Here is a 144,179-nt window from a genome sequence, read left to right on the forward strand (position 1 = left end):
GGTGAATGAAAATTCATGGTAATGGAAATGAAATGATGAAACGACTATGGTACTAAAAAGAGAAAAAGAGACAAACGTATTTACATCTATAGGATTTAATCTATGAGAAAATGAGATAGAAGACAGTATGCATTTGTTTCTTATTTCAATTGACGAGTCTACGATAAATTTGATCAATGCTAGAGTCTATGAAAAATTCAGTCAATGTACTAATGTGAAAAAAATTTGTTTTTCAATTTATGAAAATCAATGAGCTACGAAGAAATTCGTCAATGCACGAGTCTACGAAAAGTTCAGTCAATGTTCATTGGTCATTGACGAATTTCTTCGTAGCTCATTGATCATTGACGAATTTTTTCGTAGACTCATTGAAATTTTTTGGAAAAATGCACGAGTCCACCGATCATTGACGAATTTTTTCGTAGACTCATTGAAATTTTTTGTAAAAATGTACGAGTCCTCGATCATTGACTAATTTCTTCGTAGACTCATTACAATAAAATATATATAAAATAAATATAAATAATATATACAATAATAATAATAATAATAATAATAATAAAACAAATAAAAATTATTCTAGGATTCCTAAAAACCGGATCGAAAGGAAGCGCTCAAGGAAATTACGGATTAATGGATTTAGTAGCTGGACTTCATTGGTTGCGTGAAAACATCGAAGCTTTCGGTGGTGATTCAGAAAGGCTTGCATTACTTGGTCATGGTACTGGTGCAGCTCTTGCAAATTTTTTAGCCGTCTCACCGATGGCCAAAGGTAATACATATTTTTCTATTTTCAATCAAAATTACAATAAAACTAATAAAACAACAATTTTTCATTTGTAATTTTTTAATTAGAAAACATTCAAATTTATTAAGTAGTATAAAATATTTTAATTACAATATCCTTTAAAGTTATTGATTCAAAAAATAGTTACGTTATTATATTATGAATTAATGAATTATTATTACAATTAATATATTATTTATAATAATATCATATATATATAAATAAATATTTTATATAATATTTTATTTAATATTAATATAATATTATCTATTTAAAATAATATATAAATATTATTATATTATATATTATATTAATTATATTATACATTATTATTTTGATATTATATATATATAAATATTTTATATATATTTAATAATATAATATTAATATAATATTATTTATTTAATAAATATTTTATATATATTTATTAGTATAATATTAATATATATATATAATATTATTTATTTAATAAATAATTTTATATAATATTTTATTTAATAACAATATAATATTATTTATATATATATATTTAATATTATATATAAATAATATTATATTATATATTATTTTAATTAATTATATTATTTATAATATTAATTTATTAATTTATAAATAATATATAATATTATTTATTTAATAAATAATTTTATATAATATTTTATACAATATTACATATTATATATTATATTAATTAATTATATTATTTATAATATTTAATTAATATAATAATTAATATATATTATTATTTTAATTATGATTTTATAAATTTAATTATAAACAAAAAGTGATTCTTTATCACAATTCAAATGAACAAAAAATTGTATTTCATTTGAATCATTATAATTCATATATTCACCAATGAATTTAATTATTTCATTCAAATGTATTTTATTATTAACAATACAATACTTTCTAATTAATAATAATAATAATAATGATAATAATAATTTACTTTCCGTACAATTGAATAATTGATAGAACTGACGATGGCAAAGATTAATACCTAACAAAACGTTAATAATCATTTATATTGTTTTTTTATTTCCTTTTGTTTATTACGAATAATCATTTCGTTAATTTAAACGAAACATATATAAATAAATGATAATATCTTTCATTGGTGCGTAATGAATCAAAATCGATGACTTAACGAGCTCGAATTAATCCGTATTATCCCTACCCTTAAAATCAACCCCTTTTAATTCAACTCCTAACCACCCCCTAACAACCCTCTAACCGCCCCCTCCTCCCATTTTCCTTTCTCTATAAATGGGGAATTAACATTTTATTCAAATCGATTGAAATCAAATCCTCACCTGAATACAAATAACAATGTTTTTTCATGTGTACATGTGTATGTATTTTATTATAAAAATATGATGGGGTGGAAGGATAAATGAAAGAAAAGAGAGAGAGAGAGAGAGAGAAAGAAAGGAAAGAAGAGAGAAAACAAAAACAAACAAAAAAACAACAAAAATAAAAAGAAAAAACCAAGTTTGTTCCGAAAAGTACAAGAATAAGAAACGTATCAATGAAACGGAAACTAATTAGGTGAATTCGAAGTTTTAACGAAGCATTTAATTGCTTTTTACGGTCACGTTGAAAATATCTGTGTCGTGAGAAATATTAAGAAAAAAAAAAAAAAAAAAAAAGAAATAAAATCAAATAAAATAAAATAGAAAAAAGAAAGAAAAAAAACCAGTAAGAAAGAAAGAGGGGAAAGACGATGAAATAAAATCAGAGGAAATAAAAGAGAGAGAGAGAGAGAGAGAGAGAGAGAGAGAAAAATAGAAAAGAAAAAGAAAAAGAAAAAGTTTAATTAACCCCCTTTTGCATGGGTAGAAATACTGACGCCATTATATGGCCAGTGACGAAAAAGAATATTTCTTTTTAAAATATTAGATGTGAAAGTTCGTTACGTTCGAAAAAGGAAATGCTATTTTCTTTTCTTCCTTTCCTTTTAATATATATATATATATATATATATATATATATATATATATATAGAATTATATACAAGGTGTTTCAAATATAAATGTATAAACAATTACTTAAATATGTTTATGTGGGTTTAGAAAATTAATATTTTGATAAAAATAATCACATAAAAGAATAAATTAAAATAATTAAGGAGATATTAAATTTATTAAACAATTTATAATTTGTTAGAATTAAATTGAAATATTTTCAAATTACTAACATAAGTAAAATAGGACGAATTTTTATAATTATTTATTTATTAATGAATCATATTTTAAATTTATTTTAATTCCCATTAAGAAATCGTAACTTTTCATTTAACAAGGTGTTTCAAATTTAAACGTATAAATAATTATTGAAAAAATATGTCTATGTAATTTTGAAAAATAATATTTTGATAAAAATAATCACATAAAAGAATAAATTATAATAATTAATGAACTATTAAATTTATTAAACAATTTATAATTCGTTAGAATTAAATTAAAATATTTTCAAATTACTAACATAAGTAAAATAGGACGAATTTTTATAATTATTTATTTATTAATGAATCATATTTTAAATTTATTTTAATTCCCATAACATTAACTCATAACTTTTAATTCAACAAGGTGTTTCATATGTAAACGTATAAACAATTTTTCAAAAATTATGTCTATGTAAAATAATATTTTGATAAAATAATTGAGAAAGTAGAACCAATTAAAATAATCCGTGAATTATTAAATCTGTTAAACAATATATAATTTGTTAGAATTAAATTGAGATTTTGTAAAATTACTAATCGTAAATTTAAGTTTCAGATTTATTTAAATTCTCATTAAGAAATCTCAACTTTCCATTCAAAAATTCATTTTATTTCATCTTCTATCTCTGAAGTATTTCAAACGAATTTTTTTTTTTTTTTTTCAACAACAGGAGGGTAGTAGTTTTGTGGGGATAGGAGTCTTTAAATTTGGGACACTCTTTATAAAAAAAAAATAAAAAAAAACGATACCACTGTATGTAGTAGCAGTTTTCTTTATCGCGCTTCACACGTCGTAGATTTTCGCTCAATCTGCCAAAGGTTACAGAAAAAGTTGGAAGATGTTCCAGAAAAAAGAGAAAAAAGAAAGAGAGAGAGAGAAAAAAAAAGAGAGAGAAAGAGAAAGAGAAAGAGAAAGAGAAAGAGAGAGAGGTCGCAGTATAATCCGAAGAAAATCCCACGATACGTAGGCAAGTATATGTGTGTGTGTGTGTGTGTGTGTGTGTGTTGAAAAATCAATACATTCCAAGTCTACTTTCTCTCTCTCTTTCTCTCGTTTTCTCTCTCCCACTTTCTATTCTGTTTCATCAGCGATTTTTTTTTCCGTATCGATGATTTTTGTCACGTTAACCGCATTTCAAACAAAGAAACGCGATTAGTAAAATGATACACTCTTTTAAATGATACGAAAAAAAAAAAAAGAAAAAAAATACGATTAGATTTTTCAAATAAGAATTAGGTTAACACATATCCACCCACCCGGTATATGAAATTCGCGTTTGTTTAAAATGAACATTTTTAATAATATCTTATTATTTTGTAATTTATTCATTGTAATAGAAGGAATCTTATTATTTGTGTTTTTAAATTTACATACATAATTACACACACACACACACACACACACATATATTTACATAATGACTATTACCTAACTAATGATCGTGATAAAAAAAAAAAGAAAATTGTTGTCACTAAATAAAAACAATCATTTAATTATATTTAATTTAATCGAAATTTTTTTTTCGTAAATTTAAAATTAAATTATTTCTATTACAAACGAGGAATTTCAACCAACGAAAAAAAAAAAAAAAACAAAGGTGATAAATAACTAAAAAAAAAATTGTATACACTTAACGATAAAAGAATTTTTTCCCGATTTCAAATAATGTGTCGACAAAAAGGGGTCGCAATGAAAGTAGAAGAAGAAGAAGAAGAAGAAGTAGAAGAAGAAGAAGGAAAGTAAAAAAAAAAAAAAAAAAAATACTAATTTTAAGAAGAACAAAAATATTTCTCTTCCTGATACTTTATAGCTGTTGTTGTTGTCATCATCATTGTCATAGAGATACGATGTGCGTGTTTCTGAGCTTAAAGTAAAAAAAAAAACCCCAAAGAAAAAAAAAGGAGACAAGAAAAGAGAGAGGGAGAAAGAGAGAGAGGGGGTTAGTTTAAAGGGGTGTATACTATAAAGAAGGTATATTATATACCCCAACCCTATAGATATAGTTAGAAAGAAGAGGAGAGTGTAGTAGGAAAAAACGAGTGGTTGTCGAGATAGTAAAAGAGAAGTGTACGATAGTGGTGTGTCTTCGTTGTCGTCGTTGTCGTCGTCGTCGTCGTCGTCGTTGTCGTCGTCGTCGTCATCTTCTTCGTCTTGGTCGTTTTCCTTGTCGTCTGGGTACTAGAAACCCTTAACAAGCTTCCTAAAGTGTAGTCTTCCGTGACTCTGCGACTCTGAAAGAGCCAAAAAGACTAGAAAGAGAACTTAGGTAGGAATTGTAAGAAAGAAAAAGAGGGTTTTTTTTTTTTTTAGATAGAACAGAGGATGATAGGGGGTGTAGGATGGGTGGTTGGGATAGATGGATGTGGGATAGGGGTGGATTTGGTATAGTTGGTACAGACTACGACGAAAAGGGGGCTTGGTAAAAAGAAGAGAGTCGTGTATGTCCGTTTTCCCCTTTTATTTTATCCGTACTGTGTGTCTCTTCTTGTCTTCCTAGATTGCAGCCCAATTCCACTAACGAACCAACCCCTCCTGTACCTTTTTCTCTAATATCCTCCACCTCCTCTTCCTCCTCTTTTCGTTCCTTCGTTCTACAGCAATGTCGAGTCACCCTTTAAAAGTCTCGGGCAAAGGGTGCCTAAATGAACGAGCTATGTTGTCAAGGCATGCTTTATTACTTACAAATATATATTTTCTTTATATATTTCTTTATATATGTATTTAACTATATATATATAAATATAACTAGTTATTATACTAGTACTATTATAGTAATTAGTTATATAATAGTACTAAGTATATATAATTAGTACTAGTACATATAACTAATAATATATTACTAATACTATTAATAGTATAAAAAAAGTATACTATACCATAAATAAAATAATATTATAAATAAAATAAAGTAATACTAATATTATATTTATATTATATTGTATAATAATACAACTATAGTATTAGTTACTATATTAATACTAGTAATAATATATTATATAATAATATAACTATAGTATTAGTACTATATTATTAGTACTAATATTAATACTATAGTTATTAATTACGTATTAGTGCTATATTATTATATAATATAACTATAGTTATATATATATATATAAAGATAATTATAATAAAATAACAAATAACAGTGCTATTATAGGGTTCTGTTTTAATTGGTATAATTTACATACACACAAAAAAAAACAAAGTCTAATACAACATTACTATTAACACTAGATTGCCCGAGATTTCTTGTATAGCTATATTGCCCAAAAACAGTCAAAATGACTGCATTGTGAAAAAATAACTAATGTGTAAACAAATTTGTTTAAAATTAATTTTTAATATTTCTTATATTATTTACAGTTATACAACAAGTTATTAGTAAATATTAACAATATTAATTAATTAATTATTATTAATTCTAAGAAATTGTGTCATTATATACATAATTGTTTTTCTAATTGAAAATAAAAAACAGTCAAAATGACTGCCTTGGGCAATCTAGTGTTAAATGAAATTGCAGTTCTAATTAAATTTTAAAGTATATCAAGAAATCAGCATACTTAACTGAAATTCTTATAACGTTGGTACCACTCTTAGATAATTTAATAAAGAAAAAAGTAAAACAATATTTTAGATAGCTTTCAAAGATCCCCCAGTCATTTGCATTAACTTTGTATAAAGATAACCCAAAGTCTAAATGGGTATTCCTACGATATAAGAAGTTTCTTTTTAGTTAATAGCTTTGCAAATACTAAAATATAAAAACAGAATACACAATGCAATTGAGTTTACTCAGTTGTAATAGAAAAAGAAATAAAAGGGTAACACAAACAGTTAAGTAGATTTAAGGATTTTTCGTAATTTACTTTAATCATATTTATAGATAAATTGTATCTAATATAAGATTCTTATCTTTTGTAATATATTATCAGAATTTAATTTTAATACAGTATCAAAATTTGAAAACATTTTAATGATTATATTTTTATACTAAACAGAATTGATGAAAAAATTGTTTGAAACCATAAACAAGTTATTTGATTAATTTGAACAATTTCATTTGAATACAGTCGGAAAATTTAATTATATTTCAAAGATTATACTAAACAGAATTGATTAAAAAATTGTTTGAAACCATAAACAAGTTATTTGATTAATTTGAACAATTTCATTTGAATACAGTCTGAAAATTTAATTATATTTCAAAGATTATACTAAACAGAATTGATTAAAAAATTGTTTGAAACCATAAACAAGTTATTTGATTAATTTGAACAATTTAATTTGAATACAGTCTGAAAATTTGATCATATTTCAAAGATTATACTAAACAGAATTGATTAAAAAATTGTTTGAAACCATAAACAAGTTATTTGATCAATTAATGAAATGTGTGTTTTAAATCTTCTAAAACTTTTCTACATTATTTCTAACAAAATTGAAATCATTTTAAAAAAAATGCAAAGATTGAATTTCATTATAATGATTAATATTTAAAGATAATATTGAAGATTACGATTATGAAGATGAAAAAGAATAAAGAAATTTGTAGAATTGGTGGAGAGAGTAATATTACTCGGTGGTTCGGCCCTTTCACCATGGGCAATACAACGGGACCCATTGATGGTGAAACGTCATGTTGCTGAACAAACCAGATGTTCATTCGTCGACGAAGCAGACGATATTGCACCGTGTCTACGTTTGCGAAGTCTCGATTCTCTTTTAGAAGTTAAACTCGATCCCCCAAGATTCACTTTTGGTTTTGCACCGTTCGTCGACGGAGCCGTCCTCCCGCATCCGATAAATCAGGTTTGTATTAAACATGTTACTTCAATTTCTGATCATTAATCTTCTCATATAACAAATATTGATTTACGTTTAATTACCAAATTCAAATTATAGAATGTAAAGAAAGTATTATATATTTGAATGAGTATTCATTTGATATATTAGTCAATGTTAAATTCAGTATTATTTTTAAGTATGAAATTTGTCGAAAAATTCAGTTGATAATGTGACACATTACAAATTTCATAGCTGTCAATTTAATACAAAATAAATAATCTCTTGTATTTTATTAAATAATTAACTTATGAATTAGTTTATATTAAAGATTGAATTGAAAGTAATTGTATCTAATTGTTCAAGAATATTAAACATAATTTCATAATAAAAATATTTCAAAAATTGTTTATTTAGTTTCTTCTTTTTCTTAAAAAAAAAAAAAAGAAAAAAAGAAAGAAGAATTTAAACCATAGTTGATTTAAGATTTGAAACTTGTGGTTTATAAATATTGAACAAGTATTTCATTTACTTTATACATTATTTTTACCTTATTAATAATCTTTTGAACAATCCAATATCCATTCCCTTGACTATTGTAAATGAAAATGTAAAAGAAGAAAATTTATAATATAAATTTATTAATACCGCAAAATAGAAATTGGGGGGTGTGGGAAAAAATTTGTTAGAACTTTCAGCCCACTGCCTCTTCCGCGGGATTGATGCCCCTAGTTCCAGGACCCGGTGCGGAATTTGCCAATTTCGGTGATCGGGATCTTTTACTCGGTTTAACGTCCGACGAAGCTTGGTTGAATTTAACCGATCAGGATTTACAGGTAAATATCTATTATCTTATATTTTAATCTCAAGTTTCCTTTCACGCCCCTTCCCAACCACAGATTTAACATCAGGGGTATAATACTGTTATTACAATAGTATCATTACTTCAGTTAAATGTATACAATTCTTTTATTGATTTTTATTATTAATATAATAATAAAAATAATAATAATATATAGATTCACTTTGAAAATAAATATAATTTTAATATTAATAATTTTATTAATATAAGTTTGTGCAAATAGTATAATTTTATTAATATAAATTACACTAAACACTATAATTTTATATTAATAATTTTATTATTATAAACTACACCAAACACTACAATTTTATATTAATAATTTTATTAATATAACCTACACCAAATACTATAATTTTAATATTAATAATTTTATTAATATAAACTACATCAAACACTATAATTTTAATATTAATAATTTTATTAATATAAACTACACCAAATACTATAATTATAATATTAATAATTTTATTAATATAAACTACACCAAAAACTATAAATTAATATTAAAATAAATTAGATATTTTAATAGATTAAATAAAATTAATATTTATCACCTAACTAAAATATTTAATTCCTAAATAAAATGTTCTCTCCACATGTATTTATATTAAATAAAAATATTATAAATTATTATAGAATATAATAATTCTACATAAAACAAATTATTAAACATTAAAGATATTTGAATGCTTTAGAACGGGTTAAACGAGACCAGAAGAGATAGGATCCTTCGTACCTATGTGAGAAACACTTATCGTTATCACCTGCATGAAATTTATTCGACATTACGTAACGAATACACCGATTGGGAAAGAGGTGAACAAAATGCATCAGCCATTTGTGAAGGTCTTCTATCATTACTCGGTGATGGTCAAGTAGCTGCACCACTCTTAAGATTGGCCCTATTACATTCAACTTCTGGTGGACGGGGTTACTTCTTACATTTTCAACCGGGTGACAAACCAAGTCAAAAGGGGGACGAATTACCATATCTCATGGGTATACCATTACTTCGTGGTGATTTTAATTTGTATTCATCGTCAAATTATAGTCTTGCCGATGAAAACCTATCGAGATTACTCGTACATTATTTGGCCAACTTTGTTAGACGAGGGTAAGTAATTAATTAATTAATTAATTAATTAAAATATATATTCTGTACTTGTGTATAAATTATTATTTATTATTTATTATTTTTAAGTTATGTTTTATAACATTGAACGTGTGTTGGATCAAAAAGAATTTTAAAAAACAATTAGTTTTACTTTGATTAAATTTTATATGAAAATTTAGTAAACCTTTTGTACTTCACTAGTGTCAATTAGATTCTTTTCTCAATTTAAATTGAGATGTATATCTATCCTGTTCACGTATATAAGATAAATACAACATTGTTATAGTTAATTGACCCTAGGTTACCTAATCGTGATCTCGTTTGTGTTAAAACGTCTCAAGAGATGCATAAACAGTTAATGATATTCTGATATTATCGTGCACGAATATTTCGAATCCATAGGGTCGATTTATCTCTAGTGGGGGTTTAAAATGTACAGCTATATATATATATACATGTGTTGAATCGTGTATGCTGATAAAAGGAAACGATATGAGTCCTTGTTATTATCTACTTGTTCATTTTCAAAATATAATAATATTATATAGCAAAATTGTAGATCTAATCTTAGATATAACCATTTCTAATAATAGTAGAATAATAAATTTCTAAAAATACAAATTTATTTAACAAATCTGTGTTACCTAATTCTAAGTTTCTTCTTTAAACAATTCCAATATTTAAATCAATTCAAATTTCAACGTGTACTTTTTTCATCGTCAACATTAATCAATGTAAATCTTCTATGTTCGATTAAATCAATATCGATTCCTATCTACTTAAGCTTAGGTTGGTACACAACAGTTAGAACAGGATTTCTCTGTCAGTGTATGTGTATACATATGTATATGTATGCATGTGTTTTGAGGTTATAAAGGAGCTGGTGTTCTTCAGTTAAGTCGAGTAGTAGGAGTATTTGCAATTAACGTCCGTTTGCAGAATGATCAAAGGAAATTAGTTCGGTATCGTACGTACCCCTCTAATTTGCCATCTCAATTAGTTAGCAATCGCGGTAGTTGTACATAAACCAGCTACCAACCTATCAACCTACCAACCTAACTAGTTAGACATGTATTAGGATTCAATATGAAATCAACAACTTTGCATACCTTACTTATGATTCGCTTTAACCTAAGACGTTAGTTGCTTTTGAATAGTCCCCTTCCCTTTCCTCACCACCTCACCCATCATTAGCCCAATACACCTATCTACCCTCACCTTTACTAGAAACTTGATTCTATCCATCAGGTGTTCTCCAACCTATAATATTTTAACAATTGGAATACCACATGAAAATTGCTTACTAACCATAGTCATTGATAATGGTCAATAGGGAATGGTACAGTTCTTCTTAGGTGTGAAAATAGGGTTGTTTGAAAATTGAAGGAAGTGGGAAGGACCAAGAAGACCAGAGGAGTTTCTGAGAAATGGTAGTAGTCTCTGAGATAAAGTTACTTCAAGTATTGTGGTACCTTCTCTGTTCCCTTTAAGAGAAACGATGCTGTGAAGCAGCTGTTATACGGGACCTTCCAATTCCAAAGTTGCGATCTTACCCTTTCTGCCCACACCTTCACAGACTACTCTCCGTGGTTTCACACGGTAATTGGCGAGCAACCTTCAGGCTTCCCACGAAATTAGATCTCGTCTTCGAATGTTGAATTTGTCGATAGAACTGTTAAAGGAAAGTGAGAGAGATAGACAGACAGATAGATAGATAGATAGATAGATAGAGGGATCGTTAGATTTAATTCCTTTCTTTCATTTTGATTCGTTGTAAGAAGTGGACACAAGTCTTATGATCTTTAAACATTTTTTAGGGATTTTTTTCAATTTATTATTTTGGTACTTTAGTAATTAACCCCATTTGCATCGTTCGGTTATACATCAGTTTTATTTTAATTTAGGGTTAAGGGATAGTTTGTACTTTTCGATAAGTAGCTTAAGGTGTTAAGTTATTAACAATTGGATTTAATTTCTAACGTTTATTGATAATAGTTTATAGGTTATATAAATTATATATAATTTTATTAATAAATATATAAATTATTAAATTTAATAATTTATATTAACTATTATTGGTAAAATTTATTTTTTATACAGCATATAAATGATTAATGTTAATTAGATCTTGTAACATTTTTTAAAGACATTAAAATGCGTTAAAAAAAAAAAAATTAGAATAAAATATAACAAAGTAGTTTAAGAAAAAGAAGAAGGCGGACAAAATGAATTTGATTTCAGAGATCCTAACCGAGCAAGTTCTTTGACATCCGATACGGACAACGATCTGACGAGTCCACCCTTTTGGGAATCGTACGATTCAATAAATCAGCTTTATCTGGAGGCAGGTCACGTGACGAAGCTACGTTCCCACTACAGGGGTCACAAGATGTCGCTTTGGTTGAATCTGTTACCACAGTTGCACAGGCCTGGTTACGAATTGAACATGCGTCATCATCATCTGGCGGATAGTCCAAATTTGTACGAGGGTGCGGTACGTCCGCAAAGTCTGGCCCTACCGTTACCTGCACCACCATTGCCAATGCCCTCACCTACCGAGCCATCATCGGTTTCACATACGACACCTACTACAGAGTGTACACCTAATGCAACATCTACCACCATAGCTAGTACTTCGAAAACATTGCAACAATCTAACAATTTAGGCCCGGGACCTAACAATCTATTAAGAAAATTAACTTCCAGTTATTATCAGAGTTATACAACCGCCTTAACAGTTACCATTGCCGTTGGTATATTCCTATTGCTATTAAACATCATCATATTCGCGGGTATTTATCATCAACGGGACAGGAACGCGTCCGGGACCTCCGGATTATCGAGTTTCGGTGATAAGAAGAAAGAGGAATTATTGGAAGCTGGTTGTTCAGGTATTGAGATAAGTGGTAGTGGTGGTGGTGGTGGTCCTGCTGGTAAACAAAGATTGTCTTCGATGAATCTGATCGATTCGCCAGGTTCGAGTCCCCAAGGACACAAAGCTAAACTCGTACAAGAGTTGGAACTTCAACTTCAAGAATTTCAATGTTCACCTCCACCTGGTGGTGGTAAAAGGGTCCTCGAACCACCGTCTTACAGTAGAAATCCTTGCGTTCAAAGAACACGAACACCATCGCCCTGTATTGATGCTACCATTGCTAGGATGCAGGATGACGATCATATGATCGACACTGGTGTACTTGACAGTGACGATGACGATGACGATGACGATGAAAACGAGGATCTACCGGAACCACCCCCACCACCTAAAGCACCAGCACCCAATATCGGCCTCGCTTGTCCTGGTATTTTACGTCAACCTGGGACACCTGGTAGTGCTAAGAAACGCGTTCAAATTCAAGAGATCTCGGTTTGAGATCGATCGATGATACTCAACGATACAAGAACAAAAAAATAATAAATAAATCAAATAACATAGAGATTAAAGTTAACAGAAATGAAAAAATACAAAATAACAAAAAAAAAAAAAATAAAAATAAAAATAAAAAGAGAATACAATCTAGAAAAGTTCGATTTAATGTACTCGAGACGGGATGGGGTCGGTAGGGGGGGAGGAAGGTTTTTCTTTTAACAAAACCAAAGAAAGGAAGAAAACAAAAAAAAAACAATAAAAAACAAAACGAAACAAAACCAAAAAAAAAAAATACGAAAGTGTGTTCAGTAGTTAAATTACTTTTCGAGAGGGAGAAAGAAAGAAGAGAGCTTAACGGTAACAATCTAAGTAAGTATTTACCACAAAAAAAAACAAAACAATAAAAATAACAAAAGCAGTAAAAATTACTAAACAAAAAAGCACGGACGAACGAACGAACGAACGAATGAACGACGAAAAAGACATTTTTTTTTGTCTGGTCGTACTTGAAGGGTGGGGGGGGTTGGTTTGTGGGGGAAGCTGGGACAAAGAATTCTATCGTCTCGGTAAAAAAAAAAAAAAAAAAAAAAACAATAAAAAATGAAACAATAAAAAAATGATGATGATAACGGTTCCCGAGAGAGATTAAGTAGAACGTCGATCGTTTTGAAAGGAATTTTCGTGATAGTTTCCTTTTTTTTTTTTTTTTCTTTTCGAACCAATAACGCGTAAAAAACTTTCGTTTCCTGATAAATATAAGTTTTTTTTTTTCTTTCTTTTTCTTCTTCTTCTGCTACTTCTTTCTCTCTTATTTACCTCTCTCTCTCTCTCTCTCTCTCTTTCTCTATTTTTCTCTCGAGGGGTCGCGTTATTATCGTGGCAGCCAATTGCTGCAACGCGTTAGGGATTGATACGGTCTCAGGAAGACAGAGAGACTACTATGCGAACTATACTAGTTTCCTTAAATGTTCGCTCATCCGGATTTGTCATAGCACTAAGTGGAATTATTCGAGGAATTGGATACTACGAGCCTCGACTTTAGGTTTGTACGATGATATAATATACTATATATATATATATATATATATATAAAAATATTATATACTAGGTTAGGTTATGTTCATTTACCATTTTGAAACTCTTTCAACTTTATTTTATTCTTAATATCAATTTAAATAATTATATTATATATATATATATATATATATATATATATATATATATATATATATATATATATGTATATGTGTTTATTTCAAATCAATGAAGTTATTAGTTGTGCATATAAATCCATTTGAAATGTCTTCCATTTTGAATGACTTACACCGCCATTTTGATCTTACACACATTGAGAAAATGGACGCCAATTAAAGGATACATACTTTTCATTTCTATCGGATATAAATTTTGTAAAAAGAAAACGTGTTTAATGTTTAATTCGTTGCAAAAATATTGTTTCAGTGAATGTTAATCAATACAAGTGATGAAATTATAATAAATGCAATAAAATGTTCAAAATGGTATATGAATTAAAATCGGGCCTCGTATATACGCGCGTTATATATAAGTTAAACATACATGTATCGAAGAAAAATAAAATGGAGAATCATACAGCAGGATCGTTTTTATCTGGGCGTGATTAGAAATTTGTAAGAATCATTGATACCAGCAAATAACAATCCTTCTCCAAATTCTCTAATTCTCGACGTATGTATATCGTGTCAGCGAATTGTGATGACGATGACGATGATAATGTAGAGTAGTGTAAACGAATTTGTGTGTGTGTGTGTGTGTGTATGCGTATGACTTTTGTGAAATAGAAAGAGAGGGAGAGAGAGAGAGAGAGAGAGAATAAATATAAACAAATAAAAGTTAGAAAGAAGAAGAAATAAAAAAAGAAAAACGATGGAAAGTAAAATGATGTGTGTGAACGTAAACAATTAAATTAAATTAAATTTAAATTAAATTTAAATTAAAAGAAAAGAAAAGAAAAGAACAGAAAAGAAAAGAAGAAAGAAAAGGTAAAAAAAGAAAGGAAGAATGAATAATAAATATTAATAATAATAATAATTATTATAATATTGATAATATTAATAATAATAATAATAATAAAAATAATAATAATAATAATAATAATAATAATATTAATATTAATAATAAATAATACTACTACTACTACTAATAATAATAATAATAATAATCATGTAAGGACGAGAAAGCTAAAAATGAAATAAAATTGTATAAATGATATGCACATCATTGGAAATAACAATGACGAATGGACGATATGCTTGGAAATAAAAATTCAATGTGAGTGTCCGGGTCCATCTTGAGTATATATACCTTTGTTTTAATTATATTTATTTAAAATAATTCAATAAATCATTTCTTCCTTAATAATTTAAAACATTCAATTGCTTTGTTATTTTTCTACTTTTGTTTTGGGTTTTTTATATTCAGAGGCTGCTTATTCAGAATTTCTATTACCACACGTCTTATGATTTTTCTTCTACTTTATCTTATTTTTTTTTTTTTAAATTCAATTTATATTTCAACTTGATGAAATAATTTTTACAGTAATTGAACAATTATTTGTTAAATGAATAATAATATTTACAAACGAATTAGAAAAAAACAACGTTGCAGCACGATTGTTTCAAACAAAACTAGAAATAAATAAATAAATAAATTAATTAATTAATTTATTAATTAATCGATCTTTAATAACATTTCTTAGACGAGTGGACTAGACGAAATAATAACTACTATGATGAACAAAAAGATATTTGAGACAACGCGAGAACACGCACAATGCACCAATGAAGTACCAAAGAAAATAAAATGAAATAAATAAACAAACAAACAAAAGAAAAAAAAAAAAGAAAATAAAACAAATAAAACAAACACATCGTAACGAGAATAATAATTTTAATCTCGTTTAATCGAGTGTGACTGCCGTTTAAAATGACATATAAGCCTATTATTATAATTATAGTTAATTAAAAGAGTCAAAGAAAAACTGAAAAAAAAAATGAATAAAAAAAGAAAATAAAAAAATAAAAGAAAGACAGAGAGAGAGAGAGAGAGAGACAGAGAGACAGAGAAATAATTAAAAAAAAAAAAACAGAAAACAATTGCAAGATGGTAATTATAAGCAACCCTTTTTCTTCTTAAAAACAACAATTAAATAATAGAACAAATATTTCATCAGAGGTGTTGGATATAAACAAAAAAGAAGAAAAGAAAGGGAAAAAAACCCTGTGCATGGGGGGAGAGGGGGTGGGGAGCTCCAGCCATTCGATAAAAATTGACGAGTAAGCTAATCGATTAATTATAATTAATTTTAGCTTATAGCCGACACACAAAGAGGGGTGAAAAGGAAAGAGGGTGCGCACTCGGTCGTCGTAAAATAAGATTTAAAATGAAATAAAATGAAAAAAAAAAAAAAATAATAAAAACGAAGAAGAAGAAGAAGAAGAATAAAAAGAAGAAAATCAAGAAAACTTATAATAAATAAATAAATAAATAAATAAATAAATAAATAAATAAATAAATAAATGAATTAATTTATAATGATATAAAAACAAAAAAATAAATAAAAGGAACATAATTCATCTAATTACACGTGGTCCTGATCGCATTAAAAACGGGCAAAAGAAAACTTTCGAGAATAAAAAAAAAAAAAGAAAAAAAAAGAAAAGAAATAAACTAAAATCAGCCTAAAAAAACAAGCGAACAAATGAAATTAAATAAATAAATAAAATCTAACAATGTAAAAAGTGATAATATTGGAAAAGTAAATGCGTAATTCCAATTAATTCGTAAGTTTTAAATGAAATTTGTTTGCAAAGAAAAAGAAGAGACGAATAAACAAAGATAGGAAGAAAGAAATAAAGAAACAAATAAATCAAATAAAATAAAAAACTTAATTTAAATATATATACATATAATTAAACAATCGACGAATAATAAATAATACGGCACACTCGTTCGTTCGTTTAAAAAAAATTTCTTTGTTTTTTATTCTTTTTGTTTTTGGTATTTTTGTTTTGTTTTTTTTTTCTCTTCTTTTTTGAAAGAGAATGGATGAAATAATAATTTTTTTTTTCTTCTTCTCTCATTTCGTTTACTTCGCGTAAAAAGGGGTGGTAGGGTTGGCGTAGGGTGGGGTGTGTATGGGCAGATGATATTTGTAATAGTAAATAATTTCAAATTAAATTTTCGTGTCGGCGGACACGTACGTGTTTTCGATTTGATCGAAAAGACAAAAAGAAACCAAAAAAAGAAAAAAGAAACAAAAAAAAAGGAAAAAGAAAAAAATAATAACAAATAAACAAATAAAATAATAATTATCGAAGAATGGACGTGTGCGATGAGGGGTCCGACTTTGTACGCGTATACAGGATTATAAACAAATAAAAAGAAAGAGGAAGATTAAATAAAAAAAAATAAAAACAAAAAGGACACGCGCATAGAATACATACATACACACGTACGTAAACACACAAGGCGCGTGTGTGTTTACAAACAAACACACATACAATACATATATAAACACTCATATACATCTATCAATGTTTCGAATGTTGGGATTTGTTTAAATAAATACACTTAAAGCATTTAAAGAGTCAATCGATTTTACAATTTTATCCATTTCCCCAATTCATTGTCCCTTTCCCCCCCCTCATCCCACTTCAACCCCCTTTTTTACCTAATTTATTTAAACAATGATGGGCGTGTGAATCGAGTACTGTGAATCGATTTATCGTTTTTTTGTTTTATTTTTTTTTTTTTTGGGAAATTTGTTTGTAATTAATAATCTTTACGCACTGATTCATTTTCGTATTTCATGGGACAAGAACACTGTGAAAGAAAAAAAAGGAAAAAAAAAAAGAATACGAAGGAAGATTAAAAGGGCGAATTATTTTTTACAATACCTTTTTTCTTTTTCTATTTATTTTTAAAAGGACAAAAAAGGGACTCCTTTTATTCCCTTCTATATTTTTGTTCTTTCACATTCAAGTTCGTGGAAGAGGCACATTTATGCATATGTTATAAATAATACATATGTATCTACTTGTACGTAAGTATTTTATATAATATACACATATCTATATATATATATTTATATATTTACATATATACATGTGTTAAAAAAATAAACACGCGTACGAGATACCAATGTACGAATTTTATCGCACGAAAAAAGAATCTGAATTAAGAACACAAAAGTAAAAAAAAGAAATGTTACATACACATATGTAAAAAACATTTATGCATATATATAGATATATTTTCTTTAGTGAAAAAGTAACCCACACAAAAATTCTAAACCATAAAAAAAGTGGTGTAGTAATAAAAAATAAGCGACGTGTAACCTATGTAAACGCATAAAAAAAAAAAAGACTAATACACATACATAGAAACGTTAAAACTCGCAGAAGAAGAACCTTTTTGTAATGGAAGTTATCGCGACATTTTTTGTATAAAGGGTGGTCATTATATAAAAGAGAAACCTTGCATAGTAACGTGCATATATTAAATATAAACACACATACATACATACATACATAAATACATACCACACACATGCACACACACAAATATATCAATCCACTTATATACAGACTTTGCTTTCTTACTTTTTCAATGAATACAACTAACTCGGCGAAAAATATTCTGGTAAAAGTAATACCAGAAAAAAAAAAGAGAGAGAGAAAGAAGGGTTGGGGTAGGAAGGATGGAGGGAAGGGAGAAGGGATAAAGTTACATTTATTGGGCCATGGAAAAAAGCTCCTTCGTATTTTAATGCAAAACTGAAACAAGTTTTCTTTTTTATTCATTTTATTCTCTTTTTTTTCTTTTTCTTTTTCTTTTTTACCTTTATATTTTCGTATACTTCGTAAAGAGAGAACATTTTTCGAATAGTTTAAAACCACCCTTCATTATTTTTTTTCTTGTTCTTTTTTAAATTTTTATCTACATTAGCACTATTAATTCCTATATATATATATATATATATATATATATATATATATTTTTTTTTAACTGTTAATATCGGTCTTCTCTTTTTCCTTTTTTATTTTGTTTTTATTCAAATTATTCCAACATTTTTGTTTCAAGCAAAATGTCGAGCTGATGCTCGATCTTTGACGTTTACAGAAAATGTTCTATTTGAAAATTGTACAAGATATTCGCGTCAATTTTATAAACAAGCGTATCAATATTGATACATTGGAATATTATGAGAGAGGGCAGGGTCTTACATAATTAAATATTTAATTAAAATTAATTAATTGAATAATAAATATTGAATAACAAAAATGAACATAACGTTTTGTATGTCTACTTCAATACCCCTCTAATCGATGTAAAAAAGCAAAAAGCAAATAAAAAAATGTAAAAACGAAAACACACAAAAAAAAAAAAAGAAATGAAACACAGATGACACGTAAAGAAAAAAAAAAAAACAAAGATAAAAAAAACTAAACATAAATATTACATTAAAATTAATTAATTAAATAATAAAAATAAAATAACATAATAACAATAAAGTTTCCAACGTCTACTTTACTACCCCTTCAATCGATGTAGACGTAGAAAAGAAAAAAAAAAAAAGAAGAAACATTTGTAAAATAATGTCAAGAAATTCGGCTGAAACACGGATAAGTGGTGTTTTACTTTCACCGTTCCTTTAATCTTAAATTCTCCTTTGAATCGAATTCTGTTGTACTGAAAACCTACTAGCAGAAGAAGCATAAAAATAAGAAATGGTAGGTAGGAGGGGTGGATTTTCGTTGGGGGTGAGTTTTCGTCGTAGAAAACGTCTCCATTCCGAGTTTCCTCGGCCTGCTTTTCTTTCTCCAAGGTCTTCTCAAGCAAGTAGTAGTAGTAGTAGTAGTAGTAGTAGTAGTAGTAGTAGTATAAAAAGAATAAGAGGGTAGGAGGTAGTTTGGAGGGATGAACGAGATTCGAGAGAAGGACTGGTGGGTTAGGGGTGTTGCTGGCCCTTAGGGGAGACTACCAACGACAGGCTCAATGTTTTAGGGTAATGGAAAGTTTTCTCTCATTCGTTGCTGGCTTGTGCTGACGAGATATACAAGTAGAAGTAGAAGAAAAAATAAGGGGGATGAAAAGGGTGGAGGAAATGGGAAGAAGAGATGGTTGAAGAAAAAAGAAGAAGAAGAAGAAGAAGAAGAAGGGTGAGTGAGAAGAGCAATCTCAAGAATCGTTTCTAACCGAGGTATACCCCTAAAGTGGCACGTGCAACCCCTACAGACACACATACACACATATTAGACATGAAAATAAAAAAAGAAATGAAAAGAAAAAAGAAAAACGAAAATAGTAAAAAGAAAGTAAGATGAACTCAAAGACAAAGATAAATAGATAAGTGGTTGTAGGAACGAGAATAACGGCTGAAAGATCAAAAGGTTTTGTCGTGTAAAAAGACATGAGAGAAAGAAAAAAAAAAGGTAAAAGGTAAAGGGTAACGGGAAATGGTATGTCAAAAGTTGTGTAAAAAGAAAAGTATCACTCGTGAGTATATAACTTTCTATGCTTAGTTTTCTTTTTTTATTCGTTACGTTACTTTTAGTCCTATTAAATAACCTTTATTCCTTTATTTTAATTATTATTATTATTATTATTATTATTAATATTATTATTATTATTATGGATAAATCAATTAATGATTCGAATGTTTGGTTTTTAAAAAGAAATAAAATTAAAATAAAGAAAAAAAATACAACAACGAAAACACAAAGTAAGGGTAATAACCAATCCCCTTTCTTTCTGATTTTTTTTTTTTATTGCTGTTAGTTTTATATTTGACAAACACCGGTTTAATTAATTTTTCGTTTCTAGAGATAAAGATATTTTTTTAAAAATGCAATATACAAATTTTCATAATAATTATAATAATTATATTATTCAATAAATATAATAATATTATTCTAAAAAAAAACGAACAGAGAACTTTCCCACATAAATCTAAAATATTTGCCATGAAATAATTTTAACGTTTTCTATATCTAGGAATATTCAAATGTTCTTAGATATTTATATCTAAGGGTAGTGGTTGTGGGAGTTAGAATCAGATCGACGTGTTTCGTCGTGAAGATGCCAAGCTACAACAGGGATGGGCAAAGACACGTTGGGCAAAAGCTCGGTGCTTTAATGGGGTGCTTTCCGCCTCTTGAGGGTTCGAGCCAACGAGATCTGCCGCGGGCTGAAGTATAATTAGTCATGCCGTACAGGTTCGTGGCATAGACCGAGTACCCCAACCGCTATATAACGTCTAGCTAGCTTTCCTACAAGGCTAGTCTTCCGAGGACCTAAGCTTCACCTCCCTTCATTCCCTTCATCCCTTCCTCTATTCCATTTCTATTCCCTTTTCCCACTTCCTTCCTTCAACCCCTCACTTTCCTCATTCTTCTTTGTATGAGCACACGTAACACACGTGCATGCGTGTTTTTACAAATACTTGCATAAGTATACATATATATATATTTTCAACAGATGAATATAACACATATACTACTTCATTCTATCACATGAACATGGACACACACGTATACTACTTTATTTTACATCACATGTGAATATAACACGTATACTATTTTATTTTACACTCACATCAATATCACACGTATATTATTTTATTCTACATTACAAGAACATGAACACAACACGTATACTATTTAATTTTACACTACATAGACATGAACACCACACATATATTAGTTTATCCTATATCACATTCACTTGCATATAAATGAAGTGTCTCTTTTCTTTGAACGTGTTGGTAAGAAACGAACTCAACAACCATTAGTTTGATTCTCTATATTTCTCTAACTGTGTGTATGTTTATGTATGTGTTGAGGATGTTAAAGAGGATTTCTGATGGTTTCTAGAAATGTATGTATTATACATATGGCAAGAAGAAGAAAATGAGGAGGAGAAGGAGGAAGAAGAAGAAGAAGAAGAAGAAGAAGAAGAAGAAAAAGATGAAGGAGAGAACATCCCCTTTGGGTGTGTAAAAAAAGTAGCTCATTTCCTTTTGAATTATAACCCTCTGGTCAGCTACGTGTATAATACTCTTTCTCACATTCTCTCTCTTGACATTTTCTTGATTATTTTTCATTTTTTTTTATTTCTAAAATGACACGAACAATTATTCTTAAACATATGTATAATACTATATTATATATTATATATTTATGCATATACTTTGAAAATGAAGTATTTGTATATTGGATTATCTTCACATTTGAATTTTTTTGATATAAAAACAATATTATATATTATTATAGATATAATATAAACATTTAAAAGATAATAATATTAATTAGAATTTAATATAAATATTAGTAAACGAAATATTATCTCCTAATTTATGATCAGTCAAATTTTAGTCTCTGATTAAAATAAAAAAAAAAAAAAAATAAAAAATGCAATTCAATTTAACCAATTTTTGTGGATGTTTAAATAAACGAAAAAAAAATATAAATTGTTAAATGAATAATTATATAAATTACAGTGTCACATTAATAAAAAAAATAATAATTAAACATTACAATTTATTTTGGTATTATTTTGTTGCTATTTAAAAAAAGAAATATATCAAGAAAAATAATTAGAAAAGATAACAAATAAAAAATAATAAATTCCAATCAAGACTAAACGTCAAATGAATGAACGAACGTACGAACGAACGAACGAACGAACGAACGAACGAATTAATGAATGAATCAAGAAATGAATGAATGAATCAAGGAATGAATGGATGAATCAAGGAATGAATGAATGAATCGTAACGATAATAAAATAACAGTGATTCGTTTTGATGATAGAACAAAAAAAAATAAATAAAAAATAAAACAAATTAGAAGAAGAAGAAGAAGACACGAGTTTAAGGTTTACTTGAAACGTCAACGAGGTTGATTTCGTTGCTTTTACATTTGTGGAACCCGATAAAAGGTGCGCATATAAACCGCTGGAGCACATCGCCGTTAAATCTAACAAAGTGGATTAGCGAATACCCGTTGCGTAAAAGGGGTTGAAGAGGAATACAAGAAGGTAGGGGAAGGTGGTAGTAATTTTAGTAGTAGTAGTAGTAGTAGTAGTTTTAAAAAGGAGAGGGGGTTAAATTAACTTCAATGAAACCTGGAACGAATCCTTTCTATCTTCCTTTCTCTTTTTCTTTTTCTTTTCCTTTCTTTCTTTCTTTTTTTTTTTTTTTTAGTCACGTGTCTTATTTACTTGCTTTATTATCATCCCTTTAAAAATATACGAGAATAAGGATGATGAGTTTGCTTTACCTTTTACTTTTGTTAAATTCCAATTTACTATCTGTTTTTTTTTTTTAATTAAATTAAATTAGTTTAAAAGTTTAATTTGATTTCAACTTGTCTGGAGTGTTAACTACATCATTTTTTATTAAAAAAAAAAAGGAAAAAAAACAACTTTTAAAAAATACATCTCAGTTGAATATAATAAATAATATATAATAAATATGTATATATAATTAAAATAAAATTTATTATATGTAACTAAAAATATATATATATTAAAACAAAATTATTTATTAATTTAAATAAATATATACAATATAAACAAAAAATTTTAAATTAAATATAAAAAAATCAACATATAATAAAAAAAAAGCAATGAAAGAAAAACAAAAACAAAAAAAATATCATGTGGGCAAATGTTAGAAGTGAAACCTTCGAAAAACTAAATTTCGAGAGAAAGAGACGACTGCAGAATATCAGGTGTAGGATAATTATAGGGTTGTTACTTTATAAAAATATTATTATTATATTGTTAACACTTTCAAAAATTAATTTACGTCTTATTAACATATTATACAAAACATATTACACAGTAGGCAAGTTCTCAATTCGAAAAAATGAGACAAGCTGCTTCTGGTAACTAAAAAATGTATGGTAACTAAACACCTCTCAGCATGCAAGAAATGCAAAAACGCCTTCCGTCGAACTCTTTGAAATGTCCCAAGTATTTTCTTTCTGCAGATTTTACAAAACTGGCGATAATATTCGGTCAAGAGACACTCAAATACCAAAAAATAACATCCAATTGCAAATCATTCCCTCGCAGTCTAAATCCTATGTTTGTCTCTTTTTCTCTCATTATTTAGTATGGCAACCGTTTCATAGCTTCGTTACATAGCTCCGTTTCCGTTTATTTACTTTTCAGATCACTCCCATTCTAAAGAAGTTTTCACTTCAAAAAAATTATTAGAAACTACATTTAATTATAATTTCAATATAAAATATATTATAATAATTATTAAATATATAATCATTAATGATCTTCTACACTTATATCTCTGTATTTATAATGATATTTCTTTTTTGACCTATCTATTACGAGTATATCGAAAAACGATCGATACAAAATTTCTCAGACCTATCGTTTCGTTTCATCTACGTCTCTTGGATTACACCCCCTATCCTCTCAACCACCCACCCACTCCTTATCTTTATCCTCTCTGTTTTTTTTTTATTGCTCTCTTTTTTTTCCCTACTACTACTACTACTACTACTTCTTCTTCTTTTCAACGTTTTGTACTTTATTCGTTGAAAGAATAACTATACGATTCTAGAAAATTGCACGTTCGATTGCATACTTCTATCTATCTCACTCACTCACTCTCATTTACTCTCTCTTTCTTTCTCTCTCTCCCCCCTCTCTCCCTTTTACACTTTTCTGGCTTGTGTATTTAGTTTGAACGTTTTAATCAGGCCACCGATTGATTGTACGTCTGCAACCTACAAGAACAAATATTATCGTAAAATCAACAAAAAAAAAAAAAAAAAGAAAAATAAATAAAAAGAATTTTCATTCGATCTATCTTATCGATCGATAAAAAGATCGATAAGATTCAACGATAATAATCGTCCTTATTTGCACGTTCTATTAATCTGGTATTTTGTTTAATTATCACAGGTAAATATATATGATTATTTTAAGTAAGAATATTATTACTTTTTCTAATGTTATCTTCAAAAATGACAAAAAATAGGCCATCGGTATTTGTAATATATATGTTTGTGTGTGTAAAATATATTTTTGAACAATTTATCTATCATAATGCAATGAGTTAAAAGAGAGAGAGAGAGAGAGAGAGAGAGAGGGAGAACAATTTTAATAGTTTCGTTAAACAAATCATAAACAATAATATTAATTATATTATATATAATAATTAATAAATAATATATAATAAATATATCATATTATATAATAATAATTAATTAATATTACATATAGTATTATATATTTATAATTTCAATATTATATACATTTGAATATTATATTTAATAGATTATATTATATATATATTCAATATTATTATATAGTATTATATTATTATATATTCAATATTATATATTTATAATTTAAATATTATATATAATATTATATATTATATATATTATATAAAATTTATATTATTTATATTATTTATATTATATTATTTTTATTATTTATATTATATATTTTATATTATATAAAATTTATTTGTTAATCTTTAATTGTAATAATTATTGAAATATTTTAAAACAAAAAAAGATATATGGACTATAGATCATTATTTTTTTTTTCGTTTTCATAATTATGGGTAACATTAGATTAGTTATTGTTGTAAAGAAAGGTTCAAAGGTGTCGAAAGGTTATACAAAAATTTCCAATGTAAATTATACTGTAAGATAAAAAAATGTTACACACTTTATACGATAGAATAAATTTTTTAAACATAGAGACATACCTACATTGGTGTTGTTGGACATATAGTAGACGATGATCAACGTTTGTCGTCGTATACTTTAAGACTTTGTCAAGTTTACTAAATCGATACTACCGGGTTATAAGCATACACACAAAGTTCTAAGTTTAGTCTTGCTTTAAGCGATTCAATCGTTCGTACACGTTTGAGTTTACTTCGAGCTTTCAAACGGTAGTAGTAGTTCCAATGGGGAAACTTCGTTAAAGGGGATTTTGCATAGGACAATAAAAAACGAAAAAAAAAAAATATAATAAAAATTCGCCAGTAAATTTCCGACGAATCATCGAATTTCGCATATTCGTAAATTGTAGTTTTTAATATTGTTTGTAAAAAATAAATGATTAAGGTTTTATTTTACGGTTTCATTTAAATGATTATGTTGAGTTATGTTATGTTAATGTGGAAATGATTTAATTTGTTATGATCATCACAGTTTGGTCTGAAAAGTAAGTACAATTTTTATAATATTATTTTATTTATTTATTTTTTTTGTTTATATTTATTTATATATAAAATGTGTATATATATATAAAACTCGAGTTTACTTGGGGAAGGGTTTTTAATTATTTCGAGGTTTTTCAGATAATCTATTTAACATAAATTTAATATAAAAATTTATAATAATAATTTAATTTTTATATTTTTTATTATTATAGTTTTTAAGATAATCTATTTAACATAAATTTAATATAAAAATTTATAATAATAATTTAATATATAATATTATATGATAAATTTATGTTATAATATAAATTTAATATAATAATTTAATATTTGATATAAATTTATATAACAAAAAATTAATTAATTAAATTATTTTTTTATGTTATTATCTTACGATATTTTTTTTTGTTTTATCAAATAAAAATTCTAAAGTTCATATATATATATATTTTAAATAAAATAAGGGTTATAGTATACGTAATATCATAAACTTATTATTATTTTCTTGTTATTTTCGGTATTGAAGTGTATGAATAAAATGTTAGGGGACAAAAAAGTATGAATATTTTCCAAGTGGATTATATATTCACGATCATATTTTGTTCTCTTTTTTTTTCTTTCTATTCTTTTTTTTTCTTTCTTTTTATTTTCTATCCTAGTACAATAATGCATATGCATGTGACAGGGATGTGCTTGGATACAGATGCGTAAATCGTTGAGGTTATTTCTCTTTTTTTTTGGTTTTTTCCCCCCCCCCTCTTCTCAGAGTAACTCGCTAGCCAATTATTTTACGACACTGTAAAACTTCATACTTTTTTTTTCTTCTTCTGTTTGTTTATTCAATACGATGCTATATTTTTAGTATTAGAATATCTATTTATTTATTCGTTTATTTAAATTACACTTTTTAAATTACACGTTTTTATTTTTTATTTTTATTTTTTTATTTTTTTAATATCATTATCATTTAAATATACTTATAATAGGATTTTTATTTTAATTCCATTTTTTAATTTTTTACATATCATATTTTGATACAATCATTTTATTGATATTATTATTATTATTATTCTTAAATATTATTTTGTCGAAGATTTTCATTTTTAATTATATTCCTTCTTCGTTATATATATATATTTTTACATTTCAATTTAATAATTAAACTATATTTAATAATATTTTCTAAATAATTATTATTTAAGATATTTTAATATTATTTTTTTTTTCTTTTTTAGATACACTTTCATCATCATCTTCTTCTTCTTTTTTTTTCCTATTCTGTTAGTTTATTTTATTTTTTTTATTACTATTGAATACCATTTTCCACTTTAACCCCTAATTCCATTCAGAATGTACAATATAATAATCATATTTTAGGATATGATTTTTTTTTCTCGAAAAGTAGTTGAACGAATTATGTTTTAACAATAAAAAAAAAAAAAATAATAAAATAAAATAAAATAAAAATCGTACAATTGGTTTTTTTTCAAAAATGTATCTTCTCTAGCAGTTACTTAAGTATTCAATTCACGCATCCTTTGCGATCCTTGGAGAATAGTATTCCGAGCATGAACGTACGAATTTCGGTAGAGCAAATACGGCAACCGTTAAGGGTGTGTTCCATCGTCCAAAGTAGTTTCATTTTCGAGTTGGTACTGTTCTACCCTACCACCCAAACCCAACTCAACCCAACCCCTTTTACTCTTTAACCCTTATCACCATTGAACGGAGTCAAATGATAAGAAAAATACGCGAGCGGATTAATGAAGCTTTATTAAATCCAAGCTTAGCACAACCATCAGATTACGAAATATCTCGTATATACCAGTATTAAATATAATAGTGATTTATATTATCAATTTAACATTTTTTCTTTCTAATACTTTTCTCTTGCAATTGATCAATCTTACAATTTTATTACCGATCAATTATTTATTAACGTATACCTAAATATAATATAACCAGATTATCTCAATATTTTTGTTTATAGGATAATCAAGTAAATATAATCAAAGATAATAAATAATATTTAATATAAAAGGGTAATATTTTTCTTAATGAACGATCATAGATAATAAATATATATGAGTGTGTATATGTGTGTGTTATTTTGATTGATAGAAATTATTATAGGTAGAAATTATTTTTTTTACAAAGTATTTCTCTAATATCAATGAATGTATTTTCGTTTGAAATATTATATATTTATATATAATATATTATTATATTATTATATTTATTATATTTTTTTATTATTATATTATATTTATATATAATAATATTTTAATAGAATAATATTTCAATATAATAAATATTATATATATATATATATATATATATATATATATATATATATATATATATATATATATTTACTTATTTATTTCACATACGTGTTGTTACCTTGTTCATTTTCAATTTAAAATAAATACACATAAATATATAACAGATATGAGATATATAAATAAATAACAGAAGTATATTTTAGCAATGTTCCTTTCATATGATTTTTCTATTAATGAATTATAAAATAAAAGAAGAAAAAAAGAAATCTATGTGAAAAAGCATCGTAAGTTCGAAATGTATTAACTTGACCCAGTTTTCTATCTTTCTTTCTTTCTTTCTTTCTTTCTTTCTCGTTTTCTTTTTTCTTTTTTTTTTTCTCTTTTTATCATATTGTTTTTCTTAGAAACCATTCATCTATGCGTTCGTAGACGCAACCTGGTGTCGAGGAGAGTATTAGGATGACAAATGGCAAACTACCCTCATGGCTAAAACCCCACCATCCACGTCTCGTTTCTTTTCTTCAACGTTTCCAAATTTAACACGACTCAAATTCACACTTTTTATTTCTTTTTCCCATTTCTTTTTCTCGCCACGCCATTCTCGCAAGATTTCCACAACCCACTTTATTTTACTCGAAGAACGTTCAATGAATTTCTCTTATCAATTTTTTTCCCCCCTTTTTTAATATAATTTCTCAAAATATACGAACAAAAGATAAAAGTGAAAATTTATCTCACGTAGTAATAAAATTCCCAGATAAAGATGAAAAAGAAGAAAAAAAAAAAAAGGAAAAGAGATTCTCTCTGTAGAAATGAATAAAAAAAAAAAAAAAAAATGTTACAATATTATTATCCAATTGGAATTTATTAATTATTATAAATATTAGTATCACGTTTTTCAAATTACATCTCAAAAGTACGCAATATTTGACTATTTATTTTTCCTTCATATTTGATATCATTAAACAGCCTTTTTTATTTATATTAACAGTATAAAGTAGTTTAAAATATTTCAAATAATAATTTAAAAAGATTTCACAAAACATCCCTTATAGGCAGCATTCACGAATTATTTCGTGGGTTTTACCTTCACCAACTAAATGCAAAAAAAAGAAAAGATAAACCAAAATTTGTTTCAATTACTTTTACTATTTTTTTAAATACTATTTAATAACGTGATACACATACTCATACATGTACAAACTCATTCGTATTTTGTCTACCTCTCATTTTTATTGGAAATATTATTTTTTCAAATATCTTCTCTTCGATGAATTCAAATAAAAAAAAAAAAAAAAAATATATTCTACACATATACATTTATAAAAAATTGAACGTAAAAGTAACGAAGTAAAAGGGATGATGAATTGAGTATGATAAGGGTTGGTAGCTAACGAAGGGATGCAATTTTCGTATCAAAGATGATACGCTTGATTACCGATTGAAGTAAGCTAATCATGAGTAAGCTATCTACCCTGTGTCCTTATCTAACGTCACGTATTCAACAGAAATTGGTATAACTCAAAAGGGATGGATGGGGTTTGGTAGATAGGTAGGGTAGGTAGATTGGGGTTGGTTGGTTGGTTGGTTGGTTGCTTGCTTGCTTGCTTTCTCGATAAATTATTTCGAATGACACACGCTATAGTTTCACGAAAATACAGAGAACGAACGTACGATACACGGGTTTTCGTGTTTCTACTCTTCGTTGGAAAGCTTGTTTCCTCCTTCTCCTCCTCCTCACCCTCCTCCTCCTCCTCCTCAAAATCCATTCCTTTGAACCTTGTACTACCTCACTTACCCCATTCCTCTTTACTCCACTTTCATATTCTCGTGACACCATATCTTTCTCTCTCTCTCTCTCTCTCTTTCTATGTTTCATGTTCGTCATCTTGTGCGATAATGAGAACTAATTGGCATCAACGAAGCTTCTATACACCTTTCCCTTTCTTTTACCCCTTTCTCACCCTTTATACCATAGCTCGTTTCACTTATAATTAGTAATCTTTCATCCCCGTTTTTTTTTTTTTTTACTATTCAAACGTTTTTTCTATGTTATTCGACACAGGTATGGTTTGGTATCCAATTTCTTTTTGACAAATTTTATTAGACACATTCCAAAGAAGTAAAAAAATAACAAACTAGATTTAAGACTATATATATATATATATATATTTGACTTTGGTCGTGTTAACTGTAAAATCAAAGTTTTCCATAGACGATACTGAAACAAGCATGATCTACAAGTTATATATCTATGTATGTTTCCCAAGGCGACCTACTTTCTGTAATACAAACTTCTGAAAACTCAAATATAACTACCACCGTTTGTCGTGTCCACTCTGTATTACCTTTTATGTATATATACATATTCATATATATATATATATAGTAAGTTACTAGTCACATGAGTATCCTTTATGAAAAACAGTTTCACGTGGTATACGATGATAATGATAATTATCGAACTTCCGCTAACTCGAGATAATTATAATGATTATTTTAGTTAACGTTAGTTCGCGAAAAAGGAAAAAAGAATAAAGGGCTTCAACAACGTGTGTTTTCAAAAATAAAGAAAAAACGACACAAAAAAATAAATCGATAGATGATATATATATACATAATAGTGTTTATGACGTTCTTTACTTTAGACGTATGTCAAGTTCAAGGTCAGCGTAAAACGTCAATTTTTACAGTGCAATAATTTACGAGGTGGTTCTTCTTCTTCTTCTTCTTCTTAACGATAAATCGAGATTAAAACGTGATACCTACGCGTTGTTCTTAATTTCCGTTGGTATGACATTTTATTATTCTCCATGTCCGGTTATAGTAGAAAGACTCATGGTCTCATCATGGACCCTCTATTATATCTATTATGTAAATTTACAACACTTATCCGCACGCGTCAAGAAGAAAAGTCTTATCTTAGATCAACGTCATCTTATACACACATTATTATTCGTTTATTATACTTCTATACTTTTTATAACATAACTATTATATTACATCTCGATGATTGTTATTGATAAATTTATCAATTTTGTTTAAAAAAAAAAAAAAAATCTACGAAAAAAAAAATAAACAAAAAAATTACAATATTATTAATACGAACATTAGGAATAATTATTTTTTTTATATATTTTATTTAATTAATACATTTAAAAAAATATTCCTATCGATTTAAAATCAACTATATTTTAAATATAATAACATTGTTTTTGTTAACATCTTTAAACAAATTATATATAATAGTTTTGTTTTTTATCTATGAACAAATTACTTCTACAATTCTCTGTTAATTTGTTGGTTTTTTCTTTTTTTAAATTTTCTATCTTACCTATTCAACCCTACAATTAAATATTTTTTTAAATATAAAATAATTTCTCTATACCCTTTATTTATATATTTCTCATAACGTGAATTCCTCAAAAAAGTAAACAAACAAACAAACAAACAAAATGAAACTCAATTCAACGTAATTTTTCTTTTTTTATTTATATTTAACGTTTCACAAAAACGTAATATACGTCGTAAAGTAAATCCCTTTTTTCTTTTTCTAAATTCAACAAAAAAATTCCATCCTGCAAATATTTAAAAACTTTTGCACACGACCATGACACGAAATGACACGATGCGACACAAACACGAACGCTTTCGTGTTATTCCACGCGTCGTTACATTTTACTAAAGAAGAACACATCCCCCCATTGAAAATAAAAATGAATGATGACAGCATATATAAACCTTTCCCTTATATATATATACATTATACCCCCATCCCTCTTATAAATATAAGTATTACTTATACTTTTATACAACAACTACCTGCAAAACACAAATACATAAATCATTTATGTACTACTATTTTGATCCACTGTAATATTTTTGAATAGAATAAAATCAAGATATATATATATATATATATATATATGTGGGGGGGGAGTGAGGGGGTGAAGAAAGCGTGAGAGATACTCTTGGGTTACAAGAGAAAGCAGTAAACAATTGGAAAGCTTTTCTCTCTTTCGTTTTGAGAAAGAATTGAGTGGAAGAAAAAAAAAAACTAAACTAAACAAAACAAAAGAAAAAGAAAAAGAAAAAAAGAAGAAGAAAACTGTTCGAAGGGTGGTGTGTTGGAACGATTTTTCTTCGTCCTATCCGTGTCCTGTTTCTCACCTACGGAATGATTACCAGTTGGGGGAGGGGGTAGGAAAGAGGATGAAAAAAGTAAACGAAAGAAAGAAATGGAAAGAAACTAAGAAAGAAAGAAACTAAGAAAGAAAGAAAGAAAGAAAATGTGGCAGCTGGACTTTCCTATAGTTTTCAAACCACCCACATACCCCTTATACCACCCACCTAACTCAGGTAGGGGGTTGGTTGTGATGGGGGTGAGTTGGTTGTCGCCAAAACCACTATACTTTTCTTCCCTACCCTGGCAGCCCTTTATCTCTCGGTGATATACGAGCGAATACGCGTCCTGTCTTTTTTCTCTTTCTTTTTCATTCACTATTTCGTTTTTCCTCTTTCTTTCTTTCTTTCTTTCTATCTCTTTCAGGTTGGTAGTAGCATCACCGACATGTTGCTAGCGGACTCTTGGCCCCCAAGGCTTTTAAGCTAATTCGAAGTATCGTTCCTGCCAAGGGCGTTTTCCACGAAACTACACGTCCTCGTTCACGTTCTCTCGTTCACGTTTAAATCCTCTCTCTCTCTCTCTCTCTCTCTTTTTCTATCTCTTTCTTTCTTTATTTTAGAACATCACCACCACCACCACCACCACCATTACCACTGCAACCACCCCACTTTCATCCTTTTCCATCCTTTTTCAAATCGAAGACATTGCTACGAGATACCAACGGATTTCTAAACGTTGAAAACCTACAGAAAAATCCAACGAGAAAGTATATATATATATATATATATATATATATATATATATATATATATATATATATACATTCTTTTTATTTTTCTTCTTCTTCGTCTTCTTCTTCTTCTTTATATTACGTTCTTTCGGGTTTTTATTGGTTTTCTTTTTATTTTTTATTTTCTTCTCGTTTCTTCTCTCTCTAGTTTTTTACTTTTGTTTTTATTCTTCTTTTCTTTAGAGGTTGGTTGTCTTCTCTCAGTGGTGGTCTCTTGCCTACCGTACGGATTCTTGAAACTATTTGTTTTTTCCATCCCTCCCCGTCCACCCTCGTGTGTTTTATTTATTTTTTTATTTTGGTTTTGGTTTTGTTTTAATTGTTCCTTGCATTCTTCTTTCCCACCCCCTTTCTCTTCTTCATTTTCTGTCATCGGCTTTTTTTCTCTCTCCCCTTTGTTCGGTCGGTCTATTTTTGTACAAGTGTGTGGTTTGTATCTGGGTTTATGTTTGTGTGTATGGGGTTTCTTTTTAAACTCTCTATTTTTATCGTATTTCCCTTCTTTCGATAAAATATTCTTTCTTTCTTTCTTTCTTTCTATCTATTTTTTTTTTTTTTTTTTTTTTAATTAATTTCTCCACAGTTTGAGATAAAATGAGAAGTGTTAATATCTTCTTCTAACTGTTCCATCTATTTCATCTTTTTAGAATTATTATTACTGTTAAATCGTTCTATCAAATGTTGTATCGTAAAAATTTATCATCAATGAATTCTAATGAAACCGTTTTTTTTTAATCTGAAAATTAGTTCCTTATCGAATACTTTTATAAATTTTAATTATGATCGTTTAATATATTTTTCATTGGTATTACTACATTTTTTATTTGATTAATTTTTCATTTATCCTTTTAATTTTTATATTAATTTATTAATATGCGATAAATATGTGGTTCTATTGTTATCAATTATTTTGTAAGTTTTTATTATTATAATTCTTTTTTAATCTACTATAAAGAATTTCGTGCGAATATATTCAATGAATTATTTCATACATTTTTAATAAGTACGATTTATGAGAAACATATTTTTGTTTTTTTTTCTTTTTTTTTTATAAATAAGTATCATTATTTTAATTATCAATCATTATCTATTATTTTACTAAGAAATCATCTATATTCAAATAATTACTTAATACATTTTCATTAGATATAATTTATATGTAATATTTTTTGTTTGTTTTTTTTTTTTTTTTTATAAATATACCTCCACCACCACCTTCACCATCACCACAATAATTATCATTCAATTATATTTAATCTTAGAATTAATAAATATTAAATTATTCATTAATGAAATTCTTTACAAATTATAATTCATTTTTTTCTATTTCTTTTTATAAATATACCTCCACAACCACCACCTTCACCATCACCAAGATAATTATCACTCAATTATATTTAATCTTAGAATTAATAAATATTAAATTATTCATTAATGAAATTCTTTATAGATTTTAATTTATTTTTTTATTTTGTTTTTATAAATATACCTCCACAACCACCACCTTCACCATCACCAAGATAATTATCACTCAATTATATTTTATCTTTGTAATCATTAATATTAAATTATTCCAGGTATTAAATTCTTTCTAAATCATACTTTATTTTATTCTATTTCTGTAAATATATTATCACAATTCTTCATTGTAAAACATATAAATATAAATAAACTACAATTTATCAATCACCATCTCTTATTCTTTCTCTCTCTTTCTTTCCTATTAGCAATGACGAATATTTCAAACGTAAGAGAGGTAGACTCTTCTACGAATATATAAATTCACCTATTTGCATGTGTGTGCACGAACACAAGAGTTAACAAGAGGGAGAGATTAGAAGGGGAAGCGAGACCAAAGGAGATGGATATTTGCAATTCCAATCCTATCTTCGACCTCGTACTCCTCGTCGTTATTTCTCTATCACCTTTCTCTCTCTCTCTCTCTCTCTCTTTCTAACTCTAAATCTAACTCTAACACTAACTCTAACTCTCGTTTCCGAGAAACTAAGCTGACGGATTCTCGCGTTACTTTAACATCCGCGGAATGTCCGATGAAGGACAAAAAATCACGAGTTTTTCACTATACATATATATATATATATATACATATGTATATGTGTTTGTATGTGTATATATATATTTTGTAACCTGTAAAAAAAATTTCCCACAAATTTATTCATTTTGTTTGTTAAATATTTCAATTTAATATTTACATTTTATTTTAATTCAAAAAAAAATAAATCACTACTTTTGTTATTAATAAAAATATTTTTTTTTTAAATAATTATTTCGTACAAATTGTATTTATTCTAATTTCCAAATATTAAATACAAATATTGAATTAATTAATGCAATTTGAATTTTCTAATGTCATTCTAATGTCAGAATTGTACTAAGTTCACGTATGCAATATTTAAATAAGAATTTATATATATAAATATTATTTATTATAACGATATTGAAATTATTTGAGAAATAGAAATATATATATTTATAATTTACATAATTTATACAAATATATATTTTAAGTTTAAAATTCAAAATGTGAACATATTTAAGAAAAATAAATGTAAATAATAACTATAAATATGTACCCTTAATAAAACAATTAAATGAAAATTTAATAAATATATATTTATATATATATAATATTTATATGTTTGTGTATTTAATATATATATCTATATAACATATTATACGTTATCGTATTGAAAGAAGAAAAATAGTTTGGTAGAATTTCAAAGTTTTTGTTTTGTTTCTTTTAGCATAGGCAGCTTTGTTGTTCAAGGGAAGAAAAATGGACAACTTTTTGGCCAACGCGATTGCCGTATATAGTTGTGTATGTGTGCATTGTAATAGTAACACCATTGGAATTTCTACCATACATACATACAAACATGTATATATATATATATATACATATACAATACACTTTAAAAATAGAACAAGAGGAGTTTTCGACGTACGGAGATCGATTTGATTTTTGTTCGAAGAGTAGAGGAAAACTTTCCCATGTGATTCTTCACCGTCTCGACTATCCAATCGATGGGGTGGAGTGGCCTATTTTTTTCCGCTTTCTTTTCTTTTATTTTCTTTTCTTTTTGACCAAGAGTAATATCGAAAATTCCTGACAGATCGATCACAATTTTAAAATTACTATCTTGTAAATAATTATATTAACGATTTTATTTATTTCTTTTTCTTCTTCCTTTTTTCTCTGGACAATTGTGAGTAATTAAATGAAAACTAAGATAAAAAAAAATAATAATAAAAAAGAGAAATATTTTACGATATTTAATTTCTAATCATCCTAATTTTCTTACAATGAGAATTATTATTAATTATACAAATGTACATGTATCATCTTTTAAAAACACAAATAAATAGTCAAAATTTTATCATTTTTTTTTCTTGAGAAAGAAAAAAAAACATAAAAAAATATACTCAAGACAATTTTTAAAAAAATACAAAATTAAATGTACACGTCAAAAAATCAATCATTACATTAAAAATATGTTTTGTGTTGTCAAATGAATGGAATTGCAAAAAAAAAATAAAATACAAAGTATACAACAAATTGGATATTTAATTTGACGATAAAATATAAAAAGAAAAAACAAAATAAATGATTAGAAAATATAATCAGACAATTAGAAAATTATTAAAGGGCAAAATACTTCGGGTAGCAATGAAATTTTCAATCAACGCTCTAGAAACGTGCAGTATGCAATGTAATTAATTCCCAAACACTGACCGTAATACCGATGCAATCGAGCCGCGAACATGCATTCGCGTTCCTACGTGCCAACAAGATGAATCGCGTTAACGGATTAGAAACAACAACAACAACAACAATACAACTGAACCGATTAAAATGATCCACCTCCGTGAAATTTTCGATTATCGATTTAAATAATAACTTCCATTCGAACAAAGTTTGTCAAAGAAAAGAAATGAAAAGTGCAACCAGTTAATTATCAACATTTCTTGTTTGAACTAAACTATCTTGTTTTTTCTGTTCTCTTTTCTTTTCTTTATTTAATTTTAATTTTAATTTTAAAATTTTACACGTACGACCTATATAGATAATAATTGAATTAAAAAAGAAAATAATAATAATAATTAATTAGCAAATACACAAGTTTTGAAATTATCTATGAAACATTGATTTTGATTACCAAAATTTCTCGTTTTAATTGTCTCTGATAAACTATCTTGTTTATTATTTTCTTTTGTTTTCTATTTTTATTTTTCATTTTAATTTTCATTTAACACGTACAATCCATAGATAATAATTGGATTTAAATAAAAATTAATTATCAAATACACGTGTTTTGAAATTGTCTATGACAAATTAACGTTGTTGTCTTAGGCTCTTTTTCTGTTATCTTCTTATTTTTGTTTTATTTTTTATTATTATTATTTTTTCTTTTTTTTGAATTATACTTGTAGAATTATAGATAATCGGTTATTATTCTTCGATCGATAAATCGTACCTTGTGATATGATTAATATTAAATGATACAATTATTCCGTATCGGAATAAAACACCTCGTGATCTTACTCACGAGATTCGAATTCACGTTTTAATCATGTGAGTCCACTTGACTCTGTCAACACTCGTGATAGTAAATAAGAAAGAATGTTCGATGTAATAAATGAAGTACTTCATAGATCAATTGCTTTTCCTTTTTTCTTTTCCTTTTCTTTTCTTTTCTTTTCTTTTCTTTTAAAATATGAATAATTTATTCAACATATTTCCAATTACATTATATTAAATTTGTATAAATTAGATCTACAAAAAAAAATGTACAAAACCCTAACAATATAAAATAATTACAAATACAAATATTACTATTTAACCTAAATCAATAAAAAAAATATTCAAAATATTGGAAATAATAGAAATTTTATAAAAAAAATAATGAACATTAATCCAAATACCTAACACCAATTATCAAAATAACAAATCATCATTAAAAATCCAATTTTTCTAAAACAAACGAAAATCCTTTGAAAAAAAAAACAAACAAACAAATAAAAAATAAAAAACCAATTAAAAACCCAATTTTTTCCCCAATCCTAACATACATAGCCCATACACACATAACAAATACTCTCAAACAATTCTACTGGACACACCTTTAAAGCAAACGCATAACTATCGAGATCGATTGGTCAGATTAGGTTTTGAAAAAGTCCGCTCCCCCCCCCCTCCCCGAAAAAAAATACAAAAATAAAATGAACTTTTGTTAAAGTTCGTAACCATGACGAGTTTAGACACATGCACACACATACACACATACTACTGTTGGACCCATCGAACGTTTTAGCTAAGCTGCTGTCAGTCAATGAAGCGTCCAGCTGCGCCCATCCTGTACTAGGTTGAATAACGTGGTTGGGTATAGTAAGAATGATTAGCGCACTGTTCACGACGACGACGACGACGACTACGACAACGACACATATCATACAGTTCTATACGTTTAAAGTACTTTTTACGTAGCCCCACCATATTTCTATATCGTTGAGATTACGTATATACGAGTAGCCGGCTCACAAGCACTCACGGTAAGTAAGTAAGTACTTATACGTGTAACATATATATGAATGTATATATATATAGATATATTGTAACGTATGAACAAACCACGGGCAGTGTCCGAGACGGACATTACGCGACGTTTAGTCGATAGTTAACCGCGTTGGAACGATCATTCCTTTTCGAATTTTTATTTTAATTTTTTTTTTGTCAAGAAGTAAACGAATTTACATTCAAAATACACGGGGGTGTTTTTTAGTTAATGTATTTTTTGTTTAATTTTTCATCATTCTTATTTACATTCTAACACAAATTTCGTTGTTCCGTGTAAAACGTTGTTGTTTTTCTTTTTTCTATCTTTTACGTATATGCACGTGAAAAATAAAATGTGAGAAGAGAATACATAAACATTAAAAAGAATAAAAATCAAGAAATAAATCACGCTAAATAGGTGAACAAAGAGAGTGTGTGTGGAGAGAGAGAGAGAGAGAGAGAGAATCCAATAACACTATTTCGAGTGTGGGTAAAGTAATAAATATAAAAGGTGTGTACAAGAGAGTATCCTCTTAAAAGTGTTAGACAAACCGATGGCAAAACCGGGCCAAGGTGTGAAAGACGCGAATCGTAGTAGTAAGACCACGGTGTATCTTTGGAAAACGTTATTATTACAACGATCGTGGTCGAGAGTGTGACACCTTTCGTGATCTTTTTTATTTTTTCCCGAATCGAGTCGTTTTTTTTTTTTTTCTATACAAATAATTTTTCTCGTGGTATAAATAGTGTATCATCGATCATTTAACGTTGCAATTTAATTTCGTGTGAGTGTAATACGCGTTTAAAATAAAAATAAAAGGAAGAACAAATTATCGTGATTAAAAAATAAAATAATTGAGAACGTTAGAAAGGTTAATAAAAATAAAATAAAAAAAAACAACAACAATAACAAGAACAAAATGGAAATGGAAAATAGAACAATAACAACGAGATCACCGTGTGAAGAAATATCGAAAAGACGTGTCTCGATATCCGATCAAGTATTTGGCGTAGACAATCCTGCATTTGAACATAATCGTCGTATAAGCTCCAGTTCCGAGCACAATTCGGATCAAGGTAGAAGGAAGTCGATACTTCATCATACAGGGAGTCATTATGACAGCGTAGAGAATCTACCGCAGCACAACAAATTAGATTTAGCTGAGAATGGTAGGGTTAATGGTAACAGGAAAAAATCAGCGTATAGTATGACCAGTTCGATAAGAGATAAGATCGAGTACTCCGAAGAATTAGAGAGGTGAGATTATTATCATAATCTTAAGAAATTCTAATCGAACAATATTATTATTATCATTATTTTTGTTTCTAACGAGATTATAATGCATTAGACGAATAATTTATCCAAGAAACATCGTTTATTATTATATATGAATTATTATTTTTTTATTTGTAATGTATGTGTGCCTAACTTTAATAATATTCTAAATCTTAACACTTTGTTTCTACCAAGTCGTGGTTAAGCACACACACACACCTGCTTTTTTTAGAATTATTATATTTCTTTCTAATTCAAATCGTTGTTCTGTACTTATTTCTATTTAATTATTAGTTTTTTTTTTTAATAATTTATTATAAATATTTATTTAAACGAAGTATTATCGATTAATTAATGAAATATTAAAATGGGAATCTTTAAAATTTCTTTCTACCAAATCGTGGTTCTCTACCTTATTTTTAAAATTATCTTCTATTTCTTTCTAATTCAGATCGTTGTTTTATATTTAACATAATTATATATCATTAGTATTTTGATTTTATTAATAATAAACTCATTTACCAAACTTCAATCCTATTCTAAATCTAAACAATTTATTTTTACCAGATCGTGGTTGTACCTTTTCTGCGCTCGTTGTCATGGAAACGACGATACACCCTCATGGGAACCACCAGGATGGAGAAAAGCTTGCCCCCAACCATTCTGTCCAAGTTATCGAAAATTTGCAAGAATACTATGCCTTTTCTTGCTCGGTCTTTTGATTTGGGGTATAGTTTATTCGATAGTGGGAAATGACGCAGCACCAGGTGGCCCTTTGTTTGGTCTTGCCGCTTTATGCATAGCCGCCCATTTTGGTGGTTGGCTATTTTCCTTGACGACTCTTCCAGCTTTGATCGGTATGCTGATTACCGGATTGATACTACAGAACGCTGACCTAATCAGTATCGATGGCCGTTACTCAATCGTTGTTTCCAACTTAAGGTGAGTTTATTTATTCTATACTTATACAATTTTTATTTACTTCATTAGAATTTCATTTTATTTTCTTTACGAACTGCGAACTAATTTATTTGATCTTTTGATTCTATTTTTCACACCCAATTTGATAAAACTCGAATTATAATTTTTCAACAATTTACAATTCGTAGTAAAGTCTTTTTTTTTATACTGAATTTTGTTAAAATCCAACAAATTCATCCTGTCTCATAAATTTATACAAAATTTACATTTTATACGAATTACCAATCAAATTGGAAAGCTTCTACTTCTTTTTCTTATCGAATAATTCGAACTGTTTGATTGCGACGTTAAAGAAAACAAAAAATAAAAATATATAAGAAAAGAAACGGGTCGGAATCCCAATTGTAATTTCAACTCACGCGTTTAAACGTTGCCGAGGCCTTGTCATGAACAATCCTAAGGTGCCCCCTTTTTTTTTTTTCTTTTCACTTGGAGGTCCAACTACGACGTCAAAGTCGAGACGTTGATTCCTTTTGGTGGCTCACCAAGAATATCAATTGCTATTCTTTCCTAGTCAATCGAAATATATATATATATTAAATTTATTTTATATGCACTGAGTGACGTTAGGTTTACGATAGGTAAATGATACTGCTGGTTGATTCTTTTGATTTTTCTTTACCTTTTCTTTTCACCTAATCAAGTTTCGTAATTTTGGATAAATATTTCATAGTATTTCTCAAATAAATTTTGATTATGTATATTTAAATATTTAAAATACCGTATATATTAGACGATAATTTTATTCTTTTATCTACTCCTTAGTATTATATAATTAATTATATAATAATATTTTTTATACATTTACTATAATCATACTTTTATTTCAAGGACTATCACGTATAAGAACAATATCTTTGATTTATTGATTGTTTCAACGAAATAGAATATAATTAATGCAATTTTTATTTTTATTCTTTATACCGGTATCTAATTAATAGACGTAATCATTCCTGGAAATAAATAAAATTCGCGTGTGATATATAATTTTTATTATATATACGAATAAACAATGAACGATGGTGAACAACCAATTAACTGCATTCCTTTCAATGTCCAATTCTTTTTTTTTTATTTCTGTACAATACTCGAGATCCTTATACCAAACACATGCTACTACTATGCATGCATGAATCAATATCACTTTGTTTCTACATTATCGATACTTTATATATAGTTTGCTGTGTGATATAACAAAGTTGCAATATGTATTGTTTTCGTGTATTCATGCTAGTTGAATCTGATGCTGAATTTATGTGCAACGTGTACCATGAAACTTAGAAATCGATGAATGCATTCAAACATTTTTTAACACGTTATTGCAGTTTATTAGAAAATATTTACAAAACTGTTTTTTTATTTTAATATCATTTGAAAATTGAAGATATTTCTCAATACGAAAAATGAGATTACAATTTTTAAACAAATGTTTATTTAATGTTGCATTTGAGAAAACAGCTCGTGGTCTCAAATATTTTTATTTATTTTTTCAGTTTCAAAATATTCGCATTTTTAATCTGCAAACGTGTATATTTTTATTAATTAAAATAATTACGATATAATACAGTACTGTTAACGTTATAAAACTTATTCTGTTTTTAGTTTGATGCTAATTCGAATGAACATAAGACAGGATGATTTTTTGTGTAGAGAATTTCTTTGTTTAATTGTCAAAAAATTATAAAATAATATAATATTATTACATTTTTCGAAACTAAATTCTATTTTATTTCGTAACCAACTCTTTAGCAGCTCGTTTTATCACAAAATTGCATCAGACAGCACATTTTTTTTCGTCACTCCTCTTAATTAAAAACAGTAATAAAATATAATTTTAATAAAATGTTAGAAAACTAAATTATCTGCTTATATTTATACTAATCCTTTATTTCAACCCAAAACTCACACATTCGCATAAGACAACATTATTTCGCTACGTTTTCTAATTATAACACAGTCTAATTAAATAATACTATTTCGTTAAATTTTTCAAACCTAATCTGAAATTTGTGTCTGTGTGTCTCAACCCCCTTTAATATAATAATTTTCTCACAAATTCTCGTGAAACAGAGAGTATCGTAGTATATATTCATACATTATAATCCAAATTACAAAACAATATAATTTCGTGAAATAATTTCAACCTAAATTCCCTTATTCCTTTTTTATTCATTATACCAACCCTTAATATAAGTTTCCCATAAATTCTCATGAAACAGAATATCGTAATATACTCATACATTAAACCAAATGATTAAAACAATACATAATTTGCATGAAATTATCTCAAACCAAAATTTCCTTATTTTTATTTTTGTTTCTATTCATTATATCCAACGCTTGATCTAACTTTACTTGAAATTCCTGTAAGACAGAATATTACATGAACCTCTAACGAGGCGTGTAATATACGTAAGCTTACCTGTATACATTAATAGAAATTTATCGGAATAGAGAAAGGGAGACTCTCACTCGATAATATCGTCATCGTCGTAGTCGTAGTCGTAGTTGTAGTAGTATCGTGTGTTTAGGAAACGACGAGATTATTTCGCTAGGTTCGCGAGGTCCCTCCGCCAAATGTGAACTCGTATTAGCCTTCGCGTAATAGTACCGCGTCGTAATGCGCCAGCATTAAAGCTAGTCTAATAACGCACGATGATACTAGGAGAGAGTAGGCATCAGCCAACAGCCAGCTTGATACTACAAACACACTGAAAAACGTACAGACATAGTCACAGACACGGCAGATACATTCAAACATAGAGGTACATAGACACAGTCAGAGATACAGCAGACACATTCAAACGTACAGGTATACAGGCACAGTTAGAGACACAGCAGATTCACACAAAGATACACAGAGACACATAAAGGTGCACAGACACAATCAGAGACATAGCAGATACATACAAACACAGACACACAAAAATTCAGACACAATCTGATATACAGCAGATACATACAAACACATAGAATACAGATACACAATTCTACACAGATACAATCAGAATTACTCGAACACATATGATGAAGATACCATAGACAAAGATACAGACACATATTCAGTTTCAGCCTCCTCTTTCTCTCTTTCTCTCAACATTGTACACTCGACTGGTTAGAACCTTATACTCGAGTGTGCACGGCTACATCAAACTGCATAATTACGATGGAACTCCGGTTGCCGTTCAAAACGGCTTGCGTTCTGACCGCACCGCAGCATTTCGCATCGCGTTAATACGCTTCTCTGTTCTATTCTTCTCTCTTTCTGTTTTATACGAGATTAGATAACGAGTACCATCCCTGCTACTTCTCCTGTAATCTCTTTCGATGAAAAGATAGATTCATCGAACAACGCTTAGTTACGTTAAGTAAGATAAAGATTATGCGATTATCTTTTGACACTTAATGAGAGAAAATATTTTATGACATCGGTGTGTTATGTGTATTCAGGTTCAAGTGTTAAGATTAATGTAATACGAATCAAGAAGAATAGTTGTCTATGTTAAAATTTATATTCCTGAGAGATGATTTTTTTTTTTTAAGATAATTTTATTCGATTGAAGTTATATTTGCCAGATTTTTCGGATAAATGAATTATATTATAATTAATATCAAATATAATGAGACTATTATACTAATCTGATAATAATAATAATATTAATAATAGATACGATAGTGTTCATAGTAATGATAGTAGTAGTATTTAGAAGGGAAGAAGGGGGTAGGGGGTGAGGATGATACGGAATTGAACGTAACAATCGGATAAGACGATGATAGGCAAATGCTGATATCTATGACACGACTTGCATTGGATTTCGATGAATTAACACATAGTATATATGCATATCTATATATGTATACATAGAGAAACACGAGTTATCATGCAAATAAAAACGAATGATAGGATTGAATGAAAATAACAACGAGCCGTGAAAAAAAAAAAGAAAGTGAAAAAAAAACAAATATTCGTATTGAAAGAAGAAATGCAACAACGTTTCGACGTACCACAGTCAAATTCGAATTGGAAAAAAACCACCTTCCCATATATGAAATATAAACTTGGAATCGATTGCATCGATTTTTATGACGCATATACAAAATTTATATCGTTCACGCTGGCTAGTGTCTTGTGTTTTATAAAAAGCACTCTCTATCGATAAAACAAAAACAAAAAAAGAAAAAAAAATTAGAAAGAAAGAAAAAATGGGGAATAAAGTTTATTCCCGACTATGCGTACAAACGTCAGGACACAACAGTTTCGTGTGTATGTGTGTGTGTATTTTTTTTCCTTTGGGGAAAGGAGGGCGTGTGTTACGAGGGGTGATGGGGGGATTTTTGATATATTTTCTAGAACAGCGTATTAATACCGGAAAATTATTTATTTCTTTCTCCAAATAACTATTCCAATATATTTTTTTTGTACAAAATATGAAGTATTTTATTTTTTTATATTATTTTATTTAGTTCATTCAAAAATCTGAACTTTTTAAATCGATGTAGAACGAATACGATAATGCTAATGCTTCGATAACGATTAGGTACGTTTTCAAATAAAATTGGTATTACAATAAAAAAAAAGAAATAACTAGGTGACTTAAAAGTTGAGAAGTAACATTTGCATAATATGTCGATAATTTCATACGTAGTATGCTCAAATACGCATCCAATTTAAAACTTTCTTCAACTAATACATAAGCCACCACTATCACCACCATTACCAGCCAACTGAAATTTCTTTAACGCGACTCGTCTTGCCTACTAATATTCACGATAGTATTCGATACGCATACGGAATTTATAATGCATAACCAACGACACATGATTCCTTTACAAAGGTGCTGTATTCACGTTGAAGTAATTATGATAATAATATCTATCCTTAATACAAAAATACATAGTTTATTTATGTTTTTCTAATTTGAATAATTATTCAATAATATAAAAAATTACGTACTTCGTACAATACAATACAACACATTAAAATATAGTATTATTACATTAATTAAAATATGATACAGTATAGTTATAACTTATATTATAAAATATGTAATAATACTAATATTTTAACGTAAAAAAAAGAAACAATTCAAAAGGTAGATTTTTTCTATACGATATAATAAAGAATAAAAATAACAAAAAAAAAAAAGGAAAAATTTTTGGTTGGCTGGGAAGAATACATAGTTAAATTAAAATAGCTAGGTTATAGAAAAGTTTAATATCTGCTTTCTCCCTTTCTTTCTCTCTTATACGTCGGCCTAAAGTTTTTAAGAGTTGTTCTCTTACATTCCTGAAGTTGCTTTCCTTGTTTTTTTTTTTTTTATTTTCCCCATGAAAGAGTAAACTCTGTTGGTACACGGTTTTATAGTTCTACAACTAGTCGATTTGCATATTATCCACGTTATACTTTCGCTCGTTCATGAGAGAATGAGCTTATGGTGCGTGTTTTTCTCTTCAAACTTTCAAAATATTAAATCAAAAATACGGAATTTTTGTTAATAGAAATGAATAAATTATCAAAGCATTTAAATGAATTCTTACAGATTTATTGTTTACTACTGATTCAACGAATAACATTTCTTCAAAAATAAAAATACACAAATAAATAAAGAATGATCTTTTTAATCATATTTATATTTAATTTTCAAACAAATTTTACTTAAAAAGAAAAAAAAACCCAAGACTAATATTATGAAACAAATTGTATTCAATATTTTTGATTAACATTTTTTCATATAAAAATCGTCACACATGGTTTACTTGCATCACCGGTTATCTGGACATCTTTCATATATATATATATATATATAATCTGGGGTGCAAATAACTTGATTTGAAATTCTGGTCACATCAGAAACGTCTTTTTATCGTTGAGTTATAAAGAAATTCCCTGGTGTAGAATCCTAGTATCCTTGTGGTAAAGAGTTTTCCGACCTGTTCGGAATGTAACAGAGGTGAGAAGAACAGTACTCCTTGTTCTGCTTTTTCCTCTTATGGTAGGAGGTAACCACCCTCCTCACCCCTCAACTCCTGCCCTTCACTTGGAAACCTGTCGTCCTTGCTACGAAAACAGGAAAGAAAAGAAAAAAAAAATGTAAAGAAAGAAATGAAATGAAATAAAAGAAAGAAAGAAAGCAAGAAGGAAGGGAAAAAACCAGAGTAAGAAAGAGAGAGAATTAAAGAAAAAAAAAAAAAAAGAAAAAAAAAGGATGAAGAGTAAATGTGGCATTCGGGAGCAGTCTATAAAATTCCTGTAGGAACGTACCCAAGAGACGCCCATCCGCACTATTCCATTCTGTGACTTTTACACGAGAAAACTGGAGTAGACCAGAACAGAACAGAATTGTGTAAAGGATGGGTAAAGGGAAAGGGAAAAAGGGAGTAAAACATACGTAACAGAAAAGACACCGTGTCGTTTTCTCTCTCTCTCTCTCTCTTTCTTTTTATTTATACGAAATTTTATTCCTATTTTCGTAGAGCAGACAACTAATGGTGTCGTACACGTAACCTTAGGTGATCTTTAAAACTATCTTCAAAGAACCCCTCGAAACATCAATGTAAATTATGATTTTTTATATTACATTTTATCCTGTTTTTCCTTTTTGCTGTTTAAAGTTCACGTGTTTTTATTAATTTTTTATTATTTTTCATATACTTGGTTCGTAAGAGACTTTTTTTTATAACATAGTTATTAGCGTAACGATACATTTTATGGTTTTTTTTTTTCTAAAAATCTTATAGAAAATACACGCTTTTAATATCACCGAGAAAACGAGAGAATCGATTTTCTATTGTAACACTCGTTAAAGTTTCTAACAATTTTCGTATGTGAATGTGAATATTAAAAACAAAAAAATCGATTTAACAGGATATTTCTTTTTTTTTTCTATCTTTTTTTTTCCTATTTAAATCACTCTATATTTATAACATTCGTCATTGTCAGGTAGAAAAAAAAAATTCAATTGGTTTGTTCACCGAACAAACATCGTTTTATCTCTTCGTAAAGAATAAAGAGATTCTATTCAGTTAGGTTGATTCTAATCGATAAAGGATAGCAAGCTTGTTGTTGTAGTTGTTGTTGTTGGTTCCTTGACTCCTATTTTCGTTTTGAAAAAAGAGTTTTATCGAGTGAAAATATTTGACAATGTCCATTGAGACACACGTGAAAAACACTATTTTCCCTCCTGTTACTTTTCTTATACAAGTTATTTCTAAAGGAAAAATAAACGTCGCGTGAGATTTGTATAGATTCGTGTAGGAAACACGAATCGTAATAACGGTCTGCTGACGTTCATATACTTATACTTGTATGTATTTATCTAGTCACCATGCAGCACTCACGAATCTCTCACGAATGCAATGTGGTATTAGTAAGTATACATACGCGAATTGCTGGCTATCGTATTGTCTACTTCTAACGTAAACAAACTCCTCTATCTCTCAGTTTACCTACGATCTATACCAGTTGGGAATCTACAACGTTTCTTCTTTCAACTACAAGTTTCAAATCTCTACGACATATATATATATATACTCAAATGTTACCGCATACACCTGGATACTCTGTTATTTCGTATATTGTTTGCTAAAAAACTTAAACTATACCAACGTTAATACACATTTTAGTATTGTTTTTTGATATACGAATTTTTAAGGTAATTAAATACTTCACAAATTTAAATATCAATGATTGATTAAATGTAATTTTAAGATATCATTATTCATTAATTATTTATTAAATATAAAAGGATGAAAATTAATATTCAAAGATAAAGTGAACAATTCTTTTTATTTTTGTAGAAATACTCGCGAATTTAAGCATGAAAAATGAATGCAAAATAATAGAATTCGATGAAATATTATTGTTAATTATGATCAATTTTTCACGAAGGTTTTTTCTTTACTTTACTTGTCGTTATCTGACTAATAAAGAAACCTTTAAAGTACACACAATTTTGGAATCAGTCAATTTGCTACATGATGGATTTAGGGTATTTATGGTATCAAAACCTAAATCAATGTTTCTGACGCAAGCTGATTGCAGTGACTATTAAACCACCAGCGTGCGACCTTCGTATTTAACATATACAGATTTATCAATAATTAAGTCATATAAACACTGATTTTGATTAAGTATTTTAGCATACATGAATTTACTTTTAATTCGGTATATTACTTTTATAGATATGATTATTAAAAACATTTCAAATAACAACTAATTATCCTTGATATTTTACATTTGATTTAATCAATCTACTATATCACGAATTTTGAATATATCGATGGTTCTATTTATTTGTTCAAGTAGATGTAGATATAACCTTTGAATACTTCAGATAAGCCTTTTGGAAATCGAAATATGAAGTAACTTTGTTAGATCGGATCACAATGAACCGTTTCGATTTGGTCTGCTTTACTCTAATAGGTGCACACGACGGCTTGACCTACCTAAACGAGCGTGCATCTCGACCGTTTAACACTGGAATGCATCTATTCTAGTTTCTGTGCGTTTGCTAACCTATGACCACGTCTAAACGCATTGTGGATATGCTTTCTAGCGTAGGTAAACTTCGTGCAAAGTGCTCAAAGTGTAATTGAAACAACAACAACAACAACAACAACAGTAACATACAATATTGTCTCAACATTGTCTCAAAATACTCACTGTTAGAATTATTTCTAATTCCTAATTATACTTCATTAAGTTGATAAATATATAAAATATAACGTTACAAACATAATCAAATATTTCAATACTAAAATAATATTTATAATTATATCTATCTTTAAACTTAGCAAAATTAATTAATATAAAAACGTGATACATTTACTAAATACAATCACGTATTATAGAATAATTTATAGATATATTATAAAAAAAAAACAATGATTTATATTTCTAATGGATGTTACATACCATGAAGTAAAGCGTGTTTAAAGGGGATGGTTAAATTGTACGTAAAATCGATCAGAAGAAAATAGGATGATCTTCAAAAGTAATACTGGACATGATAGAAAGTTAGTGAAAGGAAATAAATCGATTGGAAAATATTTATCTCGTAAACGTTTGCTCGCTGACAACTCGACTAGTCACGTTTTACTCTACGTTAGCTAACTATTAGAAACCTGCTATCTATCCATCTACCCATCTATCTATCTATCTATCTATCTATCTATCTATCTATCTATCTATCTATCTATCTATCTATCTATCTATCTATCTATCTATCTATCTATCTATCTATCTATCTATCTATCTATCTATCTATCTATCTATCTATCTATCTATCTATCTATCTATCTATCTATCTATCTATCTATCTATCTATCTATCTATCTATCTATCTATCTATCTATCTATCTATCTATCTATCTATCTATCTATCTATCTATCTATCTATCTATCTATCTATCTATCTATCTATCTATCTATCTATCTATCTATCTATCTATCTATCTATCTATCTATCTATCTATCTATCTATCTATCTATCTATCTATCTATCTATCTATCTATCTATCTATCTATCTATCTATCTATCTATCTATCTATCTATCTATCTATCTATCTATCTATCTATCTATCTATCTATCTATCTATCTATCTATCTATCTATCTATCTATCTATCTATCTATCTATCTATCTATCTATCTATCTATCTATCTATCTATCTATCTATCTATCTATCTATCTATCTATCTATCTATCTATCTATCTATCTATCTATCTATCTATCTATCTATCTATCTATCTATCTATCTATCTATCTATCTATCTATCTATCTATCTATCTATCTATCTATCTATCTATCTATCTATCTATCTATCTATCTATCTATCTATCTATCTATCTATCTATCTATCTATCTATCTATCTATCTATCTATCTATCTATCTATCTATCTATCTATCTATCTATCTATCTATCTATCTATCTATCTATCTATCTATCTATCTATCTATCTATCTATCTATCTATCTATCTATCTATCTATCTATCTATCTATCTATCTATCTATCTATCTATCTATCTATCTATCTATCTATCTATCTATCTATCTATCTATCTATCTATCTATCTATCTATCTATCTATCTATCTATCTATCTATCTATCTATCTATCTATCTATCTATCTATCTATCTATCTATCTATCTATCTATCTATCTATCTATCTATCTATCTATCTATCTATCTATCTATCTATCTATCTATCTATCTATCTATCTATCTATCTATCTATCTATCTATCTATCTATCTATCTATCTATCTATCTATCTATCTATCTATCTATCTATCTATCTATCTATCTATCTATCTATCTATCTATCTATCTATCTATCTATCTATCTATCTATCTATCTATCTATCTATCTATCTATCTATCTATCTATCTATCTATCTATCTATCTATCTATCTATCTATCTATCTATCTATCTATCTATCTATCTATCTATCTATCTATCTATCTATCTATCTATCTATCTATCTATCTATCTATCTATCTATCTATCTATCTATCTATCTATCTATCTATCTATCTATCTATCTATCTATCTATCTATCTATCTATCTATCTATCTATCTATCTATCTATCTATCTATCTATCTATCTATCTATCTATCTATCTATCTATCTATCTATCTATCTATCTATCTATCTATCTATCTATCTATCTATCTATCTATCTATCTATCTATCTATCTATCTATCTATCTATCTATCTATACAGGAAAACATTAAGCAAATAGCGTATTTACTGTCGAAGATCAACGTCCAAAATCCCAGTGCGTTTTGATCGAGAACGTTGAAATTCGAGATGAAAGCAGGTGCACGTCTCATGGATTGACGAACGGTAGGTGGGTTGAGTGGGTGGTTGAGAACGGTTGGTAGCTCTTCTAACGCCAAACCAATCATCATACTACTCGAAATCCACTAACATTTCTCTACACGTCTGTACGATGTAGGGATTTAACTACGGAATTTATTAACGGGAACGATAATCAAATTTTACATGTATTATATGTAGAAAATTTCAAACAGATTTTCAACGAATATGTATAGAAACATTTGGATACGATGATCGATGAAATGTCATTTAATAATTTACTATGCTACATTTTTTTTTATTATTTTGTACGAGATTGTAATGTCATTTGTATGATTTGTTGTTGTATAATTATTCATCGATAAATTTTTCAAAAAAATAAATCTAACGTTGTCAAAGTTACGTTGATAAAACGTAAGAAAAATTAATAACGATGTTAGAAAAAGAAAATTAGTGTGGGATGCAAGACATTCCATGGCACATCCTAAGATTATTAAGTATACAGCATGAGTCAAAAGTTATCATTAAATATAAAACACGATTAAATATTTTAATAAATGTTAATACATTAAAAAAATAAATATCATTATCGAAATAATCAACTCGATATACTTGAAATAATAATCATCTATCAAATCACATTAATTTATTATTATTTTAAATTTCTTATTTAGAAAATAACAACGTACTTTTGACTAATCCTGTAAAAGTTGAATATTTCTATCTCTAACACTATCTTTTTCTAACATTAAGACCTCGCGTAGTACTCTAAATGATTTTCTCGGTGATGGTGACTGAGAAGAATGTTGTTTCATACTCGAAGCACAAGACCTTGCTGTGTTATTATATTTAACGTGCCAGACGTGCGCACGAGTAGTGCACCAACGCACGAGTGTGCGCATTTAATCACGCATTTTTGCATCACTCGAATCTTACTCTTTTCTGTATATTTTAAATAATATTTTCAAATACATCCCATTTCTCAATTTATACAATATTTCATTTAGTTATTACATGCAATTATTTTTACTTTTTTTTCTCTACTTTAACCTAATTCGAAATTCATTTCAGATTAGAAACCATTATACTCGTGTGACAATATTACGAATATTTTTGTTAAATACTTAGAATTGTTTTAAAAAATTTACTATCGATATCATAACTGTTTAAAATTTGTCAACATTTTTCTATCACTTTATAAGAGGATTGAACCTTTATCTAAGCCACATTTACAAATGATCAATATTTCCTTATTCGTTATCCTCTTTTCTTTTATTAGTAAATAAGTTGTTTAATCGTTCAGAAAAACTTTTTCTCAATTTCTCTCTCGTAAAAATTGTCTTTTCTTAATCCTCCCTTATTCCCTATACTCGTCCTATTTTATTTTCATTTCCTTTTCTCGTTAGATTATTCTTTTTTTTGTTTTGTTTTTTTTTTTTCATTTTTCAACAGCGAAAATTTACCACACGAGACTTCTACGATATCCTAGAAAAAACTCGATTACTGCTATTCTTCTTTATTTGTCATTTTTCTTTCGTTTTTCTTTCTTTTTTCCCTTGTCTTTTCTTTCTAACCGATAGTCAAAAGGAGGATAAGAGAGTATAGTCGTTAAAAATTCATGAGAAAGCATAACTGGTCAATAAATTTTCTTCTATCCTTGAGATCATTATGCACATACTACTTGCATTCAGTCTGCAAAAGCAATGAGTGATCGAGTACTATTAGAAATATTGAGAAATCAAAATAAGAATAAGGACGTGTCTTAAGATTGTGAAATCGTCCTTCGTGATTCCTGTTTTGTATTGAAAAAAAAAAAAAAAAAAATATATATATATATATATATATATATATATATATATATATATATATATATATATATATATATATAAATAAAAAAAACGAAAATAAGATTCTTTCATTCGGATAACATCGCGAATCAATATTGTTTCATTTTGAAAAATTGTCAATTGTAAAAACATTCGTGTGTTATTAAAAATATGATAAATATTTTCTATAATTGCACGAAAGAAAAATTAATCCTATTATCGATTAATCCTTTTACAATCGATCAATCTTATTGTTATTGATTAAAACTTCTTCCATCATCTTGACTACAATCTTTCAATAAGAAAATAAAAAAAAAGTAAAGAGAAATAAGGAATAATCTTTCATACAGATAATAAAAGTTTGAAATTTAAAAAAAAAAATCCTAATCGAAAAATTAACGAAAGCTTAAAGAATGCTTATTGCACAATCGTACTGCAAGAAATAAAAAAAGAATATTAATCCGCTCGTAATCGATAATTTCTTTTTCTTATCGATATGAAATCGTCATCATTCGTGACTCTAACTTTTTAACGAACGAAAGATAAATAAAAATAAAATCAATGTAGATAATAACGTAACAATTCTAATAAATCTTTTAAACAAATAAATGCAACATAATAAAAAAATATTTTACACATGTACAATCATATTAGATAATAATAATAATAATAATAATAAGAAAAACTTTGCAAAATAATTCAATGAAAAACATTCTCATTTGAAAATATCGACAAAGATAAATGAATCAATCAACGAGAGAATTATTGCAATTTCGTTTGAATTGTATGAGTAAAATAAAAAAATCTAATAAACCAATATCAACACAGCTAAGTAAAATGGTGTTGGTGCGTAAAAAAGAAAAAAAAACGATCGTTAAGGTTCTCTCTATCTATCTCTTTCTACTTTTTTTTTTATCTTTTAAAATACTTTTTCTTTCGTTTTTTTCGATCGACAGGTCTCGTTGAACGTTCGCGGACAGCTATCGTAAATCAGAAATGCCGGCACAGGTATCGAAGCTTTCTTCGAAAGAACCGAAAGACTTATCGTTCCTCTCGATCTCTTTTCCTCTTCACGAGGAAGAGAACTATGGTGTTAGAAAACTAGCTATCTTCTGCAAAGAACATATCCTGGCTCTTATATATACTTCTTTCCACGTTTTCCCCACTTCTTTTTTATTTATTTTTTATTTTTTTTTTTATTTTTATCTACATGACACTTACTGCTCAACAGAGATGGGAGGAAAGAGAATAAAAGGTGGTGAGAAAAAAAAAGAAAAAAAAGAACTAAAAGAATTTTTATCAAACGAATTTCTATGAATTTTCTATAATAATTTCAAACGTCTGACTGGTAAAAGTACTTTTAAAAAGGTAAAGGTACTAGTAAAGGTACTTTAAAGAGAAAAAAAGAAAAAAAATTAATAAAAATATTGAATGTATTTTTTAATTCGAATAAAAATAATCTTTGGTATTCCAAAATATATTTAAATATCTTCTTCTTCTTCTTCTTCCTTATTTAAATATAATTTCATTTGAATCTAATTTAAATTATTATTTTATATGCTATCTCTTATTACATATGTATATACTTTATTTAAATATAGTTCTTCTATATTTACATATAATTTAATTTGAATAAAATTAAATGTGAAACAAAATAAAAAAAAATAAATCTTACAGGATGTTCAAATAATTTCACTTCGTATTAACCGATCCTCTCTCTCTCTCTCTCTCTCTCTCTCTCTCTCTGTTCATATTTTAATTTATCCTAATGACAAAAGAGATAAAATAAAATGAAATGAGAGATTGTATTATAGTTAATATCGAGGATTAAAGTGACGTGTCGCATGCAACGACGACCGTGGCCGCAACCGGGATCCGTAATTTTCTCTCTTTCTCTCTCTGTCTGTCTATCTATTTGTCTATCTCTTTCTAAGTTCATCTTGCGCGAACCGTCGGTTATCGAGGGACGCAAAGGCATGCCAAGAATTTTCGTCGTTTCTGGGTTAGGAGAGTTAAGGCCGATTTTCTTCCTATGTAGGCGAATATATGCGCTCAGCAAACCGCCAGCAACTCGTTCAACTAAGCTCGATAATATCTCCACGATTTGCCATTCGTCTTTTATATTCTTCTACCACGAGCAAGAAAAGAAGAAAACCAAATTACCATTCGTGTATTTTTCCCCAGTTTATAAGAAATCTTTTCTATCTTTTATCTATTTTTCTTTTTTCTTTTTTTCTTTTTTTATTTCTCTCTAAAAGAATAAAAACAATTTACAAAATTTATGTGCAATGTATTTTAGATGGTCGCTTGACTTACTTTCTTTACCATTCTTTTTCTAATTATTTTTCCTGATTATTACTACGAAAAAAAAAAGAAAGAAAATAAAAGAAGCAATAATTAATATAGAAAAAAATTAATAATCCCTCATCATATAATTGTTATTTGAAACGTTTGAAAATTCATACGAAATTAATAATATTTTTTATATAATAAAAGTATTATTTTTTCGAGCAAGTTAATTAATTAAATTAAAATCTTTTTATTATTTATACATGATTATCAATTACTTTCTATACGAAATAATATATATTTCTACTTAATACTTTTTGTTTTTTGTAACCAATTTTAATTTTATTTTCGACACAATTTGATGTATTATATATATATACATATACGTATTATTATTAATGATGTATTATATTACTTTCCATCTTCTTACTCGTTTTATATTTTCTTCTGCATATATTGCATAGAAACAAAGTTTCGTGTATTCTTACGATTCTTAAGATGGATAAAGAAGAACTGCGGGTATAATAAAAGATTTGAAAGCGGAGGCGTAGCCAAGTAGGCTTTTAGAACGGCGTCTAGTGTCTACTTCTTCTTCTTTTTCTTTTTATTTTATACGATATTTAAACGAAAACGATTGAAGAAATGAAAAATTGCAAGATCTGCAACTATACAAAAACATAATATACATCATAGATAATTCTTTTTCCAATACATATTATTATAATCACAATCATATTATTATTAACAGTAATGATACATTTGAAATATTTTCTCTCATCATCCACCTTCTTTTAATCAAAATTATTATAAAAATTGTCATTAATTTTGTTAAGAGATATTTATGATTATGAAAATAAAAGATTAAAAAAAAAAAAAAAACAGAAAGAAGAAAAAACATAGAAATATTAAAAGAATGATTAAAAAGTCATAAGAATTAGCACTTTATCGTTGAGTCAATCAATTGATCGATCGATTATAATAAAAAATTCAAAGAACATCGTCACCAAGGTGAAAAAAAAGAGAGAGAGAGAGTGAGATGTTACCGATAAGTACCGTTAAAGTTTTCGTTTGGATAAAAGAAAGAAAAAAAAAGAAGAAAAGAAGAAGAGAGACATTTTAAGCGAAACGTGGCATTGCCGTTGCACTCCAAAAGGGTAGGAAAGGGAACTAAGGGTTGCACATAAGTTCGTCGAATGCGGTAAAAGCTAGAATAGGACTCGCTCGATAGATTTTACGATAGGGGTAGTAACAGTAGTAGTAGTAGTAATAGTAGTAGTAGTAGTAGTAGTAGTAGTAGTAGTAGATGGATCGAAAAGCGAGGAACGATAAAGCTACCCCTTCGCAAATCCCTGTGAACGAGCGAATCCTTCCTTCCTTCCTTCCTGCCTTTCCTTTTTTTCTCAGGGATTTTCCCTCCTTCCAAACCCAACGAGAGTTCCAGCGGTTTTCCTAAACGTCGAAGATGTTTACCTGTTTGTTGTATTTTACCCCTTCGTATATATATATATTTTAAAAAAGAAATAAAAAAAATATATATTCCACTTCAGATAACCCCTTACCACCCACACCCACTATTTATTTAAATTCCTATTCATCACCAACACTACTTAAATACGAGACTTATTTTTATTAGTTCCATGCTTTTTTTTTTTTTTTTTATTGAAAGATTAATCAATGTTTACTTTACTTCTACTTGTTTTTCTTGTTTTTTCACGACCAATTTTTACCTACCCGAACGAAAAATACGATTTAATAGTGATTTTTTTTTTTTTTGTATTTCTAGAAAATGTAATTTCTCAACGAACTTTTGTAGAAAAAATCTTTATTGAATTATTAGTTTTAAAGGATCGAAATGAAAAATTAAAAAATGCTTGGGAAAATACAAATTTGAACTAACAAAGTTTTCTCGAGTTATTTATTGTTTTCCGTAATAAATTAATATCGCGTCACAAGGGTTGTTGTGTTTCGTGATTCTGGCAAGTAACGAAGATCAAGTCTCGTTCTAAGTTTGCTGGCATTGTGAGTAAAACATTATTTCCCTCCCCTCACTCACCCCCCCCCATATATTTTCTTTTTCCATTTCTTTTCCAAGTGAGAAAGTAACGAAGAAAACGGGGAAAAGGCGTGAAGGAAGAAAGGAACGTTAATCTTAATTATAAAAACATAACACTTTGCGTCAGTGTTGATTAAAATTGGAGAGAAACTAGAAACGACAAATGATGCAACCTGCTAATTAAAATACATACACCCATCGGTTAACATTTTATATATTAATGTGCGTATCTCTATCTGTATTTGTTTGCGTAATAATACGACCACACTGATTGATATTAAAGTAAAATCAAATAAACTATACGATAGTATAAAAATACAAAATAAATCTTCTTCGATTGCGTTAACAATTAGATAGCTAAAGATTCTTCTTTATATCCATTCAAGTACCGATAAGATATCGTTATTACTTGTAGTACAATTTTTTGTTATCGATAAATATATAATCAGTTATGATACTGAAGTGTACCTAAGATAATCTTGGTATAAAACGAGTATTAGAAAAAAATTCAACGTTTCTTAATAACCATTGAAAAATATCATTCGATTTGTATTAGATGAAGTAATTTAATATTTTGTACAGAAAATTTATTTTTTTGTAATGTCAAACCGATAACATATCTTATTCTAAGCTTCTACATCATTTGTGCAGCTGCAAGATAAAAAAATAAAACATAACAAAAATATTCTAAAGATAATGATGTCAAAAATGTAAACATAATATATAGAAAAATGAGTTTTGAAATAAAATTTTTCTAACGTTGTTTTCAAATCGTAAAAAATGTCTGCAAATGATTTCATAAAGAAAAAAAAAAAAAGATGTAATAAAAATAAAATAAAAGTTAAAGTTTTTCATACTTATATGTTCGAAGATTGTACAAAATTCTGTGAACAATTTGAAGAAAATAATAAAAATAAAAGCCAAAATGTAAAGATTTGAGAAATCGCGTTTGGCAGACTTTGTAAAATTCGGAGTTCGGAAATCGTTAAAATCGAGAAATAGAGAAGAGGAGAGAAGAGTGTAACTTTGTAAAACCGGTTTAGGGAAGTGAGCCTTCGAAAACTTATCCTATTAGGAGTTTCCTCTTCGACAAAAGGGGACGTGTACACAGTTTCGATAGAACCAAGGAAACTGTATTGTAGTTTGAGAACAGCCAATGCAAAAGACACACAGGGTAATCTTCCAAGTTAAAAGTCATATTTCTAACAAAAGGAAAATCAAATGTTGATATAATAATTGATAAATCTTTCGGATCAATTAAAAAATAATATTTTCTTTATCTGAAGAGATCAAACTAAAGAAAACGAGAAATTGTATTCTTGATATATCGATTCACATCAAATACAAACAGAATAATATCTAATCTGATGATGTTGACAAAATCCTATCGTAGTAAGAAGAATTTCTTGTCACCTACATTCGAACGATTATCATGATTAAGGATAACTTTCTGATATAATAACACATTCGATATCTTTTCATCTTTTTCAAATTTCCAATTTTAATGTAATATTGAATATACCTTTAATATATTGATTATTCAAATTTAAGTTACATGGTTCTTTTATTATTTCTTTTCTATTATATTTTTCATCTTGAAATAAAAGTAAAAATATGATTTTTTAACTCTTTTAATTATATTTTCTTTATTAAAAAATTTATAAACCTCTCTTTAACCAATACTATTTCAAAATATTACGAAATTCTGAAACCCTAATTTGGAATGTATTTTTGATTACAGAAAAATCGCCCTCGTAATCATCTTAACCAGAGCAGGATTGGATTTGGATCCAACTGCATTGAAGAGACTTAAAATCACCGTTCCAAAATTAGGTTTGATACCATGGTGCGTCGAAGCTGGAGTGGTTGCCGTTTTAACGAAATACCTCTTAGGATTACCATGGATATGGGGTTTCTTACTTGGAAGTATAATTGCTGCAGTATCTCCAGCAGTGGTGGTACCATGTCTTTTCAGATTACGCGGAAAAGGTTATGGTGTCGCTAAGGTATTGTTAATTTGACTTTATTCTATTGCTCGAAATATTCGTACTAATTTTTCAAATATATTTTATATTATTTTTCCTTTTTTTTTTTCAATGAATTGTCCATAGAATTTCTCAATCTTTTAGCAGACAATTTTAGAAATTTAACCTTTAGTATTTTTTTTCTATTGCATATAATTATATATTTCTATTGAACAAAATATTTAAAAAAATTATTAAGTATGAAATAAAAGTAAGAAAAAATATTAAATCGACATACTATTTAATGAAACAAACAAACAGAAAAAAATATAAAAAATAAATAAACAAGTTTTGCTTACGAATGAATTTTTTCAAAAAATTAGCACGTACGTTCCGGGCAACCCTATGCATTATAATTCTCAATTATTATTATTAACAATAATTAGCGTTACTCGCGTGAATTGATGAAAGAGAGGGGTAGTTCGAAGGGTATTAAAATACGATCCACGAAGCATATAAATATAACAATTAATATACCAAACATGATACGTTGTGCGAATCATATTAAATATTACTCGTATGTGGAATTGATAATTAGATTTATTAATGAAAATGTCTGTTAGTAATATTACCGTTAAAGTGTATAATTTGATTAATTTATTAAAAAAACCCTACTCCGTCTTATAGGAAATATAACATTACGGATGTTTTAGGGAAAAACGTATAAAAAGAATTTGAATAACGAGTTGGAGAAAAATAATAGGAAAAAGAAATGTAATTCGAAAATAACATTTTTGACAAAGAACTATTTCACGCTGAGATAATGCGTTAGTGTCTAACTTTTACTCTCATATCTCATGATAAAGTTACTAGCTAGTTACACCGACGTAGACAATTTTTTTAACCGAATATACTGTTCTTTCTTTCTTTCTTTCTTTCTCTTTCTTTCTATACTAACATATATCTGTCTCTCTGAAGAATAGAGAAAAGTAGAAAGAAAAGCAACCATAATTAAATCCTTTTGTTGTAACGTGTGCGTTTTACGGCTAACCGTCTTTCTCTTTTTCTCCCTTTGCTTTTGTTAGTTTTTTATTTTTTTTTTGTTTTATGCTTTTTTTTTTAAATATTTTTCTTTCCACCGTTTTTCAAACCCGCAAACAAAGAATAGAGTTACGAAGACTTAATCCGCCTTTGATAAAAAAGAACGTTAAGGGAGGAATAGGAACGGGAATTTGCGGTTTGGTGAAGGGGTGGGAAGTTGAAGGGTGAGAGGAAAGGGTAGGTAGAGTGCTTGGAATATAGAAGTAAACGAATACAGATTTATTTTCATTGTCAATGCGGGAAGTGCATCGGAATGAATTTTAATCGCAACTCGATCCCACAATTTTCCCCATACCGCGAATGAACCCCTTTGATGTTAACCGGTATGTCTGAATTTACGGTTCGATGGAAGACACGGAAAAGAAAAAGTGGAGAAGAGGGTAAAAAAAAAATAATATATATATATATGTGAGTGAATAAGAAGAAAGGAAAGAAATATTGAAAGATACTTTTTTGATTTTATCTTGGATGAATTTCGTCGTATCGAATATTTTCTATCAGTATGCAATAAAATAAAAATCAAATTTTCAATTGGTTATTCTCGTATTCAACGCTATTTAAAAGTTATAGATATTTTTTTTTTTTTTTTTTCGAAACGGTTTGAATATTAACAATGAAAATAAATACATGAAAAATAAACACTTATTGTTTTAATACTTTTTGCAGTCGATTTTGATTATATTTGAACGCATTAATTTTTATTTTATACTACACGTAGGGGATTTAGTTTTCTAGAAAATTATAAAAATAAAAATATACTGTAATATAGATAATGTTTTAAAAAATTAATTTTATGCTTTGTTTTTGTTTTTAATTTCTTATTTAATATACTTAAAGTGAATTTATGTTTTAGAAATTTAACGACCGTGTTAAAAGATTAACATTACGATAAAAGAGTATTTGGTTTTTTTTTTTTTTTTTTGTAATTTCGGTAAAGTATAGTAAGTAATAAAGAGAAATATATAAGATATATGAGCATAGAATAGATAGATAATTAGAGAATATAAGTTTCTCCTTTTCGAAAGTTTCATTTGCCTCTGGTGCACATGTGCCACAGGTTTTCCTGTTTCTAAAGTTATTCCATTACTATGAGTTTTAGTTCGAGTTTTCCCGAATGTACGCAAAAAGTATTAAAACATTGTAAACTGGAGATGAGCTGTCAAGTACAATACTTCCGTGCTTAACTCATACATGACAGTTTTCATAATATATAACATTTTAGTTTGAAATAAACCTAATTCATGACTTAAGTATCGATGGTTAATAATCATTCAAAGTTGGTTAAACTTATTCAAACCATTTAAAAAAAAAATGCAATTTTCTACTAACTTTTACATTTCACTTTTCTGCAAGATCCCGATAAAAAAAATAATTATTATTACTTATATAAATATTTATATTAATAATTAATTATATATATTACTATAAATACAAAAAAGTATCATACAAAAAGTTTATCGTACAAATCCAAGAATATGGTTAATATTATTTTACCGATACATTAATAAACGAAAATAAAAATAAAAAGGAACAAAAAAAAAAAAGAAATTTCACGCACAAAAATATTCTACAATAATCTGTAAAAATTACATTCGAAAAGATAGTCACAAACGTTGCAGGTATTATTTACGTATACATGATAAAAACCTATTTGTGTAAAAACGTACGAACGCGAATTCCTACAAACGCGTATTCTCTTTTTAACATTTCATTCGGTTTTATCTTTTTATTTTCTACCTCTGTATTTTTTTTCTTTTTTCTTTAAATCTTTTTATTTTTTTCCTCGATGTTCATCGGGGGAAAGGAAAATAACGTCAAACGGTTTTTAAATACATCTTTTAAAATACGATAGGGGATCTGCGATAGATTATGGAGCTTAATTACTCTCATTAAGCCGTACTCGTTAATACGTTCTTACGGTAAAAATTAGCTTCGTCGAAAATTGAGATACGGTGAAAATGAATGACAGACAGTTAGGATAGAGAAAAAACATCGAGAGAGAAAAAGAGAAATAAAAAAAAGAAAGAAAGAAAAAGAGAGATAGATTGAGATTGAGATTGGAGGGAGGGGAGTGTACAGAAAGAGAGAAAGAGGAAAAGAGAGAGAGAAGAAAAGGGATCGGGAGAGTGAATGAATAAGTGTGTGTATGTCTCTACGTGTGTGTGAGAGAGAGCATGAGAATGAGATTGTGATTGAGAGAGGGAGAGGGGCAAAGGGAAAAGGAGAGGGGCCGAATGAGTGAGTGAGTGAGTGAGAGAGGGACAGAGAGGAATAGAGAGATATTGCATGCAAAATGTGAAAGATAAAAAAAGATAGAAGATTTCAATGGCATACAAGGTCCGGTGGCACACGATCTCTGTCGTAGTCTACTTTATGACTCGTAGCTTCGAATGGACATTGATTTTCAAAGCACAAACCACGCGACTAGTACTCGCGGAATGCGTTTAATCGAACCGGACGAAGCACGCGATCGGAACGCGTCCTTTAAATGCTATGTGTGCTATGGAATAATTTCTTTCTCTATCTCTTTTTTCTTTTTCTTTCTTTTCCGTTAAGTTTTTTATCCAACCATTTTTTGTTATCCTTGTGTAACCTGTCGTTTTTTACAGCCGTGGAATTTCATTAATAATGTGAATAAGATCTACGACGACTAAGACGATTTCTAACAGTTAAAGTATACGACGTTAGTGATATGATTTACATCGTTTTGTTATTTATAATAGAAGTACCGTTGGTTTAATAATGATAAGATTCGGAAAAACATGTATCTTTGTAATTTAATGCGAAAGAGGAAATGAGTATTTTTTTCTATAGTCCATACTTCATATCTAAAGAATACAGTTATCCTTACTACCTTTTTTCCAATGGAAAATGAGTAGCTGAAAAGAGAGTAAAAAAGAAATTATAGATATCTGCAAAGCAAAGCAAGATGACACGTAGATTCATTATGGTCTTAGATCTGAAAAAGATAAGTTCAACCATAAAACATTTTATTAAAAAACATATATAAAATCTTGGATAAATCTCCACAAATATATGAAGTTATATCAATTATAGAATTTTAAATATAATTCTATTTCATATTTAGTGTTAATGTGTGTACCTTCAGAAATGCATTTAAACATATAATTTAAAAAGTAATCATTTAGGGCATTAAAATAGAAGAAAATCCAAAGGATTGTTGTTAAATCCAACGATGATCACCTGCAACAAGAAGAAAACTATATTAATCATACAATCAAGTGATATAAAGTAGCCTAACATATGAATCGTCCAATTCGTAGATGCACTTTTCAATTGAATTCTCTATTTATTTTTATCAAATCTCTATCTACTGTTGGAATAATTTTAAATTTAAACGCGTGTGATTTTACATTTACATAAAAAAATATATATAAAAATGAAAAAGTACAAAAATCAAGATACTAAAAAAAACCTATTAATTATTATAAAATACTTTAAAACTACTATTCTATAGAAAAGAGAAATTACAAGTTTACAATTACAAAATACGATTACAGTGGAAAATCTTAAAGAAGACAAACAAAAGAGAGATTACTTTAATAATCAAAAGACGATAATTAGATTTCAAAATGGGACAAAAAGGAATTTAAATATTTTGACTCAAACTAACTAAACACATATGCATCTTTTTGACGATATAGACACGAATTTGGTGTCCCAAGGAGATGGAATGGTCCATCATCTCCAATTACAACTAGAAATTAATGACGAGCAAAAAAGTAAAACAATAAAATATAAAATATGACTAGAGAGTCATTCTCTAAAGGTTCGAACTTGCTGTTGAACCTTTGAAAATAACTCAATAGCCTCAGTAGTTGCCCTCTTGAGCCACAATTAAGTGGGGGCCTCTTCGGCATATAGCCTCTTCTTTCTTCATTCCATGAAAACTGCATTTGGACATTTCCTATGTGCCGGCAAGATAAGATCTTTCATACTAATTTTGCAAATAAACTCATATTTTGTTATGATTCTAATACTCAATTATTACAAAATTAATTTACATTTCACGTCCACTTTTCTAGCTCGTGGAACATCAATGAACTTAGAGTTCATTGACCATACACGAGAATATTTAATCGAATGTCCAAGCAGATAATAATTTCCCTCGATGACCTAATAACACTTCGCACTATTAACGTCGTGTAAAAAAACCGAATTGAAATAAATATTGCAATAAATTTAATGCATTTTCTTGCAATACTTTTATTTCATTAATTTGTTATATTTAATTATATCACATATTTCTAGCTGTAAGAGGAAATCGCGATAGTGCGTAGTGCTAATCCTGAAATACTAAAAACTAAGTATCAAATGCATCAAAGAATTTGCGAATTTGATTCGACTCTATCTCGTTCGAGATAAAATCGAAGTAGAAATAAATCTTTCAAATGGTTGCAAATACCTTTGAATCATGATACATAATAAAGATCACAGAATAGTCACAAAATAAATGAACAAATCAAGCATAATAGAATGAGATGATAAAATTTTGTAACAATTCTGTATAAACCAGGAGGCGGAATTTCCACTCCGGAGTGGAAGCAAGAAGTCTAATGCCTTTCCTGGATCCTACCTACTTAAAATTAAAGTTTTTACAGTCATTCAGAGAAGTATGCTACCTGCCTGCCTATTATCCATATTTTTACCCATTTTAAGAAAAACCATACATACCCACCCACTCACTCCACGGTTCTCACACATACCACCAGGGTGCAAAAGCCTAAACTAGAGAGCATGCCCCGGGGCACCTCCGACACCCTAGCTCAACCACGTTTTCTAAACTTATATGCTAATGGGTATACGTACGTTTTGCTGTAATCGACTGCCAAGGCTAATGATTATTGCATAAAAAACTAAAGCAAAAATACAAGTATACACTAGCATATATATGCATACTAGTAATATACAAGTATATCAAAGTTTTCACAAATAAATGCAGTAACTATACTATGCAAACGAGATTATCAAACAAATTAGAAATATTTAATATAAATCTAAGAATACAGAAACGCGTATTTTTTACATCACAAGTGATATGTAGAAGTAGTGCTTTTAGTATTTAATAATGTATTAAATGAATAAAAAATATCGCGAAACGATGTATAATACACACTACCTAATACGCACACACAGGTGTAAAGTACATCGTGCAATCACTAGCACAATAACAGCCGCCAATAGGGGAAAAAACTAAAACTAAACCCACGCTAACTGTTTCTCACCCATACGTGTAACACCTGGGCACACGCATAGATGAGAACGCAGAAAGTATGGGGGGAGAAACGGGAGATTAGTATATTAGAAGCTGAAAATCCTGATCTAAAAAATATGATTAACACATATATAAATATATCAAAAGATTTTAATAAAAATTCATCTAAGCGACTAAGGACTCTACAAGTCATTTGGTGAATAATGACTTCAACAAGCGAATGAAAAAAAAGTTACCCCATATGAAACAATGATAGTTTCGAGGTAAGGATGTATTAAAAGACTCTACGGTGATGATGGATATTTTTTGCAAACCTCGGACGATTCTTTCACTAAATGGCTGTTCTAATGAAAGAACTGGGCTTTGAGCCACCATTTAATTGCCAGAATCTATCCGTTCGCGAATTTGGTTTGTCTTCTTGCTCATTTATTTAAAATATCAAAGTATTGATATATCAAAATTAATCTTGATTAGATAAACTATGTACGAAGCAATGCATGTAAGATATTTATTACATGCTTTTCTGGACGAAAACGAGTAAATTAATGCTCGATTTCATCACTACTGACCACGAACAAAACACGTAATAAAAAAGAGAGTGCATTTATTAATTGCATTATTAATTAAATGAATTTAACTGATGAGACAAGAAAACCTATCCTGAACTAATAAGAAAACATACAATACAATATACAATTTTCATGAGTAACTCCTAAAAAGGAATTACTCATGTGCTCGTCAATAATTTATTTAAATAATTACAACCAGTAACTCGTGCCGATTCGGACCTTTCATCCTCGGCATGATTGAGCACTGGAGGGACTTTAAATAAAAACTCACGGTTTAAGAAGTTCTGCGATGGCTCCAAAACACTCCTACTTCGCAGCAAGTATTGTAGTCTTACGATGGAAGTCGATACTCGATTTGCCATTGAAGAATATCCATCGAAGATCCACCAAAAATCCATCAAAGATTCATTGAAGATCCATCGAAGATCCATCGAAGAATTCATCCAACATCTTTGGAAGGAAGAGAATTCATGATTATATCTGTAAAATAAAATAGAACAAAACGATAAATTATCTGGAATATTATTCAAAATCATATAAAATAAAATCGAATAAAAGGTAAATAAAAATGAATACTTACAATGCATTTCAATGAGATGCAGCTCTATTGCACCATGGTAATGCACCTCGCGTGAATCTAACAACGCGGTATAAACGAAAATAAGAAACTATAGATGAGTTTCTTATCGCGAAACCGAAATTTCATTATACGACGAACAACACTGACTCTAATTCGCGTTTGATTTTAACTTATTACTCGCCCGATCACTGATTCTACAACTAATTCAAAGACTGCATTGCTCGCAGTCAAATGCAAGAACAAAAATTTCACTCCCAGTCACTTCACATGGGCCATTCGTGCACGATTGCAATCTGAAACTGAAATAAAAAGCAATACTATTAATATCATTACTATTACAGAAAATCATTAAAATTTTTAAGGAATTATTTAATAAAAAAATATACTCACTTTAAATTTTTATTGATGAATGCACAATGGGTCTCCTATCCTTAGGATGACGATGACAATGCACAAATAATGACTTTAAAACTGCATTACATTCAATTAATTCAATTAACACTAGATTTATGGACTGAGCAAATTTGATTCATTTCAAACTTTTTTGTTACATATATATAAAATAGAAATATTTTAAATTAATTGTAATTTAATAAAATTTAAATTTAATGAACTTTAAAGTAGAATATTTTTTAAAATTATATGGTAATTTTTAATGCTGTAATGAAATATACATAAATATTAATTCCTTTCCTCTATCCATTTTTTCATTTAAACAACGTTTGTAAATTTTTAAATAATAGTGAACAAATCTAGTGTTAAACGAATTTCTAAATGAATTTAATAAATAAAATGTGAATATATACCATTCCAACGATGATCTGAAACACAAATAAAAATAATATTATATAAATCGTTGTTATATAAAAATTTCTATAGTTATTGAGAAAATGTTTAATAGAAAAATATACTCACTTTGATGGATGTAGGATGAATGCAGGATGGGTATCCTACCCTTAGGATGACGATGAGCACAAGTTTAAACAGAATAAAAGAAACTTGCGAGTTTCTTAACCGAGCAAACGAAACTTTAACATACGACGATCAACACTGAATTTACTTGTCGACTTTTTTATATTTTATTTTAACACGATGCAACACACGAGAACCTCATTGCCTACGCGCTCGATTGCAATGATTTTCTGAAACATAACAAGAAAAAGAACAATTAATATCATTGTTGTAATAAAAATCAATTGAAATTATCATAGAAATTTTTGATAGTAAAATATACTTACTTTTAGTCTTCGTTGATGATTGCAGGATGGGTATCCTACCCTTAGGATGACGATGTATAAAATAAAATTAAATAAAAAGTCTGAAAAGAGCTGAAACATACTAAAGACTATATTACAATATTTCCTGTAAATCATTTCTGAAGGCAGGGCACACATTAAAACCCTTGAATATTTTTGATAAAATATTCAATGGTAAATAGAAAGAAATAATTTAATAATCTATGAGAGTTGACATAATTAAAAGTTAAAGTTATTAAATATTTGTGAAATTGATCAAAGTATGCAACTATTTGCTTGCAATATTACATATCAAGTATATAATGCTAGTAAAAATATTAATTAAAAATCTTTAAAGTTGTCTAAATAAAACAGTAATTGTATCAGCAAACTCAATAAAGAGTAACATAAAAAATAAACCAGATTTTATACCATTCTATGCAATGAAATACTTTTTAAACTATTAAAATCAAAAAGATAATGTTAGAAATAAAATTATTAAATAATTTAATACGATTTATTTTCGTAGATGTTGTCTCGTTGAAAGATAGAAGACGAATACGAGGTACGTTACTACATAACCTTGGTAGAGGAGATCTCGGGAGTGTCGAACGTTCGGCTATTATACCTATGTTATCGGCTGTTTACGTTTTGTTGTCGGAAATTCGACGAAGAAAATTCCTCGAGAAATTCCTGGAAATAAAAATACACATTTATAATAACTTATATGTCGAGTGTATTGTTTTCTTATTCTTTTTCTCTGTCTCTCTCACTCCTTCTCTCTCACTCTTTCTGTAGTATTTCTATATGCTTATATGCTTATATTTAACAAAAATAATGCTCACCTCGCCATATATGGAGAAGATAAAAAAAGTGGCCACAAGGTTAAAATATTAGTGAATTCGTGTTATAACTCTTCCCATGCTTAGAAAGCTAAAAAATAAAAGTAAAATATGAAAAAACTCACGTATAACATTCGTTATATATAACACCATATATATAACAGGAAGGTGTACGTTAGATAATTAATTGAAACAATTACCTGAAATTAACGGGATAACAAAATCCGCTGCAACACGTATACAGATGACAGATTAAAAAATTCGAAAGATTCGCCATATTGAAGTGCATAAAACAGGCGCATAAGACTGGCGCGAAAATACTGCATGCGCGAAAATGATGCGTAGTAGATCTTCTTTCCACCTATAATAAAGAAAAATTTCGAAAGATTAAAAATACGATATAGAAGCATAAAAATTGTCAAAATATACTCAAAAAATCAAAATCGATCCTTTTATCCTTTATATATTGTAATAGAAAGGTGTGAACCTTACAAAATATCTTTTAATTACCTGATTTTAACGAGACGATTACACTCCGATGTGTTCTCCACGAATGACGCCATGAAACTGAAGAATTCGGACGAAAGCTTGGCTGTGATTGGCTAATTCATTTTTTTGAACATGAAAAGGGTCCTCACAGCTTCTTACACGGACAGAATCTGACCTTCTTTATGACCACGCTGGTCAAACTACATATGATAATTTATTTATTAAATAAATTAAAAATCATTTCTATTTTTCTAATAAATGTACACAACACTTATAAATATTCTAAAAATAATGAATAGAATAAAGACAATGTCGACATTAAGAGATCTTTGTCGTTTTGCACAAAAGAACAAAATCGTATAGAAGAGAATTGTCGATAGAAAAATATTTAATATGAAATGCAGCATATAAAAGAATAAATTCCCAAAATATGTATCGATAAAGAATCTTTACAATTTAAATACTTTCAGATATACATATTTGTTTTAAATAAATTTACAATAACGTTTATACACGATTCACACGAAGATTATTCCACATGATTTTCTATGCTATAAGATACTACATTCTCTTTATTCTATTCATTATTTTTAGAATAGTTACAAATAGCGTGTACATTTAATTTGTAATCGAAAAAAGAAACATAAATTTATAACATATCAAAATTATTTTCTATTTAATGTATGTTAAAACATATAAAATGTTTAAACCAATGTATATGCATAGAAACAATCTGAAATGTAATTAGAGAATATTAGAATGATAAAATAATTGTTAATTAAAGAATGAGATTGCCTACTTTAATTTAAAAGCTTACATATGGTATATGTACCTTTCTCTTCAAGATTCACCTATTAACTGAGGCATTATCCTCTGTGAAAATGCTTTTATTTTAATGTTGTTTAGGTTATTTTCCAAATGCTGCCCATGTATGCAACGCAAATAACATTCGAAATAAACAGAATTTAAGATTATAATTCTCTTATTATTACACTCTTTTCACTCTACACAATAATTTACACACTTTAATTATAAACATTACAAAAATAATGAATAAAACAAAAAAGAATACATAATAAGAACATTATCTCATTGTATACGAGAAAATAATCATGTAGAAAAGAAACTTTGTCAAAGAATTTAGTAAAACAATTGACAATCTATCGCTTGCCATCCTTATAAAAATAAATCCTCATCATAAAGGCGCGTTTTTACGTTATCGATATGGATAATAGGGACTTTTATACTGTTGGCAAGCGATAGATTGTCAATTGTTTTACAAATTTCTTTGAAAAAGTTTCTCTTCTACATGATTATTTTCTCGTATACAATGAGATAATGTTCTTATTATGTATTCTTTTTTGTTTTATTCATTATTTTTGTAATGTTTATAATTAAAGTGTGTAAATTATTGTGCAGAGTGAAAAGAGTGTAAAAATAAGAGAATTATAATCTGAAATTCTGTTTATTTCGAATGTTATTTACGTTGCATACATGGGCAAAGTTGGAAAATAACCTAAACAACATTAAAATAAAAGTATATTTATAGAGGATAATGCCTCAGTTAAAAGATGAATCTTGAAAAGAAAGGTACATAGATCATATGTAATAAGTTATTAGATAACAATATGCACTTATATTAATTATTTAACAATTATTTTATCATTCTAATATTCTCTAATTACATTTCAGATTGTTTCTAGGCATATACATTGGTTTAAATATTTCATAGGATTTAAAGTACATTAAATAGAAAATAATTGTGATATATTATAAATTTATGTTTCTTTTTTCGATTAGAAATAAAACGTACACGTTATTCATAATTATTCTAAAAATAATGAATAGAATAAAGAGAATGTAGGATCTTATAGTATAGAAAATCATGTAGAATGATCTTCGTATGAATCGTGTATAAACGTTATTGTAAATTTATTTAAAACAATTATGTATATCGGAAAGTATTTAAATTGTAAAGATTCTTTATCGATACAGATTTTGGCCATTTATTCTTTCATATGCTGCATTTTATATTAGACATTTTTATATCGACAATTCTCATCTATATGATTGTATTCTTTTATGCGAAACGACAAAGTTTTCGTAATGTCTACATTGTCTTTATTCAATTCATTATTTTTAGAATATTTATAAGTGTTGTGTACATTTATTAGAAAAATAGAAATGATTTTTAATTTATTTAATAAATAAATTATCATATGTAGTTTGACCAGCGTGGTCATAAAGAAGGTCAGATTCTGTCCGTGTAAGAAGCTGTGAGGACCCTTTTCATGTTCAAAAAATGAATTAGCCAATCACAGCCAAGCTTTCGTCCGAATTCTTCAGTTTCATGGCGTCATTCGTGGAGAACACATCGGAGTGTAATCGTCTCGTTAAAATCAGGTAATTAAAAGATATTTTGTAAGGTTCACACCTTTCTATTACAATATATAAAGGATAAAAGGATCGATTTTGATTTTTTGAGTATATTTTGACAATTTTTATGCTTCTATATCGTATTTTTAATCTTTCGAAATTTTTCTTTATTATAGGTGGAAAGAAGATCTACTACGCATCATTTTCGCGCATGCAGTATTTTCGCGCCAGTCTTATGCGCCTGTTTTATGCACTTCAATATGGCGAATCTTTCGAATTTTTTAATCTGTCATCTGTATACGTGTTGCAGCGGATTTTGTTATCCCGTTAATTTCAGGTAATTGTTTCAATTAATTATCTAACGTACACCTTCCTGTTATATATATGGTGTTATATATAACGAATGTTATACGTGAGTTTTTTCATATTTTACTTTTATTTTTTAGCTTTCTAAGCATGGGAAGAGTTATAACACGAATTCACTAATATTTTAACCTTGTGGCCACTTTTTTTATCTTCTCCATATATGGCGAGGTGAGCATTATTTTTGTTAAATATAAGCATATAAGCATATAGAAATACTACAGAAAGAGTGAGAGAGAAGGAGTGAGAGAGACAGAGAAAAAGAATAAGAAAACAATACACTCGACATATAAGTTATTATAAATGTGTATTTTTATTTCCAGGAATTTCTCGAGGAATTTTCTTCGTCGAATTTCCGACAACAAAACGTAAACAGCCGATAACATAGGTATAATAGCCGAACGTTCGACACTCCCGAGATCTCCTCTACCAAGGTTATGTAGTAACGTACCTCGTATTCGTCTTCTATCTTTCAACGAGACAACATCTACGAAAATAAATCGTATTAAATTATTTAATAATTTTATTTCTAACATTATCTTTTTGATTTTAATAGTTTAAAAAGTATTTCATTGCATAGAATGGTATAAAATCTGGTTTATTTTTTATGTTACTCTTTATTGAGTTTGCTGATACAATTACTGTTTTATTTAGACAACTTTAAAGATTTTTAATTAATATTTTTACTAGCATTATATACTTGATATGTAATATTGCAAGCAAATAGTTGCATACTTTGATCAATTTCACAAATATTTAATAACTTTAACTTTTAATTATGTCAACTCTCATAGATTATTAAATTATTTCTTTCTATTTACCATTGAATATTTTATCAAAAATATTCAAGGGTTTTAATGTGTGCCCTGCCTTCAGAAATGATTTACAGGAAATATTGTAATATAGTCTTTAGTATGTTTCAGCTCTTTTCAGACTTTTTATTTAATTTTATTTTATACATCGTCATCCTAAGGGTAGGATACCCATCCTGCAATCATCAACGAAGACTAAAAGTAAGTATATTTTACTATCAAAAATTTCTATGATAATTTCAATTGATTTTTATTACAACAATGATATTAATTGTTCTTTTTCTTGTTATGTTTCAGAAAATCATTGCAATCGAGCGCGTAGGCAATGAGGTTCTCGTGTGTTGCATCGTGTTAAAATAAAATATAAAAAAGTCGACAAGTAAATTCAGTGTTGATCGTCGTATGTTAAAGTTTCGTTTGCTCGGTTAAGAAACTCGCAAGTTTCTTTTATTCTGTTTAAACTTGTGCTCATCGTCATCCTAAGGGTAGGATACCCATCCTGCATTCATCCTACATCCATCAAAGTGAGTATATTTTTCTATTAAACATTTTCTCAATAACTATAGAAATTTTTATATAACAACGATTTATATAATATTATTTTTATTTGTGTTTCAGATCATCGTTGGAATGGTATATATTCACATTTTATTTATTAAATTCATTTAGAAATTCGTTTAACACTAGATTTGTTCACTATTATTTAAAAATTTACAAACGTTGTTTAAATGAAAAAATGGATAGAGGAAAGGAATTAATATTTATGTATATTTCATTACAGCATTAAAAATTACCATATAATTTTAAAAAATATTCTACTTTAAAGTTCATTAAATTTAAATTTTATTAAATTACAATTAATTTAAAATATTTCTATTTTATATATATGTAACAAAAAAGTTTGAAATGAATCAAATTTGCTCAGTCCATAAATCTAGTGTTAATTGAATTAATTGAATGTAATGCAGTTTTAAAGTCATTATTTGTGCATTGTCATCGTCATCCTAAGGATAGGAGACCCATTGTGCATTCATCAATAAAAATTTAAAGTGAGTATATTTTTTTATTAAATAATTCCTTAAAAATTTTAATGATTTTCTGTAATAGTAATGATATTAATAGTATTGCTTTTTATTTCAGTTTCAGATTGCAATCGTGCACGAATGGCCCATGTGAAGTGACTGGGAGTGAAATTTTTGTTCTTGCATTTGACTGCGAGCAATGCAGTCTTTGAATTAGTTGTAGAATCAGTGATCGGGCGAGTAATAAGTTAAAATCAAACGCGAATTAGAGTCAGTGTTGTTCGTCGTATAATGAAATTTCGGTTTCGCGATAAGAAACTCATCTATAGTTTCTTATTTTCGTTTATACCGCGTTGTTAGATTCACGCGAGGTGCATTACCATGGTGCAATAGAGCTGCATCTCATTGAAATGCATTGTAAGTATTCATTTTTATTTACCTTTTATTCGATTTTATTTTATATGATTTTGAATAATATTCCAGATAATTTATCGTTTTGTTCTATTTTATTTTACAGATATAATCATGAATTCTCTTCCTTCCAAAGATGTTGGATGAATTCTTCGATGGATCTTCGATGGATCTTCAATGAATCTTTGATGGATTTTTGGTGGATCTTCGATGGATATTCTTCAATGGCAAATCGAGTATCGACTTCCATCGTAAGACTACAATACTTGCTGCGAAGTAGGAGTGTTTTGGAGCCATCGCAGAACTTCTTAAACCGTGAGTTTTTATTTAAAGTCCCTCCAGTGCTCAATCATGCCGAGGATGAAAGGTCCGAATCGGCACGAGTTACTGGTTGTAATTATTTAAATAAATTATTGACGAGCACATGAGTAATTCCTTTTTAGGAGTTACTCATGAAAATTGTATATTGTATTGTATGTTTTCTTATTAGTTCAGGATAGGTTTTCTTGTCTCATCAGTTAAATTCATTTAATTAATAATGCAATTAATAAATGCACTCTCTTTTTTATTACGTGTTTTGTTCGTGGTCAGTAGTGATGAAATCGAGCATTAATTTACTCGTTTTCGTCCAGAAAAGCATGTAATAAATATCTTACATGCATTGCTTCGTACATAGTTTATCTAATCAAGATTAATTTTGATATATCAATACTTTGATATTTTAAATAAATGAGCAAGAAGACAAACCAAATTCGCGAACGGATAGATTCTGGCAATTAAATGGTGGCTCAAAGCCCAGTTCTTTCATTAGAACAGCCATTTAGTGAAAGAATCGTCCGAGGTTTGCAAAAAATATCCATCATCACCGTAGAGTCTTTTAATACATCCTTACCTCGAAACTATCATTGTTTCATATGGGGTAACTTTTTTTTTCATTCGCTTGTTGAAGTCATTATTCACCAAATGACTTGTAGAGTCCTTAGTCGCTTAGATGAATTTTTATTAAAATCTTTTGATATATTTATATATGTGTTAATCATATTTTTTAGATCAGGATTTTCAGCTTCTAATATACTAATCTCCCGTTTCTCCCCCCATACTTTCTGCGTTCTCATCTATGCGTGTGCCCAGGTGTTACACGTATGGGTGAGAAACAGTTAGCGTGGGTTTAGTTTTAGTTTTTTCCCCTATTGGCGGCTGTTATTGTGCTAGTGATTGCACGATGTACTTTACACCTGTGTGTGCGTATTAGGTAGTGTGTATTATACATCGTTTCGCGATATTTTTTATTCATTTAATACATTATTAAATACTAAAAGCACTACTTCTACATATCACTTGTGATGTAAAAAATACGCGTTTCTGTATTCTTAGATTTATATTAAATATTTCTAATTTGTTTGATAATCTCGTTTGCATAGTATAGTTACTGCATTTATTTGTGAAAACTTTGATATACTTGTATATTACTAGTATGCATATATATGCTAGTGTATACTTGTATTTTTGCTTTAGTTTTTTATGCAATAATCATTAGCCTTGGCAGTCGATTACAGCAAAACGTACGTATACCCATTAGCATATAAGTTTAGAAAACGTGGTTGAGCTAGGGTGTCGGAGGTGCCCCGGGGCATGCTCTCTAGTTTAGGCTTTTGCACCCTGGTGGTATGTGTGAGAACCGTGGAGTGAGTGGGTGGGTATGTATGGTTTTTCTTAAAATGGGTAAAAATATGGATAATAGGCAGGCAGGTAGCATACTTCTCTGAATGACTGTAAAAACTTTAATTTTAAGTAGGTAGGATCCAGGAAAGGCATTAGACTTCTTGCTTCCACTCCGGAGTGGAAATTCCGCCTCCTGGTTTATACAGAATTGTTACAAAATTTTATCATCTCATTCTATTATGCTTGATTTGTTCATTTATTTTGTGACTATTCTGTGATCTTTATTATGTATCATGATTCAAAGGTATTTGCAACCATTTGAAAGATTTATTTCTACTTCGATTTTATCTCGAACGAGATAGAGTCGAATCAAATTCGCAAATTCTTTGATGCATTTGATACTTAGTTTTTAGTATTTCAGGATTAGCACTACGCACTATCGCGATTTCCTCTTACAGCTAGAAATATGTGATATAATTAAATATAACAAATTAATGAAATAAAAGTATTGCAAGAAAATGCATTAAATTTATTGCAATATTTATTTCAATTCGGTTTTTTTACACGACGTTAATAGTGCGAAGTGTTATTAGGTCATCGAGGGAAATTATTATCTGCTTGGACATTCGATTAAATATTCTCGTGTATGGTCAATGAACTCTAAGTTCATTGATGTTCCACGAGCTAGAAAAGTGGACGTGAAATGTAAATTAATTTTGTAATAATTGAGTATTAGAATCATAACAAAATATGAGTTTATTTGCAAAATTAGTATGAAAGATCTTATCTTGCCGGCACATAGGAAATGTCCAAATGCAGTTTTCATGGAATGAAGAAAGAAGAGGCTATATGCCGAAGAGGCCCCCACTTAATTGTGGCTCAAGAGGGCAACTACTGAGGCTATTGAGTTATTTTCAAAGGTTCAACAGCAAGTTCGAACCTTTAGAGAATGACTCTCTAGTCATATTTTATATTTTATTGTTTTACTTTTTTGCTCGTCATTAATTTCTAGTTGTAATTGGAGATGATGGACCATTCCATCTCCTTGGGACACCAAATTCGTGTCTATATCGTCAAAAAGATGCATATGTGTTTAGTTAGTTTGAGTCAAAATATTTAAATTCCCTTTTTGTCCCATTTTGAAATCTAATTATCGTCTTTTGATTATTAAAGTAATCTCTCTTTTGTTTGTCTTCTTTAAGATTTTCCACTGTAATCGTATTTTGTAATTGTAAACTTGTAATTTCTCTTTTCTATAGAATAGTAGTTTTAAAGTATTTTATAATAATTAATAGGTTTTTTTTAGTATCTTGATTTTTGTACTTTTTCATTTTTATATATATTTTTTTATGTAAATGTAAAATCACACGCGTTTAAATTTAAAATTATTCCAACAGTAGATAGAGATTTGATAAAAATAAATAGAGAATTCAATTGAAAAGTGCATCTACGAATTGGACGATTCATATGTTAGGCTACTTTATATCACTTGATTGTATGATTAATATAGTTTTCTTCTTGTTGCAGGTGATCATCGTTGGATTTAACAACAATCCTTTGGATTTTCTTCTATTTTAATGCCCTAAATGATTACTTTTTAAATTATATGTTTAAATGCATTTCTGAAGGTACACACATTAACACTAAATATGAAATAGAATTATATTTAAAATTCTATAATTGATATAACTTCATATATTTGTGGAGATTTATCCAAGATTTTATATATGTTTTTTAATAAAATGTTTTATGGTTGAACTTATCTTTTTCAGATCTAAGACCATAATGAATCTACGTGTCATCTTGCTTTGCTTTGCAGATATCTATAATTTCTTTTTTACTCTCTTTTCAGCTACTCATTTTCCATTGAAAACAAGTTAATTAATTTCTGAATAATCTAGTATTTAAAACAAAACTTGTATTAGGTTATGGCTATCCTTAAACTTATTAGGTGAAATTGTATTTTTTTTTAAAGTTTTAATAATAGAATCGTTTTCAATAAAATAGTACAAAAAGTTTTAGAGACCAGAGAAAGTTGAGCAAACGTGAGTCACGATTCATGAAACGTCTTTTGGGAAGAACTCATAGGAATCGACAATCTGAAATCCCAGACGAGCTATCATCATCTTATTCGTCGTCGTGTTCCTTGACGATAGCTCAGAGGAGATTACAAACGAGTCCTCAAGTGTCCTTACTTCTTCTCGTTTTCCTTTCTTTATTCTTAAATTTTATCGAGAAAATCTTGAATTCTTTTTGATAGCGACACCGAACACGCTGACAAAACTTTTCGTGATCATCTTCTCGTTTTTTGACTTTCCATTCTTCTGAGACACCAAGATATCTTACCTGTGATAAAAAAATGAAATCACCTTCTATAATGAAGTTTACTCTATATCCCTTTGACTGCTACAGACGCATATATGCGTCTGTCGGAAGCTATCGGTATGGACTAAGGACGCATATATGCACTTTCTGTAAGTGTTCGGCATGGACTAAGGACGCATATATGCATTTGTCAATTTTTCGAGCACCTACACAGAATTAATACCATTATGCGTCTGTGAGATACGTATAAATGCATTCCTTAGCAACGGCAATAAACAAATGCAAAAATGCATTATATTATAATATATATATATATATATTATATTATATTTATTAAATTTAGTTTTTCAGTATATTGTTTTCTATTTTGTTACACAAATTTTAGTTTATTTTAAGTTTCAACGTCAATAATAAGGAATACTAAAAAATAATACTAATAAATAATTAATTCTAAAAAATAACGCTCTTGAATTATTTAATCTCGTACGAAAGTACGATTTATGCTTTGAGTAGTTCATCAACAGAGTTCAGTCTACCGAAAAAGTATTCAGTCCATAGCGATCGTTAGTACTCGCCGCGCGCCGTCCGTACGGACTGCATAGGCCAGGAGTGTTCAGCAGTCAAAGGGATATTTTTTAAATTTATTTTAAATTAATTGAGAGAAGTTAGAATAAAAAAAGATTTTTTTAATAAAATTTAAATTAAATTAGTAACAAAAAAATTAAATTCAATAATAAGGATAGTTTTAAATATAATAAATAATTAATGTAAAATAAAATAATGGTACTCAATGTTACCACGTATCCTAGACCTAGTTGAAATACACTAAAAGAATCTTTACCTTAAGTTAACTTGTGTAAATGAAAATTACTAGCTACTGCTACTAAATCAAACGATGCCATCTTTCGATTAAATTGTTATCAATACAAGTCCCAAATAAATATTTCAAATATTCGAGTTAGTAGTTATATCACTATCACGTAGAAGAAGATATCAACCAAACGAAATAGTTTTCATAGAATTATAGTCGAACGTTTATGCCCTATCTTTTAATCTATCGGCAAAGTTTCGAAACTTGTCTAACGATTTATTAAAAAGATAAAACCCGAAAGATAAATTAAACGAACGAAATCGTTCGAGTTATCCTACCGGTAATATATATTCACGATTAAACTTCCTTTCAAAACCCGAAATGAAACTTCTTCATTCCCCGTATCTAGTCATTTTTTAAGGTTGTCAGAAAAATTCGAACATTAAAGGATTAAAACCATAAAAACTGTACTATCAAAATTTAACCAAAAATATTTTCCACCTAGAACGTTGTGTTTTTTTTTTTCTACGTATACTTCATCGTTTTATCGATCTTTTATTTTATTTTATTTTATTTTATTTTATTTTATTTTATTTTATTTTATTTTAATTTTTTTTTCTATACAATCCAAATTCAAACACACGTTTGACAAGAAGAGGGAATAATTCGTGTTATAAATTTCAATAAAGTGAAATGAAAAAATAAAAAATAAAAAAGACAAAAAAAAATAGAAAATCGATTTCGAATAATAATCAAATATAATTTAATTCTATCATCCCCTCTTCGTTCTTCGTTCCTGTATTGACTTTTTAACAAAACAAAAAATAAAAAAAAATAAAAACAAAAAAAGGAATAAAGAAGTTTCATTTTGCTTAACAACATTACGCGTTGAGGTATTTTCTATATTTTTTTCTTTTTTATTTTAATGTTCTTACCCCTTTTTTTAATTATCGTTATTTTCTTTTCGTTTCCTTTTCTTTTCTTTATTATTATTTTCTTTTCTTTTCTTTTCTTTTTTTTTTATTGTTATTTTCTTTTCTTTTTTTTTCTTGTTCAGGGTATCCCAACGCTAATTATAGCAGTAGCAGGAATTGACGATGCAGCGTCTGTTGCAATATATGGCATCGTAAAAAGCGTCATGTTCTCTCATGACAAGCTTTGGTATCAAATTCTTCAAGGACCTATCGCTATAGTCGGTGGTCTCGGCTTTGGTATACTCTGGGGCTGTTTGGCCAAATACGTTCCAGAAAAGGGTGATGTGAGTATTTTTTTTCATTCTATCTTTAAATGTTTTGTTTTTTGTCTATTTGTTTAAACGTTTCAGTTTATTGCGATATTTAAAATAAATCAACGAGCTCGAGATCAAATTAGGGTATTTCTTTTTTCGTATTCAAGTTAATTACTTGAAAAAATATCTTTCGATTTAATTGAAATGAATTTAACAATAATGTTGGAATAATGTTTTTGTATTATAAAACTGAATGAATGATTCTTTTTTTATCTTTTTTGTTTACATTACTTTTAAATAGATAAATTTCTCAAATAAAATAGAAATGTTTTATTTATACATCTCACATGTGAACGAGATAAAAAGTTCAGTGGTTCGTAATAAAAAAGAAATAAAAAATTATTCTAACATTGATAGACACTATACTACCATAAATTGTTAATACAAAAGTTTGAAAAAAAAAACAAAAAATATTGCAACGAAGTCCAATATATCAGGACACTCGGTACAGGAGAGTAGCTTTGGGAATCGTGGGTTATTCCAATACACCATTGAAATATAACTTATAAATCATTTTTCTATTGGTTTTTATTCATTCTAGTATTTAAAATTGTCCATAACTGTAACTAATGTATCTTTAAAAAAAAAAAAGATATCTTAGACATAATACATAGCAGACAACATTTTGATACAGACAACATCATCCATAAAACATTTGTTTTAAAAAATAGAATACCAACAAATTTTCAACAAACACGAAAATATATAACATAATCTCTCTAGGTTAATAGGAATGTAAATAGGAACTTTAGGTATTATAACTTTCCAACTTTACTGTTCAGATTTTCATTAATTCTAATAATCCTATTATTCAAAATTGTCCATAACTATTACTGTAATAAATAATAAAACAAAAATTTGAAATAATTAATATACATACAAATAATATTGATATTATATTCTTCATAATTCATAGAACATTTTGTTCGGTAATAACATAACCCAGAAATGTTACAAATAACTTAATCTCTCTCTCCCTCTCTCTCTCTCTCTCTTTCTCAGTAACTGTATAGAAGAGCTTTTAGGAGTTACAGTTTGCCAGCACAGCACTAGCACATAACTTATAAGCAAACGCATCGATCCGAAAATTTGATTGGTATTACGTAAAGAGTATTCCATTTGCAATCTGTTGGATGAGTGAATGGGAGTTGGGTGGGAGTTAGATGTTGAATAAGGGGGTAAAGCGTGTGAGGTCAGGAAAAGGGGTTCAGGTCCAGGTCAGGAGAATGGGTAGAAAGGGTCAAGCTACGTTTCCACCCCCGTAGATGGTCGCAATCGTCTGTCACTTGTCTTGGCATGATCGCACTAGTATAATAGGTCTTAATGTCCTCGTCGTTTGTTCATCGTTGTGGGAAATGCGTTCGACGAAGCGTATGATGATTACCCGTCGTTACTGATTTATCGACGTTTCCCGTTCTTGGACAGTTGTGTTCTCGCGAATACGAGAAAGCAGCATATGCAACGATTATGGTCGTATTAGATCGTTAATGTGACTTGCCAACTGGAATATAATAATCTAAGTTATTATATGTTTTATTATTACGGATGATTCGAATTATTTAACTTAAATGTTATCATTTTCTTTCTAATATTGTTCATAGTTATTTTTTCTTTATTGTTATTCTAACTTATGTTAATGTTATATCAGTGTTCTTTTATTTATAAAAACAAACAAAAATACCGATACGCATTTCTTGTTTCAAGCTTTTTACTCGAGATATTATAATTTATGTAATAGCATTTGAATGAATCATTTGAAAATTAAGATTTTTTTGGAGTTTATTAATAATTAAACATTATTTATCTTGACTTTTTTTCTTTTTTTCTTTTCTTTTATTTTAGACTTGATCAATGTTATTTTTCATCTTTTCCCATGTACTCATCTTTTAAAAAGACAAATCAATTATAAAATCATTGAGTAAAGTATCATTGAGTTTTAGTGAGTGTTATACCTTTTCTACAATTAATTCCACCTGTTAGTCGACATATAAACGTATATAATATCGAATTAAACAAGTTATTTTACGAATGATTAAATGTTCGCATCATCCATTCCACAAAATAAGCCAACAGTTATTTTAAATATTTTCCCACGAATTATGTATGAATATATTCTAAAAAAATAAATAAATGAAATAATGAAATATATAATAACGAAGAACGCGATTTTAATTTATTTAATCGAGTATTTAATACAGGGTGCAAAAAAAAAGAATAAAAATAAAATAGAAGGGTCAGGTTTTACGTTATAACGAAATAATCTACCACCTTGTCAACATTTTCTTTTGAGCTTCTTATAATACAGTTTATCGATCGAGAAAAAAAGAAAAATGAAAAGAAAAATTAATTCTTCCCACGTCGTTGGGTCACGTTTTACGAGACATCTTTAGCAAAAGTTTATAGACTTCCAAAGAAATAGTATCGTGATCTCGTGTAAACTGTCGAAGCAAACGGTTGTTTCCATTATCCTCTTTTTCTCTCTCTCTTTCTCTCTCTCTCTCTCTCTCTCTCTTTCATTCGACCCTTTTTTTTACCTTCCCCTTCTTGTAAAGAAGACGAAACAAAAAAAAAGGGATAGAAAAAGAAAAACAAGTTTGGAGACGTGCATTATCCCTCTAGGAAGATCGATTGTCCTCGATCGAGTTAAAAGTAAGAGCTAGAAGATCTTTTTCCTTTCTTTCTTTCTTTCTTTCTTTCTTTCTTTCTTTCTTTCTTTCTTTCTTTCTTTCTTTATTTCTTTCTTTCTACCCTTTTGGATCTCTTCTTTTCCTACTTTCCTTCTTTCCTTCACTTTTTCTTCTTCTCGTTCTTCTTCTTCTTCTTCTTCTTTATCGACCGAAAAAGCCGCAGAGCACTTTCCTCTTGAGATACAATAAAGTGCATTAATGACGGATTGAGAGGCTACGGTTTATACCTATACTTCTTACTTTTAGTTTACTAAGTTTTCCTTTTTCATATTGGGAAAATAAGAGGGTAACTTGATACAAGGTTAGATCAATACAAGAAAAATTATCTGGACATTGTATATATATATATATATATATATATATATATATATATATATATACATAAAATTGGATTTTGTTACTTCGTTTTTATTTCACATGTTTGTTTTTTTTTTTTAAGAATTGTTTGATATATTATATTATTATACTTTGTTTAAAGGTTGCAATAAAAAATAATTAAAACATGTCGACGTATTTTAATCTCTCTTAGTCATTTTAAGAAGAAAATTTACTTAATAAAGATAAAAATTATTCAATTAAAAATAATGTTTGCAACCTTTAATAAGTATAAATTTTTTGAATAAAAAAAAAACAGAACAAGTTCATTTTGATATATATGGAAAATTAATCCTGTAAAATATAAGTAGAATTATTAAATGTATAGAAGGAGAACGTCATTTTTACAATTGTTCACGTATAAATCTTTTTTTCTTTTTTCTTTTCCTAAGGAATAATTTGTTAAACGCACATTGTCTTTCTTGATAATATATTATCTAGAATAGGACTTTATATTGGTAGAGTTTTAAAACGATCGATCAGTAGGAAAATGTTCTACCACGGCAAACGAAATCGGTTGCTCGAAGAAAGAAAGAAATAAACAAATAAATAAAAGAAATAAAGAAAATAAAAGAGGAAAGGGTATAGCACGAGCGAATTATAGAGTTTCGAATAGTTGTGTGAGTTTTCTCGTAGAAGTAGTAGTAGTTTTCCATAGTAGTTTTCGTAGTAGTAACGACGAAGGGAAATAAATCGTTTTCGATGGCGAAAATGGAAATCGATTTGCCGTAGAAGAAACTGATTGAAATTCGCTTCCTCAATTTTCCATGGCATCGTCTTACTAAAAATTGTCTTAAACAAAAATCGATAATTTGTTCTTTTTATTTTTTTATTTGTTTCTCAACGATATTCAAATTTATCGATCGATAAATAATCTATTCTATTTTATTTTATTTTGTTTCTTTCGTTAAACATGTTACTTGCGATAATATTTTTAATATTTTTAATATTTTTACATACGTTTATTCGCAAAATGAAAATTATGAAAAGTAATTAAAATTAGTTAGACGAATTTTTATTATTATTTTATATTTATGTTTTTTCTTTTTTCTTTATCAAACTTTTTTATTGAATTATCATTCGTAAATGTTTGATTTTTATTTCATTTAATTTTTATTTTATTTTATTTTTTTTTATTTGGTGCAACTTTTAATTTATTTGGTGAATTTTATACGATTTAATTTTAAAAAGCATTTATTTTATTTTCATTAATGATTAAAACTTTTAAATAAAGAAATAAAACAAAGTGAAATCATTTAATTTGGAAAACATTTCTCATTTCGCGTTTAATCATACACACATATATATAATATTTTTCTTATTATTATAATAATAATGTGAATAATATTTATGGAAATACCTTTTCGAAATTGTCTGCTAAATGAAATCATATTATTTTATAACGTTAATTATATTTTATAAATTTGAAAAAGAAAAGGAAAAGGATTAATGTACGAAATGCGTGAAATAAATTTTCGATATTTACGTAAAAATTTGATAACGAAAATTCTGAAAATGGTGTAGAGGGTGATAAGAGGTAAATTAAAAAAAGGAAAAAAAAAACATTGGAAAATTTTCGAGGTCGTTGAATAAACGTCAGGACGACGCGACAAGGTAAAGTAGTACGGCATGGAATTAAAAACTTTAAGGGTTAAAACAGCGAAAAAAAAGAGAACACGGTGTAGTATAAACCGGACGATTTTGAAAACGGAACGGAACTGAACGGGGCTTTTTTTTGGGTAAAAACGAGAGAGTAAAAGAAGAAAGAAAAAAGAGAATATAAGAGAGAAACTTGTAGGTCGAGTTGTTAAAGGGATATTTAACCAATTGCGTTTCTTCTCTCTTCGAGTATGCTACCAACGTATTTCTACACAACGCGTATTCAAATTTAGACAAAATTTTATCTTTAACGTCCAACCAGATAAACTAAAAAATAAATAAAATGGTCAATTTCGTAGGGTTGCACAATTATTTTACAAAATTCTATGCAAATTCAGCTAACATTAAAACTTTTTTGTAATATGTACGGAACAATATTCGAGTGTAGGAGAAGAAATGCAATATAAAAACAATGAAAATAATTTATATATATATAAATATATGTATCAATAATCTTTGACAATTAATTTTCATCAAGTACTTTCATAGGTGTTGATCACCTATATTAATAATATAACTAAATAAATAATTATATGACAAATAAAATATTAATTTAATTTAAATATTAGTAATATAAATTATTAGTATATAGTCCTGATACTATATCAAATTTATTATTTACGTGTACACAACACACACACACACATCTATATTTATATATATATAAATGTATAAGTGTAGATAGGTAAATGTAGGGAATTGGAAAGAGAGAATACGAAAAGAGGGTAGTAGGTCAAAGAAGATACATAGGGTCATCCACCCCTCTGACTTGTTCTCCCCTATGCACCCTCTCACAGCTGCTTACAAATCTGGATCTCTTGCACGGAATCGGATAAATCCACTTTCGTCGAATAAATCTACTTCGGTTGTACTCTTCTACCAACGAATGAACGAACGAGAAATGGTGGGAGGGTGAAAGGAAAAGGTGACAGTACTATTCCTAGTGAGATAGTTGATAGTAGTTGTAGTAGCAGTTGGTATGGTGTGTTAGTATTGATGTTAATATTGGTGGATTTATATTCTTGAAATCTAAATATACTATAAGCTACACCGTAAATCGTAAAGCTCTACGAAGTGAATCGCATTATCGATTTATTCGGTTTAATATACGATTTAATCTATGGTTGCGTCCCACCCTCTCATTCCCCATCATCAAATTTACGATATTGTATTTCTTGTTGGAGGTTAGCCATAAAAAAAATATCTATATAAATACTTACAATATATATATATACGTTTATTTAGGTATATCAATGGTTAGGATATATGCAGTACGTTTAGTTTACAAATTATACGTATATACCGTGTTTATTCAATACTATGATTTATTTTTTTTAACTATAGTTAAAATCGTAATTCATTCTATTGTTAACAATAAAAAGCTATGAAAAAGTGCATAGAAATTAAAACAAAAGAGATAATACGATAAATAAAAATCGATTACACATTGTTATTCATTTAAAAATGCATTTTTGCAAATTAAAATTGCTTTTTTTTTTTTTTTTTTTTTTTTAATATTTACCTCACATCAGTTATAATAGTGACGCAGTACGTATAAAGTGCATCAAAAACGTTCCTTCAAGGATACGAATGTCGATCTGGGCTTCTAGGATATAAGATTTCACTGTTGAGTGCATACATATGTGTGTATGTGGGTGTGGGTTGATGTCTATGGTTGAGTTGAATATAAGTAACGTAGAGATTTCAGTGTTAGTAGGTTTCTACATCTATGCTCAATGATTTTCGAGTAAGTGTTAGTGTATATGTGTATGAGTATAGAATGCACTTGTCCGTTTCTTCGTGCCAAAGCAGACCTTTTTATGTCCGTTTTTACCATAAAAAGGGGAAAATGCAGAAAACCAGAAACCGATTCAAATTTTTCTTTCTTCCATTCTTATATTCTTCTTCGCGAATAGATTTTTACATACATATACGCACAAGAACATAAAATATTTGATATTTTTCCAAATTTTTTGGCATACATTTTAAAAATATATTCTGATTGTTTTTTTTTTCACCTGTTAGAAAAGTATATACTTGTTATACATTTTATTCTTGTCAAAATAGATAATAATGTCAATGTAAAATTAAGCTAGGTGTATTTGTTAAATTACAATTCAATAAATTAGAATATATAATACTTTTAATATTCTTCTGGAAATTCAAAGTAATTACAATTGAAAAACTTTTATATATAAATTAAAAGTGATTTAGTTATATTTTTACATTATAATAGTTGATATTGTTTTATTCTTAAAATTTCTTTAAAAAGTTATTTATAAATTCGATATTTATTAGGAAATAATCTGTGTTAAAATTTGTTTGATTTGCTGTTTGTTTAAATAATACATTCACAAGAGTATGTCAACTTGTGTTAACGTTATAATTGTACCATTGTACAAATGTAACTCTGTTACAAATATATATATCTATGTGTGTATGTGTAGAGCAATAAATGCACGACTCTTTTTATTACATCGAATTGAAAAAGGTTTTCGAAAGCCTATCGAATTCAGTGTTTCCGTAAATTTTGAATGCGGCGGACGCGACCCAGATCGTTTATCAACCATCCACTGTCTCGTTTCGAACAGGTGTGCACCCACCAATGGTTAGAGAAAGACTGATGATATATAGAACTGAAATTCCATGTATGTAGGAGTTAGGAGGAAGAAAAAAACGTTTGATGAATAGCTATCACAATAAGCGAAGTGGTGTTTACATACAATTCAATAGTAACATGATTATCTGTTGGATTATAACTATATATATTTCATATTTTAATATTAAATTTTATATATTTTTTATATATATTTTTTATTTTAAATTTTATAATTTTCATATGTATATATATATATATATATATTTAACTAACTATCGGAACGTTTATTTATTTTTAATTTCTATTTAATTTTCTTTTTTTGTTATCTTTTTTCCACTTTTTAAACATTGTATCAATCCATTTCAAAATCTTCGAATTTTTTTCTTGTTTCTTTTTTTTTAATGTTTTTTTTTTTTTCAATATTTGTCGTACGTTTAAAAGCGATAAACGAGAACGATCGATGATTGGTGTTTGTAAAAATAAGTTGTATGTACATTGTGCGTTCTATCAAATGAATGCCACATTTGCGAAAGGATATTGGATGTAGCATAATGTTTTGCAATTTCCATATTAATGTAAATACTCTCTACGTCACGAAAGGTATTATCTCTCGATATTCGGACGAATGAATATCGATCCTATTTACGCGAATATACATTGCAATATCTCAGTAAGTGTCCACTTCCAATAATTCATCTTGATCATATCTATATGTATATATACATTTATACGAATAATACACAGAAAAAATATAACATATATGCTATGAATGTATATTTGATTGAATTCGTACGAATTTAATTAAATCATTAAATGTAATATTATTAAGATTACTGAAATATTATTTAAGCGCGAATAATTTTTTTATTATATGTCAATATTAAATATTTTATATTATACTACTTATTTACCAAATAGTAAATGAAATAATTTAAATTGAAATTGTAATGAAATTATAATTCAAAACCGATAATATTCATTTTCTATTTTATCAATCGTAGAAGAAAACATTTCAATGTAATTTCGTATTTTCAATATAATTTTTTACACAAAGTATGTATATTTAAATGTCCATATTTATTAAACATTTTGTTCTGATTTTTTCTCGTATAAAATTTTTGCGGAAAAAAAAACTGAGATAATCCTGTATGTATGTAAATTTGATGAATGACAAATATTAAAAATGACTCAGAAAAATACATGTGTTATATAATGTAAAATATACATATATGTATGTATAGGGTGTTAATATGATTTTAAAATATTAGCATAGAAATAAATCTATTTATTATGAAAGCAAAATGAGAAGACTATAACGCATTACTAGAAAGTAGAAGAATATTCGAAATAAGGTTTTTAATTTATCAAACAAATCTTCTTTAAACGAGGATAGAATGAGAGATAAAAAAAAAAATACAAAAGAAATGTTATATAATATTATTTTCCTTCTTCTTTTTTTTTTCGATTAAACGAGAAGAAAAATGGCGTAAGGAAAAGAAAAGAAAAGAGGAAAAAAAAAGAAAAAAAAGGTGGTGTCTTTTTCCTCCCGATTCTCATGAATTGCAAATTAGAAAAATGACATAGAAAGAGATGAAAAAAAAAAAAAGGGGAAATATAGGGTTCGTAAAGTAGCTAGGGGACGAATTCCGTCGATAGTCATCCAACAATCCGTTGTGTTTTTATAAAAAGTGTGCCCACCTATACACGTAAACGTATATATTGGGTCGGGGAATAAATTTATTCGTATTTTAATATAAAAAAAAAAAAAGGGAAACATACAAATTTGTCTTCCTGTATTTTCGTATTCGTCCTTTTTTCGAATAATTTCAAAAATCAAAATTTAATACACAACAACTAGAGTATTGACAGATCTAATAAATATTATCAAAATTTATGGTTATTTTTCAAAATAAAAAAATACATTATATCAGAAAAATACGAAGAAACTTTTTCACCGACCCAATATATATATATACGTGTAGCACACGTATATAGATAATTGCGAATACAGGTATGGTTAGGTCAATGAAGCAGTTCATTTTGTGAGTGTTGCAGTCTGTTACTATAATGAAGAAATCGAACGGAGAATATATTTGCTCTAGGATGCTCGAACCAAATTCTTCTATCTCTCTCACATCCACATACACACACACACACATACTCTTTATATGCGCTTGGATGTCACATGAAAAAGTGAATATGTAAATGTTTGCTTTTTCACGTGACATCTGGCCGTAATAATCAGAATCACGTTACGAAAATACGGACGATCGTCACTGTAACATGTTAACACTATTGACAGTTTAAAGTATATATATTTATATATATATGTATACACATATATACTGAAACCGGTCAAATAAACGAGGTTTATTAAAAGTTACGTTTCTTTTACGTTTAGATGCGAATACATAATTTAACGATAATTATAAATAAAGTATTTATTTCAATAATTCAATAAAATTGAACTCGAATTGTTTTTATGGAGAAATTCATGGAAAAAACTTCGATAGAAATTTTTCACTACTAGAATTTTACTTTTTACTTATTTTACAAGAATATTAATTAATAATTTTGTACAGTAAGATGCATATTTGATGCATCAAAACGTTGCTTGTACTTCTGGATAGTTTTTCTAAGTTTATTGTGGGTGTGTGTGTGTTTTTTTTTTTCCTTTTTTTTTTCTTGTTCGTTCTTCACGTCTTCTTCTTCAAGAAGTTATTTTTTAAAGTCGTCCGTGGGTGAAATTTTTCTTGACAAAAATGTTCACATTTGTTTGCTCGTAAACGATGTGTGTGGCGTAGAAAAAACAATTCGAGTTGACACATGTGACACTTTACTTTTATTCTTAGGATAACTGACTGACTGTCTAACTGACTGACTATATCAAAACGTAAACAACGTCTTTAAAAATATTTCGAAATAAAAAATAAAGTAAATAAAACGACACGACACAATGTTCCTGACAATATGTACACCATTTCCAATACAAACACGGTCGAATAAGAAATAAAATACTTTTTAAATAATAATAATAATTATAATAAATGGAAATATAACATCGAATGGAAAATTTAAATAACAATAAATTTATAAAGCACTCATTATAGTATTATGAATATTCTCTCGTAATCGGTTGTTAACAGGGGGATAGTACGATCTCAAACAAAAGTTTAATCTCGGACAATTTAATGGGGGGAGGATGGGAAAGGGAAAAGGATAATAATCAATTTGGGGTTGCTGAGCTTAAAAAGTGGTTCTTTGATTTGACTTAGCGTTAAATAAACCGTAAACTTTTGTCGAGTTAATCGAGTTTGTTGGGTTTGAGTAGTACTATTCTTCTCGATCATTTTCACTTATTTACTTTTACGAAGATAGGAAGGATAACGACATTAATCCAACAGTTTTGTAGAAAAGGAAGAAGAAGAGGATGAAGAGGAGGACCTTTCTACTCATCAATAGGGGAAAAGGGGTGGGATAATTTATATTGCAAGGCTATCGAGAATATTTGCAATATGCATCAAACATGAGCAAAGTCCACAAGATACAAAGATGTTTTCATACGTATACTATCAAATGTGTATTTGTATACTGATATGTATTATTTTGTATGCACTTATACAGTGATTTTCATAAATGTATTTTCTACGTTATAGTTCAAATAATTTTCTAATAATTGTATGTTTATTTTTATTTTATTTATAAAATAATCTAATTATCGAAACAATACCTTCTATGATTATTGTTTTGTTTTTATTTGTAAAGATCGAAATATTAAGATAGAAAAAAAGGAACTAATGTTTACCTGAACATTTGAAAATATATTTTTGAAACAAACTGTATCAATAAATTCGATCTATCGTAAGATGTCACCAAGAGAAACGACGACTACGACGAACTATTCAGAAATATGATTTAGTATATATCCTTTTTTTTTTTATCAGCTACCAGAGAAGATCCTCAACCCCTCACCCACCTCTTCTCCTATTTTGCTATATGATAAATAGAAGTGTCGAAGATGCAATCTTTCATTAGATCGAAGGAAAATGTATGAATCTACTATACTAAGTTGTGTTGTTGTCATTCGAAAAAAGATCTTTTTTTCGATTTTCACAACCTTAACTCGTAAACTTTGTTCGATTGATTCGAAGATACTCGTCTGACCTCCGCCTCCTCCTCCAACTTTTTTCCTTCACCCACTTCCCTCATCTTACAAATCTTTCAATAATATCCTTAGAACAGTTTTGTTTTTCCTAACTCACGAAAAACACACAGAAATGTCTTCTTTCCACAATTCCGGGAGGATTCAATTTTGCATTTACCAGAGAATTCGTGAATACGATATTTCTTTGGTCCTTTATGGGGGTGGTGGTGGTTGGTAGACAGGAGGTTTTTAGCAAAGGATTTCGAAGGGTAAAGAAATAAAATGATATATATATTCTTACAAAACCCAATACACCACACACACACACACACCAGCTATCCAATTTTCCATCGTACCTAGCAACCAACCTTCCAATCAGCGTTTTATTGTTGTCGCAAAAAAAAATGTCGTGGGTGGAATAAAGCAAAGTGGAAACACGAAAGAAAATCGTTATGGGATGTGCGTTAGAGATACACCGGCAATGTGTAATACCAACCGTGTGCGCGACCGCATAAATCATCCTTCTCTTCTTTCTTCTTCTTTTTAATCTCTTCCTTGTACTACACCATTTTTCTTGTTATTTATTTTTTTTTCTTTTCTTTTTTTTTCTTTTTATTGTAAAAGTTTAAACACATTAGCGTTCCACATGAAGCATTTTATGGAAAAGAAACAACGACTGGATTTATTTCGGATAGAATTCCTTTTTACCTTCCTATCCCATAAAAATAATAAAAATAAATATAATATAATAGAATGAATTTTCTTAATTGATACTTGAAAAGATCAAAAAGTTATTACAATGAAATGTTAACTATATTATAGTAAATTAATATAATATGATAGTAAATTTGGAAACAATTTTACCACCCATCAAATTCATTCTCCCATTCTACATAGGAAACTTTGAAAACATAAGCCACTTGTCCTCGTCCTCTCTCCCTCCCTTTAACCATTCACCCCCATCCACTCATTCCCGTACGACGAAACTTTCTAGGAGCGTCCTTCAATAAACTCGAAACAGGTGAGGTATTAAAGGGTAGTGGAACACAAAGCTTGCGTATAATCCCTCGTATTTTCGAGAGAAGTCAAACATGCGATATTTCGACTATTCCCCTATGACTGTCTGCTGTTCAGGGTTGTCCTTGATGAACGATTTTAAATTTTACCCCACAGGTTTAGAGTAGTTAACAAAATGGTGTAGAAATAGCGAGAAAGTATTCATGAAACTTTTGGCAAGGATTTGGTAGATACCTAATGGGAGTGGTGAATAAGGGTGGTAAGAGGGAGAGGAAAGTACATACGATAATTGGGTAGAATCCTGAGAAATTCCAGACAATCTTCTTGGGTAACTGGGATAACGTATGTTTTAACAATTCTACATTATGCAGATGCTTAAGCATATTCACATTTACTTTTACTTTATAAGTTATAAAGTATAATGTACTTTAGTGGAAAAGTTTTTTTTTTTATTATTATTATTATTATTAAGATTGACGATCGTATGACGAGATTAGAATAAAATTTTGTAATAAATTTGTAGAACTTTGTTAAATTTAAAAATATTATTTTGATCGAAATGATTAAACATTTTTTTTATTTAAAGTTTCTTTTAATTTTTATTCTTGTTTTTTTGTTTTTTTTTTTTCTAAATTCCAAAACAAAATCCAAAGTATTTAAATCGAACGAGGAAAAGTAATTAAAATTAAAATACAAAACATTGTATTTTAATTAAGAAATTTCAAATCTGTCTATCTGTATAATATAGTTTAAAGCATTCATTTAAAGTTGTAATTGTAAAAAGTATTCATTTAAAATTAGTACGAAATATAATTATATTAAATAACACAGTAGATTCGAAGGTATTGTATTGAAAAGGTAAAATAATAAAAAAGAAAATAAATGAAACAAAATTGATAGATTAATTGTATACGCAGAAGAAAGGTTTTACGGAAAGCATTGCAGGTGGCCAATGCGGCAAACAAGTTGGCTGAATTCGTACACAAACATTTAATTCGGGCAAATCGATAGGCGTACCTTCTCTAGGCGCTTAAAGTCGTTGTCGTTGTCGTCGTCGTCGTCGTCGTCGTCTACTAAACTTTCAAACTTTCAAACGTATAAATTGAATTTCAAATTCGTAGCAATCGATATTTCCAATACAGGTGTGTAGATCCCAATACATTTTTAAATTGTATTGTGCGTGTATACTTTTTATCAAATACTTTTCTTTTACTTTACTGTATATAAATATATATATATATGTGTGTGTGTATGCATGTGTAAATAAAAAAATAATACGTAAGTGCAACGTGATCGAAATAAGGAATAAATGAAAAAAAAAAAAAGAAATTCGTACTTTAAGCAGGTGTTGCTTTCTACTTTTGAACTTTGTTCGTAACTTTTGTTCCTTGGCTTTTCCACTTTCTATTCGATCTCTCCAAAACCTTTACGAACGAGTTTTCTTAGCGAATTCAAAATGATTTAGATTTTTCTCTTAAAGTTAATCCTACTTCTTCTACTTTTTCCTATTCGTTCACGTGGTTCTCTTACGTCAAAATGCAATACCTGTATCCTATCATTTATACGTTTTTCTTTTTTTTTTTTATAGTTACTATTTCAATTGTCCAAACTTTGCAGATTTTATTAGTCGTTAGAATAAATTTTTGCAATTATTCTTGAATTTATTTTTTTCTTAAATAATTTCGAAGGAAAATTTGTCCAATTAACGTTGCTGATTTTCCTTTAAATTACAAAGTTGTTTTTATTCAAATAAAGAAAAATAAAAACAAATAATTAGTTAGGAGTGAAATAAGAAAAAAAGAAAAATAAAACATAAGAAAAAACCAAATAATTAATTAGGAATGAAATGAAAAAATTATGTAAAACATAGGAAAAAAACAAATAATTAATTATAAATGAAATAAAAATAAACATGGAGGAATATTTTTCAAATCTAAAATATGTTCTTTCGTAGCATAAAATCTAACCCATAATTATATACCATTAGCGCATACCTAATTATATACTTGTTTAACGCTCGTTTAATTTTAAATACTTGTTTTTAACGCACGACCAGAAGATTATTCTTCCACTTTCTTTTTTCTTTTTTTTTTTTCTTTTTTTTTCCCGGAAGTCAGTCTATCCCTGACACTCTTATTCTCGGACACTTATGCGTGACCCGAAGGTATACACCTAAGCAAAATCCTATATATACGTTGAAGAGAAAATGATCGATAAAATTGTGAGAAAAAAAAAGGGGGGATGGAAATGGACAGAAAACGGAGATGGGTGTCACAAAAACGCAATATTCCTCGACTTACGGCAATATCCCAACGCATTCACGAAAGATTCTATGCGCAGAAGATGGTAAAAGGAATAGGAACGGGGGTGAAGGGATGGTGTGGGGGTTAAAGTAGTAAGAGAATGGGGATGGGTGGAGGATAGGTAAAGGATAACGCGTATTTCTTTTTTATCGACGGTATCTTTGGTTTTCTTTCTTTTTTTTTTTTCTTTTTTCTTTTTTTTATATCTTTTTGATATCTTGTAAGTCTTTTCTATGCGACCCAAAAATTTCATAACACCTCGAATGTGAACTGAATAAAAATAATCATTTCTTTTATAATTTTTTTTTTTTTTTCTTTCATTTTCTTTTCACGTATTCCTTGGTTTTCTTGTGGAGGTAGTAAAAGGGGTAGAGAAAGTACTTCAAAGGGAAAAAATTAATAAAAATGGTAGAAGGAGAAGTAAATACGTAAATACATTTATACATTATACTTATATACATTGATATTATTTTTATATGTTTACGTGTAATGTTACGTAGATGTTCTTAAGAAAATATTTTCACATTTTTTTTTTTTTTTTTTTTTTTTTATTTCAAACGTAATATCCTTTGCATTTAAATATTAAACTTATCGAATAGTATTTTTTATCTGGTGTTTTTTTTTTATTTTTTTTTTTATTTTGTAATAAAGAAGAACGTTTTTTATATTCATATATGAAGATATTATTAAAGTAAATTTGATATAATATTATTCCAGGAAATGAGTAGTTTGGAGGGGAAAAAAAATGATTGATCGCATAGTCTTTGATATATATTTTTGTGTATCCTTTCGAAAGATAGATCAATCATGTTTGTTATAATAATATTATTATATATTTTATCCGAATGCCAGATTGTTTGTTTAAAATAAAAAAAATAAAAACAACTGAATTTACGATAAGAAAATAAATCTTAAAATGTTGCAACACGACGACAACAAATGGAGAATAATCGAAATGATAAATCAAAATAATGATATTAATAAATTAATAATAAAATAATATGTCAGATTATTGGAAATATGATTTAAAAAAAAAAATTATGATGATATTTAAAAGGTAGACATTTTTTTTTTTTTGTTAAAGATATAACAAAAAGGAAAAGGGTTTAAACGTGCACGAAATTGAAAAGAAACGAAAAAAGAAATAAAGCAATGAGACGATAGCCTTGAGAAAGAAAATGAGAAAAAGATAATATAAAAAAAAAAAAGATAGATAGATAGATAGATATAGATAGATAGATAGATAGAGAGAGAGATAGATAGATAGATAGATAGATAGATCTTGACTGTGTTCTCGTATGTCTTTGACGATCATTTTACCGAAAGAAGATCTTTGATATAATAAAAACGAAAAAGAGAAAGAAAAGGAGAGAGAGATACGTTACCGAAGAAAGATTCGATTCCTTTGAGAAAGCTTACAACCCTTTAAAATCCTACCCTTTGTTTCTTGTCAACCTATATATATATATATATATACACAAACGTATAAAACATAGGACGAAATAAAGAAAAGTATTAAGCTCGTACGCGAGTTACGTTTATAAATGTACTCCTTTAATTTAAATAACAAAAATCTTATTTTACTTTGATGTTATTATTTTCAAACAAAAATAGTATTGTATTACAATCGTAAATATAAACGACCAATTAGTTTGAATTATTATAGTTATATTACAAATTTAAATATATTAATCATAGGTTGTTTAAACAAAATTACGTTGAATGGTTGATTAAATGATTTGTTTTTTAATGTTAATATTTTCATGATAATTCAAATAAATTTGATATGATAATAATAATAATAATAATAATAATAATAGTTAAACCTTGTTGTATTATAAAAAAAAAAAAAACAAAAAAAAATGAAAGAAGTTCGCTGTATTTTATCGTTAGAATATAAATAATAATTTGTCTACTCACCCTCTCTCAAAAAAAGAAAGAAAACAATGAATAATTTATAATACAAAATAAAAAAAAAACTTTACAGTAATTATAGATAAGCATTATTTAGCAACAAGTTTCCATAATGGGATACAACAAGCCCGTATATAATATCTATATATAATATACGGAAAAACAAGAAAAGAAACGTATGAAAATATAACTATCAGTAGATAAAACGTCAGAAAAAGGAAAAAGAAATAAGAACACGAAATAGTTGTGCAAAAGAAAAAAGAAATATCTAAGAACTATGATAGGAAAGAGGAACGGTGGAAAGGGGTGTATCGCGTGTAAGTATAATACCGTATATATATAGAAAGAAAGAAAAGAAAAGAAATAGAAAAGAAAATTTTCTCTTCATTCATATTTCACGGTAGGCTAGATAGAACTGGTTGGGAATAGTGGTGTGTGTTTGCTCGTGTCTTTCCCTTTTATATATATATATACACACACACACACACACATCCACGTATTTCAAAGTTTCTCGAGCTCGTCATCGATCCAAACCATCTTCTCATGTGTATGTGTGTGTGAGTATATATGAACCGTATACGCAAAGGTAGTACGTTACCACCCAACCAGCCCTTTTCCACCTCTCGTCAACTTCATCCCACCCCTTTTACCAGCAACCCTCTCCCCACTCTATCTCCTATCCAAGTACCCAACCCCCTCTCAACCCCGATCCCTACTACCCTTTTCATAGTTATATATATATATATGTATACATCGTATACATGGTACGCAAGCTTGCTATCCATTTCCTCCTGTGCGACAACGAGCTTATGAGAAGCGACGCCCTGTAAGTACCTATTAACAGCGTCCATCGTGTGCCACGGATACGTCGACGTGGTTTGTCCTACGTCCTACGGATTTTATTACGTCCTAACTTATCTACAAGAATATTGACTTTCAAATAACCCGACAATCTTTTCTTTTTTTTTATATCTCTTTTTCTACCCTCCCTGATTTTTATTTTTATTATTATTATCATACGAACTTTAAAAAAAAAAGAAAAAAAAACGTAGCACAGTTTATTGGTAATGTCGTTCAAATTATGATGATCAACAAAAAAAAAGGATAATTCATAAATATTATTTTGAATTAAAATAACATATGATTAAAAAGGTATGACAAGATGAAAGAACATTCGTTATACTTCACATCCAATTAAATAGTATAATTTTGCCATACTCGGTTATAAATTAGTGAAAATTAAATACCATGCTCGCAGTTCTACCTTGAAACCATCAATCGTGAGATTGTTTACGTTAAACCTACCATTATTTATGTATATCATATATAACAAATCAAATGACTAGTCTTTAACAAAAGCTAAACACAGTTTACTACTAACTTAAATAATAATAATTATTATTATTATTATTCAATTAAATGAATAAAATGAATAATATCAAGTGTAATAAAATTTAACTACAAATACAAAAACAATTTACAATCAGCCAAAATTAATATCAATTTAAATAATAAATAAAATAATTATCAGATAATAATAATAATAAATAAATAAATAAATAAATGAAATGTATAGAAGTATTAAAACTGATTAAATGAAAATAGAATCTTCCTTCAGAAAGCAAGTCATATGTATATTTAATATATAGAAACTATCTCGAATATTAAAATTAATTGATTCCTTTGATTAAACTGGTTACAGCCCTTTATGGTTCCACTAAGAGTATTGATGCTATTAGGGGGTGGAATGGTTGCGGTTTTTGGAAGTGAGGCTATTGAACTTGGAGGTGCTGGACCATTGGCAGTAGTTGCTGCAGCATTTGTCAGTTGTTACTTTTGGCAAAAAGATGGATGGGAAGTTGATGACGTAAGTAATTGCACATCCTAATTAAACCTTCTACTACTAGTAGTAATACTACTATATTATATAAAAAATCAACATAAATTGGTAGGAAAAGGTTAGAATATATATGACCAATGTAAAAGGTTAACTCGGTTATACCACATCAAAAGGGTTCGTTCCAGCTAACGCCATTAAAACGAGTCCAGTACTACTATGAAGTAGTAATATGTATTACATTCATAAATAATACACATACACAGATATACGTACAGTTATATTACAGTGTAATGTTTAAAACCAAATGAAAAAAAAAATGTGAAGAATATGCACGGTTCTATAAATTTAATGAAAAGAAATACCATAAACATGGAAATATATTCGTATTTTATAAGAAAACAAAAACACATATATTTTTTATTCAGAATATGGGCAACTTTTGTTATTGTTTTAATTATTTTAGGATGGGATAACTTTTAAGATTTAATTATTTTGGTCAAATTTTAATTAATATTGCAAAAATAAGAAAATGTATAATTTTTTGTTTTTTTTTTTGTTTCAATAAAAGCCAAAGTAGTACAATAAGCGATCATTTTTCTGGTTCATTATGATACGAAATATTATTGTTCCTTTAAAACGCATCGTAGCACACGGGTTTTCTGCTGATTTTCATTTCCATTTATTATCGAATAAAATGTTCGATAAATTATTCTCTATTATTTTATTTTCTTTTTATTATTTTCTTTTATTATCAAGAAGAATGAAGAAAGAATATGGAATTCGCAGAATTCATTTATGTATATTTTAGTATAATTCGTTATTACCCATTCCCCTCAACCCCCTTTTGATTCTCCTTTAATAATATGAGTTAGGAATTTTTTCCTTTTTTTATTTCAAATGAATTTATCACATCTCTTTGAAAAATCAATAGAAATTTAATAAAATATCTAACAATTCGGAAAATTTCGTATCCTTGCGAATTTATATTCTAACTTGACAAAGTTGTCGATAGAACGATGATTATAATAATAATAATAATAATAATAATAATAATAATAATAATAATAATAATAATAATAATAATAATAATAATAATAATAGTAATAATAATAACAATAATCGATTCTTGATATAGAAACGAGTATGCAAAGGTATAATCGTACAATTTCAGTTAATTTGACAAAATTAGACATAGACATTTAATTATCGATTTTATTATCATAAATTAGATATTATAAGTACAATAAATAATTCATTGGATTTAATTGATTTCATTTATTTTTAATATGTAATAATAAATAATAAAGAGAAAATATTTCATATATGTTTATTTTATTTGATTATTTTAAGAGTAGGTATTTTTGTTATGAAATAAAAAAAAATAAAAAAGAGGACACATTAGAAATATTCTTATTCGATAAAATATTCAAAGATTATCTAATGTAAAATATCTTACTTCGAATTCTACGAACATGCGTTTCTTTTATGCATCTATAAACTGATGTCACGTTCATGACCTAGCACGTATATTCGAATGTAACCCATACCAATACGTAAATCATGTTGCGAACAACTGTAAGTGCATAGATTTTCTATTACCTTAGTATCATTTTTTACGCAAATACTAATAAATAAATAAATATTCTTAAGATAAAATGAATTTCTTCTTCTTCTTCTTTGAGAGAGAAAACTTGAAAACATATTTACAAATGATAAAATCGATAATTCATTTTCTAACTTCTTTTGCAATCTTCTTCAAATCAGATAAAAAATAAAAATCATTTCGTTAAATAATTTCAAAAATTTCGAAATAATAAAAGAATCAATAAATATACAATATGTCAATTTGTAATCAATGTTAACAAATGATTTTTATCGTATTCATTAATGATCTGACCAAATATTATTTGAACATAATTAAACCATTTGATTAAATGAATATACAATAATACAATAATATTTAAAAAGTATATATTAAATAAAAGAAAAGAAAAAAGAAAGTACTTTTTTTTTTTCAAGTGTTGGATCACGTTAAAATAAGCTTTTTTAATATACGCTTAAAATATTGCGAGTATTAAAAAGCACGTTGTGCAAATAGAACATCACTGAGCTTTAAATGCAATCTGTGAAAATATAAATTACGATATGAATGATATACACATATATACACACACTCGTATTAGATATATATCTACTCTAACTGAAATTATTTAAACTTATCCACACACATACATATATCTATATATCTTCAGATATCTTAATCCGTATGTACACGCATGCATTGAAGTTTAATCGCGATTTCATCTCAGTGCAAAGACTTTGGAGTATGTATGCGAATGTGGTTTGATAGAAGGAGGAAAAGGAAAGGGGGATGGGACAGAAGGAGGTGGAGGTGGTGGTGGAGGAGGAAGGGAAGGGGGTGGTTGGGGTTACTGGCAAATACAGGGAACGTTTCGTACACGTGAGCCGTATTCCGTATTTCCATATTTCCATATTCCAATATTGGGAAGCGTTGATAACGCATAACTGCTGTCGCGGTTACATCAAAATGCAGTAGTGCGACGAGGATTTGTGTGTAGTAGTAGTTGTAGTAGTTGTGTAGTAGTTGTAGGCAGTAATAGTAGTAGTAGTAGTAGAACTCAGCCGCTAAGTCAAGAAGGAAATATTTACGAATGATAAAACCCATACTACTGGCATATCGATTTTTAATCCGTTTTATTAATTAATTCCGTTCATCTTTCTCTCTTTCTCTTTCTCTTTCTCTTTCTCTTTCTCTTTCTCTTTCTCTTTCTCTTATCTTTTGATTCGACTATTTCGTTACTGTTATATTATAACACGTCGAAAGGATACCTAATTAAAAAACCAACCCACACACCCATTTACTAACTTCGTTAAAAAAAAAAGGGGGTGATTATTTTCTGAAATTTTTTCGATTTTTTGTTGATTGACAGAAAGAAACACATATGAAAATTATTTTATATCTATTTTGTTGTTCTGGGAATACATTTATTATCAACACTTTTGTTATACTTTTTTGTGTGTGTGTTTTTTTTTATTTCCTTCTAAATATTTTTAACAGGGGTTTGTTATTTTGGTTCTTTTTTTTTTCTTACACATGAAAATTATTTCATATTTTTTGTTGTCGTTCTGGGAATACATTTATTATCGACACTTTTTATTTTTGTTGTTTTTTCTTTTCTTTTTTTTTTTTTTTCTTTTATTTCCTTCTGAATTCTTTTAACAGCGTGTTTGGTTTTTTTTTTCTTATTTTTTTTTTCTTACAGAATATCGCTTATAACATATTTGAATTATTAAAAACTCAACGAGTATATACGACAGGTTGAATTAATATCATATTTCAATTTAATAAACGTCCGTAGAAAAAAAGAAAAGGAAAAAAAATTAATTTCAATATTTAAAAAGAAAATTATCGATAAATCGGATTTATTTGCGGGCAAGAATGAAGAAAAAAGAATGTTAAACGTGATATCTACATAATCGAAATGGTTAAATAATATTCATAAGTATCCGATATCAGCGGATAGAATGTTCCTAATTATTGTAATATATCAATTATCGATTATATGTAGAACAAAAAATCATATCAAATTATACCATGATTTTTCTTATTTGAAAAAAAATATAATAATAATGATAAATTCGAATTAAAAAAGGGGTGAAACAAAATTAAAAATAAAAAAATAAAACAATGTCACGATTAATTATTCAACAACTTTAATCACAAATAATCGAATACATTTGATCGAAAGAAAATATTACAAAAATAAAAACCTAACATTAATAAAAACAGTACATACAATCGTGTAAAAAAAAAAAATAGATTTTTTTCTTTCTTTCTTCTTTACTTACTTGCTTTTTTCTATTAAAATAGAACGTGAACCAAACTAACCAAACCTACCCTACCTTACCCTACCCTATCCACAAAACTGACCAACGAAATTTCTATTAAACTAAAAACGTGCTCGTTTTCTTAACGAGCTTCTTGTTAAAATCCGTAGTCTAGATTGAATCGATATTAAATAAAAAAAAAAAATAAAAAAAATAAAATAGAAAAAAAAGGAAAAATAAAAAAGAGAAAGAGAGAAAGAAGATACCTTTTACCTTTCTTCTCTTCTCTTTTTCTTTTTTTTTCCTTTTTTTTTTTTTTCTTTTCTCATTTCCTTTGCGTAGACTTCATTTTCAACGCACTCAATTTTATCCTGCTTACGTAGGTACCGTTAGAATCCGAAGAACATTTTGTCGAACGTTTCTTACCATTTTCTATGTTCTCTCTGTGTTTTCTATTTCTTTTTAACACATAATGCATAAGAGAGAGAGAAAGAGAGAAAGAGAGAGAGAGAGAGAGAACCAACCCCCAGGAACACAATGTTCCAAGGAAAATTATCCACGAGAACGTGATATCGATTTCTACGACAGATTTTCCTTTCCTTTCAACATTTTTATATGGAAAAAGCAGTTATCGAAGTGCTCGAGAAAAAAGGGATTTTTTTTTTCACTAGAACAGAAATAGGGTATATATAATCCAAGTAAATTTACCAGAAAACTTTCTTTCCTTTTCTTCAAATGATTTTCACTTTAGTTACACACAAAACTAGGGATTTAATTGGAGTTTTACAGAATGTACACACACACATATAATCCTTTAATAACAATTTAATATAAACGTTTCAACTTATCTTTTATTATCCAGTTTTATTGTTAATATTATTATAAAAATGTTTGACTAGTTTATTATTTTTTTATTTTTTTATTAACACTAAATATTTATTCCTATTTATAATTGTAATTTTAAAATAAATCCTATAAATGCTTAAAAAATAATTAATTAATCGAATTTGTTATAATACTTGAAGAATATATATTTCTAATTTTTATTCTATTCAGAAGTCAAAAAATATCATTGATATTTAAATGCAAAATTTAAATCGAGTCATTTAAAATTCAATTACAGTATTTGTTTAATATTCAAGTATTACAAAGCACAATAATGATTTATAATAATTTTATTTAGAAACATTAAATTTATCGATAATTAACGACGTTAAATGTAAAATGTGTGTGGTGGTACTTATGGTAACCATCAAATATTCGACTGTTGCATATTTAATCTAATATCCTCGATTTACCACCTTTTCGCACTTTCAACGTATATCTATATATACACATACATATACATACATGGGTTACTTAAATAAATAAACTTAATATGCTTGATCCGCGAGTTTTAGTTCAAAGGTGAAAATGAGAAAGAGAAAGAGAATAATGGATAAAGTCAATGGTTAATTTTGTGTAATATATACATGTATAAGATGATTAGAAAACTGGCTCAAGTTATGAGAGGGGGGGGGTAGGTGGTACATTTTATTACAATTTTCTTTTTAATATAATTAATAAAACTAATGAACAATGATAATAGAAAATAAAATGAAATGTTGTTATCACTGCAAGATTTGATAAAGATGGGTACGATAGAGAGAATACCAAGGTTGAAAAGGGATAGTAAAAGGGTTGCCCAGTATGATAGAGTAAATGAATAAGAGAGAAGGAGAGAGATAGAGAGAGAGAGGGGGAGGAATTTAGTAAGAGAAGGAAAGGAACCTTCCTTGTGACAGGAAACAGCAGGAAGGAAGAACGGTAGTTGGAGTAGTTACCGGTATACTGCAATTTACAGTCAGGGTCGTCTCAAGTGAAACCTTCAAATAAACAAGTTTCGAGGATAATTTATTATATAATATTATTATAATATTATTTGTACTTTTAATTTGTAATTATTTATTTAATTTTATTTAATTTATATTTAAAAATGCGCGCCTGTTTGTATGCAACCCTCCAGATAGACTTTGAAAATGTTGCTTGCGAGAGCCATCTACTGGGACGGAATTTTTTTGCAGTCAAAACTGTTTATACACTTATGTATGACGGGTTGCCTATCTTTCGGGCAGAAAAAAATTCCGTTCCGACAGATGGCACTCGCAAGCATCATTTTCAAAGTGTGACTGGATGGTTGCATTCATACAGGCGCGCATTTTTATAATAATTACAAAGAAAGTAAATAATAAAACACTTTAAAAAATGTTTGCAAATCAAATATTTTTAGAATAATATTTAGTATTTTATGTGAAATATAAAATAAATAAAAAATCATGTATGCAGATAAAAAAAGAATAGAACATTGTAATAAATAAGGGCCTTCCCTGTACCATTTGTGGTTAAAATTTGATCCAGCACTGGTTACAACGTTTGAGAGAAGTAACACACCACTACTACCACCATCACTACTACCACTACCCTATTTTCAACAAATTCCCTTTCCCCCATCTTCACCCTTCATCCCTTAGACCTATCCGAGTGAGTCCAATGAACGGGGCTCTTAAACTCAGCGATGTACCACAGAGTACGGCCAACTAAGTTTACTAGCATTTACTTGCTCGCCAAAAGGGACTAGGAAAAGGGTTCGAGGGAAGTGGGTGGGGACAGGGTTTAGTGGAAAGGGGGTTGGTTGGTTGGTTGGTTGGATGGTTGTCTGGATGGTTGTCTGGCCGATTCACGTACAAGCTGATGTCGCTGGACTCCTACTACAATCTACTACCCCTTTTCCTATGACGTTCCTTTTCCTATTGAGAAAGAGAAAGAGAGGAGGAAAGAGAGTGGGAGAGAGAGGGTGTGTGTAATATCGTGCGAATGGGCTAGGTTGAAGACGGTATTAGTCTATTTCCCTCGTTTCAACTCCGAGTTTCCACTCATTTTAGTCCTTTCCACTATTAGTAGTGGTAGAAGTAACATGAGAGACCAACTAACAGTTACATGTGTATATCTAGATTACTTTGAAAAATTTATGGCGGTGATTAATATTTTACTTTTTTTTCTTTTTTTTTTTTTTTTTGAAATTATTTCTGTAGTTTTTAAACCAGTTTCTACAACTATTTTGGACAAGTTAATGGGTTATTAACCTATGGTTGCCAAGAAGTGATTTCTTTCTTTTTCCAACTATTGTATTATTTTTGTTATTTTATTATTATTTTATTTTAAATTTGAAACTACAATTAGTTTGTTTTATGATAACTTTAAATTATATTATATATATATCTATTTTCTTACTTTTCTTTTTTTATTTTCTTTTAATTAATATATTATAGATTTTAAATCGCAAATTGAAATGCACATACATTTGCTCGTTTAACACAACAATTATATTATATACATCATCAAGGAGTTACGTACACATATAAATACATAAGCAAATACATAATAAAACACACATATATTAAAACTTCACTAAATTCGATCCCATAATGTTCTTCTTCACATATGTATATAATATATTATCCAACGATCATTAATGAGATTTCGATACGAACGTAGAACATCTTTCGTACTTGTTCATAAAAATATATCGAGAAATTCCATCTCTACCTTTTTACCTCGTAATTTTCCCATAGAATAAAAGCAAGAAATGAAGAAAAAAAAAGAAAAAAAACCCCTAGAACAAAGGTTAAAAGAAAAAAAGAAAAACAAAGAAAAGAAAGAAAAGAAAGAAAGAGAACAAGAGAAACTGAAAAATTCTCTGAATTTTCATCTAAACTATAGTTCGCGTTATGCAGAATTTGTAGTAAAAACCAACCCCTATACCCCTTTCTTTCACCCCAGATTCTCATTCCTATATTTCCCACCCTACCACCATCACCACCCACCACCCTTTCCCCTTTTAGCCATGGTATAATGCTACCAAAGGTTCATATCGAATTCAGAATTCGATTACTTTCCATATCAAGAAAAGAAAAGAGAAAGAGAAAGAGAGAAAAAAAAGAATATTGAGATAAAAAAAAATAAAAGGTAGCGGTATTCGGTAATTTATATTCATCGAGGGGGGGTCAACGTGATAAATATGTACATATATATATATATATATTCATATATACATACATATTTATATATATATATATATGTGTCTGTTTCTTGATTTGAAAAATTTGCTCGTTTCAAATTGTGTTATTGGTATTATATATATATATACAGTATTATATATATTACTATACTATACTATATATATATAATATTGTATAAATAATATATATTTATATATATATATATTTATATATATATATATATATATAGGTATATGGTATATATATCTAGGTAATATATATATAAATTTAACATCTTTTTTTGGGTATTTTCTTCTATCATTGATATCAATGGTTGTGGTAGTTAACTATGGTGGTAGAGGGTATTAAAAAAAAAAAACGAAAAATCCAGTTAAAGGAGTTTAATAACTCCCTAGTATACGTAGATTGAGTTCGGCGTATAATAAATCCGCGAAAGTTCAAGAGGAAAAAGGAAATTATTATCAGAAGTATTGGTGAACGTTTTTGTTGATGATGAAAGTAAATGAATTTTTGCACAAATATTATATCTGTTAGAGAATTTGCTTTGCATATAAATGAAAATATTTTTTTTTCTTTTTTTTTGTTATTCTCGGTTCTTCGCGAATATTTTTTTTTTGTTAAACATCGCAAAAGAGATCTGTGTTAAATTTATCGTTTATAGTCTGGTTAATAAGTTATTAATGAAAAATCTGCTTTTGGGGAAAACATGAATGTATGTCGCTAATAATAATGTTATCAAATGTTTATAAATATATTATAGTAAATTGTTTTAATAGTGTATCGTTGCAATTGTGTGGAAACTCTATTCATTGTATACATAATGCAATTGTTAATTGTCTCTCTGACCAAATGGAATCTGTCATTTTGTATTTGTTTTGTTCGTAAAATATAATGATAAATAGTTTCGTTGAAAATTATGGTCATAATAATTGTGTATATATAATACGATACTTTACAAAATAACTAAAACAAATGTTCAATCAAACTATGAAGTAGGGAAAAATCACTGTCAGCTGAGTTTGTCATAATTGTAATAAAAAAAAAAAAAAAATTAAAAAAAAATAAAAAAAACACGTACACACACCGTGTGTAATAATAATGTAATTAAAAGTAATACAAATGTCTACCGTTGGTATTGCAAGTTTTATAATTGCATATGGAAACGTAAATAAAATTCAATTTCTGTGGCAACCATGAAGCGTGTAAAATACGTACGTGTTTTACTGATGTAAAAAAAAAAAAAAAAACAGCAGAGAATATTTTCTCGTACTAGGATTGCAAATGCGTTTTGAAAATTACGAAAATCCAATACCACCCCCACGACCATGACACGACATTGACGGAAGTTTGACGTAGAATAAACCCCAGGGTACTACCATATAGAAAATGGAAAAAAAAAAACCTGGTGTGTGTGTTTTTGCGATATACCATAATAAAAAGTAATAAATCCGAAAAAAAAGATATTGGAAATGACAAAAGTGCGTTTTTCGAAGTAACAAATCTCTATAAATTTTAATACCTCCCTCGTACGATAACACGTGTATGCACTTTTCAACCGAATGCAACGACAAAACGTAAAAAGAAAAAAAGGACAAAAAAATAAATAAATAAATCGGGTCAACGATCTTTCGTAAAGTGTGTGTGTGTGTGTGTGTCTCTCTCTCTCTTTCTCTCTGTCTCTTTTCATATACACATCTCAGAGTTTTTCATAGAAAATTATATGCAATATTAAAATAAATAAAATTCAATTCAATTCAATTCAATAAAATGATATATACGATATTAAAATTATAATTAGAAAGATATTGAAAATTAAATAAAATAAAATAAAATAAAATAAAATGATGTATACAATATTAAAATTAGAATTAGAATTGTCATAGAAATATAATTAGAATTAGAAAGATATTCGAAATAAAATAAAATTAAATTAAATGGGATATTAAATTTATCTTATTTTTAGCTTAGATTTATAAATTAAATTAAATATAATAAAATGAAATATATATACACAAAATATTTTTAAAAATTAAAAATTTACTAGAAATTCTGATAAAGAAAATGGAATTACATTCCATTTGTATATTTCAATTATAACACTTATTAAATTATCTTGTGTTTAAGCTGCTTCATTATCAAAATCTTTAAAATTCGAAATAACGTAAACAGATTAATAGAAATGTTGAATGTTTCTATGTATTGTCATTAGAATATCCATCTATCTATCCATCTTATTCCTTCATTCATTCATTCATTCATTCATTCATTCATTCATCTGTAATATCAATTCGACGATTGAAACATCAACGTAATTGATTTCTCTTCCTCAGACTTGATGATTAACGTTTAGCATTTCCTTAAACTCCTATTGTAATTGGTGCATTTGCCTATTTTACCTTGATTATTCATCTTCCTATTATAGATGAATTTGTACTAGAATGATTAGAGATAAATCTAAATTGTCAGGACACACAAGACAAGCAACCAAAAGCCCCTTCTGTGATAACTCGATTATATCATCATACATATGCTAATAATAACTATCGATTTTATTTTCAAGTTACAATAAGAAAAATATTCGTTCTTTTATATCATCTCGTTTGATCAAAAAAGAGATAAATTCCGCGTTTCAACGACGAGAAAGATAAAGAGAAAAAAGGAAGACAAGAAAAAAAGGGTTTTTCAACTTTTCAATATTGGTGATTTGAATAATGAAGTAGTGAACCGTAAAGCAAATAAAGGGATGGAAGGAAGGAAGGAAGGAAGCAAAGTAAAGTAAAGTAAAGTAAAGTAAAGTAAAGTAAAGTAAAGTAAAAGGGAAAGAAAAAAATGAAGAAAAGATGAGTGGACCGAATCGATCTATAGAGAAAAGAAAGTATAGAAAAAAGAAACATAATAAAACAAAAATAATAACAACAAAAATTTCAAACAGTAATTATGTAGGTGCATTACAATGTACTTTCAATCAGTTTTTCTCCATTAACTAATGTAAAATAATATCGACCAACGTTGTTACATTAACAAACTTTAATAATTAATTAAATAATATTTCATAATTCGTATGATTGTTATTGTTTTATTATTGTTATTATTGTTGTTGTTGTTGTTGTTGTTGTTGTTGTTGTTGTTGTTGTTGTTGTATGAAGATATAATAAATTTGTATTGTTGATATTGTAAATTTGTAAAGAGTATAAGGTGGACAAAACCGGAAATACCCTACGAACTTTCCGGAAATACCCCTACGGACTTTTCGGAAATACCCTACGGACTTTTCGGAAATACCCTACGGACTTTTCGGAAATATCCACCCTATTCTTATATAAAAAGTTCGTAGGTCCCTTATAACGAGACATGATCAAGTGTACGCGTATTTTGCGAAAATTCAAAGTCATTTTTCTCGATAGCAAAGTCTCAAACGAACAATTTTTATTCTATGTTTTCGATTTATTTTTTCATCTAGAATCACCCTCTTTTCACTTGTACCACCAGTTACAGATCACCCTGTATATTAATTATCAAACATATATTATATATATATATATATATATTTGATAAAAGAAGTAAAAAATTAAACGAAGAAAAAAAAATAAACAAAATACAAACAAATACAATTGCAGAGGAGAAGAGTTGTTGTTTTGTCGATTTTTCGTACAGGAAAGAATTGGTAAGCTCTCTAATTAACTTATTCCGTTGGTTTGCCCTTAATTAATGCATACCGCATACCTTTCGCTTAAGCGTTGCAATTCAATTACGCGAAATCAAGCTACGTCTAGATTGCTGTTACATTCCTCTTTACCTATTCCAGCCCCTTCTTCTACTTCTCCTCCTCCTCCTCCTCCTCCTCCTCCTCCTCCTCCTCTAACACCCCTCATGATTTTATATATATGTATACATATATAATATATTTCTCGATTTACACGAATTTAAGATCAAAAGATACGCTTTTTATGGAATACAAATATGTACCTGCATATATATTTATATTTTTTGATATTTAAAAGGGAATATTGTGTTATTATTATTTTATAATTTTATATATTATATTTTCTTATTAATATTAATATTATTATTTGTTTTATTTTTTTTTAATTTTTTTTTTTTTTTAAATCGTTTCGTTATATAATAATTTTTGTTTGTAGATTGTTATATTATAAAGTAAAAAGAAATGTTTTATATTTAATATAATATTTTTAATATATAATATTATATTTTATTTTTTATATATTTTTATATTTTGCATATATTTCTATACGCGATATTAATTATAATATTAAATAAAAAGAAAAAGTTGGAGACTTAAAATTAAATTAAATTTTTTTATATAGAAAAAATAATCATCAAGTATAATAATTTCAAACTTTTGACCAATGATAGTATATACTATCATAAATCCTACATACATTAAAAACATCATATGCATATGAGAATTTATTACATAGGTCTATTGTTTAGAATCAAATAAAAAATTTAAAAAAACAGGTACAAAAAATACCATTTTCTGCGTTTCTCCCTTCTACCATCACACCACAAACTACATCCCAACTCTCACACCTACCAACTTTCGATCGTGATAGAATGAGTGAATGATTGGGCCAAGAGTTTGCGTGTTACGAACCGATTTTCGAATAGGACACAATCACCGAACTGAAAATAATTATTTTACGATCCGTCGAGTTTCGTTTTTGTTTTTGTTTTCATTTTCATTTTCGTTTTTCGTATTCATTTTGTTTCTCTATCTCGTTTTCGTGTCGTGTTGTTGCATTCTGTTCCATTCGGTTCTATTCTGTTGTGTCGTTTCGTTTCGTTTCGTTTTGTTTCGTTTCGTTTCGTTTAGCATCGTCTCGTTCGTCTCGTCTCGTCTCGTCTCGTTCGTTCCCGTTTTTAAAGTTAGTTTCCCGAGCGACACTTTGTCGAGAACGAGGAGGTAGTACGTTGACTTTTAGTAAAAATTTCCCCCTTGAAAAGGAGTTGGTTGGTTGGGGAGTAGGTGGAAGTGGGTGGAAGGAAAAGGGGTGGAGCGGGGAGGGGTGGGGGGAGGTGTTGGGGAAGCTAGGTTTATATAGAAATGCAAATATACGTGAGCACCCGTTATTCTTTTGACGCGTATTCTTTCACCGTCACACAAGCTTTCTTTCTTTCTTTCTTTTAAGAAAAAAAAATAGAGATAGAAATAGAGGGAGAGAGAGAGAGAGAGAGAGAGAGAAATTGAACAAACAAAAAAAAGAAAGAAAGTAGAAGAAGAAAGGATAACAAACACCTTTCCCTGAGCGAAAAAAAAAAAGAAAAAAAGAAAGAAAAAAACTGGCTAGCAGAGTACCATTCCGCGGTTCGTGATTATCATTCGAATTAGTGGTGGTGGTGTCTAACCTTACGGGGAAACGTTAAAATTAATGGTGCATACTTATGAGTATAATTTGACGAGAGATAAAAAAAAAAAAAAAAAGAAAAAAGGAACGAAAGAGAAAAATAAAATGAAAATATATGTCAAGTTGGGAAATTAGGTACTTTGGTTAAAATAGTAATAGAAAAAAGAAAAAAAAGGATAATGATACACGTCGAATGTGAATACAAATTTAATGGGTGAACGCCTTTGTTTAATTATTCAAGATATTATTGATCATTTAACATTGCATATGATAATTAAAAATTTAAATATTGACTTTAATTTTTTTGTTTTTGTTTTTTGTTTTTCTTTTTTTTTCATATTATTTTCATGTATTTAATTTTAATTAAATGAATCGTATATTAAAGATAATTATTATATTATATGAAATCAAATGATCAAGTAAAATAAACGAGAATAAATAATATTTTCTTCTTTTTTATCATTGAATATAAAATGATATTGCAAATAATATTTTGCAATATTTTAATTGGAATAAAAACAAACGATACGTGACAAGAGATCATGCAACATAATATATATATATATCTTGTCTCGTTTTATTTAAATATTATATTATTATATAATAAAATTATATTACATTTAATTAACTATAATATGTAATTTATAAATACTTGAAATAATAAATACGTATATATTTTTCTTCATAGGATGTTTTGTTTTTAAAACGTGATAAATATGTAAAAAAAAAAAAAACAATATAATTAAGAATGAATTTCAAATTGTTAATTAAAAAAAAAAAAAAAGAAAAAATATACATTTACAATTAAATGAAATCATGAGATAGAACAACAAAAAAGAAAAAGTAATTGATTACATTTTAAAGAAATAAATCGTCTCTTACAAATATCTTATGCAACTTTGTATTTGCGTAATAATTGGAAACTTTTGTCCTACATAGTATATAAATACATATATACATATATACGTATATATATGTATATGTGTACATACACATACATAGGAATAGATATATGTAGAATGTAGTGACTAAACAATGGCAATTATCGTAACTTCGAATTTAACTCGATTCCAATGTTAATTCAAGCAGATCGATGTGGGTGGTGAAGGGTGAAGGGTTGGAGAATTGGAGGGTTTCTATAGAACAACACGTAGATTGGTTGGTCTCTTCGTATCACCAAACTTAAAGCTATCAAAACATCTATAAACTTTTCTAACTACATTGGAAGGGGAAGTGGGGGGGGGGGGTAAGAGGAGTTATACATATGTAAATATATTTTAACTTAGCAAAGTAAATTTTCAAATGCAACGACATCAATCCGAACTGTCTGAGATTCATTTAAAACTTGAAAGAAAAAAAGGACAAAATAAAGTTAAGAAGGAAAGAAAAAAATCTTTACATTTGCGTAATAGTAATGGCAGGTCTCATTACAACTTTTCCAATTTTTCCTTTTTTTTTTTTTTTTGTTTTTTTTTTCTTTTTTTTTTCTTACGCAAATGATTAATTATTTTTAAATAGAAAGATTTGAATTAAAATTAAAAAAAAAAAAAAATTTTTTTCAAATACCAAGCTTTGTCTTTTTTACTTATTCGTCGATAATAAAATATAATAAATATTTACAATAATAAAATAAGAAAATAATTTACATAAAATATAATTTTAATTATATTTATATTTATATTTATATTTATATTTATATTTATATTTATATTTTTTGATTATTAATATTAATGTTATTTTATTTTCATTGAATTAAAATATAATTAAAATTAAATATAATCTTTATTTTATTTATATTTTTATTTTATTATTATTATATTATTATTATTATTATTATTATTATTAACGAATAGGATATTATACAACGTGAGAAGAATCCTCATATAAGGTTAACGTTCATTAAGTATAACGCGATATAGGTATAGTGAAATATTAATAATTACGGAAGATCCTATATAAACGTGTGTATAACCTCCAACGTTTTCCCCCATGAAGTTGAATGGGAATAAATGATGGTGCCTATAAGCATCACAGAGAATGTAATTATAAACACCCCTAGTGAGTTTTCCAACGAAGTATAATAACAATAATATATATATATATATATATATATATATATATATATATATATATATGATGAATCATTATAGATATAATTCAGATAATTCGGATAATTCAATCAACTTGTTTTCATATTTGTTGCCATTATCATTTTATCTAATATTATATTTTATATATTTTATTATATATAAAATATAATAATAATAATAATAATAAAATATTAATTTATATATTATATAAGAATTTATATAATAAATAAATATAATTTGTATATTCTATATTTATATATAATTATTTATATATTATATACAAATACTATATTTTTGTACTATTGTATATGCAAAACGATATATGTGAAACTTATTATTCCTCCTATGAAGGTATTTTTTATTTGTATTTTTTTTTTTTTTTTGTATAAATCATTACACACACTATTTTGTTTATATCCCCCTCCCCGACCCTTTTGTTTATCAACAGCAATTGAAATTTGACAGAATAGGAGTGAATGTGGTTGAATTGAGGTGATGGTAGATAAAGGTAGTGTTTGTACATAAAAGGGCATAAATTTAGGAGCTAAGGGATGATATTATCGTTTATGGGGTGGTAATTTGAGTAGATACGGGGATAGAGGTCGTATGTTATATTGTGACATTATATGGTGCTGCACCATAATGTATGCAACAACATCATATGTAGTAAATACGTATCTCGAGATGAGCAGTGGGAGAAAGAGGGTGGTGGAAAGGGATAGGGGGTTGGGTGGATGGTACGTTAACGGAGTCTGATGAGCATCGTCGACTACTCGAGAGTATTATCAAGGTCATTTTCATCCCCTCAATAGGGATCGTGTCATTCGGTTCGTTGAATATCTTGCTAATTTTTTATTCTATCCATTAAAGGGGTGTATTTGTGTATGGTGTAGGATGTATAGTGTGTGTGTGTATGTGGGGGGGGGGTGCAGGGAAAAATCTACCAAAGTAGAAATTAAATATTTATATTAATTAATCATATAAAGTATTTGTTATTATATTATATTATTATATAATATATAATTATTATTATTATATATATGGAATTATATATTATAATATAAAATATATATATATATATATATATATATATATATATATATATATTTTTATATTTATAATTTTTATTTACCTTTTAATAATATTTTTATATTTATAATATATAATATATATAATATACTATATTTTATATATTTATATAATGATTTTCAAAAAATATACAAATAAAATAAACCTTCATTGGAAGAATAATAAGTTTCACATGTATCGTTTTGCACATTATTATATAATTTATAAAAAAAATATATATATATATATATATATATATAAGGAAAACACCTATTTCTATTTTCTTTATTAGTTATTTTTTTAAATAGTGTGTATGTAATTATTTATATAATTGGTCATATATAATTGCTAATAATTAATTATAACACATAATTATATCTTACAATACATAGAAATATAAATTTAAAAAAAATAAATTTAAAAAAAACCTATTACTATTTTCTACTAATAATTAAATATAATACATAATTATCTGACAATACACATATAAATATAAATAAAAATAAAAATAACCTTCTTCTCCATTTTCTTTATGAATATTTTTTCTTTCTTATTAATTTTTTTATTTTGTTGTTTTTTTATTTTGTTTTGTTTTTCAGAATCCAGTAGCAACGTCATTCGAAATATTTTGGATGATATTCGAGCCAATATTATTTGGTATAACTGGTACTCAAATAAGGATCGACGAATTAAAAGGAAAAACCGTATACCTTGGGATAGGTTGTTTATTGGCCGGTATAATAATACGAATAATCGTAACGATAATCGTAGGTATAGGTTGTAAATTAAATACCAAAGAAAAAGTTTTTATCGCATTATCTTGGATGGCTAAGGCAACAGTACAAGCAGCCTTAGGACCAGTTACCCTTGACGAGGTTAATCAAGACGTTCCTGAACAAGTTGAATATGCCAACATCGTATTGACCATTTGCGTTCTTTCGATATTATTAACGGCACCGGCTGGTGCAATAATCATATCATTGTCTGGACCTAAATTATTAACCAAAACTACGACCCCGAGTGTACCACCGGATGCTTGGAAAACTAGGAGACCATCGATAAGGGATATTTCTATAATAAACGAGGATCCTGATCTCGAGGAAACTGAGAACGATAGGAAACCTTGATTAATTTTTTTTTTTTATTATCTTCTTCTTCTTCTTCTTCTTCTTCTTCTTCTTCTTCTTCTTCTTCTTCTTTTTCTTCTTCATTTTTATCTTCTTCTTTCTTTTTTTTTTTTTTTCTTCTAACGTTATATTTTCTCTTTTATTATACCTAGCACTTTTTTTTCTTTTGGTTTTTTTTTTTTTTTTGGTTTTAGTATATAGTCGTCCTTTTTATCGTTTTTGTCTATTACTTACTTACTTAGGTCGTTAAACCTTTTCATCTAATTTACCTCTTACTCATCATCATCAACTACCCACCCCTTTTATCTTTTTGATGACAACAGGAAAATAAGATTTTTCTTTTTTTTTTTGCTTCGTACTATATATATATATATATATTTATTTGACCTAACGTCATCAATATTTCTTTATTCTCATTAGTTTTTTTTTCTTTTCTTTTCTTTTCTTTTATTATCATGATCAAAGGTAAAAAGGGATGATATGTAGTTTAGTTAGTATCTTACTTTAAGTATTTTTTCTAAAGGTTTTTTTTCTTCTGATAAGATTACTTATGATTAAAAAAAGTAATAGAAAAGGTAAGACATAAAAATATATTATACATAAATGAACAAAATTAATTTTTCTTCGTATAAGATGATAATTTCGTAGAAAAATATATTTTTTTAATTATTTTTGACTCGTTTGTTTTTTTTTTTTATTTTTTTTATTATTATTATTCCTAAAGAAACAGAAAAAACTATACGATATACAGATAACGATAATAAGTTTAATTATTTTTTTTTTATCAAACCAAACAGATCTAATTTCTTAAAAATTATGCTTAGAAAAAAAAATAATAAAAAATACGTGTTTAGGATTAAACAATAAAATTACATCAATTTGACAAGACGATATATATATATATATAAATTATGATTAGATGAAATTATAGAAATAAGATGAGACTAGGAAAGATAATGTAAATATTATACTTTACCTAATTAAAATAATAATAATAATAATAATAATAATTTTAGAAATGATTTTTTGTTAAATCTAAATAATTAGATATTAAATTACACACACGTATGTATGATTTTTAATTTTGTTTACAATATTTTATCAGCTGTAGCACGTAGATTTTTTGTACATATTTTATTTTAACTGCTAACGTGCCTTATCACACTAATTCGAATTACAGATAAATAAGATTTTATTAAATAATAATATTAATTATTATTTTAATTATAATATAAATAAGTAGAATTTGAGAAGAACATCTTGTTACACAATTTATTTAAAAAATAATTAAAAAAAAAAAAAAACGAAATATTATACTCGTATTTTTTTTTTTTTTCCCATCAAATGGAATTTGGAATCGTGTTTAATATTTTATGAAAAATAAAAACAATTATTTCAATGATAAAATGAAATATTTTGTTTGTACCATTCAAAGAAAAAAAAAAAGAGAAAAAAAACAAGAAAAACATTCTTCTCAAATTCATACGTTTATAGTAAATAAAAAAAATTAAAAAAAAAAAAAATCGATTAACATTGTATTATAAAATTAATATACAATTATTACTTTAATTATAAATATTACATTTATTTATAAGTATATAATAAAAAGCGTTTTACTTTTACGAGATACATATATGTATATCATTTCGTATTATATATATAAAGAAAAAAAAATATAATATAAAAAATATTTGATCGAGATAAAGAAAAGATTGATCCAAATCTTTGGAAAGAAAATAATTTTTGGTTTATTTTTCTATTCCTCTTTTTCCTTATACTTCGTCCTGTTTCCAAAATAAAAAAAAAATAAAAAAAAATAAAAAAGAAAGATAGATAGAAAAGAAAGAAACGATACACTCTCTATGATAGATAAAATAAAATTTAAAAAATAAGGAAAAAAAAAAAAAGAAAGAAACAGAAAAATGTATCGAAGAAACAGGAAAATTAGTGGGGCTGTTGCTTGGTTGTGGCACACACAACAACTTTTTGAAACCGTACTATTATTCAACCGGTAACTACTTCGGAAGTTCAAAGATGAGAATCTACGAACGAAGCTTATCAAATTGTGCTGCCGAAGATATCATATCTATTTTTTTATTTCTTTTTTTTTTTCTTCTTTGAAAGAGAAAGAGAGAGAGAGGGAGAGAAATCCAGAAACTACAAATTGTACGTATCTACTGAACGTACAAATGAGTGCAGTTGAAAAATATTCAAAAACAAAATAAAATAAAATAATATAATTATAAAAGTACAATAACCATATATATATATAAGTACATATACATAGAAATAAAATAGAATAAAATAATACAATATATATTATAATATATAAAAAGTTGAACGATATCAAAAATAAAATATAATAAAATAATACAATTACAAATTACAATGTATTATATTATAAAATATTAATTACAATATATAATATAGTAAAATTATATATATAATAATATATATAATTAATATATATAATATATATAAATAAATATATATATAATATATAATATATAATATTAGTAGTATATATATAGTATTTAATATAATATATAATATTATAATATAATTATATAAAAACAACTATATATATATATATAATAGTATTATAATAATATATAATATAATATAATTTAATATAATATAATATAATATAATATAATATATATATTAGGGGGACTAATATTAGTATCAAAAAATAAAAAAATTTTATATTAAAAATATCTATAAAAAAAAAGTAATCAAAATTTGTTTTAATAGTAAAAAAAAAAACTATATTAGTTATATATACTTATAAATAAAATAAAATAAAATAATACAATTATAAATTACATTAACTTTACATGTAAAAATAATAATAATAATAATAATAATAATAATAATAACATAGTAGAATTATATATACTTGTATATATATATGAGGGGAACTAATATAAGTAGCAAAAAAAATATCTATAAAAAAAAGTAATTAAAATTTGTATGATAGAAATAAAAATTCATGTAATTTTATTAAAATATACAAAACATAAAACAATTTCAAGGTATTTAAAACTTTAGTAACAAATAATTATTTATAATAAAACTTATCACACAACAACAATAATAATAAAATATAAATATACAAATATTATGAGAATAAATTTGTTTCAATGGTAAAAACATAATTTATAATAATAATAATAAAGCTGTCACATTAAAAATACGTCTTTGAACAGAAGGTCTGTGTGCGTGTGTGTGTGTGTGTGTATTGGCAACTAACATAAACAAATTTATAAATGCTTCAAATTTGTCATTGTATTTATTTCTATTTAATTTACTCATTATATTGAGATATATATATATATGTATATTAAATATCTTTGATATACTATCTATCTTTCTCTCCCTTGTAAGTAAATTTAATGACGTAATAGGATTACCAAGTGCTTCTTGGGAATATCAGCTTACGTTAGGTAAGAGAAAGCCTCTTTGGTATCTCACGAGAGAACTCAAGTCTCGATTTTTAGTATCTTCTTCTTCTTCTTCTTCTTTTTTTATATTTTTTTATTATTTAATTATTTTGATTTTACATGAACATAAGTGGTGGTAATACGTGTAAAATCATCTACCCTTTACGTATCTTCAAACTGATGCAATTTTATTACAATATATATATATATACAGTATAGTATGGTAAATGTATGAAGAATAAAATTGACAAAATTATTTGAAATTTTTGTACACTAGTTTTCATTTTGTTTTTTTTTTCTTTTTTTTTTCTTTTTCTATTTAATTATATTTTTAATTTTATTTTAACCACCACATATTTAATCAAAAAACAAACAAAAAAATACTAACAAAGAATTAAAACGTTTTTTTTTAATTATTAATCGATACGAGGTACTTGAAAATAAAAAAATAAAAAAAAAAACAAAATTAGGAATTTAAAAAAAAATAAAATATAAAAACAAAAAGTATAAACAATTTTTTTAAGACGTGATAATTCATATTTATAAATGAAATTATATTCAAAGTTATTAACTGTTAATTAAAATAATTATCATAGTTATTTTTGTGAGAACATTATTTACAATGTTTAAAACTTCTTCTAATTATCGTTTCTCAACAACTTCGAAATAAAATAGGAATCTTTATGAATAGTTTAACATTTTTTCTAATAATTATAATTATAATAATAATAATAATAATAATAATAATAATAATAATAATAATAACTTGTACGTTACTTTTCCATAGAGAAAAGTAACGTAGAGAAAGTACACGACTTTCTTTTTCTTTTCTTTTCTTTATTTTTATTATTTCTTTTTTTTTTTTTTTAAGAGAGGCAAAAAAGATAAAGAAAAAGAAGTAATCCATTTTTACAACAACATTTGTTACAAGTCATCATTAAAGGGTTAACAAAAATAATCTTCAGTTGTTACAGTTAAATTCGAAAACTTGTGTTTTAGGAGGATTGTACATAAAAATTTGAAAGATTTGTAAAAAAAAAAGAACATGCCCCTCGTTAAATTTGAAACTTTCGAGCGTAAATATCAGCGATAAGAGAATCATCAAATATCTTTGGAAAAACTTTAATTGGACATCCACTTCAAAATAACATCCCTTGATCTATCCCCCCCACATCCCACTTTACACCCCCACCTATTTCTTTTTACGTTTCGATTTTTCCTACTAATCATTTTGTTATCTTTTATGTTAACACATTTCAACGACTTTTCTTCTTATAAAAGAAAATTCATTTTATGAGATCAAACTATAAAAAAAAAAAGAAGAAATAAAAAAAGGACGAACGTGTAACATCGATTACGTCAATATTGTTATTAATTTTATAGAATACTAATTTTAAGAAGTTCTTACTTGCAAAGTTTATTTCTTTACTGAATAAGTTATGTTCTTGGAATACACTGTATAGATGTGTATAATATAAAGTATGTATGTATATATATCTATGTGTGTTTATATATTGGTGACTTCCTTCAAAACGGAAACTAGTTGGGATATATTTTTAGTATACCGGATGTATAACCAAAAAAAGAAAAAAAGAAGAATTATAATTTATGGATTATAAAAGTCACACGGTATATCATTTTGAATTTATGATTTTTGTTTAATAATTAGTTTCTAATATGGAACACTTTTGATTATATATATATATATATATATAATTTTATTTCTTGTATATTTTATTTATTGAATAAAATGTATGTGTAGAATGTTTATGTAATAATAAGAGAATAATTATGTAAAGTTAAAATATTAAATATATATTATATAAATATATAATATTTTATAATGTAATTAATATAATTAAATTATTTAAAATATAATATAATATATTTTATATTTAAAATTATATTTTTTATATTAAGAATATTATATATTATATATTTATATAATATTAATAAAATATATTATTAAAAAATATTAATAAAAAGATATATATATATATTTGTATAATTTTATTATATATAAATATATATATTTTATATAATAATTTAATTAATTATATAGTAAATATATATATATAATATATAGAAATATATATTTTATATAATAATATATATAATAATATAATTAATAATATAGTAAATATATATTAATTATATTATTATATATATTATTATATATAAATTGTATTATTAAAATTATATTTAAATATATGTATAACAATATTATATATATTTGTTATTGCAACAAATATTTGATATAGTAGGTTATAACAATAAATGGAAAATAATTTATCTATTGAAAAATAATAAACCAAATAATATTATTTTTAACATTAATTAATATTATTATTCGAATAAAAAAAAAAATAATAATTTGTTTTGTCAAAATAAAAGCACAACAAATTATTATATATATATATTTTTTTTTTGAATTAATTGTACTTAATAAATTCAAGTGTGTTCCATATTAGTTATTAATTATTATTTTACATGTAAGATGTTATATTAGTTCGTCCTTTTAATTTTGATCATGGTGTTGAACTAACTTGAAACGTAGACATTAATGTACTATTACTTGCACTTTTGTTAACCCTCGATGTATCGTGTAAAGCTGTTGTTGCATTACTCGACGTACGTCTGTCCTCGAACCCCAATCTTTTTCTCAATGCATAATAAACGCGTTTCTTTAATACAAACAAAACAAATATGGCTAATCCTTGTAAACAATTATACAAGTCGGAAAAATAAAAAAAATCTTCTCGCCATTTCCAATCTCGGGCATATTTGTTCATGAAGTATGAGATTATTTCTAATATCCAGGATATTCCCATTACTATGAACAATTTGATGTTCATCATTAACCTAAAATAACAAATAATATATAAAAATAATACAAGATGATTAATTTTTTTATTAGAATAATAAGATTTGATGATATAATAATAGTAATGTTAATACAGTTTGTAACTTTAATGTAATTAAAATATTCGGTAATTAATATTTAATAAATAATTGCATTGATATTGTGATTATAATATGATAAAAAATTATGTATCAATTATATAACAAATAATATAAAATTATATTCTTTATATAATATAATTTTAATTTTTTTAAATATAATATAATAATAATAATAATAATGATAATATAACATTAAAATATAATATTAAATATAATATAAATATTATTAAATATTATTAATATATTATAATTATTATTAATATATTAATTAATTATTAATTAATATATTATATATAATTATTATTAATATAATATAAAATAATATAATATTAAATATAATAAAATAAATTATATATGATTAATTTTATATATAATTTTCTTTTTATATATTAATAAATAATATTATATAAGTATATAAAAATTATTATCATTTATAAAAGTATTTTAATATTAAATATATGTGGAAGAAAATATTCATTAAATTAAATTATAATTAATGAAATTATATTTCTATTATTATATTTTGAACTATTAAAGTTACTACTAAGCTGTATTTAAAATAAATTAAAACAACTTACCTGATTCGATCAGCTTGGTATCGTTTGTTTCTAACATCAGATGGATCTGCAATGACCCTATCTATTTCAGCTTTAACTTTGTTGCAATTGATAGATGTTACTACGAAAAATAGTATGTTGATGATCAATTGTAGGGTAACTGGTCCAATGAAAAATACAATTTCAGCATAAACATATTTTCCATCTACAATAAATAAATTTTTATGAAAAATATTTCTACAAAGATGCAATAAATTAATCGGATGATTATAAATACAAATAAATGTTAAAAATTAAATATTATTATTATTATTAATATTATATCTTACGATTAAACCAACAGCTTCCTAAACCAATTCCAGGTGTCAAATAATTCGGCAAAATATGAGTATGATCTACGACGATTACTATGACAGTCATCAAACATGCCAAACCCCAGGCATATAAACAATACAATAAAAATCTTTTTCTGTGTCCTCTTCTTCTCGTTGATGTGCTACCACGTGTACCCCTAAAGATAAACAAAGAAACAGCTGATCAGATCATTCAAAATTAGTGAACAGTCTTATGGATGATCAATCAAAATGATGAGTTTCCAACATAATCGTAAAATTGTATTTCAATTCGTATTAGAATAATTCTGTTTCATATTTAAACAGAACACCCGTTATAATTTCATAGACAATTGCATTTTCGTTCGAATTTGTCAATTATGAAACAGCTGATCAGATAAATCAAAATTATTGAACAGTTTTATGGATGATAAATCAAAATGATGAGTTTCCAACATAATCGTAAAATTGTATTTCAATTCGTATTAGAATAATTCTGTTTTATACTTAAACAGAACACCCGTTATAATTTCATAGAAAATTGCATTTTCGTTCGAATTTGTCAATTATGAAACAGCTGATCAAATCAATCAAAATTAGTAAACAGTCTTATGGATGATAAATCAAAATGATGAGTTTCCAACATAATCGTAAAATTGTATTTCAATTCGTAATAGAATAATTCTGTTTCATATTTAAACAGAACACCCGTTATAATTTCATAGACAATTGCATTTTCGTTCGAATTTGTCAATTATGAAACAGCTGATCAAATCAATCAAAATTATTGAACAGTCTTATGGATGATCAATCAAAATGATGAGTTTCCAACATAATCGTAAAATTGTATTTCAATTCGTAATAGAATAATTCTGTTTTATATTTAAACAGAACACCCGTTATAATTTCATCAACAATTGCATTTTCGTTCGAATTTTTCAATTATGAAACAGCTGATCAAATTAATCAAAATTATTGAACAGTCTTATGGATGATAAATCAAAATGATGAGTTTCCAACATAATCGTAAAATTGTATTTCAATTCGTATTAGAATAATTCTGTTTTATATTTAAACAGAACACCCGTTATAATTTCATAGACAATTGCATTTTCGTTCGAATTTGTCAATTATAAAACAGCTGATCAGATCAATCAAAATTAGTGAACAGTTTTATGGATGATAAATCAAAATGATGAGTTTCCAACATAATCGTAAAATTGTATTTCAATTCGTATTAGAATAATTCTGTTTTATACTTAAACAGAACACCCGTTATAATTTCATAGAAAATTGCATTTTCGTTCGAATTTGTCAATTATGAAACAGCTGATCAAATCAATCAAAATTAGTAAACAGTCTTATGGATGATAAATCAAAATGATGAGTTTCCAACATAATCGTAAAATTGTATTTCAATTCGTAATAGAATAATTCTGTTTCATATTTAAACAGAACACCCGTTATAATTTCATAGAAAATTGCATTTTCGTTCGAATTTGTCAATTATGAAACAGCTGATCAGATAAATCAAAATTAGTAAACAGTCTTATGGATGATCAATCAAAATGATGAGTTTCCAACATAATCGTAAAATTGTATTTCAATTCTTATTAGAATAATTCTGTTTTATATTTAAACAGAACACCCGTTATAATTTCATAGACAATTGCATTTTCATTCGAATTTTTCAATTATAAAAATAAATATACAGTGAGTATCAAAAATATTCGTACATTGATCAGTTTGAAATAAAATATTGGTAATTTGTAATTTATCAATTAATTTTGTATAAACAATGAATTTGTATATATTCTTGAAAGTTCTGTACAATTGATAGAATGAAATAAAAAATAATTTTTTTAAATAAATTAAAAAATATATATATATATAAAGATAGATGAAGAAAAAAATTGAATGATCAAATAGTAAAATTAAATGAACCTAATCGAAAATTGGTATGATCCAAATTATACGGTTAACCAAATATATGTTTACGCTTGAAGAAACTTTCTAAATTCTAACGGAGAACTTGCGGTAACAAGTTCAACCAAAAAGCCAAATAATAATTATTCGTATAACTGAAAATTTATTCAAAAGATATTATAACATATTTAATTTCTGATATTATTACAGTATAATAATATTATTGTTGTAATATTCTTTCTAACAATAATTCATTATTTCTAAGAAATAAATCTATATTTGATATTTTTTCTTTTTCTTTTTCTTTTTCTTTTTCTTTTTCTTTTTCTTTTTCTTTTTCTTTTTCTGTTTTTTTTAATTTATTAATTTACTATATTAATTAATTTATTAAATTACTTTAATACTTTAATAAATATGATCAACAAAAAAAAGAAATGTTTTGTGTAAATGGTGATTTTAGGTAAATAAAACAATAAATAAATAAAAAATACAAAAAATATGAGACACGATACAATATATGTTTGTGTATTTATGTGTGTGTGTGTGTGTAAAATAAAATTTTATTAATACAATAATTCCACAAAATTCGAAAAAAAAAATGATTTCCAAAAGATGATTTTAAGCAAATAAAAAAAAAATAAACAAATAAAAATACAATAATATAACACCACGATACAATATGTTAACGTTTGTGTGTATTTATGTGTGCTTCAACAAAAAAACATTTTATTAATACAATAATTCTACAAAATTCGAAGAAATATGATTTCCCCCACGGTGATTTTTTTTTTTTTTTAACAAATGACGATAAATAAAAAATACAAAAATATGAGACACGATATAATATGTTTGTATGTGTGTGCGCCGCGTGTAAAAGAAAATTTATTAATAATTTCACAAAATTCGAAGAAATATGATTTCCCTCACGGTGATTTTTTTTTTTTTTTTTTTTTTAAACAAATGACGATAAATAAAAAATACAAAAATATGAGACACGATATAATATGTTTGTTTGTGTGTGTGTTTGTGTGTGTAAAATAAAATTAAATAATTGCACAAAATTTCATAGAGAACGTTTATAAAACTAACGTATAAAAGATGTTTAAACTTTAAACTTTGAAAATGAAAACGTGGGACGATCGTCAGCTTGGGGATGCTATTTTCTTCTTACATTTACAAATCTTACGACTAGAATAGCCTCTTGAAAACATAAACATTCAACAAGAGTGTGTGTGTGTGTGTGTGTGTGTGTAAGTGTGTGTGAAACGACGAGAGACAACGCACGTCTTCTTCCTCAGTACGTGAGTCTTTTTGATTCGTTCAGAAATTTCCAAGAGTTTCGTTGATAATTTCATCAAAAATCATTTTATTTCGAATATATATTTTATATCTTGTAATTTAGTATTTTTTTTTTTTTTTTTAAGAAATATATAAATACAAAAAAAATAATAATAATTTTTCAATACTAAGATAATTTTAAATAATATTAAATAATCAATTAAGTATAAATAATAATATAATATAAATAGAAAATATTTCATTAAAATTATACTAATCATTGATTCGTGTATAAAACCTCCCCCTTCCCCCTTCCCCCTTCCCCCCTCTACATTGCCCCATAAATACTATAATTTGTTTTTTTTTTTTTAATTTTTATTTTTTTTTTTTTTTTTTGAAAATATTTATAGAATTAAATTCCATCCCCGTTCGTATAATTAATTTCTATATAATATACAAATATTATAATATTTTTTTTAATTGTGTATAACATATTACATATAAATTTGTAAATTTGACAAATAATAGACAAATGAGAGGAGATAAGATAATAAAGGAATATAATGAAAAAGATGAAATTTATGGATAAATTGTTAGAATTATAAGACAATTCATTTATTTAGACATTTACTCTTTTGTAATTGAACTTTCATAATGGATCAGTATAAACGTGGTATGCACGATAATTATGTGTTAATTTCACAAATTTCCATAAACTCGTAGAATAATTTAGTTACGTACTTTAAACGAGACGAATGTGAAGAGAAATAGACAGACAGACAGACAGAGGAGAGAGAGAGAGAGAGAGAGAGAGAGAGAGAGAAAGAGAAAATAATTAATTGAAATCGCTAGAAACTGACCACGTAATTTACCAAATCATAAACGTATTCATATAGTGAAGTAATGTAAAGAATAAATACGGTTTTAACATATATAATATTTCACATTTTTATCATATTTTAATAAATAATAATATTATTATTATTATTAGATATTTTATATTTTATATAAAATTTATATATAAAATATAAATAATTTTATAATATTATTATTATTAAATATATAATATTATGTAATGTATATATATATATATATATATATATATATATTACAAATATCTTTGCTAAAAAAAGTTTTCTAGGTATAGTTCATGTTTTTTTTTTTTTTTTTTTTTTTTTTTTTTCAAAAATAGTATAAACCATAAAGTAGAGAGACTTAAAATGAAATCCAAACATAGTCTAGATAAATGTATGTATAATTATATATACCTATGTAAAATATATATATATATATATATATATATATATATACAGTGGAGGAAACATGTTATCAGAGTCGCGTTCGTTAGCGTAGAAATTAAGGTGAGTCTCGGTGAACATCAGAAAATTAACGCGAATGTTACATTTACTATGTTTCGAGATATCTTTTTATGTTTAAATTATAAAAATACATATATATATTAAATTTATTAAAAATAAAAGAAGAAAAATAAATATATAAAAATATTATATTAAATTAAAATTATTTTAAATAACATTTTCTAAAGAGGCAAAAATAAATAAATGGGTGAAAAAAGAATCAAATCAAATCTAATAAAAGTGAATGTAAGATTTAAGAGAGAAGTAAAATAAAAATAAAATAAAATAGGAAAAGAAAAATATAGTAAAATAAAAAAGAAATATATATATATATATATATATATATATAAAGATTAAATTAATTTTGTAAAAATATTATATGAAAATTATTTGAAATAATTTTTCTAAACTGGCAAAGAAAAATAAATGGGAAGAAAAGTAAAATAAAATTGAAGGAAAAATTTAAGAGAGAGAGAGAGAGAGAGAGAAATACAGGCATCTAATATAATCCTTATCGATTTAAAATATCAGTGAAAAGAATAAGAATAAAAAGAAAAAGAAAAAGGAGAAGAAGAAGAGTGACTTATCGAAAGCAATTTCTTACCCAAAAGTCCACCATATGTCGAAGCACATGACGTTGAGCCAAGAAAAGGCTGAAAGAAAGGAGAATAGCATAGTGTAACCTGTAAAAACCAAAAGTAGAAGGTATTAGTTTGAAAAGGTTATTGAGAAAGAATATAAAGAAAATCTTTCAATTCTATGTTGCACACCCAGCAAAGATAAATAGTCAGCTAGCTTACTTGCTTGCTTGCTTGTTTGCTTGCTTGTTTGTTTGTTGAACAATAACAAACAAAAATCAACATTTAATCTAATAAAAGTAAAAAATAAAATCTTCGTTATTCTACTTTGTTACTTTAGTTTAGTTTAAGAAATATTTGGATCACAAGTCTTTCTTTTTTTTTTTTTCTTTTTGATTCCTTTTTATTATTTTTTCTAAATTTATAAAATAAATAAATCCCTTTCTGTGGACTCAAGATGCAACAACAAAAAAAGAATTAATTCTTTTGATCAAATAAAAATAAAAAATAAAATCTTAGTTATTCTACTTTGTTACTTTAGTTTAATTTAAGAAGTATTTGGATTACAAGTCTTTCTTTTTTTTTTCATTTTGATTCCTTTTTATTATTTTTTCTAAATTTATAAAATAAATAAATTCCTTTCTGTGGACTCAAGATGCAACAAAAAAAAAAAAATTAATATTTGATCAAATAACAAAAATTCATCTTGGTCTCATTCTATTTTCTAACTTTAGTTTGGGAAATATTTTTTCTAAATTTATGAAATAAATTAGATAGAGATTAGATTTTATTTAAAAAAAGTATCTTAGTAATCAAATAATTTAACATGAAAATTAATGAAATAATAGGTCACAATTCTATTGATTTGTTTTTTTTTTATACTATAAAATTTGAAACTGCATTTCTTGCAAGCATTTCTTAATTGAGTTGAGAAATATTTTAACAAACCCTTTATATTACATTTGATTTCTTTTTATTATTTTTTTTTCAAAATTTACAAAATAAATTTATTCCGTTTCTCTACTACAAAACCTTTTTTAAAACTATCTTTATAATCAAATAAATTACCATAAAAATTAATGAAATAACAGGTCACAATTATATTGATTTGTTTTTTGTTTTTTTTTTTATTCTATAAAATCTGAAACTGCATTTCTTGCAAGTATTTCTTAATTGAATTAATCTACTTTTTTTTTCAAAATTTACAAAATAAATTCATTCCATTTCTCTACTACAAAACCTTTTTAAAACTATCTTTATAATCAAATAATTTACCATAAAAATTAATAAAATAACAGGTCACAATTATATTGATTTGTTCTTTTTTTTTTTATTCTATAAAATCTGAAACTGCATTTCTTGCAAGCATTTCTTAATTGAATTAATCTATTTTTTTTTCTAAATTTACAAAATAAATTCATCCCGTTTCTCTACTACAAAACCTTTTTTAAAACTATCTTTATAATCAAATAATTTACCATAAAAATTAATGAAATAACAGGTCACAATTATATTGATTTGTTTTTTGTTTTTTTTTTTTATTCTATAAAATCTGAAACTGCATTTCTTGCAAGTATTTCTTAATTGAATTAATCTACTTTTTTTTTCAAAATTTACAAAATAAATTTATCCCATTTCTCTACTACAAAACCTTTTTAAAAATATTATTATAATCAAATAAATTTGAATTGAATGAAAATAAACAAAATAACACATCATTTTATACAATTGATTATTAATTATATTAATTTGTATTGATTGTATTAATCTATAAAATATTGAACTACACTTTTTGCAAGCAAGTAAGAATAGGGTTGTAAACGTACCTAAAAATTTGCACAATATAGTAGCTGTAGATTTATCAGCGTTCCTTTCGGGTGTTACCAAATTGATAATAGCCAGAGAAAAATAAGCACAAAAGATATGGGCTACATGACACATTAAAGTTTTCCCATGAAGATTTTGAAGGACTGGTAGACAAGCGTAGACTATTAACGTCATAAAAAAAAATCCACAACTGATCAATTGTAATATCGTATAAATGTTGCATCTGAAAATCATCAGAAAAAAACAATCAATTTAACAACAAATGATAGAAGAAAAAGAAAACTTAATCAAATTATCTTATTCAAAAACTTATTCAAATCTTTCTTAAATATATATAAATTACGTGTCACGTTGTTTGTCCGCAATAAACTTCTAAACTACTGAACCAATTTTAATCAAATTTTGCACACTGTGTGCAGTTTTATCCAACTTGAAAGATAGGATAGTTTATAAAGATATATTTTTTTTATTTTAATCCAACTATTATCTATCTATCTATTTCTTTTGTTATTTTTTTTGTTTTTGTTTTTTAATCAAATTATTTTTCTAAACCAGTTTCATTCTCCCTCTGTCTCTTTCTTTATTTTTGGAATTTTTATTTTTGATCATTTTTCAAATCTGTTTTATTTTTTTTTTTATCGTTTAATTCTATGTCCTTTTTTTCTGTCCAGTATATATATATCTTTATCTTTCATCTTTTATCTTTTTGGTCTATCTTTTATTCGTTCCCTTTTTTCTGTCTTTTTCCATTTGTACATTTTTGTTTTTATCTTTATCCGTCATATAGTTTGTTCATGTTTCTCTCTCATATCTGCCATGTATGGGAATCCCATGGTGGTGGATGGAGAGAAAGAAACACTATCGTAGAAAAGAGAATTTTTGTGGAATCTCGATTTGACGATACTACGCACGATCGAATTTCGATTGTCTACGCTGCTGACTCACTTTTCCATCAAGTACCCTTTTTTTTTTAAACCTTTTTCCTTTCCCTTTCCCTTTCCCTTTCCTTTTCCCTTTCCCTTTCCCAACTTCAGACCAACTGTGTTATAGATGCCTGCCTATACAACGTATCTGACTCCTCGTATATCTTCCAAGAGAAGAATAAATAACGATTGACGTATTGCCAAAAAAAAGAACACCTTGTAAGGTTAACCAATGAAAAGAGAAAGAGAAAAGAGAGAGAGAGAGAGAGAAATAAAAAAAAATAAAAAGTAAGAAAAAAATACTATAATATAAATAAATATTTAATTTTATTAATATTCATTATAATTAATATTATTTAATTAATATTAGAAATTGTATTGTGTAATAATATTGTAAATTAATTAAATAACGTAAAGGTAATTTTTAAGTAGACAAAAATAGGTGAATTAAAATAAATAAAAGAAATTTAAAAAAAAAAAAAAGAAAACAAACAAAATAATTAGATAAAAATCAATAAAAGTAATTTTCAAGAGGACAAAAATAATGAAATTAAAATAAATTAAATTAATTTGTAAAAAAAATCCAAAATAATTAAAATAAGAAAGATATAAGTAATGAAAGATAAAAAAAAGATAGTTGAATTAAAATAAATAAAATTAATTTACAAGAGGACAAAAATAATGAAATTAAAATAAATTAAATTAATTAGTAAAAAAAAAAATAATAATTTGAATGAGAAAGAAATAAGTAATGAAAGATAAAAAAAAAGGATATTTGGATTAAAATAAATAAAAGTAATTTTCAAGAATACAAAAATAATTAAATACAAATAAATTAAATTAATTTGTAAAAAAAAAAATAAATAATTAAAATGAGAAAGATATAAGTAATGGAAGAAAAGAAGAAGATATTTGGATTAAAATAAATAAAAGTAATTTTCAAGAAGACAAAGATAATTAAATACAAATAAATTAAATTAATTAGTAAAAAAAAAAAAATAATAATTTGAATGAGAAAGAAATAAGTAATGAAAGATAAAAAAAAAGGATATTTGGATTAAATTAAAGAAAAGTAATTTTCAAGAAGACAAAGATAATTAAATACAAATCAATTAAATTAATTTGTAAAAAAAAAAATAATAATTTGAATAAGAAAGATATAAGTAATGAAAGATAAAAAAAAAGATAGTTGAATTAAAATAAATAATTAATATAATTTACAAGAGGACAAAAATAATTAAATACAAATAAATTAAATTAATTTGTAAAAAAAAAAATAATAATTAGAATGAGAAAGATATAAGTAATGAAAGATAAAAAAAAAGATAGTTGAATTAAAATAAATAAAATTAATTTACAAGAGGACAAAAATAATTAAATACAAATAAATTAAATTAATTTGTAAAAAAATAAATAAATAATTAAAATGAGAAAGAAATAAGTAATGAAAGATAAAAAAAAGGATATTTGGATTAAAATAAATAAAAGTAATTTTAATTTGTAAAAAAAATCCAAAATAATTAAAATAAGAAAGATATAAGTAATGAAAGATAAAAGAAAAAGATAGTTAGATTAAAATAAATAAAAAATTAATTTGTAAAAAGATGAAAATAATTAGAAAAAGAAAAATATCAGTAATGAAAGATAGAGAAAGACAAAGAAAAGTTATTAGAAAGAAAGAAAGAAGGAAAGAAAGAATGAATGAATGAGATAAATATAGAAAGAGAAAAGTAATGAAACATAAAGATAGATAGTAAAAAGATAGTAGAAAGATAGTAATAGGTAATAAGAAAAAGGTAGAGAAAAATAGTAAAATAGAAATAGAGAAGAAACGATTGGAATAAAGTACAAAACGTAGTGAAACGAATACTAGGGAGATATTCTACGATCACCTTTATCTATTTTCTCTTTTATCTTTTCTCTTTCTCTTTCTCTTTCTCTTTCTATCTTTCTATTGGATTTCTCGAAACTAAACTGGCTGCTTTTAGTTGTTTAAACTTCGACAAAGTTAAACAAACCTTTGGAGCAATAAACGACGCCCATCCATTGTCTTCTTGAAACGTACATTCGCACCAAAGGAATAAAGATCAAGAGTAAAAGATATTTAGATAGATAAATAGATAGATAGATAGATAGATAGATAGATAGATGGATAGATAGATTGATAAATAGAATTGCTAAACTGCCAGAAATTATTTGATATATAACTAAAGTTTATAAATTATACATTGAAAAATAATTTCAATTAGGATAATATAATTATTATGGAAAATTCATTCAAATTAGTTTATTTATATTCAAACAAAAGTTTAATTAAATATTTCTTTATCTTTATCGAAATTTAATTAGATTTTCTACTAATACTATAATATATCTTTATAAAAATCCATTGAAATTGTTTTTGGAAAATATGGTTTTTTTTTTTTTAAATAACTATATTAAAATTAATTTATATTATTTATATTATACTTATATTATTTTATTAGTCTATTAATTTATTTATATTATACACTATTATTATTATATTATTTATATTATACTTATAGTATATACTAAATTAATTAAATTATATTTAAAATATATATATATATATTAAAATAATATATTTATATATTTTACTGTGTAATTGGAAAACAGTTATATGTGATATCGGTTTTAGTTTAGAAAGTATATATTATTTATAATATATTGGTACACCCGTCATATTGATTTTATGATTATTATTTTTTGATTACTATATATAAAACTATTAAATCTAACCAAATTCATAATCGATACAGTATCCAAATAATAATAATAATAATAATATAATAATAATAGTTATAGAAACAAATTGAAACTGATAAAGATAAAACTCAAATAAATAAATAAATAAATAAATAAGTAAATAAATAAATAAAAGATAAATTAATTACCGTAATTCGCATTGTTTTTCATTTTCTTCGAAACAAACGAAAGGATAAAAGCCTTCGTCAGGATAATTTCGATACATTTCCATACAATACTCATGGTGATTATAAATCCTCGCTTGAACATGGTCGAGGTATCCTTTAGAAGTAAGGCTATAAGTATCATTCGGGCCTAAGATATATTTTCCTTGTTTTCCACATGGTACCCCAACCAGTATACCATAACCTTTATAATAATACAAAAAAAAAAAAAAGAAGAACAAAAAATAATTATATTAAATGCATGACCATAAAGTAAATTTCAAATTTTTGATCTTTAACAATTTTCCTGTTACAGGAATAAAAATAAATTAAATTTCGTTATTTTCAAATAATCTCAATAATAATAATAATAATAATAATAATAATAATAATAATAATAATAATAATAATAATAATAATAATAATAATAATAATAATAATAATATTTAATTATATATAATATTATTTCAATATTGTATTGTATAATTTTGTAAATATTTAATTTTATTATATATAATATTATTTTACTATTTTATAATTTTATATATATATATATATATATAATATATAATAATATTATTTTAATAATGTATTGTATAATTTTTTAAATATTTAATTTAATTATGCATAAAATATTATTTTATATATATATATATATATATATATATAATTTAATTATATATAATATTATTTTACTATTTTATAATTATATATAATATATAGAATATATAATAATAATATTTTAATATTGTATTGTATAATTTTTTAAATATTTAATTTAATTATGTATAAAATATTATTTTATATATATATATATATATATAATTTAATTATATAAAATATTATTTTTTATATATAATATATAATATATAATAATATTATTTTGATATTATGTAATTTTTTATATACATAATTTAATTATATATACTATTATTTTTTATATTAAAATAATTATATATCTATAAAAATAATAATATAATATATAATTATAATTATAATAAAAACCTTAAATATATATATATATATTATATATTTATTACTATTATTATTATTATTATTATTTTTTATTATTATTATTATTATTATTATTATTATTATTATTATTATTATTATTATTATTATTATTATTATTATTTCATACAGCAATACTTGATAATTAAAAGAAAAAAAAAAAGAAAAAATAAACAAATAAAAAAGAAAATATTTTTAAATATCAGAAATTTGTTAAAACAAACAAGATGTATACTCTATAATATTAATAATAATAATAATAATAATAATAATGATAAAAAGAACAAACCATTTGTAAAACTATTCCTGTGTTTGGACACATTTAATAATGTTTCGTGAAATTTGCCATGTTTAACGTATGTTTCGTTATTCAATTTGTTACAACCGAATTGACCAGCGATAAAAAATTCATCCTCAGGACAACATTTTCTAATGCACAATTTGTCAGAACATATTCGTTCGTTGTAACAAGCGCGTAAAATAAGTTTGCCATTGGAAATCGTTGTTTCTGGTGTTACCTCGTAACACGTATTATTTTTCGTTAATTCGATTTGATCCTTCGTAAATCCATTTTGATTGAGTGACATCGGTTTTACCTGGAAAATAGAAAAAGAAAGAAAAAAACGTAAATATAAAGAAAAAAAAAAAACAAAAAAAAAGAAATAAAAAACGAGAGAGATATATGACATTACCACCGATACATATTAAAAAATTCATTCTCTTCCTGTGTGAAATATGTTTGCCTAGTACAAACGATGAAACATAAACGAAAGATAAAAGCTTAATATAGGGTGTCCTAAAAATCATTTAGTTTATAAATTATTAAATGAAACATTTGTGTATCGACAAGTATGTGAATGAGTATCAGAATATTTGTTTATAGTAATGATTAAAAATTTATATTTTGACCAATGGTAATACTTTATATTTAAAGTATAATATCAAGTGTTAATATATTATATTTAATATTGTTAAATAATATTTAAAAACATAGGTTTTTATAATTAATGTAATATATATTATTAAATATACTTTTATTTATATATATATTATATTTATATTATATTTTTCATATAATATATTATATAAAATATTTTTATATATTTTATATATTACATATTATAATATTATATATAATATATTTATATTATATACCCATGTACTACAGGGCATGCAATAAAAACCTACTACTACTACTACTACTATATTTATATTATATTTATATTATTATAATAATATTAATTTTATTAATATTGTATTAATTTTATTAATATTATATTAATTTTATTAATATAATTATATAATATATTTATATATTTATATTAATTATATATATAATAATATATATTATATTATATAAAATTATATATATATATATGTATATATATAATTTTATATAATATAAATTAAATAAATATAACTTATATATTAAAAAAGAGAAATTATATTAAATACATAATATTATATATAATTTATAAATAAAATAATACATATATATATATAAATTAGAAAAATATAATAATATATAATATATATAATAATATATGTACAATATAAATAATATAAATTAAGCACCCCGTGGGGGTGGCGGGGAAGAATACCCCCCAGTAATCCCTGCTTGTCGTAAAAGGCGACTAAAAGGGAAACCGAGAAAAAATGGAATATAAATTTTGGATGTAATATCACCAATTATAGAACACCCTATACATATATTTCAACATTTTGTTTATAATACTTTTATATACACACATATTCGATAATATAATATAATCTCGTATGAATACTCAATAAAATTTCCTTGAAAATGTATGAATCACTGATTAGAATTATTTGAGGAAGAATAATAATGCAAACAACATGAAGACTTGATATCATAACATTATTATGATTATTTTTTATTTGTATTTTTTTTTTCATCTTCTTCTTCTTCTTCTTCTTCTTCTTCTTTTTATTTTTTTTTATTTTTTTATTTAAAAGAAAAAGAAAAATATAATACAAAGAGGAGTACTGTTTGTAATGTTACAGTAAAATTGACGTCAAACAACGATAAATGAATATAATGAAAAAGTTATGAAAAACCAAAAAAACAAACTTATTGTTAGTTCGATATATTTCTTTTTTTTGTTATTCTTTATTCAACTTCTTCATTTTCTTGTTTTCTTTGTTTTATTTTTATTACAATTAAAAAATAACGATGGGTGTTAGTACTACTACAACCACCTTTCGAATTTTAACTAAATCAATCAATCGTAGTTTTCTTATTTCATTTCTTATTTTATATTTTGTATTATATTCCTATCTTGTGAAAAAAAAATAATTGTTGTTAATAATTATAGAATAGTTAATGCGAGTAAGAAAATTTTAATAAATAAAATGGAAAGAACAAAGAGTAATAAATTACCAAAAAAAAATGTTGTAAAACAATCATTGGCCAATGTTTTATAATAATATGAAATAAAATAAATATTATGTGTATTATAATATATTTAATTGATGAATGTTTAAATAAAAATTAATTGCAAAAACCATATATGTATAAATATTATTTTTTACATAATATATACGTATTATATATATATATATTATATAAATTAATATTATTTATTTATATTTATATATTTATTTTTATTTATATTTATATACATATATATATATATATATATATACATATATATATATATATTATATTATATATTATACTATATATATATATATATATAAATACGTATATATTAATATATAAATATTATATGTTAAAATATTATATATATTATATATGTACTATATATATAAATTTATATATAGATATATAGATATAGATATAGAGATATATATATAAAGTTATATATAGATATATAGATATATAGATATATATCTAAAAATTGAACAATAATTTAGAAAATAATATTAGTTACTTTGATAAACAAAACAAAAAAGGAAAAAATAAATAGAAAAAAAAATAATTCAAAATGTAAAACGTGTTACTAACAGAGAAGTTTTTTTTTTTTCTAATGAATCGAAAATCAATGTTTTTTTTCTTTTTTTACAAATAATATGTAAAAGAAAAAATGAATTGGTTATAGTATGTGTGTGTGTGTGTGTGCGTGTATGAGTGTAAATCACACGTATCAAAGAACAAACAGGTATTCTTTCTTCCGTGAAAACGATTATTCAAGGTGAGTAATAATAATCATCATCATCATCGTCGAGTAGACTAAGTATCGTTATATAATAATAAAGTAAATAAATGCTTTCACTGGCTATAAAATTAATAGCTAATTAACATAGTTACTATAATATATCATTAATAACGACGTATCGTGAATTGGAATCAATTAATCATTCGGTGTCACATTACAAGTAACATTCACACACACACACACACAACACACACATATATATATATAACTACAATATAATAATATACAAATAAATATAATAAATAATAAAAAATATTACATCAATATAATATAGAATAAATAATTATAATAAATTATAATAATAATATATTTTAATATTTTAAAGATTAAATAATGTTATTTAATATTTAAAATAATATTATCATACTATTTAATAATATAGAATAAATAATTATAATAAATTATAATATATTTTAATATATTAAAATTAAATAATGTTATTTAATATTTAAAATAATATTATCATATTATTTAATAATATAGAATAAATAATTATAATAAATTATAATAATAATAATATATTTTAATATTTTAAAATTAAATAATGTTATTTAATATTTAAATTAATATTATCATATTATTTAATAATATAGAATAAATAATTAAAATAAATTATAATATATTTTAATATATTAAAATTAAATAATGTTATTTAATATTTAAAATAATATTATCATATTATTTAATAATAGAGAATAAATAATTATAATAAATTATAATAATAATAATATATTTTAATATTTTAAAATTAAATAATGTTATTTAATATTTAAAATAATATTATCATATTATTTAATAATATTATTATTATAAATATTTAAAATTTTAATATAATAAATTATAAATAAAAAAAAATAATAATAATAATAATAATTAGGTCAAATCTAATGTTCTAAATCAGTAATTTCTTTTCTAAACTAATTTATCGATACCAAATGAAATTCAACAAAATTGTTATGAAAAAAAAACAAAAAACAAAAATTAATATTTCTTAACAATTGTAAGAGAGTAAATCGAACGGAATTAAATCGAAATGAAATAATCGAAATAACTACTAAAAGATCCTAGCAACCCTTCTAAAACTAGGTTGTAGAAGGGGGCTAAGTTTTATCTTTTAAATCTGACGTTATTTAAAGGTACCTTCCGCAATGCGGAGGTCCTTTTATCCTTTTGCAGAATATAAACCGCACCGTTGTTACGGCACTGTTCAAAGTATCCACCACCAACACCCACCACCCATCATCCACTACCACTACCACCACCATCACCATCACCACCACCACCACGCCCTGTAGATTCTCAAACGATGAGTCGGATTTATTTACCGTGAACGTTCGTTTCCGTAGCACCAGCAACAACATTGGACTATCATTCTTTCTTTCTTTCTTTCATTCATTCATTCTTTCTTTCTTTCTCCATTTTTCTCTCTTTTTATTTTTTTTTTTTTTTTTAACTTTTCAATGAACATGAGGAGAAGTTTTCGATGTTTCTCAAAAGCATCGACAAAAGATTCTCGTGAGAAGATGTTGGTGATGGGTAGAGAAGGAAGAAGAAGCACAAACGAAGGTTTCCATTTGATTCTTTACTCCGGATGAGCTACCAAAACCACGTTCGATTAGCTTCGATTCGTAAGAGAAATAGAAAAATAAGAAAAAGGAAAAGATAGATAGATAAATAGATAAATAGATAGATATATGGAATTGATGTGAGAAAATAATCACATTGGAATGTACAAAATATTAAAATTAGAACGTTATAATGTTAAATAGTCTTTACTAAGAATATTATTACCATTACACACTATTATTACTATTATTATTCTTTATAATTAAAATTAATTAATTTTCTAAATAATATTGATCCAACAATTTTAAATATTACTATCAATAAGATACAAAATAAAATAATATAAATAATATTTTGTAATTTAGAAATAACATGTAATTTTGTATTTTGTGTAAGAAGGTATCTCTCTTTAAAAAAAAAAAATAAGTTTTTAAATGTCAAATATGTTTTCTACTTATATTAAATATAGAAAGTTAGTTTCTTCAAAAAAAAAGAATTAATAATTTCTCATTTACGTGAAAGTTCAAGTTATAAATAGATAATCTATCTAATAGATAGATAGATAGATGGTTGGATAGATATACAATTGATGTGAGAAAATAATCACATTGGAATGTAAAAAAATATTAAAACTAAAACATTATAATGTTAAATACTCTTTACTAAGAATATTATTCCCATTACACACTATTATTACTATTATTATTCTTTATAATTAAAATTAATCAATTTTCTAAATAATATTGATCCAACAATTTTAAATATTACTATCAATAAGATACAAAATAAAATTATATAAATAATATTTTGTAATTTATAAATAACATGTTATTTTGTATTTTGTGTAAGAAGGTATCTCTCTTTAAAAAAAAAAAAAATAAGTTTAAATGTCAAATATGTTTTTTACTTATATTAAATATAGAAAGTTAGTTTCTTCAAAAAAAAAGAATTAATAATTTCTCATTTACGTGAAAGTTCAAGTTATAAATAGATAATCTATCTAATAGATGGATAGATAGATGGTGGGATAGATATACAATTGATGTGAGAAAATAATCACATTGGTATGTAAAAAATATTAAAATTAGAACGTTATAATGTTAAATAGTCTTTACTAAGAATATTATTACCATTACACACTATTATTACTATTATTATTCTTTATAATTGAAATTAATTAATTTCCTAAATAATATTGATCCAACAATTTTAAATATTACTATCAATAAGATACAAAATAAAATAATATAAATAATATTTTGTAATTTATAAATAACATGTTATTTTGTATTTTGTGTAAGAAGGTATCTCTCTTTAAAAAAAAAAAAAATAAGTTTAAATGTCAAATATGTTTTTTACTTATATTAAATATAGAAAGTTAGTTTCTTCAAAAAAAAAGAATTAATAATTTCTCATTTACGTGAAAGTTCAAGTTATAAATAGATAATCTATCTAATAGATGGATAGATAGATGGTGGGATAGATATACAATTGATGTGAGAAAATAATCACATTGGAATGTACAAAATATTAAAATTAAAACATTATAATGTTAAATAGTCTTTACTAAGAATATTATTACCATTACACACTATTATTACTATTATTATTCTTTATAATTGAAATTAATTAATTTCCTAAATAATATTGATCCAACAATTTTAAATATTACTATCAATAAGATACAAAATAAAATTATATAAATAATATTTTGTAATTTAATATTTTGTGTAAGAAGGTATCTCTCTTTAAAAAAAAAAAATAAGTTTAAATGTCAAATATGTTTTCTACTCATATTAAATATAGAAAGTTAGTTTTCTTTTTTTTATTAGTATTATATAAAAAAAAATAGGAAAGAAAAAGATTAATAATTTCTCTTTTACGTGAAAGTTCAAGTTATAAATAGATAAATAGATAAATAGATAGATATATAGAATTGATGTGAGAAAATAATCACATTGGAATGTACAAAAATATTAAAATTAAAACATTATAATGTTAAATAGTCCTTACTAAGAATATTATTACCATTACACACTATTATTACTATTATTATTCTTTATAATTAAAATTAATCAATTTTCTAAATAATATTGATCCAACAATTTTAAATATTACTATCAATAAGATACAAAATAAAATTATATAAATAATATTTTGTAATTTAGTATTTTGTGTAAGAAGGTATCTCTCTTTAAAAAAAAAATAAGTTTAAATGTCAAATATGTTTTCTACTTATATTAAATATAGAAAGTTAGTTTTTTTTTTTTTATTAGTATTATATAAAAAAAATAGGAAATAAAAAACAATTAATAATTTCTCTTTCACGTGAAAGTTCAAGTTAGGTTTATTACCTAAGAAATTGACAAGAGAAATCATTTTCTTCATCATTCTAAAAAAAAAAAAAAAACTTAGAAAACAAATATAAACGACACTGTTTGAATTAGCTAAACACCATCATAAAAATAAGAAGAAGAAAAAAAGAAATATTAATAAAAAAAACCTTTAAAAGATAAACTCATGAGAAGGTAAGTCACAAAGCTTCCTGGTTGGTTGGTTGCTTGGTTGGGTTTGGTTGGGTTAGAGAAATTCGTTTCAAGAGAGATTAATGTGCCTGTCACAACTTTGTTTGTAATGAGAAGGAACGTATGAAGGACTCACCAATC

General features: G+C 26.4%; 3 protein-coding genes and 8 long non-coding RNA genes across 18 annotated transcripts in view; 6 read left to right on the plus strand and 5 right to left on the minus strand.

Moving 5' to 3' along the window:
- LOC107071977 (neuroligin-1) overlaps positions 1 to 17,780 on the plus strand; it is a 72,337-nt gene extending 54,557 nt beyond the window's left edge. For all 6 annotated transcript variants that reach the window (XM_089178626.1, XM_089178628.1, XM_089178627.1 and 3 more), the window contains 5 exons: positions 584 to 772; positions 7,577 to 7,833; positions 8,496 to 8,642; positions 9,367 to 9,785; positions 12,027 to 17,780. In XM_089178626.1, coding sequence (XP_089034752.1) covers positions 584 to 772; positions 7,577 to 7,833; positions 8,496 to 8,642; positions 9,367 to 9,785; positions 12,027 to 13,158 — 2,144 coding nt within the window. In that variant the 3' untranslated portion in view covers positions 13,159 to 17,780. The remainder of the gene's footprint in view (positions 1 to 583; positions 773 to 7,576; positions 7,834 to 8,495; positions 8,643 to 9,366; positions 9,786 to 12,026) is intronic.
- A 1,421-nt stretch (positions 17,781 to 19,201) lies between these two features.
- LOC149030581 (uncharacterized) lies at positions 19,202 to 22,169 on the plus strand. The gene is made up of 2 exons (XR_016178642.1): positions 19,202 to 21,413; positions 22,071 to 22,169. It is a non-coding gene; the product is annotated as an uncharacterized LOC149030581 (long non-coding RNA).
- A 3,893-nt stretch (positions 22,170 to 26,062) lies between these two features.
- Positions 26,063 to 119,934, plus strand: Nha1 (Na[+]/H[+] hydrogen antiporter 1). 3 transcript variants are annotated; one of them, XM_089178570.1, is made up of 6 exons: positions 26,063 to 26,409; positions 41,027 to 41,401; positions 60,180 to 60,444; positions 81,294 to 81,494; positions 99,925 to 100,089; positions 117,093 to 119,934. In XM_089178570.1, exons 1-6 carry the CDS (start codon positions 26,384 to 26,386, stop codon positions 117,618 to 117,620), a joined length of 1,560 nt encoding a protein of 519 aa, XP_089034696.1. In that variant the 5' UTR covers positions 26,063 to 26,383; the 3' UTR covers positions 117,621 to 119,934. The 3 variants fall into 3 exon arrangements, with proteins under 3 accessions (XP_089034696.1, XP_089034695.1, XP_089034694.1); XM_089178568.1 differs by lacking the exon at positions 26,063 to 26,409 and adding an exon at positions 37,047 to 40,441 and having other exon boundaries at positions 117,093 to 119,932; XM_089178569.1 differs by lacking the exons at positions 26,063 to 26,409; positions 81,294 to 81,494 and adding an exon at positions 37,046 to 40,441.
- On the minus strand, positions 41,213 to 44,639 carry LOC149030582 (uncharacterized). Its single transcript, XR_016178612.1, has 3 exons — positions 43,913 to 44,639; positions 41,800 to 41,950; positions 41,213 to 41,354 (listed from the first exon to the last, which is right to left on the minus strand). It is a non-coding gene; the product is annotated as an uncharacterized LOC149030582 (long non-coding RNA).
- LOC149030583 (uncharacterized) lies at positions 66,971 to 68,480 on the minus strand. Its single transcript, XR_016178618.1, has 3 exons — positions 68,279 to 68,480; positions 67,889 to 68,187; positions 66,971 to 67,788 (listed from the first exon to the last, which is right to left on the minus strand). It is a non-coding gene; the product is annotated as an uncharacterized LOC149030583 (long non-coding RNA).
- Positions 68,562 to 69,552, minus strand: LOC149030584 (uncharacterized). Its single transcript, XR_016178616.1, has 3 exons — positions 69,127 to 69,552; positions 68,804 to 69,030; positions 68,562 to 68,709 (listed from the first exon to the last, which is right to left on the minus strand). It is a non-coding gene; the product is annotated as an uncharacterized LOC149030584 (long non-coding RNA).
- Positions 69,671 to 70,655, minus strand: LOC149030585 (uncharacterized). Its single transcript, XR_016178613.1, has 4 exons — positions 70,476 to 70,655; positions 70,166 to 70,326; positions 69,969 to 70,056; positions 69,671 to 69,816 (listed from the first exon to the last, which is right to left on the minus strand). It is a non-coding gene; the product is annotated as an uncharacterized LOC149030585 (long non-coding RNA).
- LOC149030586 (uncharacterized) lies at positions 72,819 to 73,703 on the plus strand. Its single transcript, XR_016178614.1, has 4 exons — positions 72,819 to 72,857; positions 73,007 to 73,167; positions 73,277 to 73,364; positions 73,517 to 73,703. It is a non-coding gene; the product is annotated as an uncharacterized LOC149030586 (long non-coding RNA).
- Positions 73,781 to 74,771, plus strand: LOC149030587 (uncharacterized). The gene is made up of 3 exons (XR_016178615.1): positions 73,781 to 74,206; positions 74,303 to 74,529; positions 74,624 to 74,771. It is a non-coding gene; the product is annotated as an uncharacterized LOC149030587 (long non-coding RNA).
- Positions 74,853 to 79,489, plus strand: LOC149030588 (uncharacterized). Its single transcript, XR_016178617.1, has 3 exons — positions 74,853 to 75,054; positions 75,146 to 75,444; positions 75,545 to 79,489. It is a non-coding gene; the product is annotated as an uncharacterized LOC149030588 (long non-coding RNA).
- A 3,407-nt stretch (positions 119,935 to 123,341) lies between the features above and the next one.
- LOC107073385 (G protein-coupled receptor Mth2) overlaps positions 123,342 to 144,179 on the minus strand; it is a 32,577-nt gene continuing 11,739 nt past the window's right edge. The window contains exons 2-8 of the mRNA XM_089178497.1: positions 137,037 to 137,343; positions 135,722 to 135,941; positions 131,883 to 132,106; positions 130,083 to 130,161; positions 124,914 to 125,095; positions 124,606 to 124,789; positions 123,342 to 123,925 (exon numbers count right to left, since the gene is read on the minus strand). Coding sequence (XP_089034623.1) covers positions 123,592 to 123,925; positions 124,606 to 124,789; positions 124,914 to 125,095; positions 130,083 to 130,161; positions 131,883 to 132,106; positions 135,722 to 135,941; positions 137,037 to 137,343 — 1,530 coding nt within the window. The 3' untranslated portion in view covers positions 123,342 to 123,591. The remainder of the gene's footprint in view (positions 123,926 to 124,605; positions 124,790 to 124,913; positions 125,096 to 130,082; positions 130,162 to 131,882; positions 132,107 to 135,721; positions 135,942 to 137,036; positions 137,344 to 144,179) is intronic.

This window comes from Polistes dominula, unplaced genomic scaffold (assembly GCF_049000335.1).
Source record: "Polistes dominula isolate Pdom_NZ unplaced genomic scaffold, Pdom_raw_medaka contig_11, whole genome shotgun sequence".
Lineage (NCBI taxonomy): Eukaryota > Metazoa > Arthropoda > Insecta > Hymenoptera > Vespidae > Polistes > Polistes dominula.

Excerpts from the sequence above, each read along its gene's own strand:
- Nha1 (XM_089178568.1), top strand. The coding sequence starts at position 40,104 with ATGGAAATGGAAAATAGAACAATAACAACGAGATCACCGTGTGAAGAA. Across the intron at positions 41,402-60,179 it reads ATCGTTGTTTCCAACTTAAG|AAAAATCGCCCTCGTAATCA; the intron begins GTGAGTTTATTT and ends TTTTGATTACAG. Across the intron at positions 60,445-81,293 it reads AAGGTTATGGTGTCGCTAAG|GGTATCCCAACGCTAATTAT; the intron begins GTATTGTTAATT and ends TTTCTTGTTCAG.